Raw genomic sequence first — 117958 nt, 5'->3', positions numbered from 1 at the left:
TTTTTGGGGCTACCGCTGGTTTGGGAGGGATAAGTGCTGGGGGCTGGTTAGCCTCTGGAACATTCTCCTTCTGGGCTGTGCTGGAAACTGAGTCCCCGGGGGGACGGCTCCCAGGTGGGGGGGCCGCAGGCTGCTTCTTCCTCTTGTTCACCTTGGAGCCCTGCTGAGAGGTACCGGTCAGCAGCGACGAGATGTCCAACATGGTGGGCACGCTGCGGATGTCCTGGGCGCTTCTGCCGGGCTCATCATCCTCCTCAGATGATGGGGACCTGACTCTGGCTGGAGCTTTACCCCCACCTGCTTGGGGCTTCCTAAGCTGAGAGGTGGCAGAAGAGGGTGGCGGCCGGCCGGCAGGGGAGGAGAATGCGGGCCCGGGCATAGGGGTCGGCTTTGAAGGCTGCACGACATTCTTGCTGCCACACTGGGACCAGGCCGAGGTCGTGCTGCCCATGGGCTTCTGCAGACTGATTTTGGGGACTAGTGCCGGGAAGTCATCCTCCTGGAAGGCAGAGGGTTTCCGGGCCGGCGCAGTGTACGCTGGAGTCATGAGGGGGGATGGGGACGAGCCAGACAGACGGGGGAAATCGGCATCCTGCAGCTTCATGCCGGCTGGCTTTGTCAAGCTGGGCGCAGAGAAACAGAACAAGACCTTTCAGGGGACATCTTAAAACATCTTTGAACATGATCTCGTTACAAAGCCCCATCGCGGCTGACAGCAGTCAGATTTAGAATCTGTGTCAAATGGGTTTACAGCAGAACTCCCTTCTTCATTAACAACTGCTCAATATATGAACAAAGTTCTCTCAAAAACAAAAAAATTGCCAAGTACAGCACCCAATCAGTAAAATAAAGTATCTGGTGTTTATTCTCAGGACAGGAAATCTGAACATATTCATTATAAAAAGTGACAAGCAGCATGACAAATTTATCATTTATTAATGCTAGAATGTAATAAATATACCATTTTCCAAATACAAATATGGCATATTTCAATAACATGAGCAAGTACATTTTCACAAGCCTTGTATTTCCAGAAATGCAGACAACTTGCAGACTAATAAAAGCCCAAGTCATAACAATGTTGTTAGAAAGAGCGACATCCAATGATCCATCATCGGTGCTCACGGCCAATAAGCTAAGATGGCAAATGACACCCAATGCAAATTCAAGTCTATTTACAGTACAAAGTCTGGACACACCTGATTTGAATGCTTTTCACTCCATTTTAACCGTGTTATTCACTTTATAGTAAAAAGCCTTGAGGCAATGAAATAATCAACATCTCAAAACTTCTCAAATTTTAGATTCTTCAAAATAGTTCAACAGTCCTGAAGTTTCCTACTTTGCTCTTATTCTTAGATCCAAATCATCCCAAACCATCTCCATAGAGATCAGGTCAGGGGATTGTGGGCCATCACAGCACCCCATCTCTTTCCATGTTCAGAAGATAATACTTACTATACAACCTTGATGTGTGCTCAGGGTCATTAACTTATTGAAAAACAAACAATTTTCAGTAGGTGTGTCCAGACTTTTGACTGGTACTGCAGCATTAAACAGTGTGACATGTTGCGAAGGTTGCAAATGAGTCAGCATTGCATTACGTCTAAGCCGTCAATCACAGGCGCTGTATTTAACACGCCCAAGCCTACGCTGTGATGAGGACAGAGCTGTGACAGGCACATTTCAGAGGGGTTACCTTGTAGCGGCTGGGGGTGTGTTTGCAGCCGGAATTGCTAAAAGCGGGAAGTCGTCTCCTTTCTGGGGCTCCTTGGGGCCAGCGGACTGACCGATGTCCTTGGGGGCTGAATGAGCCAAAGTGTAGCGTGATCACTGAGCCTCCGATATCAGAAGCCCACTGGCTGCACCATACACACCATACATTTGTCTAAGTGTGCTGACTGAACAGCAAATTTCTAAAACTCATTCAGTCCACAAGATGTTTGCAAGAAAACTAACATTTGACGAGGAAGCCTGACTATAGGTCATTGGCGGTCTCATCTCAAAAATAATGAAAAATGGACCGAGTTTCAGAAATTTGCTCTTCACTTCTGCAAAACGTCAAACACTATCTTTCGCTCTGAAAACAAGCATTTTCAAACACGGGCGTAAAGGGTTACTTAGAGATTCCCCAGGTGGCCTGGCTGCCCTCTTGTGGTTTCGGGTCTCCTCCACGTCCATCAGCTCCTCTTTCCGTGCCTTGGGCGCCTCTCGTTCTGAGGCCTGTCTCCTCTCCTCCTGTTTACGCGCGGCGATGGAGGCTCTCACGGCAGCAGCGATGTCTCGGTCTTCCTCTTCCCTGAAATGACAGGGTGTGGGGTGACACGCTGCCACCAGGAGGCGAGGGGAAAGGCCACGTGGGCCGGGGCCTGTCGGAGGCCATACCTGTCGTATCTCCAGCTCACTCTCCGGTTCGGTGGGGCCCCTCGAGCCCCACCCCGCCCCGATCTCCCCTGCCGGTTGAATCGATCCACTTCTTCGTAATCTTCCCCTCCGATACCTCGGGTGCGACACACCACAACACTGAGCCAAGCGGTTTTAATGCTTCTCACCATGGTATAACCCAAGGCCCTCATTCTGCTGTGAGATGTGCAGCACCTTTAACTCAGCAGTAGTAGGGCAGAGCATTTAAGCCAAATATTACAGATGCAGAGCATGCAAACCTATAGCATCTAAAATTTGTCTAACTTGTCCTTTTTGGACACTCATGCACATCATGTACTAGCAATCTGCATCCGTATTTTAAAGGTAAGTATGACACGCAATTACAATGACCTTTAAACGCAGCTGACCGATACACAAATAACAGAGAGAAAAGAAGGAAGGGAAACGACCTGGACCAAAATTATGTCATCTCAGAATTACATGGTTTCATTACGTTAGGAATGATAAGAGGTCCCCAGAAAAAACATGCAGTATGCAAATGTAAATTAAATACACTGCCTGCATGGCTAATCTGAACATTACACGCAATAATATGTAACAAACACGATGAATTCTTGTTTTATTATGTAATTATTTGTACACGTGCATGTAAAACGTGCATGTCATTAACTGGGTCAATTAATTGCAATATGTGGTGACTGTCCTCATTGCTCAATCTCTAAGCATTAGTCACAAATTTCCTAAAATGTCTGTCCCAAAACGGGAACACCCTCACCTTCATTCCTTCTCGGGTGCCTTGGTGCGTAGTTGAACTGCAGGTCAATCTGTCGATTCTGCCGAGCCTCGGCCCGGTTCTTGCTGTGGGCGGCTGCCTTGTGGGCCTTATAGTCGATCTCGGTGCGGAAAGCGTGGGTGAACTGTTCAGTGCTGCAGCGGCCCTCCTCACACAGGAAGTGGCTCTCGCGGAAGTGGTCGCGCAAGTATGGATAATCGCTGCAAGAGCAACAATCAGATGCTGTTGCCACTGTCCAAGGCATAACACAGTAGCTTTCCTCCAAATATAAAGCCTGAAATAAACTCAAGCACAAACAGGGTTCACACTACCTGTAATACTCCTGAGCTCCGTCAGAGTCGCAGAAGTGACAGAAATAGTGATCTCTGCGCAGGTGCTTCAGTAACTCATCGTTGTCCAGGTACCGATCATCGCAGAATTTACACAGGGGGTGTCCCCGGTGCGAGGTGTCATCGGGGTCGCCCTGAGTTCGGTGTCGTGCCAGGTCCTTCCGATTGTACCACTTTCGTTCGTGGGAGAATATCTGCAAGGAACAGGATGTGAGAGGAGTGAGTTTTGAGAAGGATGCGAGCGGCCAATTACATGACAGAGGACAGACTTAAAAAGCAGCATTTAGATGCTGGGATGAGGTACCTTTAAATGTTTCGCACACAGTTTACAGCAAAACAGCTCATGCTGTTTCCTCATGTGATATTCCAGTTCCTCAAACGTAGCGAATATCCTCGGTTCTGGACACTGGGGACATTCAGATTGCAAGATCCTCCTAGATGTCATAGATTACAAAAGACAAATATGATGGAAATATAGAGGACACACTATAATTGTGTAGCACTAAAATCGTGCAAAGAAACATGGCTGCCCCTACCTGAACTGCGAATACGTCTTGCCATCACAGAAATAAATGTCATACTTCCTCTCACACTGAAATCGCCTGGTGTCAATGGCAGCAAAAGGTTCAAGTTTCTTGATGAAAACAACCTAGAAAAAAAGAAGTCTCAACGTTTAACAGTACACTGGATAACAGAGATGCTTTTGAGGATGGTTTTGTGATGCCAGCAGTAAAATATTTTCATCAACTACTCAAAAGGCAACTTAGAAAAGCAATACTTATTTATTACTTTCCTCTGGGTTACGTCAAGGTATTTTCAAATTGGAAAATATCAGATAAAGCTGCCAATACTAATAAATAAATTGGTAAACAGACAAATCGATTAAAAAAGCCTGCATCAGGTCAGATTGTTTAATGAGTTATACAGATTTACATCTCAACCAATAGATTTATATCCTAATCTAGCCCCTTATTCCGAACCCACTGAAAGCCCACACCGGAGATACTTTGCCTCATAAGACAGGAGTGGGCAGACGTACTTCCTAGTTTTTATGCGTGTAAGAACTGCAGGCAGGCATGCAGCGACCTACAGCCGAGATCAGCTGTTAAGACAAGCGGCGATGACAGGCTACCAACAGATCTGTCATACCTACTCCCGCTACGGAAAGGAACCCAACATTAAAAGTAAAGTTAATAAAGAAACCAATAACAACACAATGCGGTTTAAGAGGGTGATTTACAATCACTACAGAACACCAATAAATCTGACGGTGATTAGAAACGTACGCAGAAAAATGAAGCGGCCGGCCGGCTCGCCCTTCGCCTCCCGTCAAGCGTCTACATTTATCGTGGCCAGTAACCGTTTACCACATTAATGACGAGCATTAACTAAGAAAACGTCAATCTAGCCAACGTCAAGCCACTACAAAAACAAACCATTTTTATACAAAAATGCCAAGGGACAACGACCATCGAAACATTAAAGCTACAAAATACTACCAGTCACATTATTTTTGAATAACATAAATAAGCAGTATAAAGTACAATAACAGTATGTGAGCAATGTATGACAAGTAGTACAATACAAAACTAGCTAGCTAGCTATCTATCTATCTGACTTAGCTAGCTGGCTAAGCGGCCTACACGGCCGCGCAAGCCCCGGGCTGTAGTAGCGGGAAGTTAAGGCACCTTGTCAAGCTCCTCCCGGCAGACTGCGCAGTACTTCTGCTCGCAGAGCACCCTCATCTTGGTGGAGCACTGGTAGCACACCGGGTGGTCACATTTTCCCAGGGCGTAAATGTCGACGTCCTGGCAGCAGAGCACGCAGGTCCTTTCGGCCTCCTTGAGGGACTTTGCTTCCATATCTGTACCGCAGTAAAGGTTTGCTCCTATCGGGTTAGTAAGTGCAGGAGCAGCTGGCTAATACTGCTAGGAGAGCCGACAGTCCGCCACGCCGCTAAGATCTCGCGTTACGTAACTACAGCCGCCACCAATAGTACTAGTCCCCCCCACCTGCAGCGCCCCCTGCGGCGCTCAGGCGCTAAAACACCTTCACACTGTTACCCGGCTTCCGAACCATGAGTGGACAAACCTTTCACGTGCGTCTTCAAGTACACTGCACAAAGTAGTGCTGTCCCAAACGATTATTCTTTAAATGACTAAATGAATTAAATGATTTTTTTTCGATTATTCGACTGATCTAACAACTAATTTTTAGATTGATCTGACGATAAATTTATTGATAAGCAATTATTTTCAAGTTAGTCAGTTAAATCAACAATTTACCCTCTCCCCCCCCACACACACACAAATCTGAAATTCTCATTAACATTTCAATTTATTAAAACATTTCTTAAATATTAGAGCATTATTTTAAAAAACGCCAAGTCTTAAGATATTCAATACAATTTCTATGTTAGACTTAAGTTAATAATCACTTAGGGTGACCAGATAATCCGTGTCAGGGAAGACACTTTGAGTTACTTTGGGTTTTACAAACTACTTTCAAATTGAAAGGCTCCTGTGCTCGGCTAAATAGTTCAGCTCTTCTTGTGCTTTGACTGATTTGTTTCCTTGACTGAAAGACTCATCCAGCTGTTTCACATTACCATTAGTGACACATGCATGATTATAGGAGACTGACCAATCAGCACACAGTAAGAACTCAGTGCTCAAGTGCGGCAAATTTCCTTTTTGCAGGGTGGTAGGAGATGTCTCAATATTTATGAAGAAGTGCTACATGATTGGCCAGTGCATGGCTTACAAAATAGTGGGGCACTGCTGGCACCGGCGATATTAGACAAAATTATATCGGAATTCATTCATTAATTGATATGGTTTTAACGGTGCCAGCAGTGAAACAACTAGCCAGCTTATTAGCGGAATAATTGTCAAATAATCGTCCCAGCCCTAGCACAAAGTCAGATATTTGTAATAATTTGAAATTTATCTCACACACCGGTGTTAGTCTGCAGGGCAGGACCGATTATGTATTGGACCAGCATGTCTTGCACGAAGCCGTGTGTATCTGTAAATACTGTAAATGAATATGCAACATTCATATTCATTATTCATCTATTTATGTTGTAAATAGCAGTTGCGGTATACTGTGCAATGCTTAGGCTGCAATGTGCATGTTTTTCATACTGTGTACCAATGACTGAGTCTGTCAAGTTAAATTTTGACTTCCGTTGGCTAACAGTCCCGCTGGTAAGGCAGATATTGGGTTGCTTGTGGTGATAAAGATTAATTTTATCTTTCTAAACAAACAACAATATTCATAATACTAATCGGAAGTGCTACACACTCACTGCAACATTTTCAAACTCTTGATAAGATGTTACTATTGCAATTTTTTTTTCCTTGGTATAATTAATACATAGGTGATCTTCATGGAATTACACATAATCATTCGTTTGATGCTTGATGTTATTAAAATATTCATCCCTCCATCTTCTGAAACCACTCGTCCTATTCAGGGTCAGGGGGTGTCCAGGGTCTGTCCAAGATAGGGAACAACCCAGGAGGGGGTACCACCTATTGCAGGGCACACTCACACACCATTCACTCACATGTTGAGGCTTACAGTAAATATGGGTACTCCAAAAAGCCTCAGCATGTTTTTGGACTGTGGGGGGAAGCCAGAGTATCTAAAGGAAACTGCATGACAACATGAGGAGAGCATGCAATTACCATAATCATGGAACCCTGTCAGAGACTTGAACCCAGGTCTAGAGGTGTGAGTGCTAACCACTGTACCATCATGCCACCCCCATTAAATGTAATTAAATAAATAGCATCCTATGCAAATTAATATAGAATATATACCCGCCAAATATCTCTTCTGCTTGATGTTAACCAGTCGCGGACATTTCAGGTCCAGAAAGTAAAAATCCAAGCCAGGATTTTGTTTCAACCAACCAGTTGAGTACTCTGTGACTCTCTTATGCTCAACTGGTTGGTTGAAACAAAATCCTGGTTTGGATTTTTACTTTCTGGACCTGAAATGTCCGTTTCTGATGCTAATTGCTATCAAAACTGCCATAGACCGTTCCGTGCAGAGCCGGTCAACCTTACAGCGTCATAGGTGGCCACGTGGGGCACCATCTTCTGAGGGGGCAGTGACTTACCTGTAGCAAACGGCTGGGTTCACAGCAGTGCAACTTGCCTATGGCGTCACATGGGCTTCGAGCTCCACTGGTGTCGTGCAGAGCAGTAGGCCATAAAACGCCTTGAATTACATTTATAATCTTATCACTGCTCTGTGGGCATGTAATAGAAAGACTCGTTAAGTGTGTGTTAATGATTGATTTATAATCATGGACTTTACACCTTCAGGCTGAATATGTATTTAAATGCTGCTTTTCACTTTCCGCTTAATAAGTATCAAGGGACTCGGAAAAAAACTGCATATGATTATACATATGCAACTGAAAGCCAAAACAATAAATTGTTTTGGCTTTAATTGTGTAGATTACAATTTTTTCTTCGGTAAAATTTAAATGTATGCATTTTGTTTATTGAACTACAGCGATACGTCAATTGTTGAATGGTATAGCCTATGTATAATTTATTGTTATTCTCTTTAACGAATAAAAAGGCAAATTGCTGTATTTTGTATGCTTAAGTCATAATATAAAATGTTACATTATTATATCATTTTAATGCCAGTAGAACAGGAGGGTACCATATAACGTGATTTTTCTTGTTCATTTAAGGTGCCGCTGGGTAGATCAGGAGCTTTAGAACTATGTGTGCGCGCGCATAGTATTATGAATAACATGCTTCAGATGTCACATACTGTCATTGTACGATCAGGGGCACGGCTAGAGATTTCTGGCCCCATGAAAGCATATTGTATTGCCCCCCCCAACCTAGCAAATCTAATTATGTTCCAATTTGTTCGAATTTGGGAAGGACAGATCCTGTGAACAGTGCAGAAGAATACCACATACTGCCCTGATTAGCGATACGAACCTTGTAACTATTATCAGAGCAACGTTAATATGGTTCTCGCAGATTGGAGGTTCCCCTTGCGGTTTGATAGGACTTGGTGCTTCCACACGGCGGCTGTTATCAGCCACGTTTCCTTGCTACAGTGACAGGCATTTTTACTTGTTATTCGTCGAAGACTTACGCCTAACTACCGTGCTGCAATTGCAAATAGTTATACTAGCTAGATTGTCATCGCTATTGATCACATACACTTAAATGAACGCAGTTTAAACCTCAATAGATCGGAAAATTACTGAACGTGCCAATTTTACAAATATTTCTAAATATTTATGTGAAAAATGCAGTACACGTTATATTTGTAGGTATAAAATCACTTATAATTATATTTATTATATATGTGTTAATATAAGAATACCTTAATATTCAGAAACAACTGGCACAAAAATAAATTAATGCGCCAATTTTTTTAATAGAGCAGCGATTCTCAACCCGTGGGTCGCGACCCAAATTTGGGTGGCGGCAAGTTGAAATGGTCGCGAAGCAGAGTTGGAAATGTAAGTATTTTAAAACCAGCAAACTTCTAGGCTGATCTGCGATCAGATTTCCCAGTCCCAGTCGTAGAATTAACCTATATAAACGCGTCTTGGGTTTACAACTGTTTCGCGCAAAACTAGTGAACACTCATCCAATCCACGAAGCCAAACCACAGATGCTTAGTTAAATTTTTTTTGGGCACATCCAATCAGATTTGTTGGTGTACGCATTGGTTGGTGTAAAACGCAGAGTGCACTGCCTGCTTGAGCACAGCGTTAATTTAAACCTATACTTGATAAGGGGTAGCGACTGAGCTTGTATGGTAAAAAATTGGGTCGCGGTGCAAAAGTTGGTTGAGAACCACTGCAACAGAGATCTCCCAAGTTCATTTTGGTATAGTTAGTTGTATCAAATGACCACTAGGTGCCGCTATTAATGCACCTCACAATGGTACCATTTCTCACCTATATTGCAAACGGCTCCATGATTGCTGTGCTATACCATTTAATAGGGCCACAATTTAAATTGTAAAACATCTCTAGGTAGTATTCACCAGTGTCATCACCCGAGATTACAGAAGAGAGATGACTTTAAGTATATTAAATCATTTAAATTATGACCAAAGAAATATATTTAAATCATAAAAATGTAGATGACAAATTCTACTTTATGAGCTTGTTCATTACAGCTTTGTAATGCTTTCGTAAGGGAAAATATATAACGTATTGTTTTTGTTTGTATCCAGTGATTAGCAAGGTATATTGAAGTGTGCAACCATGGCATTCTAATATGAATGTTTCCGTCCAAATTTTGTTGTTTCATGCCATGCAAGAACCCTCCCATATCATATATGTAGGTATACGCAAACATCCCACCTCTCCTGGAAGATCCACAGCAGGAGTCTTCTGGAAATGGACCGCAGCTCCCTGACACCCGAGAACGATGCACAACGTACCGGAAATGTGTCCTTCAGCTATTCAATGGCAGTAAAATTAGCTTGTAGGTTTTACCACCGCAGGACTCATGTCAGTGAATTGTACTGCTGGCTCTCCAGCAACCTTCCTCCCTTCAGCCAGCACTAAATACTTGGGCGATATTAATACCGTCCAGACATTATACCGCGGCATATGGTATTTTGAGAGTATACTTGGAATATTCCGGTATTTCCCGATAAAATTAGCAATTTTTTTTACTCACGCGGCAGCCACCCCTTCCTCCCTCTCAGATATTGCCCCCTCCCTGAAATCAGTATGCCTACATACTCGTCACTTAACGTCCCTCCACACAACGTCCGACCGTCCAAGGTCCCAAACCGTTAAATTAGGCTGTGTCCGAATTCAGGTGCTGTATCCTTCTAAGGCTACATTTGAAGACCGGAACAAGACTGTCCCATTTCGATGGCTCCTTAAAATGCAGCCTGGAAATGTGTTATTCTTTTGCTGAGATCACAAGATTCATTGCGCCAACCATTGAAGGACACAGCCTACAAAGACTACATAGACCACGTCCTTCAACGGCTGCAGCCCTAGAGCTGAAAAATTCGATTAGCTAACAGGACGTAGGAGATGTAAGCGACTGTAGTGCACAACGTGTAGCTGGGGTAAACAAATTGACTGTGCAGCCAGCTGGATGATGGTACAGTACTCATCTAACATAAAATACCCATAATACTTAATAGAAATAATTAACGTGTATGTTAAGCATTTGTGTATTTACTTAACTGTTCTTTGAATTTGAATTATTTTAATGTGCACTCTTTCACACTTTTGGGTTGCTAAGATAGTGTACATGTGTTTTATTGCAGTACAGTATACAGTAGTACAGTACTATGTTAGTGTAAAGTATCTTGACTATTTAAGTAGCACAGGTACAGTGTAAGTCCAGTAGGTTCTATAGGGTTGTCTAACAGACAGAATGTATCCTGGTTGTTAAGCAATGTAAACCTGTATATGTATTTTAATTTTTTAAGGAATGTTGTATTTCTCTCTGACAGTGTTTCACAGTTCCGGTCCCGAGGTACCACAGCTTGTCCCATTATTGTTCAAACCAATCACTTACTGTGTTGTGTTTGATTTGAATATTACAATTGAATTATTTTCTTTGTGACATTTATAAGATCGGCCTATACATCAGTATTAAAATAACCTAAGAGATAAACTGTATAACTTTAACCAGATTTGGTTCAATGGTGCATCTGAACTAGTGGAACAAATCTGCATTCTGTTTAATTAGAATAATCATTAAATTTTTATTATCTTAAAGTCCATCCAAATCCTTCTACACAAATACCACTGGAAATAAACAGAGAATTTTATTTTTTCTTTATAAATCAATTAAAAGAGAGAAATCAGAAAATTGAAGAAGTTAAGCCAAGATCAGTGTCCAGTAGAAACAGCCCATATAGAAATAACCAAGAGTTAAGTTTGCGCAGAACCAGAATAAACACAGCACCCCCCCCCCCCCCCCCCAGGACTGGGTGTTAGACCCACTGGCTAAAGTCATTAATCTACAAACTATCTAAAAACCTGGGTAGAACTAATTTATTTCTCAATGCACTAATACTGAGAAATATCTAGTCAGAGTCAGTAAAGCTATTAAGCAGCGCAGGCAGTCAGCTAGGGAGTCAGCTAGGCAGTCACCTAGGGAGTCACCTAGGGAGTCACCTAGGGAGTCAGCTAGGGAGTCACCTAGGCAGTCAGCTAGGGAGTCAGCTAGGCAGTCACATAGGGAGTCAGCTAGGCAGTCAACTAGGGAGTCACCTAGGGAGTCAGCTAGGCAGTCAGCTAGGCAGTCACCTAGGGAGTCAGCTAGGCAGTCAGCTAGGGAGTCAGCTAGGCAGTCACCTAGGGAGTCAGCTAGGGAGTCAGCTAGGCAGTCAGCTAGGCAGTCACCTAGGGAGTCAGCTAGACAGTCACCTAGGCAGTCACCTAGGGAGTCAGCTCGGCAGTCAGCTAGGGAGTCACCTAGGGAGTCAGCTAGGGAGTCACCTAGGGAGTCAGCTAGGGAGTCACCTAGGCAGTCACCTAGGGAGTCAGCTAGGCAGTCAGCTAGGGAGTCAGCTAGGCAGTCAGCTAGGCAGTCACCTAGGGAGTCAGCTAGGCAGTCAGCTAGGGAGTCAACTAGGCAGTCACCTAGGGAGTCAGCTAGGCAGTCAGCTAGGGAGTCACCTAGGCAGTCAGCTAGGCAGTCACCTAGGGAGTCAGCTAGGCAGTCAGCTAGGGAGTCAGCTAGGCAGTCACCTAGGGAGTCAGCTAGGGAGTCAGCTAGGGAGTCACCTAGGCAGTCACCTAGGGAGTCAGCTAGGCAGTCAGCTAGGCAGTCACCTAGGGAGTCAGCTAGGGAGTCAACTAGGCAGTCACCTAGGGAGTCACCTAGGGAGTCAGCTAAGGAGTCAGCTAGGCAGTCACCTAGGGAGTCAGCTAGGGAGTCACCTAGGCAGTCACCTAGGGAGTCAGCTAGGGAGTCAGCTAGGCAGTCAGCTAGCCAGGCGATTTCAGTTTGTATGAGCAAAAATCGTCAATAGGGCCATCAAACAATATATATTTTTAATCATGATTAATTGCAAACCTTCACAATTAGTTGCACATAAACTCATTGCAATACCATCAAAAAATTTTGTAGTCTGTATATTCAGTATGGAATTTAAATTCTATTATACATCTTTTCAATATACTATTGTCCAAGTGGGCTATCAAAATTAACACAAGTAAAACTAATGAAATTAAGAAATAATAACGTGTTATACAGTAGCTTCAAGATTATCGCTAATGCATTAATGCCGTAATTTTAACAGCCCTAGTTCTTCTATTTTTTTCTTACAGTCATACATCTATTTTAGCTTATGTCGCGTGAAAGATGTTTTAAATTGTGCATTTCCTTCAAAGCCCCTGTTATTTAAGATATACAGTCCCAGTCAAAAGTCTGCACACACCTAATGAAAAGCTGAAAGGATAATGACCCTGATTGAAGGAGTGGCAAGAGTCTGCAATGCTGTCATACAAGCAAAAGGGGGATATTTAGAAGAGTCTAAAGTCGTTGCAGTATTTGTTATGTATTACTTCATTGATTGGAGGCAATTTTAACACAGCTAAAATAGAGACATGCAATAAATGCAGGTGTGTCCAGACTTTTGACTAGTACTGTATTATTATTATTATTATTAGCAGTAGTATTTATTTCTAATAATGTTATTTATAAAATAGTATGTAATTGGTATATAATTATAAATAGTAATACTTAGTATATTATTTAATATGCTATAAACGCAGTTACATTGAACAACAAAATATTTCTTTACTCCCATTGGCATTATGGATTTTATTCTAACTTACTCCACTGCAAATTGAAAATCCACCGGCTGAGATCAGTGTACGCTTAACCAATAAGGAAAGGTTGAGACGTTTCAGAGATTTTTAAAATTTTAATGCATTTTTGTTGACTCTGTACACATGAAAGCAATATTTGAAATAATTTTATTTATAATATGTTTGGCATCACCTGATTTCCTGGTGGTTGGTGGACGGAGGTTTAGAGCAGGGAGGTGAGCCTTTTAGCTGGCTGGGAGACCTCAGGGCAGAATCATAGAGGAAGCAGATCATGTGAGCTGGATGCAGCACAGCACAGCATGTATGGTCCTCTCCACCAGTAAATCTTTCTTAGAGCTGAATATGAGGTAAGTAATCTTTCGGCAAAAGAATAATGATAATAATAATAATAATAATAATAATAATGAGGAATTCTCCCACAATGTGTTTAACATAAGAGCTGATAGTGTACAACATACTGTCCATGCATACTGTACGTTCTGATCCAAAAATCAAAATCAGATTTCGCCTTTATTGTTCACATGCAGCTTATTTTCTGCTTAGTGTCTTGGGCATTTGATGATTCATCCTGAAGTGTCTGAACAAATGGATACCGTTGCTCTATATTAAATTAAATAATTTCTTTTAATTAGTATCACCTGGGACAAATATTATACCATCAGACAGTAATAATAATTTAAACGTCAAAATACTGTTTAATACTTAGATTTTCACCACTCAGTTCCCATTCTGCAAAAAGTTAAATTATTGCAGATTACAGCCTGATTACAGCAAGAGAATTTTTCCTTTCCTTTTTTCCTTTTAAAACATCTTAGGAAGGGGCTCAATAAAGTTTTTTTTTTCTTTTTGCCAAGAGAAAGACGAATTGCATCACAGAATTCCACATTTCCCCGGTTACATAATGAAAAAGGTTTTCTTTGTAGTGGATATGAGGAAAAAAAGTGTGACAATAAGACACAAATATAGAAAAGCAGGCCATTACCTTGCATCCCATAATCACGCAGAAGCTTCATTAAACATAGCAAATATGTCCAATCAAATTAACAGATTGCTCTGTGGGGTACTTTCACACAATCCGATGCATAATCTGATGCATATACCACGTATACAAACATTGCCTATGAAAGATTAACCTGCTTTACTGACATTGTTTCTGATCCAGATTAAAACAGAATTAAATCAGCCATAAAATCCTGCTATAATCAGGAATTCAGGTAAATGCAAAGGCACCATGTCAAGGCTGAAATGTAAAAGCAATTTTATTTATTTATTGATTTTTGGTTGGGTGTCCAAGAAACCATGTTTCATTTTAAACAGAGTGCTAAAGTGGCTAAAATACTAAATCTTTCTGTACTCTTTTCTTACTGCTAAAACATACCAATTAAAATCAAACAGCCCTTTAATCTTGAGATTTTGTCCTTGCACAAACCTATAACTCCATCTCAGATTGCAGTGTGTACCGCAGTATTAGACAGTACGTGGATTCTCATTGGGTGCGACCAGCTTGTACAGGGAGTTAGGAGTTCAGCTCATATCACTGCAACTAATTGCTTGTCAAATGCACAATTAAAACAAAAAATGCGCAGTATATGCATTATTTAAATCATCACAACAATAGCAGTCCTTTTAAAAACATTGGTCATAATTCCATTAAATCTGAGCAGACGTTAATGTTAAGCTATCCTCTCAATAAATTTATCCTAGCAAATCCAACTTTGAACCGTGATTATTGCACAAAGGCTAAACCTCAATAGTAGTCTGGTTCTTGTTGGACTCAGTTAATATAAACAATTTATATTTCTACCCCGAGTAGAAAAAAATAATAAAAATAACCTTTAGTGTCAGTAGGTTGTGTAAGCATACTACATTTGAACAAGCCGTCGTCAAAATGAAAACTGTACGAATTCAAGAGGACAACGAAACACTAACCAACTTGGAATTCAAATTAAAGTGTGCAAAACGTTACTCAGCTCTATAAAAATATGTGCATATGAATACATATTTTCTGCACAGATACATTATTTCCCTCTATTTACAGCACAAAATGTACATACCTTATCTAATGATGCACCTTAGCATACTGTGCGGTCGCACAATACAGTGTCAGTTAGAAAGTAGACGTTACAGAAATCCATGGTATTAAACACAGTAGACACTTGAACCCAAATCAATGTGATTGAGCCCTGATCCCAAGTTCCATAAGAAAGACTGAAATTGCATATCCCATGTTGTAAACCCGGCTCTTGAGCCCCAGTGACTGGAGTTCCACAGGTCACCCCTGGAAGGCTTTGGCTACGCCGCTGGCTCATCGTCGTCCCTTGTGCTTGCCATGCGGACTAGCCCCCTCTTCCTACTGGAGGGGGTCCTGGACGTATGACCACGGGTCTGCCTGCTGTTGTCCATGCCCCTGCTTCCTGGGACCTGGAGGTGTTCCATCCTCACATGAGCACCTCCCTCCTGCCTGGCGTCGAACGAGTGCATGGACTGGTCGCTGTCCGACAGGATGTCCGACATGCTGCTCATGGAGCTCAAGTCCGACTGATCGAAGGAGATCCGTGGGATGGGCAGGTGCCTCTCCACTTTGGGCGGGGCTTCCACAATGATCTGGGGCTCCAGCAGGTCCAGGGAGTCACGTTGCAGGGACGACTCGAAGGAGGGCGTCCTCCTCCGCAGCAGCATGCTTGTTTCGGAGCTTGTGTTTCGGGACGCTGCGGGGGCGAGGAGCTCTGTCTCCACAGGCGGCTCGACGGAGATGCAGGGTGGGCTCATCTTCTTCTTTCTCTGGATGGGGAGGCACTCGGAGGAGCCCGACTGGCTTTGCAGGGAGGACCGCCTCTCTGACTCAGAGAACAGGCCCTCATCGAACGAAGGGCAGATCTCGATGGAGTGCCGGCGGCCATCATCAGCCCAGGAGGGCCGGGTCAGGAAGCCCTCAGTGTCCACGCTGTAGAACTTCTTGAGGTCCTTTTCCCTGGCACTGGCAGACTGCAGGTCTGTGGCACTGCCAAAGTTCTTCAGCGGGACAGGAATCTCATTGCTGGGAGAGCTGTAAGGAGACAGGGACTGGCTGCGGGCATCCAGCGGCCCACCTGCCCAGCCCGCGGCTGAGCTGTTGATGTGCCGGACCTCCTCGTCTGCGGGGTCAACCAACTCTAGCGTGGAGTCTTCAGGACCAGCACCTTCAGCAGGGCCACTGCTCGGCCTGCCTGCACTGCTGTGCTGACCGTACACCTGCCAGCGTGTCTGCACGCTTGCGGCACGGGTGCGAGAGGCTGGCGGCGGTGAGCATTCAGGGGATGCTGCGGCTGAGCCTCCCTCCCGCGAGTAGGAGGTGCTATGCAGCATAGGGGCCATCTGCTGCAGGCTCTCGCAGGACTGCCGCTCCAGGTTGTCTCTCGAGTCGAAGCTCTGCACCTCAATGGAGTCACTTTTGATTGCTTCCTAGAACCAAAAGAGGGGATCCAGTAAACAGTACCGGATGCCAGTTAGAAATTTTGAGTGAAAGCATGCTTAGGGGCCAATGGTACCTGTCTGCGTAGAGGTCTGCTGGCGCCGGAGCAGGATGTAAGCCGTGGAGGTGGAATTCTGGGAAGGCTGCTGTTGTCGTAGAGGGAGGTAGGGCTGGCGTGAGGGGACGCTCCCGGGACACACAGCTGGGAGCTCCCCCTGGAGGGCTGTGAACTAACGGACGTGACAGAACCTGGACAGAAATGCTTTGGGTTGAGGTGATAAATCTTAGACAAAGTCACCATTAACTGAGATGAAAACTGGTGCGATAGAAACATCCAGCCTGCAAGTAAATGCCAAGGGAGGCGTCACCCTGGCAGAGTGTGAGAAAATCATTACGGATCATAGGGAAAGACCATGTGACACATGCACAGGTCCTCCAAGCAATAACACGGGCTGACCAGTACCTAGATGAAGACTCCCATCACAGGACTCCACCTCTGACAGGGGGAAGGGGGCGTTGGCCGGCCTCACCGGACGGAACATGTAGCTGTCGTTGGGCAGCGAGTGCATCCTGGACACGCACGCTTTCCGCACGGACAGCAGATTCTCCGCCGCACACTGCAGAGCCTCATCCTGGAGACACAGAGGCACAGGACCGCTTCTGCACATGACCGGCCCAAGCCTGCAAACATGCCTGTTCCCTCGGCAACAAACCTGCTGTCAAAGGATCCATTCAAAGGGTTGTTTCCCTTCAAATGGAGTGTGATCATCACATACAAGAGCGTGGATTATTCATGCTGATTAAAGGGAGGGATCAAGTGCTGTTATCCACTTAAAGGCTGTTAACCGACTCGAAGACTCATTGACCATATTTACCGATCACAAATGAGGGTCAACAAAAGCCTTAAGATTGCACTCTTGTGGCTCGTGTCTTGTGGCATACTAATCATCTGTGTGCATACCGTTTAATGTCAAAGAGCCCACGATGCTTTTGGGAGGCCCACCTTTAATGCATTTTCAATGAGCATAATAATTGGATATAATCAGACTAAGCATGAGACAAACCCAGCTGCCATCCCACCAAATATCTCTGTTGATGTGAAGATCATTAGGAGTCGCTATTAAGGCGAAAGTGCTGCTTTCCGGTAAGATCATGTAATATAGTCTCTAGTGGGTTGTGTTGATGGTTGAGCGAGGCAGGCAGCTGTCTGCCAGTGTCCGGCGTGACACTGCTTGTTAGCAGGCATTTTGGGTGGTATTTGGTGACTTGTGCCATCCATCTAACAGTCAACGTTGCTATTAGCCCACTTTAAAAAAAAAGCCAACAAAGACTGCTAAGACACGGAAAAACTTTATGATGTAAATTTCATTCACTGACTTCATGCATTAGTAAATTAATAGATGGCATCCCATTTGAATGCAGTCAAAAAGATTTATCTAAATAAGCTATTAAGAGACGGTGTGCTGGTCTCCGGCGCCTCGGTTCAGCATGAGTGACAGAGTGCTCTCTCTGCAGAACTTCTCACCGAAACAGAAGTTAAGATAAAACCGTCTACCTTTAGAGCGAATCACAGAAGAAAATCCCCTAATGGGTTTTGGTTTGGCCAGTTCTCTGCAACAGTGGTTTAATTAAGTTCCCCAAAACAGTTTTCTTGCTTTCGGTGTGTGGCGGGGGGGGGGTTGACGATTAATGAGGTACTGAAAGAATTAATGAGATTATCCTGTCTCAGGGAAGACCCAAAAATTCGTCTCCTGTCCTGAAAAGGTAAAAAGCAGAGCCGTAGTGAGTTGGGGAGCCAGGTCTCCTCCAGACCGAGTCCTGTGACGTGACTTTGCCAGGTAGCTGCAGGCCGACGGTCCCTTGCCTCCTGTTCAGACACGGTGCCTTCCCCAGAGTAATTGTTCCCTCTCCCCATAGCCAATGGCTCGCCGGCTTGCTTTGCCTCTCTTTGGGAGGGGTGTGTCTCAGACCGGTGACCTCATCAGTTCAGGATCATGTCCCTTAATGCTCGGGGTTTATTGATCAGAACCGCTCATCCACCTGCCGTGAACCTTCAGTCCAAAGCTAGTTTATTAGCTTAGCTTGGGCCCTCACCTAGCCCGCCCAAATTGAATCTTCTGGCTAAATCACTGACCCTGTTCCATTTTATTTGTCCCAAATGCTGTGACATGTATCACGCTTGTATAGTAGCTTCGTGCAGCTGTTTCTGTATCACAAATTATTTCAGCTGTGTTCTATTCAGGTTTATTTTCAGAAATTGCCTCATGCCCAATACTTTGAAGGTAAATAAAAAGGTCACCAATATTCTTTGTTCTAATGTTCCAGTGGTCTTGGGAAATGAACAGCATATTTTATACACTAAGAAAATCATTTGAAAGATACTGAGACTGACAGCTCCTAGGCTTAAAGCTCCCATGGCTGCCGGCAGCCCCGGCGTACCTGTGTCGGTGAGTCTGGGTGCTGCCCGGAGTAGCCATCCTGACTGTCAGGCCCCAGGGTGGCAGCGGCCGCATTGGCACTGAGCTGGCGGGTCATCTCCAGCTCGATCTCAGCGTCCATCTCAGCGTCCTCCTTGGCCTCCTTGTTGCTCTCCTCCAGGTGCTTCATTAGCACAGCCACCACCACGTTGACCAGCACGAACTGGGCGATCAGCACGAAGGTGACGAAGTACAGGGGCGAGATCAGTGGCAGGTAGCTCAGGCAGTGCTTGTCCTCGCTCCTGCACTCCCGCAGAGTGTCCTGTAGGGGGAGCACCGGGTTGGGCAGAGCATGGGCGTGGCCGGGCGATGCCTGCCGCAGGGACTGTCTGTTCACTCACCTTCATGATGCCATTCCAGTTGTCACCTGTAGAGACCCTGAAGAGGGTTAAGAAGGCCATGCCAAAGTTTTCAAAAGTGGCATGTCGGCTCAGGCCTTCACAAGGGTTGTCTTCATTGCATTCTGGGTAAAATAAATGCATGCCACAGATCTAGCAGTGAGCATCCTAACGAAGCATGAATCACAAACATTTGTTATATTACTCTAAATGTTCTTATTTATTGCTGATAGGTGTAAATAAGCTAATTCCGCACTGGCAGGACCAGTTATGAGCCTAAGCCCCTTCACCCCCCCCCCCCCATGTGGTATCACAAGTGACGAAAGCTTCCCAGTGTAGAAACAATGAGGCCTAAAATGCCACTTTTAGCTGAAGGGCATCTTGGAGCAAGAGCGGCTTTCACAGGAGCGAGTCGTGATGCAATTTCCTGTGTCTCCACTTGCAATTTCTGAGTAGAATAACCACAAATGAGGCACACACACACACACACACACACACTCACTCTGCTGCTCTTACTCGCAACCGCAAAATTGGGCTGTCTGTTTGTTCATTCCCAATAACCGTGGCGGGTTATTGAATTGCAGTAATGCATTGCAGGGCGTTCACATACTGAACGCAATTTAGCGCAACCTTCACCATGCGCCTTCGAGCTGGGGGGGGGTCAAAGGAAGCAATGGGAATATGGGGACGATGCATGAACTCCTCATAGACAGCTAGAGTTGGAACTCACTCTTGTCCTGCATGTGTAAGGCTTAGGGTTGGGTTAAACCTGCCTTTTGAGCCTCGGTGTAGCCTTTCGCTGGCTGCTTGTTTGCATGGTATGGTTCTAATTCACAGCATTTCGAATGCCAAATTTATACCACAGACACAGCAGAGGTATAGTGTAATGGACAAGATCTTTCTCTGGATGGAGCAATACATCTTCCGAAGTTACTTTGAGTGTAAAATCTGTTCGACAAGTGGGCTTCAGAAAAGACGGGGTCGGCGGGGCACTGACCCAATTTGCCGAAGAGCTCAACTCCCAGGGCCGCATAGATGAAGAACAGAAGCATGAAAAGCAACCCCAGGTTGCCCACCTGCAGGGGGAGACGGCCACAGGTTCGACTCCCAAGCATCAATGTCACAATGTCACACGGATACCAAGTGGGTACTGGGGGATGCTGGTGACCCCCGAAGGCAGATGTCACGGCTATGGGGGTCATCCATGATACCGCGGGAAAGAGAATGATGCCAATCGTCTCAAGCCGCTAGAGAACTGCCCTTCACGGGTGATGGATGACAGACCAGAGAGTAGCAGCCATCCTCTCGGGGATAATACAGCTCTTGGGAAGATGCTGTCCCCAGTCACACTGCCCAGAGATCTCCATCTGTCAGACTTGGGTTAATGTCCCTCCCTGACTCGGTGTGTCACTGCAGAGGGCTTTGTGTGAGGCACACGCAGGAAGACGATCGTGGGGAGATTAAAGGATTTGACCGTAAGCGAGACAGATGCAAAACAAATACCAGCACTTCACTAAATTAAACCACTTTCACAGGAACTCTGAACAATGAGATTATGCTCAATATACAGAATAACAACAGAATGACTTTGGAACAACTCACTTATTAAGACAAGGACATGCGGGTATGAAGGTTTGCAGGCAGAAGAGTGATATCTGGAACCGACCTGGGGCAAGGCCTGCACCACTGTGTCCAGGAGCGCTCGCATCCCCGTGGCCATCTTCAGCAGCTTCAGCACTGCAGGCGCATGGGAAGATGGCATGTGTCTGAGCCTAAGCTACCCACAATTACCAGTGCGGGCACAGTGCGACGTTCAAAGCGCTTAGGGTGAGGGCCCTACCAGCTCACCGACTGGGGAAGATGTGTTTCCGTGCTTCAAATGAAGAAACGAAGCATCTCGGATTGTTTTTTCCAAAGCAACCACTTCGCAAGTACGACCGTGAGGCTCTTTGACCGAACGGGGAAGGGCATAGCGCCTCAGACATGCCACACCTACCTCGGGCTATCCTGAGCACCCGCATGATGCGGATGATGGTCGGGTTGATCGGGAGGGACGCGTTGATCTCGATCTCCTCCAGGGTGATTCCCATGATGGACAGGAGGACAATGGCCAAGTCCAGCTGGTTCCATCTGAAAAACAAGGTTTCATACAGATGACAGTCCTTATTTCCAGCAAGGCTCATTTATCTCCATCCTCCAGATGCACCAGACAGACCAAATGAGCAGCTTGGGAAACTATTAACTCAAACAAGCAAACTCACAAAGCCATGGATACTCAAGTCAATCAATCAGGGGTGAACAGAGGGCCTTGTTTCCTGCCCTTGTCCCTTCCCCAAAACATCTACACGCTCTAATCCATACTTTTATACCAACAGAAGTCATATTTAAATGTCACAGATATCCGTCACATGACTGAAGCTTCACTTGAAACAATAAAGTATTTCTTCAACCTTTATGAACTCTGAAGGAAAACTATCGCTCTCCCCTATGATGAAAAGTGCCTACAAACCTAAGGATGAGCTGCTCGCAGGCGAGTGGATACCCAGCCACCCACACGTGCGTCTGCACACATACACGGACGGAAATGAACGGGAGACTGAGGGAGGTTAATAATAACAACCCTGACGATTCCTACGGCTCTGAACAGGAAAGATGATACATTCAGCTGAAGAGCTTGTTTGCAGCGTTCAGTGAGAGGGAATGTAATCAACACCTTAGGCATAAATTAATCAAATGAGGATTTCCAGAAGGATCCGTTACATAATAGGGACGCCGTTTTACACAGATACAATGTTCTTTCATTTGCATGAACAATGGAGTGAATGCACTTTTTTTTTTTTGTTGTTTTTTGCATTTCAACTCAAGGTTAAGCTATGGAGTATTTGCACAGATTCTTACACGGACCACAGAATGGATGTCTCTGAGCAAAGCCACTCAAAAGGACAACATGACAGGAAAAATAGGAAGCTCAGGTTCACAGAGAGCCTGGAGCCCATCCCAGGAAGCACAGGGCACGAGGCAGGGGGGGGGGGCACCCTGGAAGGGATGCCAGTCTATTATAGGGCACGAGGCAGGGGGGCACTCTGGAAGGGATGCCAGTCCATCACAGGGCACATACACTACTGCAAATCTTTGAAGTGTCGGATGAAACATTTACAAACTTGAGAAGGACAGGACACACACAGGTTGGGTTTGAACATGCATCCCTGGAGATGCTGGACTACCAAGTCACCATGCTGCCTATGATTATGATAATCTACATTTATAATAATAATAACACTAGCAGTAATACTCCAGGCACTGTTTCTCGTCGTCCTGCAGCTCCAGGACTGTGGCATCAAGCGAGGTACCTCTCTTTGAAGAAGCGGCGGAAGCCAAAGGCCACGAGCTTGAGCAGTGCCTCTAAGACGAAGACGATGGTGAAGACGTAGTTGCAGTACTTCAGGACCTCCTCCAGGTACTGCGGAGCACAGACATGCACGTGCAGGCTCAGTGACTGAGCACATATCGTCTGGTGTAGAACTGGCCATTTTAAGTCATGGTGTTAGGTTCCATGAGACGCCTGTTTGCCTGACAGGATGGATGAGCCCGTTTATACCTCTGATATCTCACATGCTTAAAAGCATCAACAATAACAGAGCTACCACAAACATATTGACCTGCGGACTTATTAGACACATCATCCTGTAATTCTGAGCTGACTTTGAAGTGTACAGGGATCTAAACTCTTCGTACATCTCGCCAAACCCTTCATACAACATCCGGTCTGAAAGAATTAAGCACAGTTGCCAATATCTGCAAATCCGTGTCGGATTCACCTGTCGAACATTAAATAATTCATCTTCCCTCTTGTAGTAAAAGAAGCATAGACAGCTTGATTCACATCCCATTAATTTATGTTCATGGCACATATTTGGATAATAGGAGTTAGTAAAAGTTACGGAAAGTTGCTGGTAGAGATGTTTCTGCAAGCAGCAGCCTTAGCCAAAGGGCTTTCAGCTTCAGCAGAGCACAGCTGCTCTGCCCAGATATAGTTTAATATGATTTATTAACTGACTGAAAGCTAGGGGGAGCTTCTCAGACCAAACAAAGCTGGGTGACACAGACGGGGTTCCATCACCTTGGGCTGGTTGTAGTGCTCCATGGACATGGTGACCACATTGATGCATATGATGCAGGTTATGAAGAGGTCCAGGTAGTGGTTGGTGCACAGCGTGTGGATGTAGAGTCGGGCAGGGGAGTAGTCAGCGAAGTAGGGCCGCTGCTGGGCCTCTGCGGGACACAGTCACATGACACGTGAGCGGCAGACAGATGGGTCTCTGGTTCCAACCCATGCCGGCGAGCACAGGGACCTCTACATCCCCCCTGTAGCCTGACGACGGCAAAACCGGCAGCGATCACGTTCGCTAGTACATGTTTTGTTTAATTAAAAAGTTATCAACTCTGAACCCATCCTTGTTAAAGTGACAAATTTAGGCGGCTCCATCTTACTTTTGGGACGTTTCTGAGAGACAAAACTGAATTAATATGGTTAGAAAAAGTGACTGGAATGGTTCAAAATCTTTAAGAACTGAGGAAATTCGAGTGCTGAATATGTAAATAAAGAGATGAAAGGAAATCGGCTAACCAGAGTGAGGGCTGGTAGGCTTTTGTGGAAATTACTAATGGAATCAAAAACGCATTTACATTTGCTGCAGACTAGATGTCCTACATTTTTCTTAAATTTTAGTTTGAAATAGGCATTTGGTAGCTGTCTCTTCATGCGCCTGTTTCATGCTTCGACATGCTGAGCATGCGACACTAAATGCGACCAGCTTCAAATCAGGCCGTTCACAGACCACCTCATGTCTGGGAAACCGAACCTGTGGACCGGTACACACGTCTGGTCTCTGGTGAAGCTTTTCAATTGGCTGCTTCAATGCGAGTGCAGCAAAATATCCAGTTAGACAAGGCACATGTTTTGAAATTAAAGACTTGTTAACAAGCTGCAATGGTGATAAGCTTACGTACTGGTAAACAGTGGGATTTTAATCAGAATAATTTCTCTAGCGCCTGATGAATGGCTTAAATTGGAAAGCTGATACAGAAGTTCACTTTTTTAAAACAAAGTTTTAAAAATCATCAGATCAGTGTGGGTTGCAGCTGGTCAGTCTTCAAAGTTTGCTGGATAAATATTTAATCTGCATGCAAATGGATGAGGGCAGCTCCTAAATTCACCCACTGTCATCCTGACTGAGAGATGTATTTTATTTATGAATATGTGAAATTGAGGGTCCTGCTGCAAACCCTTAATTATGTCCTGAATTGAACAAATTTTAGCCTTGCTATTGATTTTGTGTGTCCTGTCTTGTGTTCATGCTGACCCTACATTTGGAACGTTTTTAGGATAAATTGTTAATGTAAAACCATAGTAGACTCACATACAGTATAAGCTAAAATATTATAACTGAACTTGTTCTAAAGATTCCTTATGGATGTTGGACATGCATATAGACCAGGGATTGGCAACATGTCCATGCACGGACAAACGTTTCCATGGCAACACTTGTCTATGTCTGTTGCAAAATGTTTTGCCTGAGACAAAAAAACTATGCAGGCCAAGTTTTTATATACCATGTCTGTGGTAAAAAGTGCATTTTGATCAAAACATCCGTCAGAATTCACCATGGTATTGACCCCTGGACCGAAGTCTAGTTCTGCTAGAATCCATTCTCTTTCCCCACCAAGCTGACAACATTAATGATAATAATAAAATTATTCAACACCTTTGGTTTTTGTAAAGCATTCTGACTTTGTTCCCTGAAATGTGGACTGCAGCTGGCTTTTGGCACTTTGATTCAATTCCCTGGGAGTGCTTTGTCATTATCTAAAGCACCCTTTAGATTTCCATAGTGCTGAGCTTTCAGGCGAGAGCAGAGTCAGCCAGAACCCATGTTTATCCGCAAATACAAGGGTCTTTCAAAGAGAAACTGTACACCGACAAAATTCATTCGGGAAAACTGGTGCTGGGAGATCACATTTTTTAAGGCAAATATATTTTACTCCCCAGAAGTTTCTACATACATTGCTGAATATACCTGTATATATCCAGGTTAAATAGCCAAATCACTCTAACATGATTCAACTGAGGACTTGAACCAGAAATCTCCAGGTGCTTTTTTAAGAAAATTATGATGTCATAAGCCATATTTGTCAACATAAATGTGAGAGATGAGACGATCGCATACAGCTCTTCCAATCAGTTTCTTTCAGTGCCTGTCATTTCAAAAATACTTACTGGTCCGGAGAAAGACAAAGAGTCCCTTTTCCATATCAGTAATAAATTTAGTGACATTGGAGTATGGTTTATATATAAACGAAAATGCATCATTAAAGTGAGCCAGCGTACCACAAACTTTCCAGCCAAAGGTTTAAGAGCCAACAGTGGGGCGATGAGGCAATTTGGGCCAAAAGTCCATTTGTTTATTTTGGCATTGCTTTACTTTATTTCTGTTTACCCACTGGCAAAATCTCGGTCACGATCACTGAAAGATTCAGGTCAGTCTGTCCGTGCTTCAGCGTACAGTAGCTTCACTGGCCGCACCTTTCAGGGAATGTACACCACCCTCTTAATGAGTATTATGTACATACATTCATTTATATCCAATCCATGCTAACAAAAACACATCTCCGTCTCATCCCAGGTGGCTCGTATCCAGTGTGAATGTAGAGTAAGAAATTGTCGCCATCGGTTAATCAGGCAGGTGATGGGGTCCAAACCCTGTAATGGGAATGCAACTCTGACGTGAAGTCCCCCCCCTTTTGGGACTCACTCCCTGGTGGCACTACATTTTTTGGTAACAATACATTAACTGCACCTTCATAATACCTTCATACTGCATTCATAGAACATTCATAAGCAGTACACCTTAACATCCTAACATACCATAACATTTTTATATAAATTAATAACAAACATTATAATCGTATAATCATATAATGTTAGTTATTACTGCATATTAACGCCGTTAAGGTATGAAAGGATGTTCTATGAATGCATTATAAAGGCATTATGAAGGTGCAATTAATATAAAGGGTTACCAGTTATTTGTAGGTACTGTAATTATTTTGTGATTGTTCATCACTGCATTCTTAATGATTTTCTAAAAAGTACCTGGGCACAGACCCTGGTGCCGCCCCCCCCCCCCCAAGTTCCACAGTCCACAGTCCATGGGTCCCCCTCCCAACCGCCCCTCATAAAGAAAATCACAACCCCTCTCCCCTTGGCGTGTCACAAATTCTCCTCCAAAAAGCCCCCCAACATATGTGAAAACATTCCAAGCTGCTTCTCTGTCCAACAATAAAAGCCATAACGTCGACTCGCTGATATGATTCAATCACTTCCCCAACAGTAAAAGGAAAAGGAATGGATTACTGTAAATCCTGCCAGTGGAAAAGCTGTCAAGTTGCGAGTTATAGATGATACGTCAAGAGTGGAGACCTTTCAAGGTGTAATGTCTTTGTGTGAAAATGCAGCAGCATCACATCCAGGGTTAAGTAAAACAAAAAAAAAAGAGTGTGTCGCTGACAGATTTAAATGTTAACCTTGGGGTGATTTATGAACTAGAAACAGTAGATGATGTATAGTTAAGTGAACAACAGAATTTTGGTGTATTTGCATTAACCATTTGCACTGCAGATGTCCTCCCAGTGCTAGTGTGTCTCACTGCAATGAGAAAAACTGCATTAAAGATTCAAGAAGTGCATTTTGATTCTTTGGTCCCTCCTGAAAACACCCAGCTTGCCCATCAAATCATCCTGCTGCACTATTTTTATTTTATTGAATTTTCAGCCAGTTTAGCCAGGGCCAGCTAACTCCTTGCTCTGAGTAGTCAGCCTGATGTCTACTGGGAGCCGTAAAATGCCCATTTTGCCAACTCTACATGCCACCAATCAGCTGGCACCGCTTGGAAAAAGCTAAGCGCTGACAGAAGGGTCTATGCTCTGGCGACATATGACTGTAGGGCCCCCGTCGGACTTCATGAGTCCCCCCCCCACTTTGTGATCTCTCCCCTTTCGCTGCTGGTCATGACCGCTGAACGTAAGAAATGCACGACCCGGACGGTGGGAGCTGATCTGAGCACAGAAGGCGCCTTGAGCGCTCTGAGGTTCCCCTCGACTGTTCGCCGTCACCGCGGCTGCCGATTCGCAAGCCAGCCGAGCTGCCATGCCCTCATGCAGCATCCGGGGGCGTCCCCTCAGGCAGGGCTCCGAGAGGGAGAGGCTGGGCTACCGACCGGACCCGCGTGTCTCCTTACTCCGGCGCCTTTTCTCCATCCGCTTCATCCGCTTCTCCTCGCGCAGCCGGGCCTCCTCCGCCTCCTGGTGCTGCCGGCACTTGTGGAAGTTCTCCACCACCACGCCCACGAACATGTTGAGCACGAAGAAGCTGACGATGAGCAGGAAGGAGATGAAGTAGAGCAGCATCCAGGGGTTGTGGTTCCTCACCGGCTGGGGTGGGAAGACAAGAACAAGTCACCCAGGGTTAGGGTGCGGGGGGAGGGGGACTGGGGCCCAAGTAAAGCTCTAAAGCTCTAGCAGAGAAGTCTTGCTTCATTTCCCCCAGAATTGGACCATCCAAGCAGGCCTCCAGAGGATCCGTGTCCCAGTTCACCCCCCCTGTGCCATGCAGCCTAATTCCTGCGTTTCTCCAGAGGTAAACAGGACACGGTCATGCCGGAGAATGTAGGTGAGCTCCTCTTTTATATCTACGCCATGCTTAGGGTTATCCTTTACCTTCTGCAAATTAGTGACTAAATAATACATTTTTTCTGTCAGCAATAAAACAATTTCTGCTGTGCTGAATGTCTTGAAATAATTTGTGTATCTGGTCCTGCTAATGATGCCCCCTGGGTGCTGTGCAATGGATCACCCTCAGTGGGGCACTTTTGTTTGGGGGGGTGTGACTCCTCCGTCACGCATCGGGGCGCGGCCCAACACTTTTAATAGTTGTCTACGGCTACCGGTGCCAAATGATTCAGCCGGGAAGTTACTCTGTGTTACCTGCTGGTCAACTCCCACGGCATCCAAGCCATCGTACATGATGTTGACCCAGCCGTCCTTGGAGGACAGGACAAACAGTGACATGAGGGCCTGGAAGACAGGTGATGACAGAAAACAAGGAGATTACCATCCTCTCCCTACACCGGCGGTCATGGCTAGCTTCCGATCACATGACTCACTGCAGGCGACCTCACTTCCTGCCCACCTGTCCCAGGTTGTCGAAGTTGTACTTCCTCCGTATCCAGCGGAAGTTGGCCAGCAGACAGTCGGACTTGTTGGTGATGTTCCTGGTGTCAAATCCCTCGCAGTGGTAGAACTTCCCTTTGAAAAGCTGTAGTTCAGACAGCGGTCGAAACACCCCGTGACCATCCAAGCAAATGGATTTCGTACTGCATAGTTATGTGATAGAAAACATCGATCTCAGCCCCCGTGTTTAAACCAGGACTTTGGGGTCCTACATTTTTACAACAGTAAACATAGTCATTCCCGGAATGCCTTCTGGCCAGCCAAGGCTAGAGTGAAAGGTACATCATTCCATTCTAATCCTCTTTTCATGGCCAGAAACGTTAATGACAGAGACAGGAATGTGGGAACAAAGCTGTGCCTTGTTCCCCACCATCTCGAGGCAGCTATAACAGAACGCGATAAGTTCCCATCCCAGGCTAAATGAGAAGAGACCGCTCTGAAAATTATCAGGGAGTTGCAAATTATTCTTAATATGGGGGGGTGACCTTCACATTCAATGTGGTGGACTGCGCTGGACTGCTACTTTGAAAAAAGGGAAGAAGACATTCCTTAGAGCAGTGTTTCTCAGCCCGGTCTACAGGAAACTCCAGACGGTCCATGGTTTTGCTCCCAAAAATGTGGACCGTCTGGGGCACCTGAGGACCGATTTGAGGAAAAAGTTTTTAGGCAAGTAAACATGGGGAGATATAGGGATGAGATTGACCTCAATTAACCACTCGTTATCTATTAAGTATCTACACTGTCAACTCGTTAAAGTCTCACAATGTTCCAGAGATGAGGAGGCTGGGCTTCCTTTGCCTCTGGCAAGATTGAAAAATATAAATAAGGTCTGAGTGGATTTATATGGACTTTTAAATGGCCTTATTGTCAGAGCAGAAATCAGGCCACCAGAGCTGAAGAATCAATTCCTCGTCCCTCTCACATTAAATTGCGTTAATCGCTTTTGCTAGCCAGCTTTCTCACACATTACACACTGCTGGATAGTCGCCTGTTTTTCTTAACCTGACAAATTCCCCCTTTCGTCAGCAACGTCTCATTAGGATAACCTGCGTTCTTTCTATTGGTCATTTTTTTTTTCCTGTTGAAGCTTTATTGTTGATGTCGTTGAGAGTCGGGCGGTCTCCACGGCGGTGGTCTGTGCTTCTTGTCCACCTCCTCCCCCACAGCGAAGCAGGGCCTCCTACCTGCACCCCCAAGATCCCGAAGACGATGAAGAATGCGCAGCAGATGAGCACGATGTTGCCGATGGGTCTCAGGGATGTGATGAGCGTCTCCACCACCAGCTTCAGACCCGGAGCGCGGCTGATCACCCTGAGGACACACGTACCCGATCAGCCCGCATTGTCACAGAAGTTTCCGGGAGTTTCGCTAGGGGACGGAATCGGTGGGCACAATTGCCCAGGTGACCTATCCTGACCTTAGGGGTCGTAGGGTCCTTAGCAGTCTCAGCACCCTCAGGATTCCTAGGATCCTGTTTCCACCGGCAGATGCCAGGGACACAACAATATCCACGATGGAGACAAAGACCAGCATCCCATCCAGCACATTCCAGCTGCTCTGTAGGTAACAGTTGTTCCCTACGTAGAAGCCCAGGGCCACCACCTATATCGGGGAGCAGGAGCCAATCATGTACGAGGACGGTCAGCTGACTCTATCAATGTATGACATAAGCATTAAGACACTACAACACCTTCTCAATTCTGGCAATTCAGGGTTCCTGATGCAATTTATTAGGCTTAATCTATTGACAAAATGTCACACCTTAATACAACCTCACATCTCCTAGATGTTGCAATACAATGTTGTAATGACACCAATGGCAGAGTGACTAATATAACTGTGCATCAGGGTTTCCCAATTATTTTTCGCCAAGGCCCAAATTCCACCAGCAACACAAAGCGAAGGGCTTCTGCCCCTAATGAAATTTGGTAGATCATCCATGTGGGACAAACATTTGAGTCTCATTGGCTGGTTTGGGCCTGCAGACTCCCTGTTGGGTATTATACAAACACCAGGGTGCAAAGAGCCAGTCAACATGTGATGTCCGGGAGAAGGATCTCTACGTTATTCACTCAGGGCCCAAAGCCTGTCATATAGTATTCCACGTTAAAAAGATGGGAGTTAAATACCTTTACGGTCATTTCGGCCACAAAGATGGCGGTGAAGATGTAATTGGAGACGCTGAGAAAGACTCGCTCCTGAAAGATGAAAAGAACAGAGAGTTTCCACGCGAGGTTCGGGGATATGCCACACGATGGCAGGGCATGAAAGCCACTGGAACCCCCAGGGGAATCCCACCCCAGGCCCTCAGACATGGGGGTCCTTACTGGGGCCAAGTGGGTTACCGTGCTGCTGGGGAGAATGTCCGGCCTCTCCAAGGCAATGGTGATGCAGTTGAGGAAGATGAACACCAGGACCACATGGTCGAACATCTTATGAGCGATGACCTTCTGACACGTTATGCGAAACCTGGACGGGGGGCAGACAAGGACACCCTTGGTTCAGCTGAATGCCTGAGCACTCTGTGTGTGTGTGTGGGGGGGTCACTCACTCATTCTGGGGGGAGAACAGGTACAGGGCCCAGTCCTCGTGATCTCGGCACCACTGCGGTTTGTAGGGGTCCAGCATCTTCTTGATTCGGTAACACAAACTCTGTTGGGGATGACAGATGACGCTTGAAGCCATAGAAGCACTGCCGCATGCCGCACCACAGCCAGGAGAGCTTCTATAAACACAGGCCGCTAGCTGGCATCTAAAACGGGACGGCAAACACCTCTGGCTGGCAGGACGCCGCAATTTCTGCGCCGTGTCTTTAAAAGAAAGGGTCATTTACAGAGGAAGTTTCCACCCCTGACAGAGTCTGTATTGTTCCCTTAATCCCCCCCACCCAACAAAGCAATTCTGCTCACAGGCATGCAGAGACCGGGAGGGTAGCGTCGATTCTTTGAGAGAGCGCTCCCCGTCTTATCTGCGCATAGCGAAAATTAAATCCATTGCCGCAGCTTCCAAACCACCCCCCCCGCCCCAACCCTGATATGGTTGCCTGGTGCGGGGGTCACTTTCCATCCACAAAGAGGATGATTATGGGGTCTTAATCGCTCCCGCGTTGGCGATTAGCGTTATCTCTGCTCCGCATAGAGGGCGTTATAAAGACAGAGTGATAATTCACTCGGTAACGGGTGACCGTCGTGACACTGGGAAGTCATTTGTACAGTCCCAGGGTGGAGACCCTGGGACTGAACTTGTTGGGGCCCTACCTAATAAGCAGAGTAAAAACATGGGGCCCCAGCTATAGCCTGGTATGCAGTGACGCAATGGCGCCCTCTAGGCTCTCTGGCCATCTGCCCCCCTCCTCTCACCTCCTCCACATCGGCGTCATCCTCATAGTCAGGCTCGTCCCTCCCCAGGGCTGGGCACAGAAAGTCGGGGGCGGAGCGCAGGCTCTTGCCGTTGCAGTCGTGGTGGTCGGCTGTGTGCCGGGCCACTGAGACCTGCAGCAGCTCGGGCAGGTCCAGCGAGTCGGCGCGGGGGCGCGGGGACCCCCCACTCACACTGCCTGTGCGGCTGGAGCCGCCCCCGTCCGAGTCATCGTCCTCCAGGCTGCCATGGCCCTCACCCGATAGTAGTGACTCCCGCTCCCCGGACGGGTCCCTCCGCTTGAGGCTAGGCCCCCGGCCCAGACTGGCCCAACTGGAACGCCGGCTGCCCCAGTTACTGGTTGCCCCCCATGGGGGGCATGGGGAGCTCCTGTGACTGGACTGGGAGGAACCAGAGAGGTTCACTTGAGAGGTGTGGACTGTCTCAGCACATTAATACCAAACGGTGGCCCTTGGCTTACCGGCGACTTCAGGTCAGCAGCACCAGGCTCGATGGAGCAGCTGCTACCGCGGCGGGACTCGCAGAAGGCGTGGATGGGGTCGGCGTACGGCCTGGGCGTGGGCATGGGGGTGGCCGCCGTGCGCATGATGACGGGCGGGGGCATGCTGGCCCGCGGGTCCAGGTGCCCGTTCTGTGTCACCATCAGCGAGTGGATTTTCAGCTCTGCGAGTCATGGGGAAGAAAAGAAAGGTCAGTCCAGGACCCGTCGATGTCACGGCCGGACCCGGAGCCCCCCCCCCCACCTCGATATCGCAGTTGGCTTGGGTTCCCGCCAATCCTGTGGTCAGCTTGGGGTATTTAGGCATCCCGCGCACGCTGCCAAGAGATTAGCTCTCTGGAATGGGAGTGTGTAAACTGATCGAAGGGGACATGCGGGTCGCCAAGCTTTCGCTCCCTAATTTACAGCTACATAAAAGGGAGAGGGTGCAGCCGGGGGTGGCAGCCATTATTGTTTTTTTTTATGTGTCATAAAATCATCACAAAGTGGCCGTGCCCGGCTCCAGCATTCCCCCGTGCAACATCGCTGCCTATAAGAGGCACGTCAGCTGACGACAGACGGTCTGTGGGGAATGTACACAGGTCAGGGCCCAGGCTGCTTGGGAGGGCTCTCTGGGGGGGCGAGGACAGCATCCGCCGCGATCACCTGCAGTGCGCAGCTTCTCCTCCTCCTCCAAGTGCACCGACATCTTGTCGTCCTCCATCTCTGACCTGTTGGCGTCCCCCTGTGAGGTGTAATAGACGTTCGTGAGGCCGAGCGACCGGGGGCAGCGGGAATAGGGGCCCGGGGGGGCACTGGGCAGAGTGGCTTAACCTCACTCCGAGGTACCTCCTGAAAAGTACCTCGGCCTGGAAGCCCTCCACCAGGATGGCCACCAGCAGGTTGAAGAGCACGTAGTTGCCGAACGTCATCAGGGCCACAAAGTAGAGGGCCGCCCACGGGGAGGTGGAGGCCATGCCGTTATACAGGACCATGTTCCAGTCCTCCTGGGTCAGGATCTGCAACAGGGAGGTCAAGCAGGGAAGAGGCAGGTAGAGACAGCATGAGGAATGGCGTGCGGGCGGACTGAACGGGAAGTGTTTGGGTTCGGTCACGTTAACAGGACTGTGTCAGAAAGTCATTGTTATTACTACCACTAATAGTGCTACCGCTGTTATAGATACACCATCAGAGGTATTTATTAACGATGATGAAACTCTACAACAAAACCATTCTACCGTACACTGAACAAACATCCATGGCCTTACTTGACTGTGACTTGATGGACATGTTTGTAAAACTGGTGCTTTTTAATCCTTGCACTATTTGCCCATCGCCTGCAGTTCATTACAAATATAAATATTAATCAGTTTTTGCAAGATAGATTAAAATAATGCATTATTCTATGAATCATAATTAATCATAATTCTATGAATCATAATAAATCCCAACTTCTACGCAGTCATATTATAATATTCACTGTAAGTGAAAATATTGGCCCTAAATATATCATACTGTATTATACCAAACTGTACCATTAGTATCACCGTATGCGTTAATCTAATCTTATTATCGCTCCTTGTACTAAACCACAGAATATATAACCTGAATGCGGATATCACTGTACTAATGAGGCGTATAACTCATTTTGAAACAGGCAGACGATGGGCCACCTATATGACACGAGCTCATCTGCACAAAACAACCAGTTCCTACTGTTACTATGGAGACGTCCAGCCAGGCTCCTATAGGTTGTGTCAAATAACCAGCACCACACTGAGTGAAGCAATCATCTCAATGAGCTCCGAGAGGACGGTTGAAGCAGTAATCACGGTCTCACGCTGGCAGACGGCAAGGCGGTCACCCTGAGGACCCCCGGCAGAGCCATTATCCGCTAGCCAGCCTCTCGGAAGCGTCAAACCTGAAAGACGGTGACGATGGCCCACAGCAAGGAGTCAAAGTTCTTCCTGTCTGGGATGGTGTCTCCATTTTCCATCTTCAGGCTGAACTTGCACCCGAACAGATGCATCCCCAGAATGCTGTGGACGACACCGGGAAGCCGTCAGCGGACGGAGCTCACCCCGGCTGCGGTGTAATTAGTGAGACAGCCTGGTGTCTAATTCGCGATGCCGTGGCACTTCCTCCAAGACAGAAAGTGAACTCTGCTATTTCCTGATGAACTCTCTCCTTGGTGAATGTGCTAATAACCTTTCAGCCATCCATACATCCATACCCCCACCATACCCACTGAGGCAGGGGGCACTGTGGATGGGACGCCAGTCAGAAGGCACACACATACATCGACGCGCTAAGGGCACCTTAGAGGCACCAATTAGTCTTTGCACCACAGTAGGAAGCTAAAGTACTTGGAGGAACCCACACAATGTGGTAGAACATGCCACGGGGCCAACGAGCCCCCACCATAAACTTCTACGGGGTCCATTTTCACCTCACTGGTGAGCCTATCCTGGGCGGCGCTACCTGAAGATGAAGATGAAGAGCATGAGCAGCATGCAGAAGGTGGCCACATTGTCCATGGTCTTCATCAGTACCACCAGCTGCCTCCGGAGGGCCGGCAGGAAGCGGACCAGCTTAAGGACCCGCAGCAGCCGGAAGGTGCGTAGCACGGACAGGCCCCCGTCCGACTGGCCGATGATCTCCCAGACACTGTGGGGGGATGGGGGGCGGTGGTCGTTAGCCTGCACACTACCACGCACGCCCTTTCTCACAAATGGATTTCACCAAGCCTGTTCCCGGTCGTGACGTGCATGGCAGCTAATGGATTCATTACAGCTGATTACAATGATTAACTAACTGAAAACAGCGATACCGCCGGGAATAACAGAAAAAATGGACAAACAAAGTGTCCCACTGTACAGTGTTTTTATGTTGGAGAAACAAAGCCACAGGATGAGTCGATACTGTAAGGCGAAACCATCCTGAAGGTGATTCAGACCTCGGGAGGAGGGGGTCCGCGTCCGTTACCTGAGGGTTTCACCATTTCCCCAGATATCAACATCTAACTGTGTTGTTCTGGCAGAAACTCATACACTGCCGTCTCATAAAGACAGGTGTTATTGGGGGGGGGGCAGAGGAGGGGACGGGAGAACCTGATGACGACGATGATCCCGTCGAAGATGTTATAGGGATTGCGGATGTAGCCGAAGAGCCCGAAGGCGAGTAGCTTGAGGAGCATCTCCAGGGCAAACATGCTGGTGAAGACGATGTTGCTGATCTCCAGGACGTCTGTGAGCTCGTCGGGCTGCCGGGGGGAGGGGGGTACACGTGAGTGAGGACTCCCCCGGGCCCCACACACACACACACACACACACAGAGTCGTGTAATCATATCTCTTTGGGGAACACTCATTCATTTCTATGGGAAAGATGCTAATGCTAACTATGACAGCCTTAACCCCCACCCAGCCCTAACCATAACCATAAGTAACCAAGCGTTTTTGCATTTTTAGTTTTTTCATTGCAGTTATGGATTTTTATAAAATAGAGTTTTCCCATATGTTTTCCCAGGAAACACATTTGGTCCCCACAAGGTAAGGTATACCTGGACCACACACACACTAACACACACACACACACACACACTTGTTACAGCAAAGCTTATCCAGGATTACTACATCTCAGAACAGCACCTGCACTCATGGAAAAAAATGAAAACTAATCAAATAAAATACACGTGAATGAAAAACAGTAAAACATTCAATTACAGCTGGGTACTGGATACAACTGAATATAAACTCTATTGACAGATAGATACATTATCAAGCAGGTCATCATTAAACATTTAAAGGAACCTTAAAAATAAATCACGTAATGCAAATGGCAGAAACTCATATACTGCCGTCTCATAACGACAGGTGGTCTGGGTTTCCCTGCTGTGACTGCTGCCCCCGCGACCCGACCTCGGATAAGCGGAAGTTAATGGATGGATGGTAATGGAAATGAATATCAAATAATACATTTTTAAATACATTTCTTTCAGACGACCAGAAAAGATTTAAATCCTAAAAGGTGTTTGTTGAGGCTCAGACTCAGCTATAACGTGAGCAGCTGTTAGCTCTGCAGATGTGAGACTTTCATGCTTTCAGGATCACAGCAAGTAGCGGAGGCCAGAGACCCGGGTTTCCCAGTGCGCACTGGAGATAGACACCAGCCCAGACAAACTGGGAAAAAGGGGCTTGCTCTGGATCAGGAGCCTGCATCACCTAGCAGGCCATTAGTGTGAACGGGGGGGCATAGGGACAGAGACATCAAAAGGGAGATGCAGTCTCCTGATGAAATCCAGCCCACTACCTGTACAGGGCTCCGCAGGCTGAAAAAACGGGGCTCGATCTAAACTCGTTGAGGAATTCCAAACCCAACTAGCAAGAGAAAAAAACCCACGTAAGTTTTGGGGAAGAAGTGTTCTGCTTACAGGCTTGTCCCAAGAACAATCTGCAACGTGCCGTAATGGAGAGGGACAGACAGGTGGGGTCCTCCGCCCGATTGTTTGAGTAGGTACCTGTTTTTAAACGCCACTGAGATGGCAGTTTAGTGTCCGCCGTTCAGTGAGTACAGAAGCGGGGGCTATAAAAAAAGAGATGACCTCACCCCCACCCATGGATTAAACCACATTACAGGCGGGTGGGAAAACTGCAGCAATATTACCAAGGCAGGGATTAACCAGGTTGGGGGGGACTCCTCTCAAGATTAGCTGATAAGTACCGGGTCCAAAACAGGGAGAAGCGAGGGGAGGGGGGCTAGGCTGCGTGCGGGGAACACCGGAGCTGCGACTGACGTTTTTTATCCATGGGAAACGACCGTAAAAAATGGCGTGCACCTTCGCGGTTTGATAGATCACCTGCCGACAGCAGGCGCGGCCTTTTGCCATTCAGGTGCCCCATCGTGCCGCCAGGTGCACTCAGTTAAGTGCTTTGCTTCCCACTGAGGCATCACCACGCCCCCCACTGGAGGGGCGGGCCTTTGTTTGAATCCAGCTGATACCCCCCCAGGGTCCCAACTAAATGTGTCTGTTTTCCGATTTTCATGACAAGAGATTGCGAGCCGTGAGGGATCACTGAACACAATCACCGGCTGAACCTGCAAATCTGAATCTCATTTTCAAAGAACACACAAGTCAAAGCTGTAAAAAAAAGCACCCAGTACCCTCAGTTTTATGCTTCACCGTATACCCACAAGGGGGAGCAGTGGTTAGAGGTAAAATTCTGCCATAGTGAGGACAGATGTAGTATATAGCATTGTGCCATTCAGATCGTATGTGTCATGTTAAAACTGAGTACATGTGAGAATAACTTCATTATTCAGAACACAGCCAAGTGAACCAAGAATAAATTAACGGGTTTCAAGGCAAATTAATCGAAATCTCTGGCAGGCATAATAGAGCATAAGTGCAGTTCTGGTTCGGCAAATAATCTTTATTAAATTGGGTAATTGCATTTCATATTAACAAAAGTGTGGAAGTTTATGCCTCAGCATTTTAAACGCGGCCATAATACCACCCCGGCATCGCAGTGCAGATACGCCACGATGTTTCCATGCGCCTCAGACGTGCTTGTCTGCTCCTCCTTCCATACAGCTTCACGTGGATCCTCTTCCAGGCCCGTGGATTCCGCGTACACATGCCTGAATGCGGCGCTGGTCTGAGCCCACGGGTACGCCCTGGGATAGCTTGTTTAATATATTATAATAACATGATAAATTATGTAAATATATAAGATTCTATTATAAAAAGTAAATAAATACTACTACTACTGCTAATAATAATAATAATAATATGAAAAATACATGTTAAACTAGGCTTTGTATCTGTGGGAGGTCCTAGATGGTCTCCAGCACAACCAGGAGCACCACTGGGCCATTAAATAACAGCAGGACACCCTGTGTCACGTCGCTGTTCTGAGCCGGCACTGCAGAGGGTGTGAATACCTCTAGTGGCACCAGTTACATTGTGGTTCGGGCGGTGCGTGCTTCGTGCAGGTGAAATCGGCTGGCCTTCAGAAGCTGCACCCCAAGGTGGCCACCTAGCCCCTAATGGGTTGAGCTGCCCCGCCTGAATGACACCACAACACAATGGCATCCAGCTTTAGGGCAGTCTTCCGTTCAAACAAACTCCCTGTGGCGATATTTCATAAGACTGCCGTGCCCTTGAACTGCCTCTCTGTCGTATGTGGGCTGTAAAACATTGCCGGTTCTTAAAGCCTTCGACACTCATCTACACATATTTCCCAATGGTGACCTGGCTGTGCAATGAGGAAGAGATCCGATGACATAACACACATCACTGCCCGAATCTCTGGCTGTTGGGAGTTTTACGTACACAAAAATGTTCTGAGGGCAGAAGCAAAAATGATTTGTTCAGAGAGATAACCAATCAGATTGTAGCGGAGGTGGGTCCAGGCAACTAGAGGAGGTGAGACCAAGACATCTGATTGGGTGGCACTGTGAGGCACTGTGTCATTCAGACACCATATCCTGTTGGCTCAGCAAGCCCTACATTCATATGAGAGACTTGGGTGGCTTAGATTGTCCTCCCCTCTCTGTGGGGCCTGTTTGGGCTTGCCCTCCCTCCAGACCGACTCCCGTGTGACATAATAAGCCATTATGGCAGCAGTTTGATGAAGGGGCCCTCACACTCACTTAATTGAAACATTCCTGGAATCAGTATGATCACAGAACCAGCTCCAGAAAAGGACAGTTATATTGGCATTACGCTCTTCATATCTGAGACAGCAATGGTTAAGGACGCTGTTTGGAGAGGGTAGCTTTCATTACGTTTGAGGTCCACACAAAGGCATGTTATTTACAATATAATAGCTAAAGACCAGCTTATCTAAAGACTCTTCCATGTTTTTTATATAAGCTAAAAAATGACCAGGCTAGGGGACTGAACCAGCCAACCGAAGATGCGAGTGACTTTACTCTGAGAATGGACTGACCTCCAGGGGACGACACATAGTACATTATTAATTCCTGTGTTGCAGCAAATGGAGTGATAAGTAGGTAGGCTTGTAGGTGCTCCTCAACCTATTCTCCAAGAATATTTCGACATCACTGCAAAGTCTACCTGGAAGGATTCCCCCCCCCCTCCCCCCCACCGTCTGAGGCCAAGGATCTGGCTGAGAGGAACCATCGTTTCCCGGATACGCCGGATCGAGACAGGAATGATGCGAGCTGAAGGACCCATCCCTGCAGCCAGGATAAATGAACATTCAACTGGGAGCTCCACGCTAACAACTGGAGGCAAACAAGGGGCCATTTGTAATGAACGCAAGGCCATAAATCTTTCAGTGGAGGTAAAAAAAAACTAACAAAAGTAGCTTTTGAATTATTGCGGAGAAAAACAAAGGGGAGGCTGGGCTTTGTCTCGAAGAGAGAAGACATCAGTCAGGGTAAAGTGGGTATGTGATCATCGATACTACAGTCTGCTTCTTTTAATGAACAACTAATGATTCTCAATTCAAAAAGACATGAAATAATCAGTTTTAGAGATCATAAAGGATCATAAAGAAGTTTAAAAGTTCAGGGCACATGGCCTTCTTAAAGTATCTGGCAATTCTGGGGGCATATTCAGCTACTTACAGCAAATGCTCATTGCAGTTTCAATTGCAATTGAAGTTGAAACTGAAATTGAAAAAGAAGGCCCAGGCCAGGCTGGGCTCAATGGAGTAATCCCACAGTATGAAGGTGTTTGAGGATCTGATACGGTGTGTTTCTGTGAGGGTGGAGAACGTCAAGTGAAGCGCTTACTCAGAAAGAGTCTGGCCATCATTCACGCATTCACGGAGAGCCAGGAGAAGCAGCCTGAAGTTACACAGTAGCTCCTAGACACTGCAATAGCACTGTGATGCCACTAAAAGCTACAAGCAGAAAAAAATCCACACAGAAATCTGGGGTGAGTTTCCCGAAGCCTTCTTAACGCTACGTCGTTCGTTAGTTTTATCTTTTAACACAGAACTTAAGAACGACGTAGCGTTAAGAACGCTTCGGGAAACTCACCCCTGGTCGTTTTCAACTTCCCCACCCAACAGATAGGGATTCTCCCTGAGGAAGAACTTCAGGGAGATCTTCACGGCAGCTTCAGGGAGACTGCACTGGGCTCCAGGGAGATCTTCATGGCAGCTGCAGGGAGACTGCACTGGGCTCCAGGGAGATCTTCATGGCAGCTGCAGGGAGACTGCACTGGGCTCCAGGGAGATCTTCATGGCAGCTGCAGGGAGACTGCACTGGGCTTCAGGAAGACTGCACTGGGGTTCAGGGAGATCTTCACAGCAGCTTCAGGGAGACCGCACTGGGCTTCAGGGAGACAGTACTGGGCTTCAGGGAGACTGCACTGGGCTTCAGGGAGACAGTACTGGGCTTCAGGGAGACTGCACTGGGCTTCAGCGTTATGGCTTATCTGCTGGTGCCCAGCATGCAAACCCGCATCCCTCGTGCAGAAACGCTTCCATTGACACCTCTTTTCTCCCGCTGACATGCGCCACCGTCACCTGGACGTCTGCTCCTATCGGCGGGGTGTTGATTAAAAACTGCCGAGAGCAAGACAGCGGTGTGTAGCCCTCGCCTTTAACCAGGGCTCCGCCATGGCGACTTTAATGAATCTGTATGCACACTCTGAGGTGATGGCTGTGCCGTGGAAATAGCAAACGAGAGCAGCAGATGAGTGCGTTGGTGTGACCCGGACAGAGTGGTAGTTAGAGGCACTCGTGTACACACACGGCCCATGTTACCGTGCTGCTTGGTGGACTACAGTGTTAGCAAAGAAACAGAACATTGAGGACAAGTTTGTTGGTTCCATAGTTTGTAAACTTGCCTGAGCCTGGTTTCTATTCAATTTCTCGCAAAACGACAGAGCACCACAACAGATTTGTGCCATATATACTTAATATACTTAACAAGCAGTCTGATAGACTGGCTAATGCTTTATAAACATGTCCCAAAAAAATGAGAAATATAATTAGCTATTTAACTGCGGGATTACTCCTTTTAATAACAGGATTATGAGCGGTTTACTTGGAGATTAAAAAAAACAAGAATCCATAAACTTGGCCTACAAAGTAACACTTTTTTCATGGTACATAAGGAATTTTTATTTTAAGAGCACTGTGGTTTAACATAGATATAACATTATGCTCTGTGTTTATGTGCTGAGTATCACCGTGGTGATTTAGGGGAGGTGGTGGGGGCTAGACTGGAGAATGGGGGGGCGGTGGCGGTGGAGCTGAGGACATCCAATGCAGCACTGCCACAGTGCACATGTGTGTTTCCCATGCATTAAGAGAGCAGCCAGTGACAGGATGTGCAGTGCACTGCAGCATCTGCAGGATTCCACTGGAGTTTCGGGGAGGGGTTTGCTTAATTTCCAAAAGTAAACTATACGATTTCCAGGTCATGCCTCTAATACAACCTCTGATGTTTGCATGAAGCATGTGAGCTAGCTATAGTAAGCAGAAGTTAGCAAAAAAAAGTTTGTAAGCAGCTGGCAAATAAGCTTTGATGTTGTTGATATTTTCCTATCAATAGTGGACAATCCTGCAGTCCGTGAAATTTCTGCAACGTATGCAGGTCACCAGTCATCAGCCGTTGGGACTACCTGTTCAGCCGTTTCCTTCCATGACATTCCTACACCCCGCCCCTCCATCCATGATGCTCCTACGCCCCACCCATCTCTCCATGATGCTCCTATGTGCCGCCCCTTCATCCGTGATGCTCCTAGGCCACACCCATCCATCCGTGACAGTCCTATGCTCCACCCATCTGTCCATGAAACTATTATGCCGCACCATCTGTCCTTGTCGCTCCTCCACCCCACCTATCTGTCCTTGTCACTCCTCCACCCCTCCTCTCTGTCCTTGTCACTCCTCCACCCCTCTTCTCTGTCCTTGTCACTCCTCCACCCCTCCTCTCTGTCCTTGTCGCTCCTCCACCCCTCCTCTCTGTCCTTGTCACTCCTCCACCCCGCCAATCTGTCCTTGTCGCTCCTACGCCCTGCCTATCTGTCCTTGACATTCCTATGCCCTGCCTATCCATTCCTGATGCTCCTATGCCCTGCCTATCGGTCCTTGAGGCTCCTACGCCCTGCCCATCAGTCCACGACGCGCCTGTGCTTCAGCAATCCACTCGCATCACGCTTTTCTCCACATAGTGTAACATGTCCTCCCAAAACTGCATTCTATAAAAAACAGACAATAAAAAAGCACCGCATTATGATTCTGTAACCGGACTGGCTAATTTCAGGATGCCCCCCCCCACCCCTGGCAAACTTCAGAACACAGTACCAAAGTGCAAAAAGCCCTCCGCTTCTGTGAGATCGCCACCGATATCAGATGGCGAAATTCTCCAGCGAGAGACACAAACATGAGATCTCTAAGCAGAGGCTGCGATGCCTGCAAGCTCCAGGGGAGGGTGCTGTCCTGAGGAATGACACATGGCTGGAGTTATATAACGACTCTGCCTGTTAGCCCTAATAAGGCAATGTCTCCCAAAGCGAGATGGCCGCGGAGTAATGAGATGTAAGGAACTCCCGGGCACACGGACATTTCCGAGGTCACACCGAATTCCCAGGCAACGGCAATCAGAGGACAGACAAATCGTTTTGTGTCAGATACTCGCGAGACACTGTGCAGGTGTGCGCCACGTGCCTTTCAGAAGTAAATAAAGCTCTGCGATCTTGTGCCAAGGATTTAAATAAAGTCCACTCGGCTCGCATCGCACAAACTTTGGCTGTTCAGTAATGTTTCAATGCTCCCATGGTTGCTAACATAGCAGGTTAAACACATTAGTTGTGTTTCTGCGGATTATCTGATTGGAGATCAGCGGATCTCCAAGGGGACTCCAGAAAGCCATCCTCCATGGACTACGGGTCCTGGGGAAGCCATCTGGCTCACCTGCTCGTGATACTCGATGCCCATGCTCAGGGTGTTGATGAGAATGGCGATCATTATCCCGCGATTGAAGTACTTGCTTTCCACGATCCTCTTCAGCTTCTCCTGGAAGTGGTCGCAGCGCCGCAACAGACAATTCTTCTGCCTGTGCTTCCGTGGGGAGCGGTGGTGCTGGCCCGGCTTGCTCTCGTGCCCATGCCGGCCGTCCCGCGTGAACTCGTACACCACCTCGCCGTCGGAGCCGGCGCTGTCCGAGTCGCTCAGGTCCAAGTCGGGGTTTTCCAGGATGCGGGCGCAGCGGGGGCAGCTCATCAGCTCGCAGGACAGGTGGGCCGGCATGCCGCCCGACGTTTGAAAGGGCAGATTGAGGCCTGAGAGGCAGCTCCTGGCCTGGCACATGCCTGCTGGGGGACAATAGCACTTCAGGCACAGGAAGGAGAGGATTTACAGCCACCACTCTTACAAAACTTACGTTAATCCTCATCCCTACAGGGACACTGGCTGTAGCCCCCCTGCGGACATACGTATGGGGCTCTCACACTCCACTAAATGACTCATTTTATTAAATTTGACTTGTTAAGTAGATTAATGCCACTGCCCCTCTCAAAATGAGTAGAATAATTAGAAATTTAACCAGCATGTCAAGGAAACCCAGTCTTTACATAAGATCCCCCTTCTGCACTTATTAAAATAAAACGTGTGAAAAACGAGCTCATCTCTTATGAAAACTGACTTCGTGAACCCATAAATTTGCTGAGAAGTGCTAATTAAATAAATTAAGAACACATCTTTCATCTCTCCCTGGCTTGAGATGCGTCGTGATCTAGTTTCACAATTCAGCTGTACTTCAATAGCTGAGCAGCTGTTATGATCAGGTCTTACTTTCAATGTACAAGGTAAAAAAAAAGTCTTATTATATTGTCTTTCAGGAATGACTTTGAAAGGCCACACATCCTGTGACATTTCAGCTCTATAACGAGCTGTAATTTTAACCTTTGTAACGCTAACAGGCGCGCGGAAGTCAGATTCTTCTGAGATGGCTTCATTGCTGGAATTGCACCATTATTGCTTCCGAATGTCTCTGTGAAATCCTTCATGCATTAATGTGGGATCGAGGCTCCCGCGCCTCCGCAGGGATTATGCTAACGACCCTCACGCTCAGAGGGCAGCTCTTCCGTCATGCCGCCTTAGAACAGGACTTAGCTCTCCAGACCTTGAGAGGTGAACCTGAAGAGAGACCGGCAGAGATTACCGTGATCTCCCACCAGCTGGCTGAGCTTGCCATAGGGGTCGGGGATGTTCAGATGTGCAGAGGCCTTGCTCAGAGTCAGGGCGTGGTCAGACACCTTCTTAGCCCTTGTGGTGGCGCTTGGCCGGCTGCAGATGGACGGCATGATGGTTGGGTAGTTCATGCCCCCATTGAGCTCACTCAGCAGCTGCAGGTTCCCAATCATTCCAGTGGGCGGCTGTTGGAGACGCGCCCTCTGGTGGTGACAGTCGGTGTGGTAGACACTGCGCACCGACTCGGCCCCGGGGGAGGGGCACTGCATGGGGGAGGGCAGCGCAAGCTGGGGCGGGGGCCTTAAGGCCTTCATCTCGAGCATGTCGCCGATCTCGGGCCCCCCGGCTGGGCCGCCGTTACTCATGTGGTAGTGATGGTGGTGGTGGTGGTGATGGTGAACCAGGTGCTGGATGCAGCGCATGCGGCGCTCGTCACTCTGTCTCCTGCCACAGCCGTTTGCACCCCCGGCAGGCCCTCTGCCCGCCCCCCCACTGCTGGGGTCCACCTTCTTCCTGCGCTTGCTCTCCCAGCTCCTGTATGCACGTGACACCCTGCGCTTCACCTTGCGGTACAGGTGGCTGATATACTTCAGCATCTCCTCATAGCAGCTGCCTGGCTCCGAGAAGCTGGCCAGCGTGCTGTCGTTGGACAGGAAGCGTTCGCGCTGCTCCTGCATCAGCTGGTTTTCCCGCTGCTTAGTCTCTGAGAACTGGGTGGCGATCACGACCAGGCAAAGGTTAATCATGAAGAACGAGCCCACCTGAGAAGCAGAGCAACCAGATCACGTTACCTCAACAGTCTTGCGGCGATTCCAAAATATCCTGCCCTGACACCCTTTTGGATCATTCCATCTCACGTTTTACCCTGGTGATACTCCTCTAGAACATTCCATCTCACTTTTTTTTTTACCTTGGTAAAACTCTTCTGGAACATTCCATCTCACTGCTTTACCTTGGTGATCCTCTTCTGGAACATTTAATCTCACTTTTTTACTCTGGTAATACTCTTCTAGAATATTCCATCTCACTTTTTTACCCTAGTGATACTCTTCTGGAACATTTCATGTCACTGTTTTTTTACCCTGGTGATATTCTTCTAGAACATTTCATCTCCCTTTTTACCCTAGTGACATCCTTCTGGAACATCATATGTTTTTTACCCTCTATAGACCACCATCTGGAATATTCTGTATTACTTTTACACCTGGATGACACTCTTCTGCACCAATCTATGTTTAACTTTCTTCGCCCCTGCAGAGGTCTGTCATTTCCATAAGAATTATAGAGCAGCACCGGTGCATGTACCTCATTTCAGTCAGGCTTCTGTAATATGATACGCAGTGTGACATGTTTGATATAATGCACCATCTGAAAATATTTCAGCAGAACTGCAGTGTGGAATGTAGGAATGGTCAAGATCTGAGCTGTATGTGCTTGATGGGAGAGCCTCAAAATATCCATTCATGACTTATTGATAATGAACTTAAAGCCTCGCAAGTGTGACGTGATACATCAGAAAATAGAACATACTTACTATTATTAGAAATATAAAATATATAAAATTGTAAAAGGAATGTGCATCCATGACGTAATACATGATGTCCACCCAACCTTCCAGAGTGATCACCTGCAAAAAAAAAACGAAAAAGAAATGTTAAATTGTACAGAATAATTGCTGCGGCTTCCCTGCTTTTGGAGAAGAGCACTGATCCGAAAGCAGGCCACAGTCCTATTATCTTCTGCTGGTGACGAGCTGCAGAAACAGACACAAAGTCTTTCCCTCCATAAACACTCATCCTTCACAACAAGACAGCCGGCAACACTAACACAGCATCGATCCTCTGTGGAAACTTTTTTGGTGTAGAGACAAGGCCCTGTTAGCCTTTCATGTTGCTGCTCGCTGCTGCGCACTGACTCTGACAAAACATAACAGGGAAAACCCTTGAGAGGCAGAGAGGTTGCCGACGACCGTGGGTTAGACATCCCTGAATTATGACACAGCACAACCAATAGCAACAGGCTGTACGTGACATCCAAAATGTTCTATGGTACCAGCAGATATTGTAAAGCAAATTTATACATTCAAAAGCAAACAATTACATCATTGAAACATTCTAAAGGAAGATTAATGGGCAGCACTTTGAATGCGTCAAACAGAAACATGACAATAACATCACATGACCAAAGAAAGGCTTGTTATTTCTCATTGAGATTCATTCATATCAGAGCAGGCCAAGCAGTAGGAAGATTAAATGAATGGTGACTGACAATTTTCTTCATGCGAGCACTTGTTTCATTACTGAGCACCTGACTTACCATAAAACCATAAAAGCCCGTTAATCTCAACCACACCATTTTCATACGATAGAGGGCTTGAGTACCTCTCTATTATGAATCAATCATACCATAGTTTTGTCAGTTTTTGCGTGGTGAAGTCACAGTGTTCAGACAGCATGACCTTGCCATTTATCCTCCGAGCTGTTAGGGTCACTTTCCTCAAAGTGTACCCATAATTCAGCTGGGCCGTTCACAGGAATACATTCAACACCTGTTCCTGTGGTGCGTCACACTTTGCCGGCATTTTGTTTCAAAATCAATTCAATATCGTGTTGCTGTGAGGACTTCCGTGCAGCCAGGAGAGCACTCCACCGCGGTTTAATCCGCTCTCGCTTAAATGGAGCACGCCGCGTTCTGAGGCCAAAAAGGGCCGGGGTGTTCAGTGCAGTGAAGTGAAGTGCTGCTTTACACAATGTCAGCCTTCACTCTGCCCGTGCCAGTGCTCACATTCGAAAGGTCATCTGCCCAGTAACTGGCAGAATGCCTCCATTACAGCCATTACTGTGAAGACCACAATTACCGACATTAATCCCTACACAATATCCTCAGGTTTTCGAACAAAATCCCCAAAGCCACGTGCACAGGGTTTGTTTGTGCTATCGCTGAGGATGGCCGTCCTTCTTAGATGTGAAAAAACGTACAAGAAATTTGAAATAGACGTGTGGAAAAATAAATGTGAGGATAGTTAAGAGACAGGTTGCATGTGGTCATCAGCAAGGCGCTCAGAGACTTCTTTCTAGGGGTCGGGGGTCACAGAAAACACGGGGTCACCTCAAATAGCTGTGTGCTATGACGGTGGCTGCCCCCACCCCGGGGAGGCTCTGTACTTAACTCCGGTCATGTCTGTGCTAATGGGCACCTGTGGTCTAACCAACCCCAGCCCTCACGTCCCTGAGATCCCCATCCTGCCAGAGATCTGCAAAGCAGGCCAGCCTGCCCCCCCTCCCCACTGACACAGGTGACCTCCGCAGAGCTCCGAGGAGGAATTTACAGCGAGGCTAATTCAGCCTCATCGCTTATTCAATCTGCTGCCCTTTCGCGGAGGGCCTGATCCCGAGGAGAGCCTCTACATATTAAACGGCCCCCCTGCGACATTTCGGCCGGAACCTTCATCGCCGGCGCTGCGCCCGAGGATCCGGCGGGATGGATTGAAAAGGGCCAACAAATTAGTCTGCGTGGGAGTGTGCCTGCTTATGAGAACATCTCGCTTCAATCTCCCAAACTTCCCCTCGCTGCTGTCAGGCTCTGGGTGGAGGAAGACGCGCGCTCAGGTGGGATTTCCTCACCTGCTTGATGGAATAGACAGGCCTTTATTGATGGGGGATTAGAACCGTATATACGAGGCCCTTGCCCTAAATGGCACCAAAATGTATTTATTAATGGAAACCAGCCATCAAGGTCGCATTGTGGCCCGGAGTCCAAGACGAGGATCCTTCTTCTGAAGCCCTGACACCTTCAGAAGTGGCATGTGGATGTTATGGGCACAGGAGGCTAATAAACCAGAGCACATGATCATGGGGTTTGTGCTGTTCTTTTAATAACATTTAATCACACAAGTGGGCTTGTGGGAGACCTACCTGGAAGATAGCGATCCAGGCGTACCCAATATTATCAAAGTTAATAGCCCCTTTGTGGGGGTTGACCTCCCCAGCCCTGCACACGTTGTAGTACTGGTTCCAGTTGATGCAGCCATTCTTACTGGCACCCTCCAGGGCGCCGTGGGTGGGGCTGGCGAAGTCCGCGCCGAGCTGGCACTGTTGCCCCGCCTCCTTCAGCGGGGGCAGGTCGTGACAGTGCAGCATGCCGTTGTCCCGGTGGGAGGAGCAGATGAAGGGGAGGTCCTCGGCGTCCTCGTGCTTGTAGTACGAGCTCAGGAAGGAAAAGTTGTGCATCCTGTCAAGAGCGGAAGGAAGCCGGTGAGACAGACAGCCTGCCCAGCAGCATATAGCTAAAAAGTGATTGGCTAGAAATGCTGGCCAGTGAGCCAGAGGCTCCGCCCAGTAGCAGAGAGCTCAAAGGTGATTGGCAAGAAATGCTGTCCAGTTAGCCAGAGGGCCTGCCCAGCAGAGGAGAAGTCAAAGGTGATTGGCTAGAAATGCTGGCCAGTTAGCCAGAGGGCCTGCCCAGCAGAGAAGAACTCAAAGGTGATTGGCTAGAAATGCTGGCCAGTTAGCCAGTGGGCCCGCCCAGCATGGGAGAACTCAAAGGTGACTGGCTAGAAATGCTGGCCTGTAGGGCACTCTGCTCAGTAAGGACAGAGAAAGCAGCAGCCATTTTCAGGATGCTAGTTTATTAGGTAACAATAGAATAACAGTTTCATCATCTTTCAGGATTCAAAATCCCACTTTTGAGTGCGTGGAGTTTGCTCGTTTTCCCTGTGTCTGTGTAAATTTCCTCCTACATTGCAAAAACGTGGTTAGGTAAATAGGTTACCCCAAACTACACCCTACACCCTGACTCTGTGCTGCCAGGCTTCCGGTGACTTCCTGGCAGTTATGGAAGATGGATGGATGGAATTAGAGTTGCTATATCATGTAAGTGGAGTCTTAATCCATCCATGTACAGAGTGCTTACGCAGCCATAACTCATGTAGCCACCAGTTTCTGCTCACAGCTGCCATGTCTCTGGTGTCCCTGTCGGTGGCCTTTCTGCCCTGTACCGCAGCCACACTTTCCCATGGTGCCACAGTCACCGGGCTGCCGTGCAGCCGCAGGTGACTCAGAGCCACTCGGCTGCAGTTGCCGGTGATTGGGCAGCATCTCCAGCTGCCCTCCTAAAATATTTACAGATATGAAGCAGCCCAGGGGGCCCCCGTCTCCCAGCACTCATATCCTTCAGGGTGCCCCCCCAGCCCTCAGGCATGGTTATGTAATTCTTTATTGTTTTTCCATATGTCAAATCCCCATCACCCAGTCCATAAGCCTGGATGCGCATCGTGTTTATCACAGTCGTTCGATTACTGTAGCATTTTAAAAAGTGAGTGAAATAAACGATTCAGCCCCATGGCATGTAGCTGTGGGATAATCCTTCTACTGGGGGGGGGGCAATTTCTTTCTAATTGAATAATACACTTATCTCCCTAAAACACAAGAAATGTTCAAGGTGGGGTTAGCTTTTCTGAAAGAAGATATTTAAAACATTTCAAACATTTGTTACTGAATTGCACCAAAAAATGGAAGCTAACTCCTTGATCCACCTTTGGGTGATTTCCTGTGTACCTGTGTCATATGACATCAGGCACCCAGACCCGGGAACGCCTGTGTTTCCACAGAGAGGCGCCGTGCCACTGCACACTGCTGCTAACGGTACCAGCTGTCCCTTATGCGCTGATGTGCTCAGCTTGTTAAATCTACATTCTCGTTGTATGACGGGGAACCTCTGGCACATATGAATGCTTGTTGCACCGAAGAAGTTCACGTTCTCCGGAAACGGCGAGCCAGGGAGCAGCCACATTTTATTGCTGATTAAATGGAAATACGTGATTGCTGTCACATTTCATGTAAGAGATAACACGAAATATCAAAACTGCATGGCAGAACCTCTCTACCAAAGCATATGTTTACGCTCAGTTTCCATCATACGGCTCCCAAGTAAATTTCACCAGAGCATTATTAAAAATCACAAAACACATAGCAATTATAAAATGTGTATGACATTTAACATAAGCAGCATTCTTGGTGAATTAAAGTGACAGATTGTCTCCCACAGTCTGGCTGAAAGCTTCTTGCTAAAACACTGACAAAACTGACCTGGTGCTTTGGGCCTGTTAAATATTACTGCTGCTCTCTGAGCAAAAAAAAAACAGCGGAAGGGGGCGGGGCCACCATCTTTTCATCAGGCCTGGGACACCAAAGACATTAGGCCTCATTCACCAATATTTTCTTAAGAATTCTCTTAAATTTGTTCTACGAAATTTGTTAAGAACAACCTACGTCGGATTCATGACGTGTTCTTAAGTAGCAGAATTGTTCACACCTTTGTTCTTAAGAATGGTGAATCCCACGTCATCGTGACTGAAAGCGCATGCCAGTTTGTCCTAATTAGCATAGGGAAACGCCCTGCAATTTCCTATAAAAGGGCATGAGACTGTAGGGCCGTGTGCAAGGAATGGCGAAGAGGCGCGCAGGCTGTGAGACGCTTGGCACTAAGAGGAAAAAAAACTTAAGTAATGCTTAAGTAGAAGTATTAATACAGTAAAATCCCGTTATAGCTGGCTCGCTTATAATGGAATATCGTCTATAACGCATAATGCAAAACCAAACATCTTCATAAATTTTTTTTTTTACAAAGATAGAATGGTTTTCAAGTACAAAACCTGTATTGCAAATTCAAGTCCTCTTGCAAATACAAACCTGCGAGTGCAAATTCACACTTGCGCACATAAATAATTTTGGCACTAACTTGCCTAGCGCTCTGCTGATAAATATTTGCTCGCATAGCCACCAATCAAATTAATTCATTTTCTAGCCAATCATAAAACCACTGGTGTCCTGCATAATACCATAACTGTACTACTGGATAATTTCTGTATCATGAATTGCTATAATAATTCCTGCTATAACCGATTATTTTGAACAAACTATCATTACTGAAATGTTCGTACGAATGGTCTTGAGTGTGCGTAGATTCTGTTCTTAGCTAAGAACAAATTCAGATAAGAAAACATTGGTGAATGTCAGAATCTTCGTAAAAAAGTGCATACGTGGGGTTTAAGAACAAATTTGTTTGTAAGAACGGTTGGTGAATGAGGACCATTATTTGCTATTTTTTTCACCTTGTTTTTAAGAGGTAACCATCTGTTCTATGCTACAAAGATTAGCCTTGTACCTTGTACCTATTTTAGATAATTCAGAATTAAACACAACATGGCTCTCCTTTTATGGACAGTGATCTGGATGCTGTAAATAATTTCGAGGGCATTTAATTGCCTTTAGAAGCAAACGTTTAATGGTCAGGTCTGTGTTGCTTTTAATATACCATTTTTTCATGTTTTAGCATAAGGATCAAATTTATATTTTTATATACATATGTATTAACTGTATATATAGAATTTTAAAAATAAAATACATTTGTCATTTTTGATCAGGCAAGTTAATGAAGCACACTCCATATAACCTAGCTCAATAAGGGAACATGTGAATTTGGTCAGCACTCTGAGGTTCCCTGAATCGTGAAAATTCATCACTTTGGAAAAAGTAGTTCTATATAAACCAGGTATTAACAGAACAGCTGAAGCAGCCATACTGTCTGACTAACTTTAAGATTCCAACACGGTTCCGCTGTACAAAGAGCACTACACAGCTTATCAACAAGCTATTCACAACTGCCAATCAGACGCAGGACACCTGCGTCAGCATCGTTCTATCAACAAACAATCTATGTTGCCTTCAAGGTTTCTCCAGTGTTGCTACTGACTCACTCACAGGAGGGTATGTCAGAATGGCAGTTCTATACCCTGCCGTGTGTGTGTGTGTGTGTGTGTGTGTGTGTGTGTGTGTGTGTGTGTGTGTGTGTGTGCAGCGTGGAGGCGGCGTGTACAACAGTCTGCATGTGCGAGGTGAGATTCTCTGTTTTCTCTGACAAAGCTGTCAGCCCCCAGATTCGTCCCCGAGGTCAGCAGAGCCCAGCCACCCTGCTGCATCAGCCAGACCCGGTACTTACATCTTCCAATCGTCTTCCAGGAAGCACCTGTTCCTCAGCAGGCCAGCCCATAGCTGCACTCCGACGATACCGAAGATAAAGAAAACGAAGAAACAGAGCAGAAGGACATTGCCTAACATAGGCAGCGTGTCCAGGAGAAGAGTGACCAGTATCCTCATACCTGCGGAGAGAAGAGCGGGCTCATTGGAGTTTTACACACAAAAGTGTTCTGAGGGCAGAACAAAAAAATGTTTTTTTTTTTTAGAGAGATAACCAATCAGATAGATTCATTGTAGAGAAGGTAGATCCAAACAACTAGAGGTGGCGGGGCCAACCAATTAGATGTCTTGGTCCTGCTTCCTCTAGCTGCTTGGACCCACCCCCTCTACAATCTGATTGGTTATCACTCTGAACCACTAATTTTTCTCTTCTGCCCTCAAAATATTTTTGTGTAAGTAAAACTCCCACGAGCAAAGAGTGGAAGGTGCACACTTGGGTCACTGCAATCACATGGCACAAGGCAAGCCAAGTACCAACCAAGACAGAGGCACTTCCTATAACTCATTAAGTAAAGCACTGCCCTAACAATACAAATGTTGTGAGTTCAAATACTGGGGAGTGCAAATAAATTGTAACCCTTCCCTCTACTGTACTGTAAGTCATTTTGGATAAAAGCATCATCTACAGTAAATGAATAAAATGGAAAATGGACATGCTAAACACGATAAATGCTGCAGAGGAGATTTAAACAAAACGAAGGTCTTTTCAATTCAATGTTCTACACCTCTTACAAAAGAGGGTGAGATGGAAACTTCTAGGTATTATGGTGCCTAAAATAGCACTCTGGTGAGCTTTCTGTCGAGCTGATCATGCTTTGTTAAGGCCAGAGGGTACATTGGATTGTTACCTCAACTGACAGCTTTAACAAGCTAACAAAATACAAGTATGGCTTTATATATATATATATATATATATATATATATATATATATATATATATATATATATATATATATATATATGTCAAACGATTAAAATATTTAATCAGATTAATCACAGGGTTCCTGTGGATTCATTTAGATTAATCACGATTAAATATCATTCAATTTTAATCTAAATTAATCACATTTAATTTTGCATGAGCAAACAGACTCAAGAAAAAAGGAAATATATATGCACTTAACATGTTTAATGAACATCTTGAACACGAGTCGGATATGCGGAAGTGCAATACCATGGACCCATATCAAAAAGCAAGATTTTTTGCTTAGCCGGACAACTTGTCAGATTTAAGGTACCTCAGTTTAAATGGTCTTTATCTTCGTTCGCTTACAATTACGACGAACTACCGTAAATCCGACAAATAACCCAACTAATCATGAAGTCCAATTCTAGCCCGGTTAATTGCCATTGTTAGCAAAACATTACGTGCGGTGCTTTATGTATAAAACTCCGTAACAACACGTCCACAGATAAGTTGGACGGTATAGTGTGTGCAACCGATTTAATGAGCCACAAGTGAGAAGTAGTACTTAAACAGTATAAAACTACAACTTTCCCTTCTGTTGATAAAGGGCGCAGCCATCTTGGATTCTGAACTCGGGATCCTCTGTGCTGATCCGAGATATTTTTCGGATCTCAGAGAAACGGGAGCGCATGTAGTCACTTCAAAACTCCGGAATCCGACTCGGAATACGAGTTCCGAGGGCAAATGGAACGCACTAAAACTGCCCGAAATGGGTTGACAGAGACATTTCAGGGATTTTGAATCATTCTGCGCTGCAGATGGGTTAATTGCGTTAAAAATTTTAATCAGATTAATCATGATGATGGATTAATCCGCGTTAACCCGTTAATTTTGACAGCCCTAATATATATATATTGAATTATATATTGTCTTTGAATGCCAGTGTCCCCAAATCTGCCCATAGCTATTGAAATCTTCACAAAACATAAAATAAATTTCCAGCCACCCCCCACCAGAAAATGCTATCTTCACATTTTCAAACATATTCACTTAACATTCACTTAACACTTAACACATGCCCAATAAAAACACACTTGTATATATAATTTGTAAACATCGTTAGAAACAATTATTTCTCTTTCCTTATTCATAAGCATATTGTTCATTAAAAAACAACTGAATGAAAAATCTCTTAGATAAAACAAAATAAAACAAAAAATGCCAAAACACACAAATTAAATTTAAAAAATACATTTAGTTTCTTCACATATGTAAAAAAAAAATTCTTTCTTGATTGTAGGGTAGGTAATTATGAGTATCACAACATATTTTTCTGTAAATGAGAGATAAAGAGTATTTTGAAAGCAGGTGATTCTCTAAAGGTGTAGTTTCAGAGTTAAATAAGCTACAGTACTGGCATCCCCCTTCAGGGCAAAATGATGGGCAGTCCAAGGAGTTTTGTTACTACGGCTACAAAAAGAGATCTCTCTTTGTCTTTGAGAGATTATGGATTTCTGATGTTTCTGGAAGAACAGCTAAGGTGATGCTGGCATGGAGTTCTGAGGGTGAGACATCGACAGCTGGGGGAGAAAATGCACAAATTCTCCTTGGCCGTGATGCCTGCTCACTGGCTCTAGAGACAAGAGAAGGCCAGACGTGAGGACTCAGAATCAGACTGTGCAGCCCGCCCACTGAGAAATAAAGAGAGATCCCTACTATGGTCAGGTTAGAGTGCATAAATATTGCAATGTTATAAAAGATGGCACATTTTCCAGTAAATCGGTGAAAAGAGCAACACTTGGTCACCCAGGAGCACACGTGTAGAAGGGGCCTAATGAACCCTACAGCCTGGAGTGTTTGTTTAGCACTGTGAGCAGCTCTGGGCTCTTTGCTCTAGTGTGGCGTGCAATTCCTCTGGCATTCTTAGATCCACTCAATCCCTCACACGGGAAGATGAATACTAATAGACACCACAGTGATCACATTCACCCGTTAATCTCCCAGAAAAACAAACCCTCATCCAAAGGCGGGTGCTGGATGGTGTGTCGAGCATGAAAATGGGGATGGCTGCACTCCAGGACCGCCGCAGCTTCTGGGTATCCACCCAGCTGAGCACTGGACACCGAGGGACAGTGCCACCTCCCTTACAGATCCTGTAGGACAGTGGTCTCCAACCTTTTCTATAGTGCGAGCTACGTTCACAAGGGAAATATTCTATTGATCCTGTGATGAGTTGCCGCCCCATCCTGGGTTTTCCCTGCCTTGCGCCCGTAACCTTCGGGACAGGCTGCAGACCCCCTGCGACCCTGGATAGTGATTCCAGAATATTGATGGATGGAAGGATAGTCTGGGGAGCTACTGAGCTTCCACGCTGTCTTTTGCTGAACAAGGGGTGGGTCCCCATTGGTGCATTTTAACAAAGGGGGGAGGGGTTTGACACCCTCCTGGGACAAGTCTTGGTGATCAACCTGTCAATCACGACCGACTGGATGGCGACCGCTGTTGTACAAGATACCCGAGACATTTTTCCTGAGGATGGTGGTGGTGCATAGATTCAGTATTTCTAGATACTGTTTCTGTCTTATAATGTCTTCAGAATTACTATGAGTTTTGCATGATGGCTTTTAGATATATGAACTAAATCAAGATTACATCCCAAGTCATATGTTCAAAAGCTGTTAGTCGCAGCCTGTGCTGTCGAACCGTGTGGTCTCACCCAGCACTGTAGGCAGAAGATTCTGGTTCTTCCTACAGTCCACATAAAACCCTTAGTCCGTAACGGTGCTGGCGAAAGCGCATCCGCATGAATGCCCGGCGACACACTGGCATTACATGTGAAGTCCTAGACCACCGTGAACCTGCTATTATTAAAAATGGATGGACAGAAGAAAGCCAGAAATAAACTCTGCATACATCATTCTGAAGTTCACATCAATACACTTCTAGCTAAAAAGCATTGTGCATTTAGGAGAAGGGTTTCATTGTACTGCTTGGTATGTCTATGTGTATACATCAGCTGGTATGTGTATATGAAGTAAAAATGCAGCTGTGAGTGTTTATTAAACAGATACACAGATTAATATACCTTTGAACAGACATATTTTAAAACCAGTGGAATATTGACATTAGACATGGGAATTGGGGGTAATATTTTAAAAATGACGTCTCTAAAAACAACGTGAAGAAGTTGTTCAGACTCCTCTGAACACTGATTATTTAAATATATGTCAACTTATACTGCTTGACAGAAATTGCCTCTTCTAATAGTTAATAGTTTTTAAATATTTAATTAATTTAAAATTAATTCTGGCAAGGTAAGGAACGCAACAAAGGTTTAAGCATAACGTCTCTTAGTCCTCTGCAAAAGCTCATGTTGGGACATTGCTGTATTTCAAATTAACTTGAGCTTTTAATTTTTTTATGCGTGAGCAGCAGTAACTTTCCTGTGTTGAATAAACTTGATATTGTTTTAATTTCTTTAGAAAAAAAACAGTCACAGACATCTATTCATTTTTATGGGAACATCCATGGATTGTTGGATATGAAATCTGTGCACTTAAGCATAACTGCTATACTGAATTTCAGTCTCTAAAGAAACACGACATTAAATGTGTCCCAAATGTCTGATAATCTTTACCAGTGTCATGAATAGTTGCAATAAAATTATCTGAGAAACATGTTCCATCTTATGCGTTTAATAAAATTCAGACATAAAATCCCCCATTAAACTGCCAGTATAAAAGTCCATGTATCAAACAATTCCACTCTGTTACTCTATTACATTACATCTGGTAAATTCAATTATAAAAGCTAATTTTGGTGGCACAATGACTCAGTGAGTAGCACTGCTGCCCCGTATCCTACTTCTGCTTTGTGTGTGTTCAGTGTGCATGCTCTCTCTGTTGTGGGGGCTTCCTTAGGCTAATTATTGCTTCTAAATGGCCCCTATAGTCTGCATGATTGCATGCAGTGCATCCCATCCAGGGTGCACCTCAAGCTTTTTGGTCATAGGAGTTTTATCAAAAATGTTCTAAGGGCAGAATGGAATATGACTGGTTCAGACTGATAATCAATCAGATTGCAGAGGAGGCGGGACCAATCAGACATCTTGATCCCACCTCCTTCAGTTGCTTGGACCCACCTCATCTACAGTTTGATTGGTTATCTCTCTGAACCAATCTTTTTTCGATCTGCCCTCAGAACATTTTTGTGTAAGTTAGAATTTCCACAAGCCAGTTTCGTGCTCTGCTGCGGTATGAAGAGTAAACAGAAACAACAGTTTGTACCTTACTATACGACATTACAGTGCCAGTCATGGCACCCATCCCACAGAGACCACCTGTGTCCCTTTCTGATGGTATATGGGAAAGACGGCCCGTGTGGATGATCATTACGGAAAATGCTAGCGCTTCTTAAAGGTACTGTAGGCACGACTCTCCTACAAAATCCCTCTGTGTTTCCTTGGAGCCCAGCTGCACAAACAGCACCCTCAGTTCGAAGTGGCAAACTGAATAGCGGCAAACATTTCAATCAGAAATAAAATACTGCTTTACATGTACCACTCAGGCAATGCGCGTCTACCAGATATCATCAGGCTAGCAGGCTAGAAAACAAATGGTACCTTAAACGCTGATATTAAAACAATATTATTTTAATTTGTCGTGGGAATTGAGATTAAAGATGTCAGAGATACTGCTAAATCATCACAGCGCGTGTAAATAAACATGATAAATAATGGGATTAAACAGTGAGAACTAAAGAGTGTGAATGGAGAAATCATTAGTTTCTCTCAAGCTTGGCAAATTATTGGCAAAGAGATGAAACTGTGAGCCATTCTCCTGAGAGCACTGCACACTGAGAGAGCAACATGTTGGTTGTCAAGCAGAACAAAGGCTGGTAGCCATATTAGCGTAGCGAGCTGGTGGCATGAGGCCTGAGGACGACCCTGAAGTTTTACACCATCTGACTTGAAATTCTCCCTTCCAGCCTGATGTTATAACTTTAGAACTGTAAGGCCATAATAGGCGGAGCAGAATTTCTGAGGAATCGGAGTCTTAACTTGCCGAGTTGATTAGTATTGATCCAACACCAAGAGAACTTGACACACAGTCTTTGTCGAGTAAGAGAAAAAACTTTGTTAGCTATTGACTCTGTATTGTGTCTCAAAAAGTGCTTTTCACCTCACCCCACGGCCAAAATGTTTACAGTGGTTTAAGAAGTTAGATATTGTTGCTGAGAAACCTTCAACTCAAGTCTCTACCTGCTTCAGGATCAGAGCTGATCCTGGCTTTTCAGATGTGCATGAAAGAGATCAATTTTTTAAGTGAAAGATTGTGATGGCCAGCTACTTTACTTACAACTGTGGGTCAGCAGCCTGATCATCAGTCACTGTTATCTTACATTTTCCTTACGTCTTTGCAGCACATGGGTATCAGAATTTGACATATCCATTTCTGAAAGTACACTGACTTCATTTTTTACAGTACTTGTAGCATTTTAGCATGCTAAATGCTAAACGCTAAAATGCTATTTCTTTACTGGTGAGAGTGAACTTAGAAGTGTTGGTAAAATGGGTGGCTCTGTACAGTTCATGTCACCTTTGCCACTGGGGGGGAGAGAAAATGATGAAATCATCACATTAAAAAATGGTGTCTCCTTGAAAGGAGTAAAATGCACAAAGTTTCCATGAGCTGACCCAGTATTTTAATTTCATGTACGAGAAGCTACTTTAATATAATGAGGTGGTGGTAACGTTACCATTCTCTAGGCACAATTCATAAAGGCAGTTCTTAACCTCCTGGGGTGTTCCTCAATATCAAAGAGAAATTTTGTCGCGGAAAAGGCGCCAGCTCACTTTAGTAGCTTTGAATTGTAAGAGGAACGGAGGTCATCCAAGCAGCATGGGGGAGACACAGAGGCCAGCCTCAGTGAACACCACCCCCCCAATGCGAGACCGTTTGGACTGAAACTAGGCTAACAGACGGTAAGAGTGTGATTCTCAGCTGCCAAGGCATCACTGCCACATGTCACAGTGAATAACCTGAAGGCCTCGGGCCTGGTTATTGAGCCGAGCCACTTAAATTCAGACTGGTGACAATCTGGAGCTGTAATTTACAGCTCTGTAAAAACTCAGTGTCCAGTATTCTGACAGCGAGCACCAGGTCAAAGGTGCCACTCCAAGAATCTCAGGAAATGCGCATCATTGTGGCCTAGAGCTACAGTATACATGAAATGTCTTTAAGCCATAAAATCTTTAAATCGTAAATTTCTGAGGTAATGTATCAAGCTGCGTAACTTGACAGTTCTTCTGTTCTCCACCCTTGTATTGCCACACTAGTATCCAAAAACATAAATCTATTATTAATTTCATTTATTACTCTCAAATGCCAAGTGCCTCATGGTTTAAAGCACCGCTGTGGTCGGCAGCCTCACATACTCCGCTCTTCTTACACTGGCAACGCCGCTCACTGTTTACTCAAACACTTAGGGTCAGAGATCTGCGGCGTGAAAACAGTCCTCCCAAAGCACTTAGCGAGGAACACCGTCCCACACAAACTTTGGAATTCCTTTGGCTCCCGGTCAAGCCGACTTTGTTTTGACTGTTCACCAAGGCAGGAAGGACGGAGAAACCAAAACTGATCTTCAGCTTTTTTTTGTTCTAACCCCCCCACTCCTGCCCACCCTAACCTGGACGCAAGCATCCATCAGCGATGGCAGCTTTAAACATCACAGACTATATTTGAAACACCACTGTATACAATGGAACTGTCCACCGTTCCCACAGTCCCTCCATTCCAGCGATATAAATATAGGTTTTCATGTAAGATGGCCACCATCACTGCCAGCGTGCTGAACCAGAGCTCATTTATTAGCGAAAGTCCCTTTTCTCCAATGGCAGGCATCCAGCATCTGACGCATCTGCTGTCGGCCGCAGTTCAGGAATGTGAAGATCGATGCGGAGGAGGCACTTACTGGGAACTCTGTTGATTGCCCGAAGGGGTCTGAGCACACGCACGGTACGGATGGCCGACAGGCTGATGTTGTGTCCGTCCAGCGAGTACTCCAGCATCCTAGGCAGAGGGACACCCAATTAGCATGGTTACCACACTCAGGATATGATGAGGAACATATGCACTCATAAGTAACCCTGAAATTCCCTGTAAAACTCTGAATTTCAGCTGCTAAATCCAGATCTTATCTCGGTATTATAGTCAACAGGAAAGCCAGAAAGCAAAGCATATGTCTAATCCAGGGAAGAGAGCAATCTGCTGCAGTGTTCCCTAACTGTGGGTTTAGATGCTGACTTGAAGTTTGGTTCACATTAAACAACTTTCCTAAATTGTCCATTACCGGCACCCATACAAAACTCAAAGCAAATGCTCAGTGGAGGCCACTGAAGGGGTCACAAGTTCATACGATTATCCAACCTGTGTTGTAGCCACTCCCTTGTATCATCGAGCACCCAGCATGCCCTTCTTCCCATCTCTGACAGCTATATAAACATTATTAGAGCCAGTGTGCATAGATTATACCGAGGATGCAGTTTACACATGTTTATTTACGGCTTACAAATGGAGGCTTCTGGAAAGCCGGTAGCTGGGGTCCTCTTCTCAGGAATTTCCCTGCTTAAGTGTTTATTTCGAGCTGAGGATGTGGGAGGGCCCCCTAAATGAGCGTGAGGGTGCTGAGGCACTGACCCCGCCATGACGATGAAGAAATCCAGACGGTTCCAAGTGTCACCCAGGTAACATTTCTGGCCAAATATCCCAAGAGCCAGCATCTTGATGACCATCTCCACAGCAAAAAAGGCAAAAATGAAGTCATCGAATGCCTGTAGACATGGAGAGAAATACACCGTCAACAACGTTCTGGCAAATTAACCTCATGCAGTTTACATTTATTTATTTAGCAGCCATATTTTCCTAAAGTAAGGAAAACTTGCAGTCAGTTGGGATTAATGGCCATGTCCGAGAGCCCAATGGACATATGATTACTATTCCAGCTAAAGGTTTTGAACCCATGACCTTCTGGACCGTGACCATCTGAGCTATATATTGCCCCAATTTACATGCAGTTTTACTAAAGAGTTTCAGAAGTTTCCATGACCCTAATCAAACAACAATAAATGGAATGGTTCAGGGCTGTCGTGGCTCTCAACACATCTAAGCTGCTTACAAACTGGATGTGCAAAAGCTCATTCTCAGTCACTCATGTGTTTCTCTGCGTTGATCCAAAAGCCATACAAAGCAAAGAACCCGAGAGCAAATAAGCCCTCAGGGATCATAAATGAGAGCTAATCTCAGCCCGGGGTCAGCCCACATTCCTCCCTTTTCCGCTATTCCTGCCTCTGACCCGTGCGACCCTGCCCTTTAATGTACGTAATCATACTGGCACTGCCTTCCGGACCAGAGCTTTTCCCAAAGTCTTTGCCACTAGCCCAGAAACAGCTGTGTGGGGCGAGGGACTCTAAATGGCAGAACAAAGGGCTGCCCGACCCTGGCTAAGACATCTGGGAGCTTCGTGTCGTCTGTGTCCCATGTATGATGTCAGAACAGCACCGCTACCGACTGCTAGTGGCCATTAGCTGAGAAATAAACATCAGCCATCAGTATAGGGTATCTGATATCTGTATATATGATGTCAGGCATTAACTTTACAAGAAACAGCACGTATCTGGGGTTAGCATGACATTCTCCAAAGCAGACGTGGAAACGTTCCAAGAAGTAGTTTGATAGATAGGCTTCACTCTCACATGCAACCACCGTCTCTGGCAGCTTACCTGCAGGATGGTGCACCAATCTGACTGGCACTTGACGTCCTCGCAAGGCTGGAACATTCCAAGGGTTACACAGTTCAGAAGGATAACCAGCATGCTCACATGCTCGAACCATGTGCGAGAAGAGTCAAGGATAGCACACAGGTGAGTAAACGCTGGTGGATATTGATATGGAGGGGGGGGCGGGTCTGAGGGAAGGGGTCTATCCTTCAGAAAGAGAAGCTGAGTCTATTTCTGTTCCTAAGGGATGAGAAGTGTCTACACGACTGTTACACCCACAGTTTCCTCTCCTCAAAGATGAATGTCACAGAAAATGGACAAGCTGGGAAGCTTATAAACTAGTACAGTGAATTTTGGTAGAATAATAATAATAAATTTTTAAAAGCAATTTGTTAAATGAACCAGCATAAATAAAACATGAAAGCATAAACTTGAAAAATCTAACCTTAGCAATAATAAATCAGGCTTCTCTAACAATGTAAGCCAATAGCTGTCACGCTTCAACCTTGTTTTTCATAATCCTATTGTGAAAGTCAACAGATACTGGCAGCTTTTGCTTATTACCAGGGTTTGAATAAAAGAAGACATGAGATGTAGCAAAGTATGAAGGAAACCTGGTATTAACTACGCATTTGTTCTTCCACCCGTTTTTGTTAAGCTGATGTATTTCACATTTACAGTGCCTTCCGAGCCAGTGTTTTCCTTTAGAGTGGAGGTCACACGACACAATGCCGGCAGGAAGTGCTTCTTCAGAGTCCTTCATACCCTGAGTATGGAGTCCATCTTTCCCTGGCAGAACAGTGCCAGTTTTGTTTGCTCGCTTTGAAGCTTTTGGCGGATGACACAGCTCAGACATGGAGAGCCTTTTCGGCTGTGGGGCGCTGTGAACTTCACATACTCCTTCGAAGAGCTTGAAAAACAAAACCTGTCTCCAACAGGCTCATGGTTTTTGTGGGCGATTAAAGCTAGTTGTTTTCTGCAGTGGAGCGTCCCAGTTTAAGCACAGTACATTCATTTTGTATATGTGCATATTTTGCCCAATAAAAACCAAGCCTGTGGTGTTTAAAAGGTCCCTTTTTGTATGTGTCCTTATGCACTACCCCTTAACAAGTCGCTATAAGAAAACTAATAGGAAAGACCCAATATGCAGTAACATATTGAACTGTCTTAACGAAATAAAGATAAAAAACAGAGAACTAGCAATCACAAAAGGAAATGGACAGCAGGTGCATTTAAATGCACTTCTCCTACATTCTGCAGGATTTGGAGTTGTTTACTGGGTGCTATTTAAAGTTAATGGTTAAAGGGACAATATCGAGTAGTCTCTGCTGAGGTCTGCTTTCTGTCTGATGTGACACAGGGGACCCTAAATCCCACCAAGGTCACTGTCTGGGGCACTGAACACGTCCCAAGGCGGCCCTGTGCTCAGAAGCATCGCTGACTCCTCCCCACAGAAGGATCTCAGCTGAGCAGCCAAGCTGTCGGAAATGACTGACCCGGTGCAGAGGGAGAAATCCACACACTACACTCTCCGTCACTCTTCTGGTGAGAGAGACTGCGTCCTGATGGGTGACAGAGGTGCTGACCTAACTTATTTAAAAAAACTGAGAGCCCAGTTACCGGCTGGGGCTTTACACTAATCCCGAGTAGCTGGTGTGGTCGGCCGATACATGAGTCACGCAGAAGCCAAGCATGTCCCGGCTTTGGGCTGCCGACCTTTGCTAAGTATGTGATCCGGCAGCAGGGTGACACGGCGGGCCTGACATCACCTTACACTAGGGTAAACAAAATTTACCGGGGGGGCTGGGGAGGCGGCATGGGAGAATCCATCGGGGGGGGATGACAACCCATGTGGCACACCATCACATTCGACACACCATCCCACCATCTTGGAAATTTCCAGTTAATGTAACAGGAGTTTCCAGACTTTTATTTTGAAACTGGCTTTTATTTTGGAAGAGGAGCATGGGGGGCAGTAGATTACATTAACTTCAAAAAGACAACAGAGCAATACACCTCCTTGGGGTCATAATAAAAAAGCTGGTAATGAAGAACAGAGGAAGCCAGGCTCCGTGATACCGGAAGGTTCGGTTTCCGTAAACAAAGCTGAATGTGGTAGCCAGCGGTAACTCATGCGTGATGGTGAGGTGAGAAGAGATCTCACATTTCACCTCCCATTTTACCAGCCATATTAGATTATCGAGATGATCATCGCGAACGCTTTATAGGTCACGCGGCGTCTGCAAGAGCCACGCCGGAAAAAAAAGACATGATTTATTCATAGCTTATCAGAATTTCACACAGCAGTATATTTATGGAAGCCATTTAATTGAATTTTACCAAGGTTATGAGAGTATTCTCCATTTTAAAACAGGATTTGAACTTGCAAGTTTCTTACCAATGCTTAACTCTCCCATCTCATCAAAATATGTTTTATCAAGTCTAAAATAAGGACTAACCTATGGGATTTGGTAAATACGGTTTTAAGGTCATAGAGGAACCAGGGAATCTCAGTCTTTCACAAACATCGCATCAGTGCACACCTTACATATCCAAAGCCCAAGTCCTCAGAACTACAGAAGGTTACAGACAGTGGGTCAAGCTTGGCAAACTTTGGGGTTACGGATTGTGATGGCTGCCCCTACAGCCACACAGCTAATTTGAATGGAAGTATCATTTATGGTCATTTGTTATTCTATGTTTGAGTTTGTTTAGTTTAAGTTGCAATATATTAGTAATTAACATTTAATTTATGTATTTCTTTATTTGGCACATTTAACCAGTTTACTAGATGAGGCGCGCACGTTTAGTTAACTGGAATAATGTGTTGAGTATTTATTGAGTTTAAATATTTCCTTTGATTTACCGTGTGTGGAGTGCAGGGGAGGATTCCTTGCTGCTCCAGGCAGAAGTGATAGCCAACATGGAAGCTGGGCTAAATGGAGGAAATTGGACAACTCCAACTTGCTGTTTGCCGTGGGGGTGGAATAGTTTGCATTTAGTTTCTTTTTATTGTTTAGGTATATTTTTTCGGATTAACTTAATTTGATTTGTTTTTGTGTGTTTTGATTGAAACATTAGCTGACTTTTGTATGGGTGTATTTGTGATAATTGTTTTTGGTTTTACCCCTTTTGTGTCTTGTGGTTTGGCCAACCAGTGTATATACAGTATAGCCCTCATGTTGTCTTGTCTAGGAGACGTCCAGTTTGTTTGGTTTAGGTTATTATTTACTTATTGATTATTTGACTTTTTGGTGGGCCCAAGTTTATTCTTTGTTAAATTGCTTTCTTTTTGTGAATAAAAAAAAAAGGATTTTTTCCTAATCCGCCTGTGTTCCTCGTGCCTTCCATCTCGGTCCCTGACACGGATGAAGGAATGTTAGAAGGTCAAAAAAAAATGTTTCCAAACAGCGTTGAAAGAGTGGTTGCCATAATTTCAGAGTCAGGTGGCAGAAGCCGACCTGCTTTGCGGGGAGACATGCCGTGAGAGATCCAGAAAGAACCACTTCAAATGTTCTCAGCTGCAGAGGAATGAAGCTTTGCAGTAACAAGCACCCAAAGGCCCTTCAGAGTCACAGTCACCAGCTTTAAGGGGAAAAAAGCAGCCAGAGCAGACTATGCATCTTTGAAACGGATCTTTCTTTTCTCTAAGGCCGAACGAACTTGAAAACCAATTATTACAGAGACAAGAGGGAATTCTGTGATTTTATATTCATCCAGCTTTCTGACATGTAGCTATTTTGTTTTAGTATGCAAACAAATATGGTGGGGATATTCTGCCTCTTGTGAACACAACAACAGTAGGTGGACAATCAGTGACATTTAGAGAAGCTCAATACTCAGCGGCAGCCTCTGTCTGGGCAGTGCCTACCCGCCATTCCAACGGGACATGATAAAAAAGCATCTGCTAATATCTGACCCTCATCATCGCACTCTGAAAAGAGATTTACCCAGATGAACAGCAAAGTATCCTTGCATTCAAGGATTAACCTATGTTTCTTTTCGTTATGGGATACACAACTCTGGTTTTTATTCAATACTGTCTTTGTTTGCTGTGTCTTACAAAACTGTCACCTGGTAAGTGTCTTAAAAGCTGCAGCTGGGGATAAATGTGGAAAACGCCGGATTCAGAGGATCTCGGCACTAAGTTGGAGGTCACCGAATGAATTATAAAAATCTGGTGTAGCCTCACCCCAGGGACTGTTCTGTTGGAACGATCCACTTTCCTTACAGCGTTTCTGAACTCACCACCAAACATTAAGGTCTGTTCATCAAACAGTGGTGTTTTACGGAGAATCCTGTTTTGTTTGCTGGGAGGAGAACATTTGTGCTATTCGAAAAAAAAATAAAAATAACGCACACCTGGCTAAATGAGACTTAGGTGCATGTCAGATAGATTCATTTTAACAACCACATGGTCACATTTGAGTTTTGACAGAGTTTGGACAAGAGTCCAACTCTGTATTTGTTGGAATCAGCCTGTAATCTTGACAGACGGGAGACGGCTGACCTCAAGTAATCAGTCCAAAATTGAAGCATGGACACATTTCTGTATAACTAGAAAGGTGGAAAATAATTCAGCAAGGTGAGAATAAAATATCTTACATGCTTATTCTGACATGGCAGCACCAGGTGGAGCTTTGAAATGAAGGAAGAGGAAAATACAGATTTGAGTGCAGCAATTTACATTTTTCAGCTATAAATATTTGGAACGAAAGATCTGAGATCCAAGTGCAGGGCAAGCGGTGATAATGCTACACACTGAGAAACAACGAGCACCAAAACATAATCCAGGAATCAGGCTCAAAACAAAGATTTATGGATGTATAAATACCAAATGCGAATCAAAAGGGTCAGTAAAGAGGGCCAGCAAAACAGGAAGGAGTTTAGAACACAATGGAGGACAATCAGAAACCACATCAAGTTCTGTAAGGATCAGGCTCAGTAATTCACAAAAGGGCCTCATTCAGAGAATATATCATAGTTAATCAGGGAATGAGAAATGGGTTTGTCTATAACCCAGATGACGTGTGGTAGGGTAGGCTGTGGCTGCAGGTACTCGAGGCAGCCATTTCTTCCCTTTATATAGCATTGACGGCTTTGCATTTACAAAGATGTAAACTCAATATATCAAAATTCAAAGACACCAAACGATAAAGACATATACATAACAATGATCCGTTGAACCGTGGTTTTCGTGGCCTCAAGGAACATTTGGGAACTTCAGCATGAGCTTAGATCAAACAGACGACGTTTATCTGGCAGAGAATCCAGGATGTCGCTCGTTCATTAAAGATGCACACGTGGACACATTTCTGAACCTTGTCTCCACAATCGAAAAATACCAACCAAGTGGCTGGAAGCTATTGACTCCGGGCATTTTATTGAGAAGCCCTCTGTCTGCTCCTTTGCGCTGAGTTAGAGCAACGGCGATTGTCAGGGAACGAGTCGATGGGCAGTGGAGCCTGCCACTGCCTGCCTCTGCCTGCCACTGCCTGCCTCTGCCTGCCACTCCCTGCCTCTGCCTGCCTCTGCCTGCCTCTGCCTGCCATTGCCTGCCTCTGTCTGCCTCTGCCTGCCACTGCCTGCCTCTGCCTGCCACTGCCTGCCTCTGCATCCACCATCATCCACATGTAGCTCAGCTGTGTTTAAATAGGAAAATAAATATTTGCCTAACTACAAATACCACACTGCCATCACAATATTCCAGCATATGAGAAACCACTGACGTTATCTTTGTCGAATCAAAAACAGTATTGCTTTAGCAACGGAAATGGAGATGTTTGTTTTGTCCCTCCCCTGAACTACCTCTCATCTCAAAGTCATTGATTAATTGTGCAGCTCTTGCCACACAGAAATGGATTAATGAAGCCATCTCATTGATTAAATTAGAAAGTCTATCACAGTCTTCTACCTAGACAGGTCTCATATTCACCTTTGTGTACACTGACCTAATCTATCCAACCGAATCGCTCACGCATCCCTGAGGGGGGACAGACACACACAAACAACGGAGACACGGACCCCAGTACACAAGTCATTGAAAAAAATAATATGGTGGATCTAATGATGCATCACAGGCAAGGGCAAAGACAGCATAAATGTCTCTGAGTGAGCACAGTCTGCATGGTGAACAGAGACAATGAGGAGACCGTCTGAGGACCTGTGGGTGATAAACTTTTCTGGCTTTCTGCACGCACCCCCAACCATAGTTTGACGCCTCAGAGTTTTGCAGACTTCTCTACATTCATTTAGTCTAAAAGAAACTAAAAACTGGCATAATGCTTCAACAAAATATGATTTTCTAAGAAGAATGACAGATCACAAACACAGAATATTAGACTTTATAACAACCTTATAGAGAAATAATTCTAGATTATATCATATCTTATTAACTGCACCTTCATAATGCTTTTATATTGCATACATAAAACGTTCAGTACGCCTTCATAATGCATTCATAGAACATTCATAAGCAGCATGCAAGTACACCTTAACATCCTAACATCCCTTAACAGCTGTAATATACATTAATAACAAACACTATATAATAATAACAAACATTATACAGTAATCGTATAATCATGTAATGTCTACAGGGAACAAAGATGAACTGCTGGACCTCAGCAGGATATTACTGTGTCTGCTGGGGTGTGTTGGAGGGCCCCAGGGCCCCATGGAGTTTTTGCCTAGGGCCCCACAGTGTCCCTACAATCCCCTCTGACTGTACACACATACACAAGTATACAAACTTTTGGGAAAGAAGAACAGACCAGCTTGTATGGGCTTAAAGTTGTAAAATTAGCAAAAATAAAATGGGGTCAAGACCCCTTTAAGAAAAGCTAAAAAGGTAGAAGAACCAAGCCAACCTACATCAGAGAGATAAATGCTCACATCCAGCAGAGGACCCCAGAAACAAGCCTCTGTGATTCTACCAAGCTGACCCTATTCATCCTAGAAAAGGGAATTAATCCTATCAGGGTCATCCCAGTATCATTACCCGAGGTGCCTGTAGGCATGGATTTCTATGGCAACATAAGAATTCAGCCATTATTGTAGTTATTATAATGCAACTAAGCTAACAGTATTGTATGCATACACTATATTAATTAAAAAATGTAAAAATGTGACTGATATAACGTAATTATTCATCATACACACTTAGACGAAAGTTGTTTGAAGGAGATTTTAATTCAGCCGAAAATCAGACATCAAAAGCCTGCTCTGATGGGTCACCAGCGGGAAGGAGGTTTGTGGTGCAGAAGGCAGCTGGGGTAACGCGTTTGAACATTTGGCCCCTTGATGAAACAACATGGCTCAGCTACCTTCCCAGGCTCCTCTGTAGATTAAGCGGGTCTCACCCAAAGCTAACCCTGCAGCAAGGCTAAGGGAAACCACACTATGTTATTATGTTAAAGCAGCACCGTGGATCTGGTTAAATCAACACAACTCAAACTTGTACTGTAATGCTCCCTTTGGAATTAACATTTGAACAGAGAGCAGCCCCAGGATTGAGGGGAAAAACTTGAGTGTTTAAAACGTGTCTTCTGTAGCAAAACTCTTATACAAAATAAACACTGTCATCCAAGGTGCTTCAGGAGGCTGGAGCTGTGATAACATTACACCACAGCATCTAAGTATTCATCCCATTGTTGAAACGAGGCCATTACTACATCATGATCGTTTCATTGGATAGCTGATGCTCCTATGCAAAGAAACTAACATAAACAGCTAAATGTGTTACTGGAGCATTATGGGTAGTATGACTGGCAAGGATACAATACTAAGGAGACCTGAATCAGCAACTTTCAGCTCACAGGCTGGGGTCCATAATCACCCCAATTCCCTTTTTTCCTTACTTTAACAGCTGAAAGCCTCTTTCGTTATTGGAAAATCAACATGGTGGCTTTAATAGCTTCTTCAGACAGGACATACCTCATTACATTTGTGCCGCTGAGTTCTCTGACCAAAGCAATGCAAGACACGATGGCTATAATACCACAAAAGATCTGGCTTAGCACCAGGAAGGATAGTCTTGGCTGGCATTCAGGGGCCATTGGGTGACTTAATAAATAGCCAGGAAATTCATCTTAACTTGCATCATCACAGACTGGCACTTACATTCATATTCAATGCAAAAGTTTGTGATTAATATTCACGCTGCCAAAAGCGCCCAACTTGTCAATGGCACAAACAGAAATCTTCTCTTTTGTAGGGCTAATAAACTGCTAAGACCTTCTGACTCTCCCGCCTCTGCTGATCTCTGCAAATCCTTTCTTCGATTTTTGAAGACAAAATCTTCACCATTAACAGCTCTCTGGCTCCTGCCCGCACTCCCTTGGACTGGTTCCCTCCAACCGCAAGACCGGTGCTGTCACACCCATTTAAAAAAGCCAGTCTTGACTCCACTAACTTTTAGAGCTACCATCCCCTGTTCAGCTCTTATCTTCTAGCCCATCTCCAGATCAATAACCAGTTCAAATACCCAGCCTCTTGTGCACTCCACAGCACTGAAACTGCCTTAACTAAAGTCATGAAAGACCTTCTGACATCTGCCGACTCCTGAACCCTCACCATCCTCATTCTTCTCAACCTGAGTGCAGCCTGTGACACTGAGCCCAACCCTCTCCTCCTCTCGAGACTCTGTAAACTGGGCATCGAGGGCACAGCCCTGAATCGCTGTACTCTACCATCTTCCTCAAAGTTCCTCCCTCGAAATTCCCCCATTTTCAGATCTGAAAGTCTTTTTCACCTCCCAGCCTTTCTGCATCTCCGAAGCCAAGCAATACACCAGTGTCTGGGTTATACAGTACCAGAGGTCTTGGGAGGTGCCCAGATGGGCAATTTTCATCATCCTGCCCACTTTTACCCATGCCCCAGGTTAACAGGCTAATCTTAGCTGGTTATTTGAGTTGGTTAATAGGCTAACCTTAGCCTATTTGGGTGATTTTTTATTTTTTTTGGGGGGGGGGATGAGGGGGGCACAGGCCCCAATGCCCTTAACACCCAGCTCCCTGGGTGCCACAATGGGTGGTTGCCCTTCGTGGCCAGCTACTCTCACCTTTTGGGGGAGGTGTAAAGAGAATTTCCCATGGGGATCAATAAAGTATCAGTTATTATTATATTAATGCTACTGACATAAGACAGAACCTGTGACAAAAATACTCCAACCCAACAGAGAAAGAAAATATTCAAAACAGGTGAAAATGTTTTCAGATTGATAGTCATGTTATCAAAAACTGGTAAAAAAGGAAAACTGGAAATGGAAACCCTGAATTTAAACAGTGGAATCCCAAAAGGTTAAAAAAAAAACAGGCCTGCTGAGCAGCGGATATGAACTAGTTACAGTCGTGAGACTCAGAGTCAGAAAATCTGCATTTGGCTCATTAAACTCCTACAAACTCTCTCAGACTCAGGCAAGGCAAAAAGCACAATGAGAATCCAGTGAAGACCAAGACAGAACATCATCACCTCCGCAGCCTCTGAACCATGAGGGCCACACACACTGCATTATAAATACAGCAATAGAAGCTTTAGTAGATGTTTATATGAAGGTGATTTTTAAAATATATTATCTCTCCCAGATCTAAATCTTATCCACTTACACAGCTGGATGCACAGGTTTATTGCCCTGCTGAAGGCTACATGGTCTGTGTGAGCATGAATTCGAACCTGCCACCCCCTGCCTGTAAACCAGGTTCAAGACGTGCCAGATCACTCCACTATCTAAAGAAACAAATGGGCTTCAGTTCTTAATACAGAACTGCTATTAGCATGTTGTTGATTTTAGCACTAAATAGGGCTCATGTGACCAACCTCTCATTGCAGAGGACCTGCTAAAGCAAATCCAGCCCCCCCCTTTCCCCCCACTTCCTTATATGGTGTACCCAATAACCAATCCAGATCCAGGTGCAAACAATTAACCATTCAAGCAGAAATTAACTGTTTTAATCAAATGCTACATAAAATAAACACCATTTATATGCATATTAACTTAACTTATACATATTAACACACAGGAGCGGTGTGGTGGCTCTGAGGCTAGGGATCTGTGCCAGCAATCGGAAGGATCAGCAGTGATCCTTCTCCATTGGACCCTTGTGCAAGGCCCTAAACCAATGATTGCTTTCTCCTGGATATGACATAAATGTACATCCAGCCCTATAAGGACAACTTATAGGGAAATTTGGGGGTTGGTGGCAGGATTGGCAGTCCAGCCACTGGAAAAATACTCACACTGGTCCATTTGGACTAGTGTGGTGCTGAGGTGTCACCCACTGCATCTCATCCCTGCGGTGGTTCGTTGTGTGGTGGGTGTAGCCATGTGCTATAATGAGTGTGAGCCCCTTACCTCTAACTGACCACAGATATAAGCAGTAGATGGGACTGACACTGCATATACTCTAAATATCAAACAGAGAAGTTTATATTGCAGTGAGACGTATTAAACTGACCTCTTGATCTGCAGGGATGAGTCAAAGTGACTTCATTACAATCTTAAATAATACGACATCACAAGAAAGCGGGCGCAGATGATGAATTTGCTCAATGTGCCAAAGCACATTTTCAGATTGTTATGTCACTGCAATATGTGATAGTAATACTCAAAAGTCTGGACACACCTACTGAAAATCATTTGTATTTCCAAGACAATGACTCCAAACCTTGAGGTTATGTAGTAAGTATCTCATGATCAAGGAAGGAGGTGGAGTGCTGTGACAGATGACCTGGCCCCCACAACCCCCCGACCTAAACCCTATACAGCTGGTTTGGGATGAGTTGGATCGAAGAGTAAGAGCAAGGTAGCCAACATGTGCCCAGAACCTGTGGAAACTCCTTCAGGACTGTTGGAAAAGCATTCCAGGTGGCTACATCTGGAAGGTGGTTGAAGGAATGCCAAGAGTCTGCAATGCTGTCATTTGAGATGTTGAACACTTCGCTTGGTCATTGCACTATTACTTCATTTCCTCGAGCCCTTTTACTATAATGTGAAGAACACAGCTAAAACAGACAAATGCATTAAAATAATGTGTGTCCAGATTTTTCACTGGTACTGAACTTTCTGATTAGAAAAACTGCCCATGGTGACCAATATTCACATACTTCTTCATTGACCTACGCATCAAATGACATGAAACTTAAATTTAATATGTCCTGTTACAGCTGTTTTTAAGCTGACATTTCCAACACATGACTCACGGTGACCTCTGTGACCTTAAAAGCAGCCCTCTCTACATTTGTGGACTAGATCTGAAAATCTACTCATACCTGACTCTTAAACAGAAAGCCCTTGTGTGCCTAACACAAAAAAATTGGGGTCATTTGATTTTCTTTTTACTTTAGCTTGCCATCTTGAAAAACATTCACAATGATTAATAACCAAGAACAGCTCTGCACTGGACTGGCGTCCCATCTGGGATTCCCCTGCATCACCCCTGAAACTGGCGTCAGGGGCAGTGAGACCCTGTACTGCATAAGTGCTTATGGGAGATGGCTGGAGAGATAGCAAGCAAGAAAAAAAAACTTACTGTGGTAATGAAGTACTAAAATACTCTCCCAATATTATCAAAATTCTGCAGCAACTTCTCCAAAACCACATCTCAGAAATAACAGGCCATCTTGAAAAGATTTTAAATGTTTAATATTTTGGTAATAACCCTGTCAATTATAACAGAAAAACTTGTTTATGAGCTTTGACAATCATTCTGTACCAAATAGTGACTGATAAATTAAAAGGTGACAAGTGGCCGCTGAATCATGCTACCTGACTAATGAATTTACCTCAGAGCGGAGGCACAACCTGACAGGCGCTGGACATCACAGAGCAGCAATCTCATTATGGCACCAAGAGCTGACGGACACCCCAGAAGGAACATCTGCAAGCAAATACGGAACGCCGGCCTTCACACCAAAGAGCGGCATGTCTTCATTAATGGGGCCGTGACTCTGAGACTTTACAAACACTGCAAAAAACAAAACTATTCAGATCCACTAGTATGGCGTTCCGCCAAAGGCCATGTGCTTGTAAATCTTACATTTTCATTAAAATTTTAATAACAGTAACAACTAAGGGATGGTCAAAGTCTAAGTAATTAAATTAAACTATGTATTAAATTTTAACTATTGCTTTTGAAAAAGTGACATTTTATTCCTATTAAATTTACTAAAAAAAAAAAACCCCAATGATACTCTTCTGTGACATCACGACGCAATTTTCTGGTCGCTTAGAAACAGCTGGACAGCCTGACTGCGGCGTCCAATAGAGCGTCTTCAGATACAGGCAAGCAAGATGATTAATGTGGACTAAAGTGAGGCGAAACACAGAGTGACACTCAATTATTGGCTCTTTGAATAACTACCTGCAATGTGGCTGAGGGAGATAAGGAGCCGCAGCTGGCCCTCACGGCACCAGGCCCTCACGGCACCAGGCCTCTCACAGTACCAGGCCCTCACGGCACCAGGCCTCTCACAGTACCAGGCCCTCACGGCACCAGGCCTCTCACAGTACCAGGCCCTCACGGCACCAGGCCCTCACGGTGCTGCTTGAGGCCTAAAGGATGCCACCGACTACATCGCTCACGAGACGTGCGCTAAGTGGCTGAGAACGGGCTGCCTTGTAATTCAATTAATAAAGTAAATCTAATTAATAAAGACGATACCCACGTCACGGATTTCAATTCATGAAAATTCAAGCACCTCTGAATTGAGAACTGAGGCTAGCTTCATTATCATCATTACATTTTACTTATTTAGCATTTTTTTTTACCCAAAGTGATGAACATTTCTTTTAACAAGGGTCAGTCCCTAGAGCAATTGGGGGTTAGGGGCCTTGCTCAAGGGTTCAACAGGAAAGCCATTCGGCCAATCCTGGGATTTGAACCTTTTGATAACCACAATATCCTACCCAGCTGAGGAATACACATCCCCTCTCTTAGCGAGGACACAGACTGTACATAGGGGATCCCCAGACGTTGTCAATCCCCCGGGAGACGCTGGGAGACCCTCCAGCGTGTCCAAGGTCAGAACCAGAGCTGCTCCCAGAGAAGGTCCCTTATGTATTACAAGCTAGATATTTTATTAATGATGCTGAAGTGTGACATCATATTCAGATATCTAATACACAGATCAGGGAAATGTAATTCAACAGAAATGCAGGTAATCATAAACATGAAGTTCTCTTATTCTAAAAACGATTAAAAAAGGGTTTAAAAAGAAGATTTATCTATGAAATTTATATCGGTTTTGATGTCATGATGATAGTTGAGGCCAATTCCAACAATAATATTGCTGATGTTGTTCTGGCATTTAGTAGTTAAAAATGGTATGGGTTGGAGCCAGATATTGAATTATTAGAAATTTGGTTCTGTCAAATAAAGTCCATCAGCTTAAAGTGACCATACTTATAGGAAAACCTTCAAAGCACATTTTGTAAAATCCAGTTTGTATGCATCTCCATTTTTGGGGAATTGTACCAGTAATGATCTTAGATCTCAGAGATGCAGTCCGGTGATTGACACACTCATTCTGACATGTCCTTTGCTTCAATCAAAGCCATATTTTCCATCCCAGATAATGTTGAAAGAAGACCATCATTATTTGCCTTAAGATCTTACTGATTTCCTATAGCAATGAGTGAGTTTGCTTCAGCGTGAGAATTCACTCTTACTAATTGTGTGGGTTTACTTTAATTAATTCAGGTTGCATATGACAATGGGAGTGAGTAAGTCACAAAGGTATAATGGTGTCATTGTGTTGGCAGTCCCCTGGTGCCATAGCCCTGTCTTTAAAGTCCTGCTCCACATGTGTACAGCTATTAAGAGCCGACCGATATAAAGGACCAATAAAGCAAGTGTGTACTCATGGGAGTTTTACTTACATAAAATTATTCTGAGGGCAGAATGAAAAATTATTGGTTCAGAGAGATAACCAATGAGATTGTAGAAGCAGTGAGTCCAAACAACTAGAGAAGGCGGGACCAAGATATCTGACTGGTTAGTCCTGCCTCCTCAAGCTGTTCAGACCCACCTCCTCTACAATCTGATTGGTTATCTCTCTAATCCAGACATTTTTCTTTCTGCCCTCAGAACATTCTTGTGTATGAGCCAAGTATGTTTCTTCTGTTCTTCATCCACCTAGTCCGTGTGGCCGCTGCTCAGATCGCCTCCTTACCCCCATGCCCACCCCCCCCCCCCCCAGTCCTTCACAAAAGCTTGACAGACACACAGGTTACTGCCACCGCAACACACACATTTGGGGCATCCAGGGGAGAACAGAAACGGGACAAACCAGTCAGCTGTTGTGTGCGGGGATGAGTTCCCTTGTCAAGCCATCCTCATAACCGCAGGAAGAAGGGGAATTAATTTATGTGCCTCAGGAAGGCTGGTTTACCTCAGCAGAGAGTCTTCTCAAGCCCGATAAGCTTTAAGATTAAACAGCCTGAAATGTGCAGCAAAGTGACTGTTTATCCAGAGAGTGTGCTGAGGTTCATGTGATGCGCCGCATGCATACACTCAATAGGTACAGCTCGATACATACAGCACACAGGCAAGGTCGCGGGAAGCAGGTCCTGTTTCACTCAGCATTCAAACGGCTAATCTAAGCGACGGTGTGATCACGTGATCTTACTGCCAGTGCTAGACGTGGTGGCCCCATGCATCTTAGAGAGAGCCACCTTTCTGAGATTTTCACACACTGTAGTGTCTATAGTTTACAGAGAATGGCGCGATGAACAAAATAAAAGTCTGGGGCATTTCTGTGGCTGAAAACACCTTGTTAAAACTACCAGGAAGGTCACAAGTGCAGAAGTGACACCTCAGTACAATAGCTGAATGTAGAAAGGCTTCCGTAAACACACAACTCATGTGCCCTTTAAGTGACTCTGGAGGCAAAAATGGGTCCTACTCAGAGGTACCCAACAAAATGGCCGCTGAGAGAGTGATGTCATACTCCCCAGCAGCATTAAGGCATCAGTAGCAAACCCTCACTACAGGCCCTGAAGTAAAACCTTGTTTCTGTGTGCAAACCCCATACATTTTCAGGATTAATCCAACTTTCATCATCCATAAAAGAAACTGGTGAGCTGGCCCTAAAAAACAGGAGATAATGGCACGCAGAACAGTGGTGAGTGAGCTCTCTCACTCTCCACGGCCATCGATTGCTCCATGGTAATCAAATCCAGCCGACCCTGTCTGGACTAATTACTTCGTAACGGCTGCACAGCAGTGGTAGATGCAGAGAGTGGTGTTGCTTAAATTGTCTGGTTAGGGCAGTAATTTACCCTCCTTTCGAGGATTCTTAGCCTTAGCCTTTGCATTCTTTTGTGCCCCGACCCCTGACTTCAGGTTAAAACCCCGCCTTTCTGCCCTTCCTGGCCAATCCCAGCCACACAGCCCTGAACACCACACGTCGCAGCCGAATAGCAGCTGATTAAAGGTAATCTAAGTCAATCTACCCGAATTAAGGGATACGATTACATTCCTCTCGATTGCTAAAACATCACTTTGCATCTGTGTGATTAGTGTAAAGAGGCCTCGTGCTCTGATGGTTGGAAAGTACCATCTACTCCCGCTGGTATTTCATACCTATAATCCTCCTTTATTATTCCGACAGAATGAAGCTGAATGCAGAAACAAGATTAAACAAACAAATTATATCGTATGCAGGCAACCGGGCTGTGTCTCCCGCAGGCTGTCATTTCCAGTAACGGGGCTGTGGGCCGTGCCCGTTTCCCACCTCCATCCTCTGCTGTCTGATGTGTCTCTGTGAAAGCGGGCACAGCGCCCTGGCATTGGCGGGACCACGGAGGTGCGGAAACAAAGGGAGCCCGCGACCGCAGCGCACATTACCGGGGAAACCGCTGCTGTGGAGACAGGGGGCCTTCAAGCACGACGTCAAACCGTCGGCAAACTAATCCGGCGGAGGGACGCCAACTCCAGGCTGGTGGAAATATACGGTCACATCAGGGAAGCATTCCCCACATCACTGAAGATCTTTCTGTACATCACTGAATAGTTACTCATCAGTCTGAACCGTCAGTCATATCATGGGTGGTTCCTAGGAATGTTACGAAAAGTCGTATCATACTGGAAGAAGATTCCAGCTAAACCGGCGATCATAGCCATTATCAACATGAAAGCACATACAGCCTTAAGGCCAGCAACACAGGAAAGCAAAACAATGCAATAATGACGGCAACCAGACTCAACGGATCTTAAAGAGCCCAAGGTCTTCGCAAAGGGCCCCATGGGGTCCATGAAGACACCAGGAAGCCAGAGAGGCACAGGGGTGGTGAAGGGAGGGACAAACCATGCGGCAGAGTCGGGGGGGGGGATTGATTCTACAGATCAAACACCAAGTCACTGCATCCCTGGCTGTCCATGTTTTTTTTCTGGTAACCATGGATTTCCAAACTGCATGAGGAATAAGCATTAGACAGTAGTACGTGGATGCTGTGGGAGGGGCTGGAGAAGGATTACAGGTCTGGAGGGACCAGAACCGAGTGGCATGGGGATGGAAGTCAGCAGCTAATTTTATCTGGGACAGAAGCAGCAATAGGTTTAGCAGAACCAGTGGGGGTTGGGGAAGAGAAATGCGAAAGCAGCTGCTTTAGGGACAGAAAACAACGAGCAGCTATAAGGCTATCGCTGGGTGTGGCTCGGCTGTCGAGGGTCCATATAACCATAGGAGTAAGGAACGAGTCATATGACCAACCTCGCCCACCGGGGGCTATAGGAACCCCCCCCCCCCCCCCGAAATGCCCCACACATAAGCAGACACCCTCCACACCAGCCCTTCCCTCTAGCGCAGACGCGTGGGAATTTCCAAATCCAGGCCGTGTTTTCACTTCTGCTAGGTTGTGAGTTGAACTATTACTGATTCTGATTGGCCAGAGGCTTCACACCTGGCTCACAGGCAAAGGAAGGCTGGCAAATCAGCAGTGCTTGGACCTCGAGGACCGTGATTCGAACGCCTTACTCTAGTGTGATTGACACGTTACCTACAGTAATATAATAATTGAAGCACATTTCTTACCCTAAGCCTGAAAAAGGAGGTCAGATGATCAGCAGTTGTACCTTGGTGTCCTGGCTTTCCTGCCCCTAAAATACGCAGTGTAAGCGTTCTGGTGCATCATCAATACTGGGGGAGCGACAGGGGTGCTGCTGTGTTATGCAGTGCCTGGTAGCCATGGCGATGTGGTTCGGGCTCTGAGTGCGTGACTCTGGAGGTACACTATTCAGGATAATAAAAAAGATTCTCCCTGCTTCCAGAAAATGCAGGGAGCTTCCAGTTCACCGGCCCCCTCTACACCTTGCCCCGCCTGTTCACGCACTTAAAACAAATCCTCTTCGTCTGACTTGCTGACATCATAATCGATCTCACTGCATCTGCTCACACCCGTACGTCTGTGAGTGACACCAAAGCATGTTCCCGCCCACGCCGCAGGGAGCGAAGAAAAACCCAGCCAGTCAGACTCTATTTAGCCCCTGGGAGCTTCCCAAAGCCATGCATGATTTCCTTACTGGCCACGCTGAAAACGGCTCATTTACAAAGCCCACCAGAACGGCATAAACAAAGTGAGTCACTATTCGCCTGATCTGAAATAAAACAGAATTACTGGCCACTAATGTCTTTGGGAAGCATGGATTAGGCCCTTTAATGGCAATAACTTCTTCCAGCAACTCCTGGCCTCACTTTAAACATGGAAGACGAGATACTTTGAGTTACATCTATTACTAAGCAGGCGTGGTACTGCACTGACTCTTGACCCAGCCGCATTAGACTTAGATATAGAAGAATCCTCTCTGCAAATGGCTGAACTTTACATTAACTAGCAAAAGTCATTCTGAGGAGATCAAGAATCTTGCCGCTTAAATCCCATGACATGAATTTTGCAGTCCGGAACCTAGACTGAGACTCTCCTGTTAGGATGAGTGGGTCAGAAGTCCTGTAAAGAGAGTCTGTGAGGGATTTCCGGCATGAGTCCAGGGCCAGGAGAAAAAAAACAAACAGTCTCCCTTTCAGCGCCTGGATACGAATCATGTCTGATGTTCATGCACCAGTGATTCCTGGAGATGCACCACCCCCCCCCCCCCCCACTCCCCAGGGGGGTCCTCCATCACACCCCGACATGCGGTATGCTGTCTCGGAATCAGCCGTGTTTCCTGCTACAGTTTGTAAGCTCGACACGCTGGACGGTGATCATGCTCCAGTGTAACACTGAGGCACAGATCCTCCCTCCCGCCCCGAGAACATCCTCTAAATCAGTGTTTTTCAACCTGGTTCTCAACGACCCCCAGATGGGAGAGAGCGAAAACGTGGATGGCCGGGGGTCCTTGAGGACCGGGTTCAGAAACAGCTGTAAATGAGCCTGAGCGTAGCCTGGACATTGTGCAGAAGGTGCTTGGTTAAAAAAAAAACTCATCAAAAGGTGCCTCTGGTTCCTCCACATAGATTATGCAAAACAAATACCGGCCTTATCTCCATCTAATAGGGTTGCATTTATTTATTTAGCAGATGCTTTGGTCCAATCAGGACAGTTGAAGAAAGCTTGGGGTCAGAGGTCAGTCAGTGTCCTGGAGCAGCTGGGGCTAAGGGCCTTGCCTGAGGCCCAGCAGGTTGGAGAAGTCCTCTGAGCCCCCTCGTCCTTGTGGGAGCGCTGTCAGAGGCGCAACGTCACGCAGGATGTCCCCGTGACGAGATGCTGGACGAGAACGCGCGCCCTCGCCAATGCTCCTCACGGAACCATCTGGAAGGCATTACCGCTGCCAGTATGTCCTCGCTCGCACGCCACTCCTACAGATGGCTTAGCGTGCGGCCATGCGTTCCACAAACACAGAGACGCCGAAAGAGGAAGATGTGTGGGCGTCCATGACTCACTGAGAAACAGTATGAGCATCCACAGCGAGGGGACAGATCCAGAGTGACGGGGAACACCATGGGCCTGCCTGGGGGTCGAGGTTCTGAAAGCGTGATGTGGCGTACCGAGACGACCAAAAAGCCCAGGAATGGGATGATTGGGGTGGGGGGCAATTGAAGGCACCGACAATATTGAGGGTGGGAGTGCTCCCCGATGAGACTGTAGGATGAGTACAACCTGGGCATGGGAAAGTGTCCCCCCCCCCCACCACCACCCATCCAAGTGCCGTCTCTAGTCCCTACCGAGTCACAATCCGGCACCATGGGGCTTCCTGTCCATCGCGTCTAGCCAAGTACTCCACATCCTTGAGACATCAGCTGGAGCACTGGGCTACATTCCTGAGCCTCCTCCGCTAGGTGTAGGAGTGCAGGCGCCCCCTACAGGTAGCCTGACTAAAACCACACGTACGCAGAGAACATCTCGCCATCTGCCAGCTCAGAGCACCGGTTTCTAAGCTAATGAGCAGCATGGTCATTATCCTTATGTGATACAGTAACCTTTTATTATTTAATCCTATTTGATTTTTCTTTCGTCGGCTTTGTTCATGGTTTAGTCCATGCGGGGGAGCGAACGAAGAGATATTCTAATTATGAAATCTTTTTGAAATCGAGAAGTTAATTAAAACCTGCCAAAATGTCATGGAATATGAAAGCAAATGAGCTGGACGCACGTTAAACAGGTGCGGGCTAGAGGAGGGGCCACTCGGACACTCCAATGGCAAAAGGCAAAGCTTCTGGGGTGGGGGTATTTGATGGCCGCAGCAGCGGGAGGTGGGGAGGGAGGGGGGTCAGGAGCTTTTCACTCCAATTCTCCATCATGGTGCTGAAGTCCGCATTGCATGGACAGGCGATTCCCACGCATCTCTTTTAGGCAGTTTGGTTACAGCTTGTCGTTAGATATTTCTGTCTAATTCACAGACAGGTGTGGGTTGGCTTGCCCTCGAGGTCCCAGTGTGGTGATGCTGTGACGATGGTGTGCTCTCTGAAACCAGGCACAGCCATGAGCTTTTCACACAGCCGCCAGAACGCGAATGGAAATCCCAGCTGTTACGAGCTACTGGATGTGAAAGTCTGTGGCCGTATTGATGGGAACATCACGGGAAGTTGTCTACTCGGACACCGGATCTGGAAGAGGCCGTGGAGCGGAAAGACACCCGGTGAAGCTGCCACAAGGAATCCTGACGGCTCCACGTGGGGGAATCCCAGGGGTCTTCACACACACGCGGAGCTCAGTGGTTTGAAAGCCTGAGAGAGGAATCAGGCTGAACAGATTGATGCCACACCCAGCGTGACAAGGGAACTTTTCAAGGAACATAGTGAGGGTTATACACAGTGTATGGGGCTTTAAGGAGTATAGTGAGTGTTGTATGCAGTGGAGTATGGGGCCATAAAGTGTATAGTGAGTGTTGTATGCAGTGGAGTATGGGGTTTTAAGGAGTATAGTAAGTGTTGTATGCAGTGGAGTATGGGGCTATAAGGAGTATAGTGAGTGTTGTATGCAGTGGAGTATGGAGCTTTAAGGAGTATAGTGAGCAAGGTATGCAATAGAGTATACATTCCTCATCTAGTTGCTAAACTAGCCTCTGTAAGATAAGTCAACCAGCCTAACCTAACAAGGCTAACCTCTACTCAAGCTTGCAAGGCAATAAGACTGAATGTTTCATTAGAATGCAGCCAAAATCCCCCGTCAGTGTTATTACAAACCATTACTGAGCCTCTAACAGCATAATTTAGTTTTAATATCCACTTTAAACGGCCTGTCACAAAGAAAACTAGTGGGCTTAGTGAACCTCCTCTCCTGACCGTATGTTTCACAGTTTTATATGGGAAAACTTTGCCACATCAGGTATAATGCCAGGGTGCCAGTGAGCATCACTGCCCTGTTTCACACCTGAGGCCAACTGGCATCTCTAGATTTGCCCATAGATTATGGCTGTGCATGGGTGTGTGTGCCCTGCGATGGACCCACATCCCGCCCAGAGTGCCCCCTGGCTTTGGTCGTGTGCTGCCTGGGACTCCAGGCCCCTGAACTATACTGATGGATTGCCACATCATTCACTGCACGCTGTTGTACCTGGTATGCTTCAGTAATACTTAGAGAGAGAGATGGGCTTGGGTCCATTCTAGTCAAGTCTGAGACTGTATCTTTAACAAATCCGAGCCCAAATGTAGACCGAGTCCCACAGGGGGATGAGTCAGAGACGAGACCAGTCCCACAGGGGGATGAGTCCGAGACGAGACCGAGTCCGACGGGGGGATGAGTCAGAGACGAGACCGAGTCCGACAGGGGGATGAGTCAGAGAAGATACCGAGTCCCACAGGGGGATGAGTCAGAGACGAGACCAGTCCCACAGGGGGATGAGTCCGAGACGAGACCGAGTCCCACAGGGGGATGAGTCCGAGACGAGACCGAGTCCGACAGGGGGATGAGTCAGAGACGAGACCAGTCCCACGGGGGGATGAGTCCGAGACGAGACCGAGTCAGACAGCGGGATGAGTCAGAAACGAGACCGAGTCCCACAAGGGGGTGAGTCAGAGACGAGACCGAGTCCAACATCGGGATGAGTCAGAGACGATACCGAGTCCGGCAGGGGGATGAGTCAGAGACGAGACCAAGTCCCACAGGGGGGTGAGTCAGAGATGAGACAGAGTCCGACAGGGGGATGAGTCAGAGACGAGACCGAGTCCGACAGGGGGGTGAGTCAGAGATGAGACCGAGTCCGAAAGGGGGATGAGTCAGAGACGAGGCCGAGTCCGACAGCGGGGTGAGTCCGAGACTAGACCGAGTCCCACAGGGGGATGAGTCAGAGACGAGACCGAGTCCATTACCGGAGCCGGGTAGCACAGTCCAGATAAACACTGGTTCAATTCTACACCATAAATCTGAATACAAAAAAACATAAATTGAAGACTAAACAAATACTTCAGATTTTTGCATTTTTTAAAAATATGTATAAAAAAATGGTAACATGGCTATCCTGCTGAACACTTTTCAAATTGGTTCTGGAACCAAAGAATATGTATAAAACAAAACAAAGTTCCTTTAAAAGGCTTTTGTATTTAACACATTTTTTACTAACATAGACACAATGTAGCTAAAGATAAAGTGCACAAACACTGTATAATGTCTGCTATGACTGGGACTCAAAGACATAATGCTTTTCAGAGCGCTATGAGCATTTTATGCCTTAAACGTGCACGATGGGGTCTTATTATGATGAGGTTACATCATTTTTACAACCATCTAGCTAGAGGCTCTACCACCAGCAATCAGAACATCATCATGTACTTCCAGCAAAACAACAACACTGCGCCGAGAATACGGAGGGCGGAGCTGTGGTCTCACTTTAAAGTGCTTTTATATTTGGATGGCGGTATAAAGAGGCACATGCATCCATCGCTTAATCCAGGTCAGGATGCACTTTAACTCACAGCCAGCATATGAAGGACAAACTCTCATTACTGCAGGAGGAAATGCATGATACCAGAGAGGTGGGGCGTTGCTGGGATCATGAGATTCAGGTGCTTATCCAGGGGATCCAATCTGTCCGAGGGTCCTTATATTGAATTCTTTCTCTCTGAGGTTAGGATGCGAAGGTTTTGGGGCTCGTGTGGATTGATTTGGGGTTTGAGCCCCAGGCTGGTGACACAGCCGACTGGAGGAGGACGCGGCACGTAACCCAGGAAGGGACCCTGGAATCCAGATACGCCACAAACAGCCAGGTCTAGTACTCAGGGAAAGGGCATCATGATGGAAATGGGATGGCAAAATGCGTGTGAGGGGTGTTGGCGCTGGATAGATCCGCAGTAATACTGTGAACCAGCTCGCGATCCAGGTTGCTGGAGGAACCAGGAGGAGGGTTGGCGTGAGGTCGCGCCACAGGACTGATCGCCCTCATCTTCCCACACCTATCATCTCCCCACCTGAAGGGGTTAACACAATAGTGGCTGTAGATAACATTGTAAAAGTTGAGGATTCTACTCGTGTACCTGCTAAACCCCAGCCTCGTCAGTGAGGGGGGGGGCTGCAGGTGCTGAGCTTGGCCCTGCCAGCCGCGAGCTCCGATTAACATTTACGTTTAGTTCCTCCGTAGCTGATGCTCTATCTACACGGGCCACTCTGCTCCCTTGTACCCATTCATACAGTGGAATTTTTCGCAAGGGCATTTTAGGTTAAGTACCCCGCTTAAGGGTACTTTCTGTGGAAAAGTCTGTGCCTTTGACCAGAGAAGTTATTCATATCTTATTTACATCCCGTCCCCCATTAATGTGAAATCGCCTTGTGTGCTGGGGGGTGTGGGGGGGGGGGGCGGGGCGTAAGTAAAATGACAGAGTGAGGACAAAAGCGACCCACTCTTTCCACAGTAGGGGACTATCTGAGCTTATTATAGTGTCTAAGGAGATCTGCTGATGTCAGGCTGACCTGGTGCCATGTTGCCCGGGAACGGCTTTGTCATTGCACAGGGACCCGCGATTTTGTAAACAAATATTCTCGTATAAGAGAGAGAAGACACAAAAAAAACACAGAACGCTGGTAAATTTAGCCATGACACCACACAGACTGGGCAGAAATAAAGTGGCCTGCCATTTCACTTCACGGTGAACTTAAAACTCTATCAACATCTAACAGAAAGCAGCAGAATACATGACACTCGGAATTTGCTAGATTAATAATTTAGCAGCTGTTTATTACAAAGGCATGAAGCAAACTCCTTTCAGAGAAGCGGTCCTTCTATATTGCTTGTCATTTACTTGCTCTGTGATTCATACCGGTGTGATGTCATGAAAGGGAGAGGGGAACATCGGCAGCCAATCAGCAAGACCCTCCCAAATCGAAAGCGACACACTCCAGACTCCCCAGAAAGCCGGCAGACGGGGGTGACGTCACGGTGAATTTAAGCTGGCGGCTGTATGGCATTCGGGGACGATTCTGAATGCTGAGGTGCTTACGGAGGCCTCTCACAGCGCTTATATCAGCTTCTAAAGAGTTACTGAAGCAGCTCTGTGCAAATGCACACTGTTAGGCCATCGCCCACTGCTTTAACGGCCAATTAAAACTTTACGTGTGTGTGCATTTACGAGTCGCTGTGGTCGGGAGGGAGAGACAGAAGAAGAAGACGGGGGGGGGGGGGCGGTGGGAGGATGGCATTGGGGCTTTATTGGGGAGGGGGGAGACAAAAAGAGGAGGATGATTCAGCTTCAGGTAGAGAAAGTGGCCGCTGGTGGCATCACACCTCCTGTCCCCCATGGACTGTCCCGATTAAGCCAAAACGGCAAGAAAATAACAGCTGAGCTCACAATGGTAATTGAAGACGCCCCCAAAACCGAAGCTGTCCAAAATGCATCAATGGCCACAGACTGCCTTTACAAGGTGGGGGACGGAGCCGTAACCCCCCCATGGCTGGGTTGGGTAATCAGCTCCAGCTGGGTGTGGATTTAGGTATCAGGGGGTAGGTGTGGGTCGTGTGCAGTGAGGAGACCCCGGGTAAAATCACAGGTGTGTCAGCTGACATTACCTGTTACAAATGAAACAGTCCTTGTCAGTTATGGTTTATCCATGCATCTTACACACGGCTTACCCAGTACAGGCCCGTGGCGAGCCGGCCTGACACCCAGCTCTCACACCCACAAACACTCAGGAGTTCACCTGGGGTAGCCTGCAGAGCGTACCCCTGACCCTGGAGGGGTGAGGCCTCCATGCCACCCACACATGGACTAATGAATAACGAAATTCCTTTAGCTGAATATAGAACATTCCAGAATCCATGCAGCTAGCCTCAATAAGAAGGACGGTGCACGCTGACCACTAAGCAGCCTTACACCTGCCAAAATGCCGCTGACCTTACCCTCCCCAGGGGAACTCACACCCACCTGCCGCTCTGCTATTTAGATTTAATAATGAAACAACATTAATTGCTGTTTACATGAACCACCGGGAGCCTTTGTTCTTGCTAAATGCCCAGAGGTGGCAAAACTGTTACTATTTGCAAGCACTGGCAAATGGCTGCAGTGTACGGTTTATTTATGTCAAGGTACGTCCACAGAAAATAGCATGGGCCCTTAGGCACTCAAACATCCATCGTCGAGGACTAAAGTGCAATGTAACGAAAATGGGGAAAATTCCAGGTCGGTTTCCTCGCAGCACCGATTTCCGAAGGCACAAGGACAAAGACTGTACACCTCATCACAGATCGGAACCAGAGATCGATATGAGATAAATGAACAGGCAAAAGCAGTAGCGGCTAACTTCAGCTGGGGGCAGGAACCATAAATTACTGGCATCAGGCCCTTAGGTGAGAAATAGCATCACTGCAACATCTGCAAACATCTGGAGCACCTTGCCAAGTGCCTGATTGCCAATCACTATGTCAATCACCTTGCCATAGCTACAGCACAGCAACTGGGCCTTGTAATCAGAGATGGTGTTTCAAATTAGCAGGAAGGATAAAGCACAAGACTTACGGCAGTGAATACAATCAGTCAGAAGTAAGACAGTCCTGGTATTTATGGGGGGCGATAAAGTTATTGTTGGGGCTTTACCTACAATATAAAATACCGCTAAAACAACAACAAAAAACTTGAATCCCCTACAACACAATACTTTGGTTACAGCCCAGGACAGTCTGTAAAAATCAGTAATTTGTCTGTCAGGTGGTGTCCACTGCAGGCAGAAAGAAAAATGATTGGTTCAGAGATATAACCAATCACATTGTAGAGGAGAGGGGTCCAATCAACTATAGGAGGTGGGACCAAGATACCTCTCACCTCCTCTACAATCTGATTGGTTATCTCTCTGAACCAATCATTTTTCCTTCTGCCCTCAAAACATTTTTGTGTAAGTAACATAAGCTGTCCAATCAGGACTGCAACCATCCTCAGTTCTTAACCTGTTTGGTAAAAATACCATTTTGTGCTTTACAGGGGCAGTGTGCTGAGCAGGGAAATCATGGATAAAAACATCAGGGATTAAACCTTAATTTTGTTTTTCAGAAGATGGCCAGAGTCTCCCAGTTAGACTGACCCCTGGCTTGTATAACCTCAGGGGACAGTCGCACGGGATCGACAGCAAACAACACACACATACGGTCAAACACGTACAGGTCATAAAAGTGAAACTCTGCCTGTATCTGTGTTCACCTCCATCTCCTGCACGTGCCTGCTGAGCGCCTCCCCATGTTATCCTTGGGTTTTCACTGCGGCGGCCGTTGCCGTGGATACGCCCTGGTGACGGGACTCGAATCGCGGCCGCCTGGGGTCCAATTAGCATCGCTTCCTCTGGGATTTCCAGGGAGTGGAGAACCCCCCCGTCACAATTATGAGCGGCAGAGATCTGGGGTTTGACGCCGCTGACGGCTGGGAGCAAACAGGAGCCCACCCCCCAGCAGGGACGCTCACAAACACGTCCCTCCTGAAACCCGAGCCCTCAGTCGAGCATTATCTCCACACACGATGCTCCTGCACCGGCCGCCTTCGTCCCCGTGCCTCACATCCTGCCGCCCACGGGATCTCGGGAGGTAGTATGACTCTGCTACATTTTCAGACTTTCATCCGGATTCACTTTTTTAATTGTTCATGACACATTTCAGAACCTGCAACTCCCCGTACCAAAGGTGGATGGACGGCTTTTAGTGTGTGGCTGGTTTTTATCCTGCATTACACCCTGTCCAGCATTTCTCTGAAATCGCCATTTTATTTTTTTCCCTTTTGATAAAGCGATAAGTGCAAGGCTTTAAAGCAGTCTGCTGTTTGTGTCTGACGGAGGAGCGGCACACGGACCCCTGGGAAATCTGACGGATCCTCAATAAGTCGTATCTCGAGTTCCCCGAGAAGAGGAAATGATCTGAAATGTCAGGAAGCAGTCGCACCCCCCAGCGTCCTAACCTCATTGCTGGATAATAAGCCGCCCCTGTTGTCACCCACTTCAGTCCACCCCTGCACAGTTAATTGCCCCCCCTCCCCCCCCCCAGCAGAAACTGGGAGTCAGAATTCCCTGCATGTATCGCATATGTTTTATGTATTACACACACACACACACACATATTATATGCAAAAAATATAAATATATTTTTAGACGTCTCCCTTTCTGTAGTAAATCCGTATTCGCTTTACGGAAAGCTGAACCAGTGACATGCTAGGCCAAGCGGCTTGGCGCGTCTCCCCACCGCGTCAGAGGCGTGGCGGTCTGGCTGTGTCATCCGCCAAGGTCACCATCTGAGTGAGTCCCTGGCACCAGACGCTGATGGCTTCATTAAGAGCGCGAAAAACGGTGACGCAGCGCGGCTCTCACCCGGCATGGGGGCCACCGCTATATACACCGGGCAGACATCACCTAAGCGCTGCTTCTGTGAGGGGGGAGTCTCAGCCTCTATGCTGAGCGACTCCTATCGCGACTTCAATTAAAATGCTCATCATCCACAGCCCAATTTGCGACCATTAGCAATTAAGGAAAAAAAAAGCAGATTGGAGCTTCCTCTAATTTGACATCATTTCCTTTAACTTCTAATTAAATTTCTGATTAATTTAAGTCGCCGAGCCTGCCAATATGTTCCAGAAGTGTGAAAATATTCCCCCGAGCGTGAGCGAAACGAAGCTCTCTTAGACTGAAAATAAATGACCGCACTCGCGGAGGGGGGTTCCTCGGAGACGGGCGAGCCTTCACCCCCGGCGGAGGCCAGCTTAGTCTGGGGGTGTCCGCAGAGGGCTCCGGCATTGGAGCAGACTCCCACCCCCCTCCGCGCGCAGACCAGGGCACGGCATAACTTACTGTCTCAGATTCCGGTGGCTGGATTCCACATTCCTGTTACTCATACGAGCGCCTGCCCTCCTATTAGACACACGCAGGAACGCAGCCATGCGCCAGGCCCCCGATGTCCGCAAGACCCTTTTTCCTTTTTGAAGTTTGACATTCCTTTGGAAATCCTCATAATTCATACAATTAAACCCCCCCTACCCACCCCCCCTCCGGGCAGTGGTCCAGATCTCATTTGGATACTGCACAGTCGGTTTTTGGGGTTTTAAGAGATGAAATAAAAACGCTGATGGGTAAAGTATGCAACAGAACATTCTGGAAAATGGTCACAGGCTATGTTAGCTACCTTCAGCAGAATTATAATCAACAGCAGCAATACATATTTGAGGGTCAAACAGATAGCTGACAATAAGGGTGTTCTAGTCCTGTTTCTCAATGCTATAGTTCAAACTGTGTGGAGTAGCATGACAAGCCTAAAAGGAACAGAAATGCCACGTACGTAGACGTTACTTATGTAAATAATACTCCCGTACTGGCCATAATCTAAGGTCAGGAGTGGGATTTCCATGCTTTAATAAAAGCAAAATATTAGCCTTGGTTGTTTCTACAGATCCTCATGGATAAGTTTGATAAATCAGGCACGAGTGGGATTTATATGAACGGTGTCCTTTTGCTCATGTTGGGCCCGAATGTACAAATATCGATCGGGCAGAAGCTTGACAAATCAGGCAAAGCACGGGACACATCACCCTTGTGTGCATGATGCCCACAGCGCCATGCCCAGCCCGATCAGACAGGGCCCCGTCTGACGCTCTCTCCGCATACGAAGCCTCATCAATGTTTAACTGGCCTCTTAAATAAGTCATGTCTCTGTGTAACGTGGTACGGCATTTCATTAGCAGGGAGCCTGATGCAAACTCCCCAGAGACCAAGACGTGACCCCCGCCTCTCTCTACCTCATGCCCCCCCCCCCCCCCCAGGGAAATCCCGCCACTCGTCCGAATGCGCTGCGCTGTCGGTTCTCGCCCCTGTAACAGCTGTGTCTCAGTGGTGACTGTTCACGGCGCGTGTGAAGGCGGGACATGTCGCCTCCTCGGAGGAGCATAGAGGTGTTAGCTGTATGGTGCTACCTCCGCCAGGAGCATCCCGCTCCCCCACGGCGGGATCCCGCGTCCCGGAGATGCCCTCACCATCCTCCTCTGAGAGAGTTGGTGGAGGACGTGCGGAGAGCTGCACAGCATGACATAAGGCGACGGGCGGCCGTCCAGGCACTGAGAGGCACTTACTGAGTTACGACGGCGAGACCAAGTGGAGGATGGGACCGGGCCTGCTGTGGCACGCATGGGGGACACGATGAGGGGGGCAAGGCTCCCAGGAGCAGTGCGATGGGTTCAAATAGAAGAAGCCATCAACAAAAACACTCCCGTTTCCATCCGCAGTCTGGGGAATTCATCTCCGGGAACATGTGTGGGTCTTTAACCCATCTGTCATCCATAAGCGTGTATCCAGGGTCATGACGAGGCGGGGAACATCCTGGACAGCCCATCTAACACTAAGCGTTATTTACAGAGGCACAAACTGCATCTCTTTGGACCGCTAGTCATACACAATTTGGATTAGGATACTGGGAGGACCACACAAGGTCCCGAGGAACACAGATACACTACACAGGGCCAGAACCCACAACCAGGGACAGACTGTCTCAGGGAGATCCACTGAGGCACTGTGGGCAGCCATGACGGTCATAAAGATCCTCGCCCCAAATACAGCACATCTGTTAGACTTGGTCATTGTTACTTAATATACAGTAATGTACAGGTGCAGAAAGGAAGTCTGGTTAAAGTACAGGTATGCTGCCCACCCTCCCAGTCTTCCAGAGATAGAGGGCTCAGTCCCACAATTCATCACTTCCCCATTACTGTCCCCCCATCTGTCATTCAGCCGTGTAACAGCGGTGCTCAGACGTCACGCCAGATCTATCACGGTGCAGGGAGAGACCGTAAATTATAGCGCCCCCCACTTGCTGTTTTCGGGCAAAAAGCACTTTTTTAGGTCTGGGGGGACTGAGGAGGGGGTGTGGGGCGTATGAAATAAAAACGATGGACGACAAAGAAGAACAATGTGTATCCCTGCAAAAACCCAGAGTAAGAGAGTGACTGAGTGAGCGAGAGAGCGAGAAAGCCTTTATTACAACTGCTAATGTTTTTTCGAACCCTTTAAATGATTTTCCTTTTATGGTACAATATGGTTTACTCATTCTGCAGATCCTAAAGGACATTAGCAGGATCGAGTATCTCTGTCACGCAGGAAATGTGAGGTCTGTTTCAGATCCATTATTTTCGGTCACTCGAGGTCCTGCGCATTTCCGCAACGCACCACTAACGGACACCGGTTCTCGAATCATTTTTGTAGGAATATTACGGTGCAGAAGTTGACGACGAGTCCGTTCCCTTGAAGGAGACTGGCTATAAGCAGCCCGTCGCTCGCCTCTGCCTGAAATCATCAGATGCCTTCACACAGCTGCCCAGGTCCTGTCAGAACACAGCAGAATCCTCCGCCAACCGACCCGGTCTGAAATAACACGATCATCAGGACACACGTCAGAAGGGGTTCCCCTGCCGGCCGCCTCCCCGGGAGGGCAGGGTGCTCCTGACATTTATCACTATGATTAGCTGCAAACCTCTGGAGTGGAGATTTTGAGTGGGCAGAGCTGATCTAATTGCAGCCCCCTGACCCGGACCAAATAAGCTCAGAGACGGCGGCCCAGAACGGCAGCCTGTGACATTTACCTCCGCGCTTAACAGGGAGTCCCTGGAGCGTACCTTTCTATTGGTCAATATCGCCTTAATTAGACACAATCTGACAGTGAACGGTACCTCGGATGGCCGTGAATGGGGATGATCATCAAACTGGACTAAAATCTCTCTCTGGAGATATAGATATATATGATCATGAAGTGTAGCAGAAAGACCCCATTAAAATGACCTAAAAATAACTGAGCTGATCCATTTTTTTACATAGGTAATTAATTTTTTTTCTCAGTGTGACCCTAAAGGCCACATCCAGATGTTTCCGGAAAAAACAATCTGGCAATGATTGATCTCAGCCTCTGTTGGCTTCAGGACCTCAAGAACCCCTGAAGATGTCAAGAACCCAATCTACTTGACGTCTGAACAAACTATAGGATAGAAGTCCCAACTAAGTTAAGGAAAGTCATTTAATTCCTTCCATCCATCCACCAATCCTCTAAGCACTTACCCTGGTCAGCGAGTCACTAAGATGTTACCTCATGACATGAGGCACGCAGCCCCTCCCTGTCCATCGGACGCCTGCTCTTTCGCTTCTGGCTTCCCGGCACGCAGACAGGCGTTTTCCCTCCATATCACATATCCCAGACACCAGAACTGGCAACTGAACTGAAACGCAGATTCTTTGTTTTTTGGATTTTCCTGCCCTCACAAGTTCGGCCATGACCCTGTTTGGGGGGGGGGGGTGGCTGGAGGACCCTCTGCGGCAGCCATTCGGTCGTGCCTCCCCCGGTTCCCGGAGGAATAGTACGCCCCCTGGCCCCCGTAGCCGGATGCGCGAGATGACAGGCCCGCGCTGTCTGGCAGGAAACTGCAGAGTTCACACTTGGCAGTTGCTTGGCAACCAGGTAGTTCACTGTAAGTGCCCTCTCTCCCTTGGAGAATCCCCCATATTCTCCAATCTAGCCAAAGACACCCCGTCTCCCAGCCATGCAATTTCATTATTGCACTGTCCATTTCAGCCCCAATCTGCGTCCGCATCTTTTTGGAAGGTACAATGAAATCCAATTGCATGCCCTCCCAAAATGGAGCATTCTATTTGTAACAGGTCTAAATACATCCTCCCACCATCACTGACCACATGCGTCCGTTTACCGCCATCTTGGGCCGGCCGCACCCCCTTATGGGGTATGTGCTCCCCGAAACCTACCGTCACGAAGCACGTGAGAATTTACCGCTGACAGCCAAGGAATAAAACTGCCAGTTTCAAAGGCCCATGATGGCATTGCCATGGCAACCCCCTCCCTTCCGCGACTGGGTGGCAGTACAGTAGTAGGCTGAGGTGGTTCTTATTTATTCAGCAGTTTATGTATTTATATTTAATAGAGTGCTGAGTGTGCTCCTTCCCGCACCTCCAATCCCCCTGCGTGTCGTACCATGGTGCTGGGCCAGTACTGTAACGTAACGACAGATTCACCCGGCGTCTCCAAGAGAGTCGGTCATCGATTCCTGGCGTACAAGAGCGCCAGTCGGCGCTGGACTCCGTGGCTGCTGTGCCACTCAGCCCGTTAATGATGCCTTCCATTCCCACTGTTTTTCACTCCCTGTTTGCTGCCTGGCCTTTTTCCTCATTAAAGGACCCTTGATTTATGACAGTATAACCAGGTAAAACAAACCACAGTGGATATAGGGTACAACAGCAGTGTCCCTGCCGTTGCTTCTCCAGCTTCCAGTGTGAGCTCAGTGTGTCTTTTCTCTTGACTCTTCATTTGTTAGTGATGTAAAAAGTAGACCAAGAAACAGGCCCGGCTCTGAGTATGACTCGCGAATTGGCGCTATCCTCCAGAACTGCGCTGCTCCTTTGAGCCCGACACTCTACCATGGGCCGCAGTCACCGGAAGCGAAAGAAAAGCCCGTGTTCCATTCTGCCGTGATCGACCGAAGTTGCAAAGCACAAGTCAGCACCCAGATTCCCATCAGCACCCAGATTGATGTGGAGACAGTCAATCACCAGGCCTTCCAGGTCAGGACCGGATGCCAGGTCAGGTCAGGGCTGGATGCCTCTGTTCAGCGAGGCCTGGCATGCTGGGTACGGCCGGGAATCTCTCCAGTCTCTCTCCAAGCCACTCTGTCACCTCCTCAAAGTCACCCAGGAGGCCTACCTGTGATTCTCATACCCTGCAGTAAGGATTTGCACTTAGGGACGTTGAGGAGGCATGAATGCCCTGGCAGATTCAGGGGACCCAACACTTTACTGGGGTCCTTAAATACATACAATTATACATAAAACTGGACAGGGGGGCCCAAGGTAACATTTTGTCAGGGGGGTCAGAATTTCAAGGTATGCCCCGTTTGCTGTACAAGTACTTTTTAAATGAAAAACCCCCAAAAGACAGAAGATATTGCAGTCAGATTGTCCACTTTTCTATGCTGTTTCTAAGAGGTAAAAATCAAACAGAAATCTCGCAACGAGTCGTCTTTGATGGCCATACTGAAGCATTAATTGCACCTAAAAAGCCCACGTAGGCTTCTAGAGATGCCTTTTCATCTTCATGCAGTTATCTCAGATAACTACTGCAATAAGATATTATAATAACAGCTTTTTCATACAACCATTGATCATCCATCTCACATTATTCACGCACTGATACAATTTCAAATCTTTTTATGCTCCAATAAAAAAAATTTTGAGACAAGAATTAAATAAATATGGTCAATATTTTTTCAAATAAATGAAATATATTTTCGAAAAAATTATTTTTCCTTTACATTGTTTTATAAATGGTACTGTATGCCTTTGGTAAAAAAGAATAGAACAGGAGTGGAATCTAGTTTCTGTAATGGTAGGGAGTGTTTTTCTGTAACAAGACTACATTTCAGTTCCAGAAGCAGCCTGGATCTGCTGGGTGCCCGGAAGATGAATCGGCTTGCCCACGTAAACAAAGCGACTGCAGTGAATCTGCATGCCGTCTGAGGACGCCGGTGACGCACACTAGCGCTGACCTTACATTACACACAGCGCTGCGTCAGAAGTGGTAATCCCCACCTGTCATGGGCCATTAAACAACACCTAAATGTTAGCTTCAGGTGCTTGAAGCTTCGCCTCCTAATATCCCCACGGTCAGACATTACGGGAGGTCAAGAGCGAGGAAAAACAAAGCGACATAGCCCCAGCGGTAGCATCCATCTACTTGTCCCTCGTCGGATTCTCTGAGGTTTCCGGAAGCTTGTTGTGACGCCACGCATAGCCATTGGGGACAGCGCAGATGATCTGGGAAGGAGAGGGACAGCTCTACCCTGTCCTCCGCATTGTCACGGCAGCCCAAAAGGATATACTGGCACAACAGGACATGGGTGGGAGCTATGATGCACTGCTCTGCTGTTTAATTAAAGCAAACATTTGAGCAAACACTGGGACAGGTGTACCTCCCCCTGACATTTAGAATTTAACCTCCAGGAAGGAAGCAAAGCGAAAATTCTAGTATAAAAAAAAAAAAAAAAACACATTAACAATCCCGGAATACGACTCCCTTTCGATTGGCTATAATGAGCACAATGAGGCCAGGATTCTGCTGAGCAGTTATGGGGTCTGATGGAAATCATCACCTTATAACGAGGCCTCAGCTTCCACAATAATGCACCGAGAAACGTAAGGTCACTCTTAGCTCTTTTCAAAGACATCATTTTGCTAATGAGATGCTGCCATTTTTAAAAACACTCCAATTCCTTAAAATGTAATTGTAAAGCCTACCGTTGACAAGAAAATATGCTTCCCCGCTATCATTTCTGCTGCTTATAATGTGCTTAGATATGCTAATATGCCCTCAGACGATCTGTTTGTACTAACGACGATAAGGCTTTGTAGCTTAGCAGCGTCGACTGCGTAACGTTCTTCATGTCAACCGTCATACTTCAGTGTTTGGTTTTGAAAGAGGTAACCAGGCCTCCCAGGAATGCTTTAGCTATCAGTGAAGGTAGGAGATATAACGCCACAGCACAGCGATGTTTACTTGCGCATAAAGCATTTATACAACACAAAGTACACGCATTTTAGGGAATGTTTTCTAAGCACACCGGTGCTAAATGAGCCCTCGGGTAAAAGTCAAACATGATAAATTTTGTAAACCATAAAATTACAGCCCGTCCCCTGGTTACAAACGAGATCCATTCCTTTAGTCTGTCTTTAAGTTGAATTTGTAGGTAAGTCTGCAAAATAATAACACAATATATAATAATGATAATAACACAGTAATACTACTGATAATAACACAGTAATAATAATGATAATAATACAGTAATAATAATGATAATAATACAGTAATAATAATGATAATAACAGAGTATATAATAATGATAACACAGTAATAATAATGATAATAATACAGTAATAATAATGATAATAATACAGTAATAATAATGATAATAACAGAGTATATAATAATGATAACACAGTAATAATAATGATAATAATACAGTAATAATAATGATAATAATACAGTAATAATAATGATAATAACAGAGTATATAATAATGATACCACAGTAATAATAATGATAATAATACAGTAATAATAATGATAATAACAGAGTATATAATAATGATAACACAGTAATAATAATGATAATAATACAGTAATAATAATGATAATGACACAGTAATAATCAAAGTAACTACATACGGCACAGTACTGTATCTCAAGCCGATGACCCTGTAGGCCGCGTAATGTTTTCATGAGTGTCAAAAAGTAGCGTGTGCATTCGTTATTATGGGCCATTGTAATTAACCAGAATGTCTAATTTTATGAGCTTTACGCCAGTCCTTTTGTAAGTATGAGCCATTCTTAACCCAGAGACTGCCTGTACGTCCTGAGCATCTTGTTCAGGTATAAAGGATCTTTGATGAGATGCCTTCAAACTCTTCAGCAGTAGTTACTGGAACAATGCCTACCCTGTAATGCCCCCCCTCCCCCCATGTTGAAGGTTCAAGGTACTTTATTGTCATCAGCAGCTGTGTACACGTACATAGTGAGATGAGACAATGTTTCTTCATGGACCGTGACGCAACATACAACATATAACAAAATACAATACAGTTGCACAACGACAAAGACAACACTTAGCAGTGCAACAGTATATGATACAGGGCTTTCTGTACACACATTTTAAATATAACCTAAATAATGAACAGCATGTTGGACATTGATTATTGTGCAAATGGAAATTATACCAGCTTTTGTTTAGTGTTATAGGCAACGTGCAAGTGCCATAGAGATTATATTGGAATTATCGTGGACCATACAGCTAGGCAGTATACTAGAATGGCATTTGGCGAGGCAGAGATTTTAACATGAATGTGCGTTAAGAATTCTGATGGCTTGTGGTACAAAGCTGTTACAGTCTGGCAGAACCAGCACGATGCTTTGATACCGTTACAACTGTCTTTATGGTGTCGAGTACTTTTGCCAGATGCAGTACATTTAATTTTATTTGGTAAAAACTACTGTTTCCCCTGGCTCATGGGGATTTTACTTAAACAAAAATGTTCTGAGGCAAGAATGAAAAATGATTGGTTCAGAGAGATAACCAATCAGATTGTAGAGCAGGTGGGCCCAAGCAACTAAAGGGGGCAGGACCAACCAATCAGATGTCATTATTCGTTCTGCCCTCAGAACATTTTTTGTGTAAGTAAAACCCCCACAAGCTTTCCCTGGTTCCTCAGAGCTGAACTTAGGCTTGCTACCTTGTTGTGTTAGTATCTATTAGTATTTGTGGTACAGACAATTGGTAGATATGGATGGACTGACTGCTGATATATGGTACAAGTTAGGTCAAAGAAGCTTTTGCAGTGCTGGAAAACGGTACTTTGGTTCATACAAATATGGCATCAAGATCACAACTTGGGATGTGCTGGAGACAGTTTGAGCAGAGAGGAGTAATTTGTGGTAAGGCTTTCACTCAGTTCAAAATGAACTGCCTTAGGGCTTACTAGAACTCTTTACTGGAGAACCTACCTACTTTTTTAGTAAAAGCCTTTTTAGCAAACGAGGAAAAAAAAACTTGTACCAGTGGTATTATCATGTTTACTTATATCTAAAGTAATTTTGCATATTCTTATTTGCCTTACAGTCAACAAATGATATGAGAAGAGATACATGTCCTTTTGATGTCGTGGGACGGCCTCCAGGGGGAAAGACTATTAAGATAAGACACTTTTTTGAATCTCCCATGCAGTCTGTGATGAAATGCTCTTCAGAGCTGCTTTAAATGGAAGAATCCCCATCTGGTCCATTAAAAGTGCAGACTTGTGAACGCGACCCATTTCGACCTCATCAAACAACATACATTATTACACGGGGGGACTCGTTCACCTTAATTATATGAGGGAAACAGACTAAAAAGGACAGAGAGTACGGTGACACAATTACGATACTGAAATTAATTCCTCAGTAGGCCTAGTGCCCTTAGGTCAGTGAATCCAGCCCCCACAGAAAAGGCGAAGTTTAAATATACAGTACATGCCTATATTTCAGCCATGTATTTCAGCATTTCACCAAGCTATACAGCTGCCTACTTCACACTGAACATAAGAATATATGAAATTTATTAACGAGAGGAGGCCATTCAGCCCATCAAGCCCGTTTGGCAAGAATTCAACTAATAGCTTAAAGTTGTTAAAATTTATTATATTATCTATTCCATACTACACACTGTGTAAAGAAGTGCTTTCTCAAATCCAGTTTAAAATGTTCTCCTGTTACTTTCCACCTATGGCTATGAGTTCTTGTATTTGAACTAATATTGAAGTAATTATTTGACTGAACAGCATCCAGACCTGTTAGATTTTTACATACCTGGATCATGTCCCCCCTTAGTCTCCTTTGCTCGAAGCTGAACAGATTCAGCTCAGCTAACTTTCCTTCATACAGTAAGACATTCCTCTAAGACCACAAATCATTCTTGTAGCCCTACGCTGAACCCTTTCAAAGGCAGCAGTGTCAATTTTAAGGTAAGGTGACCAAACCTGCACACAATATTCTAGGTGGGGTCTTACCAAGGCATTGTATAATCTTAGCACCACCTCCCTTGACTTAAACTCCACACACTTGGAAATGTAACCCAACATCCTATTGGCCTTTCTGATTGCCTCCCCACAACGGGCGAGAGTGGGACATGGAAGCATCAACATACAAACCAAGCACTTTCTCATAATCATCTTCCTTTATTTCATTGGAACCCATAAAAACATCTGTGCTTTATGTTTCTGCTCCCTGCATGGATTACCTTGCATTTGTCTACATTAAATTTCATCTTCCAGGTATCAGCCCAGTTACTAATTAAGTCAAGATCTCACTGGAAATTAGGAGTAATAGTGGTCCCAAAACTGAACCATGGGGTACCCCACTATGAACGCAGGGCCACTGTGACATTGTGCCTCTAATAACTACCCACTGCTTCCTATCTGTTAACCAGTTTTCAATTCAAGCTGCTATAGTTCCTAAAATTCCTTCTGCTTTGAGCTTAAGCAGGAGCCGTTTATGGGGGACAACATCAAAGGCCTTCTGGAAATCTAAGTAGATCACATCGTAGGCCTTTTTGTGATCAATTTCACTAGTAGCTTCCTCAAAGAGCTCAAGTAGAGTCCAGGTAATCTACCATTTTCGCTTGGATTATAGCTTCCATTACTTTTCCAGTTAAGCAACTTAGCCTACAGTTTGCTGGATTACTTCTTTCCCCTTTTTTTGAATATGGGCATTATATTAGCATGCTTCCAAGTTAAAGGTTAGAAAATAACATCCCTCATCTCTTTTAAAACTATAGGTAAGATGCCATCAGGGCCCTGCGATTTGATTATTTTGAACTTAGCCAGGCTTTGTAGCACATCTGGGGGGTATTCCATAAAAGTTGCTAAAGCCAGACTTTCCTAAAACAGTCAGGCTAAAACTAGCGTCATCTCTAAACTTAGCCTCATGTCGTTCCACTAACACAGTCCCGCTCTAACTAATCAAGGCTCATACAAGACAGACTTGCATAGTCTCACTTAGTGCACGCGCCCAAAATATTTAAGAAGCCCAAATGAATGGATGAACGATAGATCGATCAAATGAGTTGGAAAGCGTGTGAAATGGGAGTGGTGTTTTATTTCCCCCGCAGAACAAACGCTGCTGATGGAGCTGTATGAAAAATACAAAGATGTAATCACTAAACAAGGCAATACTGTGGCCATAAATAAAGCCAGGGAGTTGGCTTGGCAAAGAATTGCAGACAGACTAAATGTGTAAGTTATGTAAATGTTACAAGTGCCTAACACGATGGTACAGTGGTTTATGCTGTCACCTTATACCTGGTTCCTGGTTCGATCCCCATAGCCAACGGGGAACCTTTATGTATCATTCTTACTATATAATGTTATTCTGTATTGTTTGAGCTCCGTAAAATACTTTCAATCGCATCCGTGTGAAATGCTCTGCACAAATAACCATATCTTGTCTTTTCTTTTTACTAATAAACTTTCAAAGTAGAGTGTGACTAAACAAAATATAAAGATATCTTTCAGTTCATATTATTTTAACGAAGTTTATTTTAAACTTCAGTCATTGCATTTCTTGTTTGACCTTTGTAATATGGGTATGCTTTTATTTTACCTCAGAACCTCAGAACTTGAACTTAATTCATTCAGAACTCAGGTTCGAATCCTAAAAAGTTCGAGTTCTGATCAAATTTTCCCCATAAGAAATAATGGAAAACCAATTAATTGGTTCCCGGCCCCAAAAAATTACACCTAAATATGTTTTTTTTTGTTAGCATTTAAGCACAAAATGGACAGGATAAAAGAAGAGGAGCATATTTTGTACTAAACACATCTAAGCACATTTATCAAAACAGTAATTTGTAAAGAAAATAAATGTATCCAAACAATATTTAAAGTAAAAAAAAAAAAACCAATGTGTCCTGCCCCAATCGTCCGCTCCTTCCGTGTGCCACGCCTCCTCGTTAACCTGGTGTGGAATCCCCGTGTGATCAGCTGTTTCTGGTTGTTGTCATTAGTCCTCTGTATTTAGTCCGCATTTCAGTTTGTTTCCCCAGTCCGGTCATTGTATTGTCCGTCTGCGTTTTGCCTGCCTTACCTGTAGTTAAACCTCATTTCCCCGCGCATACAAGTTATCTTAGGTCAGCGTTCACGGTTCGACTTCTGAGATTCAGATTGAGTTCTAGATCATTTTTTTTCGAACTGATTGGTTCGACTTTTAAGAAATTCAAGTTCGAGAACTGAGGTACCACTGTATTTTGGAATTAATTACAATTCTGAGATGTGGTTTTTTTTTTATAGGCTTTATTATGTTTATTACATGACATGAGTGATTTTCGACCAACGGAACGATCTTTTGGGAATCTGTTCCCACACGTCAGATGTTCTTTGAGACAACACTAAACTAAGCCAGACGGTTAATCTTGTCTGGAGCAGACTAGTTCACTCACCTAAGTTACCATGGTAGCTCAGCGGGGATTCATTTAAGACACATTAATGGAACTGGACTCCCACTTAAATGAGCCAGACTTGTCAAGTCAGACTTTCCCTTAATCCTGCTTCGTGGAACACCGCCCAGCTTCAGTCACACATATGTTGATCAAAGCCGATACTGGATTAGTCGGTGTGTTACTCATGTCCTCTACAGTGTATACCTGTGCAAAACAATCATTAAACTCATTACCTATATCAATTTAATTTTCAATTATAAAACCCTTACTATCCTGCAGATTAGTGATTTCATCTTTCAGAGCTCTTTTGAAGTTAAAATATTGGAAGAAACTTTTAATGTCATCCTTAGCCCCTAATGCAATCTTCTTTTCGAGATTCCACTCCTGTAGATTTTGATATTCCTGCTTTATTTTGACATCATTAGTTATTTTCCATTTGTGGTATAGTGCTCTTTTCCTACTGACTTTATTCTTCATTTCCGTAGTAAACCACCTTTGTTGCAGTTTACTAGATTTAATGTTGCTGGAAACAGGTATGAAGTCCGCTTGCGCTTGTAATAATGTGCTTTTAAAACATTCCCATGCCTGAACAGTTTTATTTAACTCCATTCAGTTTACAGTTTCTAATTTCAGTCTCATGCCATTGTATATTTTTGTTTTGGACTTTGCTCTTTGAACACTAAAATTAACCTTGAATTTAAGCACAAATTGAAGCATGTCAAGCCGCTAATAGTCAGACATACAGTCACTCCCACGCCTTAAACCACAGGTGTCAGACTCCAGTCCTGGGGGGCCAGAGCCCTGCACATTTTTGGGTTTTCCCTTGTTTAACACACCCGATTCAACTTCTTAATTACCACATAGCTGTTGAGCTGAATCATTTGTGGTGGAACAGGGAAAGAACTAAGCTACACACGGCTGTGGCCCCCCAGGACTGCAGTTTGACACCCCTGCCTTAAATCAACAACATGTTAGCTAACCGCTAACCCCCTGGCTGTCCAGCTCCTTAGATACTTCTAGAAGCTTCATAAAATGTGTCTGTTTGAATAACAATAATGTGTCACAATACATTTAGGTCAGTCTTCTCTTTATTCCTCCAAAAGCACCAGTGAGGTTACTCAAGTTCAAACACAGCGCGATCTGAACAATTAATGAGATCACTGCGAAGTTTAAGAATATTCACTCTATCTCAAAGGCAGCAACTGAATCATAATGTAATAGAAAATGATTTGCTATAATCTCACTGTTATCTGCTCAGCAGTGATAATTTCGTTGACGAAATATTTTCGTTATAATTTTCGTCAACGACAAATTTTCAATGACGAAAACGAGACGATAACTAAATAAAAATTAAGTGATGATGACGAAAACTATAATAAAAATATATTGACATTTTCTTTAACTAATAAAAACGAGACGAAAATGTGAGTGAGGGACGTTTTTGGAAATGATCCAATCAGAATTAATCTTGGTGCGTGGCGCGGTGAGACGCACACGCACATTTGGAAAATTAAGATACTGATTCACCTTGCGACGCGAGATGCGACAGTACATCTTGCATACATTGGTGGGTGTCTGTCTGACTTAAACTAAAATGACATGGCAATGGCTGGGAGAAAAAGAAGAGAAGATATATGGAATAATTTCACGTTTGATGTCAAGACAAACAAGACCTTGTGTAAACCGTGTGGAGCGGAAATCGCTGGTAAAAATACAACAAATCTAAAGCGACATCTGCAAGGTAATTTTTTCAGGTCATGCAGTATTTGCAATGGCATTACTGCCAAATACAGTTTTTCTTTTAAATAATTTGGAGTTGCACTTTTGCTTTACAGAATGAAGAATGTCATATGCAAGTTCTAAACAATGCATATCTAATTTTTGGTTTTTATGGAAAGACGATATTCCACATATTTAATGAGACTTGGCTTTATTTAATTTTAAGTTAGAATATTTTGTATATTACCACGGTTTAAACTAAATTACATTTAAATTAAACCCAATATATTTTAGTCAACTAAATCTACAGTAGATTTAGTCGACTAAAATCTTATGCTTTTTAGTCGACTAAAACTAGACTAAAACTAAAACAAAACAGATGACTAAAATATGACTAAAACTAAAATTGCATTTTAGTCAAAAGACTATGACTAAAACTAAATTGAAATCTGCTGTCAAAATTAACACTGCTGCTCAGATTTAAAAAGCAGTCCTGCATTCTCTCTGAAGACACTTGTTTCAGATGAGGTTTGTGCTCTTGAATAAGTAGTGTAATTCAGGTGGGATATTGAAATTACTGTTTACACCAGATTACTGTTTACGCTGGATTACTGTTTACACTGGATTACTGTTTACACCAGATACTGTTTACACCAGCTTCCCAGAACTGCGGTCTGAGTTTGACAAAACTGCAGCAAAATGGCGCTGATAAAGACTTTGAGCACTGTTATCACACAGCACAACCAAGAAACAGGAGAGTTTATTGTAAAATACCGCAATCCCGCCTCTGAAGCCAGGTCTTGAAAATAATATTTTTAATGCCTACAAACCATGTGCGATGTCCATAGCTCAAACGGCAAGGCCTGACAGCTCCGCACTCTCAGCATTCATCTTTCCCATGATGTTTCTTCCTGACAGGGTCTGTGGTTATGCCGGGACGCCCTGCCGGAGATGGGGGCAGCTCATTGCAGGCCTTCCCGCTGAGCGGGGAATGTCATCCTTTGCGAAACTTCACAGGCACACGGGGGGGGGGAAACGTGATCCGAAAGCTGGGCAATCCATAGTCTGCTCTCGTATCAAAGCCAGGAATAAATCAGAGTACAAACTCCGGACGGTGTACAGGTTTCAGGGCAGGACACAGCGCCAACATGCAACCTTACTGCGAGTGAGTAATGCTTTACGTCCCCGCTGTGTGCTCTTTAGCCAGTGTGGAAATTCATTAGGCCGCCCCAGATGTGCAGACCGAGAATAAGTCAGAGACGCCTCAGGAAGATACCACCACTGGCAATGAATAATTCTTGGTTTGCAATGTTAAAATCAGTCTGTGTTTATTTCACATCTTTTAGACACAAAGCTGCCATATTATCCCCCGTGTCGCCACTCAGCTCCATATGGGATTTGGTCACAGAAGCCCAGCGTAAGGAGACTGAAACAGGAGCTGCCAAGGTCCCTTAACCCAAACAACACACAGGCCCTTCAAAGGTTAGACAGCAAGATTCTCCAGTCAAGATATAAAGCATTCAACTGGGATAGAGAGGAGAGCATGGCATGGAACGGAGACGGTGGAAATGGAAGGGGCCAATGCAACAGGTGATCCAAGCCAATGCTTGTCAGATAAGCACCTTCCAAGGGCTGATAGCAGATGTGACCAGCTATAGAAATAAACAAACAGAGTCACTCCCAAACGATTCCAAATCAAAAATGAACAAAACCGAACAGAGAAAACTGCGGCCTCTCAAACTAGGGAAGAAGCATATTGACCAAACAAAACAGGAAAAGAAACTCAGCCAGTGTAAACAACAGCCCTGGTCGTCAGTTATACATGTTCAAACACACACGTGTCTTGGCATGCTCAGGTAGAAAGGAATAAAACCTTAAAATGACCATAAGTGCCTTGTTTAGTTATTTAGGAAGGGCACCTTTACTTTAAGGTCTAATGAATAACATTATATTGCAATTATGGGCAACCTGAAGACGAAGCATGACGACTCTCAGCGGAAACACGGGAAGAGATAAACGGCAGTATTATTTAGTCACTGGGCCTCATTCCCTGCAATAAGCCAGGACTAGCAGCTAATGAGGTTCACCAAGGGTTAGCTAGTGAAGCCTGAGTATTAGTGACTCTTGTTGCCAGGGAAACTACTGCTGGTACCCTGAGATATTGCCTGGAACACTGATGAAAAACAATAATAACCCTGGAGATTCATTAGAGACAGTATCTATGGAAACAGCCACAGTAAAGTCATTGTTTTTTTCCCTCCGTTATATCGCAATAAGAGTGGTTGTCAGAAGATAGGGTCAGTTTTCAAGAAATGTAAGTTGCAGAACTCATGTTCACCAGGTGCAGCTTCAAGGTTAAGCACAGGATTCCAAACATATCCATAAAAGGAGAAGATCAGTCTAGCCCAATTAACACGGGATCAAATAAAGGCCAAAGGATGTAATGAAGTTACCTTGCTGTTCTCAAAGAGAGTGTGTTCAAGAAATCACCCAACAGCCCTGCAACAAAAGCATCGCCTTAATGATTTAACCAAAAGCTTAAAGTGGAAAATAAAGTGTTGAAAAAATAACATTCACCACTTTTTAATGGCTCTCGTCAGTTTTGAGGCTGACAAATCACGACAGGTTAAGCATGTTGACCGAACACAACTATTCAACAGCAGCCTCACTAATAATGTTTTGTGAGAAAACAGTTTTTGTTATTTTACAAAAATAACATCCTTCTCTAAATACACACCTCTAACAGACTCTTAACTGCATGACACGGCATTGTAATCCACAGATCGCTTCCACCGCACAGCACAGTATACAGAACTTACAGAATATACACAACTTTCCTTATATGGTCATTAGCATTAGTCAAAAGATAAGTACAAGTCACTGAGCCTCACCAGCAAGGAACATTTTAAATTAAGGGAGGGGAGGGACCATTAGGGAATCAAAAAAGTTACTGTGTCCACAAGTATAATGTTTGAGCTGGTGGGCACCATTAATCGCAGACTGCAGATTCTGGCAGGGAGAACCTGTGCCAATTGGGCAATTCAGCAGGACCCTTCAGAACCTCATTTTGAGATTTACAATGGAATCCTAGCATATGCATGAAGGGTAACTGGAAAAAAAAGTTTTAAGACCCATATTAAAAGGTTCCATTGTATGCAAGTACACAATAATTACAATGCATGTGCATTGCAAAAAAATAAATGTGAAACTTGAATGCTCAAAGCCAATCTGTTGACATTTATTGTAAAACAGCAAGAAAATGAAATATGTTCCCTGCATAAACACTGCGAGGCCTTAAGTCTATATTTTTTTGAAGCGTCTTTGGCAGTCGTCAGAGCCACGAGGCTTTTTGGTGAGGTCTTTACTAAATCTGCGCACAGGCCTGATGCAATTTTACTCATTTTTCTTGGCAGATTTTCTCCTTCAGCCTAAAGCCGCTCTCCTGCGTCCGATTCAAAGTTCTGACTGGAATCATATTTAGAAGCTGAGGAAGGTTGTGAAAAAGTGACTGACAAGCAACTTTTGAAAGGTTCTGTGTAATCTAGATTATGGAAATGTCATCATTTTCATAAAGACTGTGTGCTTTTCTTCCTTGTTGTGGGGTGGGGGGGGGGGGGTTGCTGTTTATGCATCAGACAGAACAAAACGCACTGGCATTATCACAGAGTTCACCTGAACATAGCCGTAGCTAAATAAAGTATCACAGTTGTCTCAGTATCAGATTTTAGTAGGAACTCACGTCTTCCACCTCATTCAACATTAACACCCATCGTGAGTATAAGTAAAATGTGAAAATGTATAATAAAAACACTGCATGAAAAAACATATATAATGCAATATCAATAATAATAATAATAGGTAATGATTTACATTAGCTGCACCTTCAAAATGCATTCATAACACATTCATAAGCAGCTTGTAAGTATTCCTTAACATGCCAACATATCTTAATGGTTTTAATATGCATTAATAACAAACATTATATGATTATACGATTATAATCCATCCATCCAACCATCCATTATCCAATCCGCTTATCCTACTGGGTCGCGGGGGGTCTGGAGCCTATCCCGGAAGCAACGGGCACGAGGCAGGGAACAACCCTGGACAGGGGGCCAGCCCATCACAGGGCACACTCACACACCATTCACTCACACATGCACACCTAAGGGCAATTTAGCAACTCCAATTAGCCTCAGCATGTCTTTGGACTGTGGGGGGAAACCAGAGTACCCGGAGGAAACCCCACGACGACACAGGGAGAACATGCAAACTCCACACACACGTAACTCAGGCGGAGACTGGTGGGAGGCAACAGTGCTAACCACTGCACCACCATGCCGCCCCTACGATTATAATGTTTGTTATTAATATACATTAAAACCGTTCAGGTATGTTTGGATACTAATGGATACTAAATGCTCAAAGCTCAAAGAACACTTACATGCTTCTTATGAATGTTCTATGAATGAATTATGATGGTGCACTGAATGTTCTATGAATGCATTATAAAGGCATTATGAAGGTGCAGTTAATGTAAAGGGTTACCTAATAATAATATAATGTTGTGGTCATAACACCCCACCCGGCGCCTGGCCTTTGAGTGGGGCGTACTGAGTAATCCCACTGCACTGCCCCTACTATTACAGGGGAGGAGCGGCTACCATTGTTGTATCTCAACTTAAGCTCATTTGAATTAAATTGCCTATATTTCAGATCCATGCCTATATATTAAGGAACAGCAATTTATATCTGCAACCTACCATGATCCATGATATCAAAGAAAATAAGGGTAGATTGCCATATTAAAGCAGTTATTTAGATCAAGTGCTGTTTACATAGGAAGATGACAAAAGAATATGTGTGTTTGTGTATGTATGTGTGTGCATATATATATATTAGGAGTTTAACGGTACACATATTCGTATTGAAAATTTTCAGTACGGTCCTTTCGGTTCAGTACGCATATATATTGAACGAATGCAGCAAATGCGGAAACTTCGTGTGTTTGTGTGTTTCCCACGAGCAACATTTGGAAAGGGCCGGATGAAGCCGCCCTACTGTGCATGCACATGTACTGCTTAATGTGAAGCTGGAGGTTGTTCATGGGAATACAAGTACAGCAGAGGTATTTTTTAATTTTAAATATGCACCTTGATGGATATTTATTTTTATTTTATTTACTTGACAGAATATTTATTTTGATTTACTTTTAAGTAAATAGTTTTTTGTTAGTAGGTTGCAGCAGTTGTGACAGAGACTTTTTATTTAAGAAAGACAGTCATACTTTGTTATATATTATATGTACTGTAATACATTACCAGTTCAGTTTCTGATGATCTATGGGAATTTCCGGAAACCTCACTTTACTTCATCAAAAAAATTACAGATGTTGAAATATTCTGAAATACAGATTAGCAATGTTCATCCCTTTTAATCTCATTTTTATTTTACATTCAGATCATTTTCCAGTATGGAATACAACACAAAAATGCAAAGACAGATGGGGTACTTAATTCCCAGTGTAGAAGGGCACATATTCGCATGCCTGATGAAAACCCGGTGAGCATCTCTGAACGAAGGATCACAGCTGCAATAGCCGCAGAACAAAGGAGAAGCCGACCCCCTCGTGTGCATGTGCTCTGGATAATGTAGGTACAGGAGAACCTGGTGATATGAAGACAGCGGCATCGGGGGTCACTGCGAGCTCCCCAGCGCCGTGACGCACACAGACACCGTCTTTCACTAACGCGTGGCGGCTCAAACACCATTCGTGCGTGTCGCGCTCCCGAACACGCGAATGAGCCTCAAGGCTGTAGCACGGAGGGGTTTCATAGCAAGCTAGGTGGTTTCATCCCGTTGTTCTGGCAAGATTCAGCTGTGTTCCGAATGAAGAGCCGTTAAGTGTGCCAATGTTTCAATTAGGAGTTTTCAATAAATATGCCTGAAGTTTAACTGCGCTGTCTCACTTGTTATCTGTGCCAATGAATCCTGGATTCAGGCACCAAGCACTGAGATTTTTATTGGGGTCTTTCTGAATCACATGCTCAACCAACCAGACAGCCATCTTAACTCGTGCTGTTTCTGGTATTTTGTTTTGCAGATGGACGGTAAGCGACTTTCCCCAGGGAAGGACGCGCAGCTCTAGAGAAAAGGCCGTGTATTGCATGTTTTAAGTTCTGCAGACTATATTATTTTTGTGTACATCTCTGCTCAAGGGGGCCAGCAGGATATTTAAGTCCAGTTCTGTTTTATTTTCCTCATTGTATTTTACTTCACTGTACTTCACTGTACTTCACTTGTACAGAGAACTGTACATTAATCTGGGAGTTTAATTTAAACAATGTTGCCAAAAAGCCTTACTCCAGCGAGGATCCAGTTACGTTTGTTTGTAGTTTAAATCTCTGGCACGCATCCAGATTTGCTACCACACTACGGTAGCGGCGATGAAATTCGAACTTTAGCTGGTTATGAGTCCTGTTGTTAAAAGCTAGCTAGATTTCATGTTTTTAAGAAATCGTTTTAAATTAGGGTAGCTTATCCAAAGGCTGAAAAATAAGTGGGAATAATACAAGACTTTCAATTTATTTAGTTACATAAAACATAACATTCGCAAACGTTCAAAACTCACTTTGGGTAACGGGAAGTCCATAAACAGTCAGGCTTCCTCACCTACTTCCAGTCTGAGACACAGTGATTCCAATAAGACTAAGGCTTCGGATAAATCTCGCGACTGCCATTTGTACAGACGGACACCAAGCTTCCAGTAAACGCCCCTAATCTCCACCGAGTCGCCGTGCAACCCCAGCGCTTGTTTAGCTAACGGGCTGCTATGCCCTCCTCTGAGCCAGTGCAGACCTTTCGAATGAATCAAGCCGAAAGTGTCAGAACAACTGCTGACTCTCCCAGACGCCACTCGCGAACAATGGCTTTTGCCGACTTGAGATGATCTAGGATGCCCCAAAGGCCTCTTATGTAACCCCGAATTCTCCGAGATGAAAGAGTGACGGTCATGGGTATCCTCGTTTTGCACAATATGGTAATGGAATGACAAGCACGCCAGCAGGTCCATTGGAGAGAGATTGAATTCCTTCCAGCTCCCATTTGTGCAGCAATGAGACACATGCCGTCTACGCTCGTCAGGTCACCAACAGGCAACTTTATAAACAGCAGAGGGAGGACAGGGACAAACAAGCCACCTCGCCGCTTTCACATCATTATTCTCTGCTCCGCAATCCCAATACACTTCAACACAAAATCACTGTTAGCTTTCACATCGGAGTTTCCATGGTTTCTGTGGCGCTGCCAATTTTTTTTTTGACGAAAAGCTTCTGAATCAGAAAGACGCATCATTTTGATGCCTAGCAGGACATAAACTACAGTAATCATGACTGTGTAATTCCGCTAGCTAGATAGTTACAGTGGAGCGCTAATTACTTCTCTGTTAGACCTAATCCATATTAGCCTTGTGTTCTTAGTAATTCTGATCCAGTCCCCCTGAAGGGCCTTCCAGAAGAATTCAGTAAAAAGATAACAACTCTTAAGCTTCTGTGAGGAACAAATTCTTGTTCATCGAGGAAAACATTTTGGATTTAGTCAAAGCTGTTCGGGCCTCAAGCCTATTTCTACCTGGGCAGATGCATACCACTGCACTGAAACTGATAGGCTTCCGATTTGCTTAAGAAAAAAATGTACTTGATGCGTTCACATGTCCATGGGAAACATAATGACTATTAACGAAGTTTAAGAAAAAAACACTTTCTCAAGAAAAACATCCATAGCTGACTTTTCACCATCACCAAACCAGTTTTATGTGGATACTTATCAATGATTTTATTTTATTTTAATAATGAAATTAATAGTGGTATAATTTTACAGTTAATGGCTGTTTTATAAGCTATGTTATTCGGTCTTTATAATTTCCAAAAAAGGGTGGGTAGCCACAAACTTACCATGACCCTGTACTGGACCAGCAGCTGGAAGATGGATGGATGGATTGATGGATGGATGAGAAACACAGACTTCTAGAATCACTAAGTTTCTCACAGCCAGCTGTACCTGAACGCATAATCAAACTTCCTCACACTTTCTTGTAGGGATTTCCAAGAATCGGCAGATTACAGCCAGAGATGGGTTGGAAAGCAAGTTCAACGGATATATTTATCTGCCATCAGAGAGGCTCTGAATCAATGAGTGCTCTTTAGCTGAAATTGCTGTTTGCCCGCATACACAATCAATAGTTGACTACTTTGTTTGTGGCTTAAAAGAATGAAAAGACACGACATTCTAGCATGAAACACAATGTAATGTACTGTAATAATCAACTGAGATTTAGAGATAAACAAAGCTCATAGCAATGCTGACAACTCAGGCAGAAACCACAGACAGAGTACTTCACAACCATAATGACAACTCTACAGTGGGGGAACATAATGGTCTCATTCTGCCAGTCTGCAAAGGGAACTGGTCAGGATGGAGATCCCTACTGACCACAGCACAAACACCTCCTGAGGATGCTCCCAGCGAGACCTGGCCCATTTTCTGATCGACAGCATGGTGTAGCTTACGGTGCAACAAACAGCTGCTGTCTACAGGAATGCATGTCAGTGGACCACACACAGTCTACCACTGATGCTTCTTGGTGGATTCTGGGAGCTTCTGCTGGGAGCTGAGAATATGAAAGACTCAGATTTACCCAATTCATGTTTATTCATCTAGCAGATGCTTCAGTCCAAAGTGACACACTCCCGAGGCAGACAATACGCTGTACACAAACAAAGACGAAAACACGACGTACGAGAGTGCATTTAATTGTCGAGAGCGATATGAACAGAAGATTACTGTATAACTCTTGGACACCTCAGCAGTCCTGTTATTACATCCTGTGGAAACATCAGTACAGGTTCACTGAAGATTTGCAGCCAAGATGTTAATTAAACCTCACAGCTGCTGCTGGAGCAACATGGGGGCCACAAAATTAACGGGCTCCTTTTAGCGCTGCCCAGCGAGCGCCTTTACGATGAAAAAAAGAACGAAAGAGAAACACAATACTATATTTGTGCGATTACGTTATCAATCATTGGGATCTCATAAATGTTCCGACGGCGTGAAACCGAGAATTCCGGTCTCTCCGGTGACATAGCTGGGAAAGAAATTTTAAAACGAGTTGAAATATGACATTAAAATAACACTTCGCTCATCTTGCTCCAAAGGGGCTGAGCTCAGCTGACTCTGAATCCGACTTGAATGTTCATATAGACCAGTGTCTCCCAACCCCTCGCGAACCCACAGTCGGTCCACATTTTTGTCCCTCTCAGCTCCCTGCCAGACAGTTCACATTTTTGCTCCAGTTGGGAGCTTGGAGGGAGCAAAAACCTAGAATGTCTGTGAGTCCCCAAGGACCGGATTGGGGAACACTGACATATACCTCAGTCTGGCGCGTGGACCAAAGTGTGTAACTCTTAGGGGTTTCTCAGGGATACCAGCACATTCCCATCTCAGACCAGCTGTTTATCGTTGCGCCCTTTGCTTCAGTCAAGTGCAGAAACGTGGATTCGATTTTGTGGGAGCTTTAAGCATCAAGGCAAAGTGAACTGGAAAACAATGCTTCCCAGATAGCACCAAATCCCCTTAATCCCAATAATCTTCATTGCGAGCAATTACTCTGCTTTACACTTCCTCCGTGTGCCCCAATCAGTTCCTAGGCTGTGTTCCTTAATCATTTATCTGTTCTTTGCTTATTCATCCATCTAGTTGCTTACTGCAATTTCCACCACAGACCATGCAGACACCATCTGTTCGTGACCCCAAACCAGTCACTTTGCTAAATAACCAGGATCTCGTTAAGACACTAAGCCGTCGGTCTCATCAGGACGCAAGACGGTCGGCGGAGCGCAGAGTTGGGTACACTTTCTCATTCCCGAGCGAGAATCCACTTTGCAGGAGCTTCGGCGAAAGGATCAGACCCACGGCAAGAGCCTAGGTGACAGAGGCATGCAATACACTTGTTAACAGGATATTCTTTCATACATAAACTTGTCAGAATATAACAAACAAAACACTAAAAGTGCCTTTACGGGAGCATCAGTCTCCCCAGCTAACAGGAAAAGCCATCTTGGGAAACAGAATAGAAAACGCCAGCAACTGTAAACTCTGCTGCTTTGAAAATGGCTCCACTAACGCAATAAAATACAGGCAGACAATGAGTTTGACAGAGCGGCGAAACACACACACACATGCACGCCACTTCAGGAATTAATGTATCTGCTGCGCTCTTTCTGTCACGGAGATCTTATGAAAACATACTGTATGTAATTCATAAATATTGCTCCCGTCATGTAAGTATAAATACAGGAAGGTTCAACTACTTTCAGCAGCACTAAATTTATGCAAAATCAAAATATTTACTCAAACAGCATTCAGACCACCTCCAAGGACTAAGTAACACTTGCAGAAGATCTATAAAGCAATGGAGCTGTATTGTAATAGCAACAAACATTACTGAAATGCCTAGGTATAGCCTTTTGGCTGGGGGGGGGAGATCAAAAGAGCTGGCACTCACTGAGCAGACGCCTGATCTCCTCCTCCCTGATTTCATTAGAACTGCACACCGTATCTGTCAGCTGATGTCATGTTCACAGACATATCACAAACGTATATCTTGAATGATGCAGGTTGCATCATTCAAGCGATGGAACTGCGTATTAACACCCAAATGGCTACTTGTTACTGTATCACTTCGGCAAGGCCGTCCTTAGTTATGTGAAAAATGGTTCAACATGAGAAATCTGAGCAGCAAAATGTCAAAGCAGATCTCAAACCCTAATCACTTCGTGTCTAAAAAAAATGCTGTGGAAAATTGTTCAACATTCAGCTAATCTGGTAGACTAAATAAATTCAATTAAATCAATGTCCAGTTACAAAATACAAAATGTGTCCACTTACAATCATTGTCCAATTACAAAATATATTATGTAAAACAGAAAAGCAGTGGGACCTGCCCTAATATTTTAGGACATAAGGTGCCCTTCTGGCAAGATATTCAGGTGCGGTTTTCTCCTTGATATTGTTATACATCATCTATCTTCCACAGATAAATCTGTAAATATAGATAAGGCTAAAATAAAGGTACGAACACACAACCTATATGTGTCATTTATAACTTAGATACGGCGTTTCCATCTACTTCAAGGGTATTGCAAGACAAAAGAATGCATAATTTTATAAATAAAACTTTTCAGAGCATAAGAGAAGCTAATATGGGAATTTAAACCTGATTCTCTGGGATATCATTGCCTGGATGCGCATTCAGTTTAAGGCACAACTTTACAACATGAAGTCTCGGCACAGACGAACTCTTGATGGACGCGTTCGGTCAGGTGAGGCGAGAACATGAAGGACACGCGCGGTAATATGAAGGATATGGGTTACAGACCAGCTTAAGACACCAGCTGCGGGGACGAGTTGTCTGCTTGAGGCAGAAGAACACTACGGGTGCCATTGCTGGGTATGGAGCTTCCTCCTCATCCTCGGACACCAAGTCCGGAGCCGGACCGCGGCCGCCCGGCTCCCGATAAGTGGCATTCTCCAGAGCCGGGTTGGGAACGCTGCCACCGTCCCTCTCATCCCTTAGGTTGCCGCACTGACCCGAAATTGGCACCCTAACCTCTTCGTTCTCCAGGAAATGAAAGTGCTCTCTCCCCTCGCCATCAGTCATGATAGCGCGGCTGACAACGGGACCCTGCGGGAAATATCCGAGGGGTAGATTAATTCTGGGGTGCACCAGCAACTAAATAAAACAACATTCAACCTTAAAATTCAGCGCACTGTGTTCAATTGATAGCGCTATTTAAGTTCACGGTCATCTCCCGCATGCAACGCATTCATTAAATAACCATACTGCTTAATATATAGGCCTACTGGTGAAAGTGGCCAAGTGTGTTTGCGGCAATAAATTATAATAATGTGGTTTTAAAATAGTATAGCCATATGAAGAAGTTATAAATATTACTACAGTAATATCCATTAAATTGTACAGACTCTTATAACCAGGATATGTAATGTTACAGAAAAAAATAATTAAGATGTAGTTTACGGTTAAAATAAGTATTCGAAAATCTGCAGAGCAGATAAGTAAGTTGTTAATTTACCTTACAGTCGAGGTGTGATGAGTTCCCATAAGCATTTCCTTTACTTCCAATATATAGTTTAGAAATCCTTCCAGAAATTAAACAGCGTTTTCTCGAAATCCATCTGCGTACTCCCAATATTGTCGCTTTTGGCTTTCAGTCAAATCCAACTGCATTCGCAATCAAGAGGAATTATCAGATGGGAAAAAAATATTGAAAAAACTCAACAGTACGTGGACAGAGTACGTGCACCGTTGGTCATTATAGAAAGGGAACAGATTAATATAGATTTTTAAAATGCCAAGAGGTATAGCGGAGCGTCCGTGGTCATCGGGGTTTCGTCTCGCTCTGAGACGCCAAACTTCTGCTTTACCGGGAGCGCCGAGACACGTGACCGCCGCTCCGACAGGGAAGAAGCGCCTGGAGTTTCCAGCATCAGCACCGACACTCCGCAAAAAGCCAGCATCCCCGCAAAGACGCCTCGTTTCACACTAACAGCAATCAAATACCATTATTATTATTAATATTATTATTATTATTATTATTATTATTATTAACTGTCTTGCTGCCGTGGAGCGTGAGAACGGATATGACTGGTTGACGGCTCTTTACGCATATAACCAATGTTTTTCAATAAGATTATTGCATACTAACCTATTGTATTAAATCGCTCACCGTTAGGTCTATTGTTTGATCAACTTTTGACCCTGTTTGTCTCTTAAGTTTTATTCGTTTCATTTTTCAATATGGAAACGGCATTCTTCGCCTCTTCTGAAATAGTGTTTTCAAAACGATTTTCAACAAATTGCAGCCAAGAAGGACAGTTTAGACTGAACGAGTTGTATGACCGGTTTTTATGTGATTGCCGTGTAAAACGGTTAGTATGTTTAAAAGACAAACGGGCAATAGCCTACTGTGTTTACATAAAATGTAAGTCAATAAGAGTCTGGTGGGCTACAGCACTTTGACGTGTGCGGTTTCAGCTTCTGTACCGTAACGGTGTTTCTGTGTCACTCAGTGTGCATGTTTCAGTCGATCCTGCGGAAATGAACGGGACGCTCGCGTAAATTCCCGGAGCCTTACTGCATTACCCTGCTATTAGGAACTGTCTTCCGTTTCTGAGCTCTTTTGCGGAAAATTATAAACGTTGAAAGCAGATAATAGCCTAGACGTCAGATTTTATCAAAACTGAATCAGAACACCGCGCCTTTTGTCATGTTAAGTAATTTGGCGTTTTTACATAAATATACGAGTTCAGCGACCCATAGTCACGCCGGACATTTTTCTCCTGGCTTTTTTTAATACGCCCATGGTTTTCATAACAATGCCAAGTCACATAAAGTACTTACTGACATCAACAGCAAATTAGGCACGCTTACATGAAAAGGACAGTCCATTATTTTTAGGCTCCAGAAATATCTTATTTAATGCATTCCCCCAAGTGCGCATAATCACTCCCTCTTTGACTATAAAGCCATTTAATTGCCGTATGAAATGTGGCAGTTTTGCAAAGAACACACTTATACCGTTTCAGGAGAGGACTACATTATTTTATCACGTATAGCCTATTTCATTCACATGTGATATAACCATTTC

The 117958-nt window shown here is 45.2% G+C and overlaps 2 protein-coding genes across 4 annotated transcripts in view; both read right to left on the bottom strand.

The window, feature by feature from the left end:
- The window catches only part of znf598 (zinc finger protein 598), an 8264-nt gene extending 2636 nt beyond the window's left edge, over window positions 1-5628 (bottom strand). Inside the window, exons 1-9 of the mRNA XM_023815035.2 lie at window positions 5196-5628; window positions 4044-4156; window positions 3812-3941; window positions 3490-3701; window positions 3161-3378; window positions 2386-2500; window positions 2121-2299; window positions 1700-1805; window positions 1-623 (exon numbers count right to left, since the gene is read on the bottom strand). The exon at window positions 1-623 is cut by the window's left edge and continues 162 nt beyond it. Coding sequence (XP_023670803.2) covers window positions 1-623; window positions 1700-1805; window positions 2121-2299; window positions 2386-2500; window positions 3161-3378; window positions 3490-3701; window positions 3812-3941; window positions 4044-4156; window positions 5196-5369 — 1870 coding nt within the window. The 5' untranslated portion in view covers window positions 5370-5628. The remainder of the gene's footprint in view (window positions 624-1699; window positions 1806-2120; window positions 2300-2385; window positions 2501-3160; window positions 3379-3489; window positions 3702-3811; window positions 3942-4043; window positions 4157-5195) is intronic.
- A 7775-nt stretch (window positions 5629-13403) lies between these two features.
- Window positions 13404-116760, bottom strand: LOC111845539 (voltage-dependent T-type calcium channel subunit alpha-1H). 3 transcript variants are annotated; one of them, XM_072712539.1, is made up of 35 exons: window positions 116384-116760; window positions 115659-115974; window positions 62632-62744; window positions 61550-61683; window positions 60825-60922; window positions 52908-53067; window positions 48824-49139; window positions 46444-46536; window positions 44881-45670; window positions 43632-44032; window positions 35842-35993; window positions 35213-35398; window positions 34653-34770; window positions 33595-33750; window positions 33398-33476; window positions 32714-32916; window positions 32235-32633; window positions 31427-31527; window positions 31203-31344; window positions 31005-31073; window positions 30293-30477; window positions 30060-30186; window positions 28835-28960; window positions 28630-28719; window positions 27885-28077; window positions 23708-23859; window positions 22938-23047; window positions 21584-21717; window positions 21254-21324; window positions 20585-20663; window positions 19591-19712; window positions 19212-19511; window positions 17236-17404; window positions 16849-17021; window positions 13404-16762 (listed from the first exon to the last, which is right to left on the bottom strand). In XM_072712539.1, exons 2-35 carry the CDS (start codon window positions 115948-115950, stop codon window positions 15614-15616), a joined length of 7182 nt encoding a protein of 2393 aa, XP_072568640.1. In that variant the 5' UTR covers window positions 115951-115974; window positions 116384-116760; the 3' UTR covers window positions 13404-15613. The 3 variants fall into 3 exon arrangements, with proteins under 3 accessions (XP_072568640.1, XP_072568642.1, XP_072568641.1); XM_072712541.1 differs by having other exon boundaries at window positions 31221-31344; XM_072712540.1 differs by having other exon boundaries at window positions 43632-44029.
- Window positions 116761-117958: the final 1198 nt, after the last annotated feature.

Source organism: Paramormyrops kingsleyae, chromosome 5, assembly GCF_048594095.1.
Source record: "Paramormyrops kingsleyae isolate MSU_618 chromosome 5, PKINGS_0.4, whole genome shotgun sequence".
Classification (NCBI taxonomy): Eukaryota; Metazoa; Chordata; class Actinopteri; order Osteoglossiformes; family Mormyridae; genus Paramormyrops; species Paramormyrops kingsleyae.
This window is presented reverse-complemented; position numbering and strand designations above follow the sequence as displayed.

Coding starts and splice junctions, on each gene's coding strand:
- LOC111845539 (XM_072712539.1), bottom strand. CDS start 115,950: ATGACTGATGGCGAGGGGAGAGAGCACTTTCATTTCCTGGAGAACGAA. Junction 30,478..31,004: donor TGGCCGAAATGACCGTAAAG/GTATTTAACTCC, acceptor TCCCCGATATAG/GTGGTGGCCCTGGGCTTCTA. Junction 19,713..20,584: donor TGAGCTCTTCGGCAAATTGG/GTCAGTGCCCCG, acceptor TATTTTACCCAG/AATGCAATGAAGACAACCCT.